Source organism: Hylaeus volcanicus, chromosome 2, assembly GCF_026283585.1.
Source record: "Hylaeus volcanicus isolate JK05 chromosome 2, UHH_iyHylVolc1.0_haploid, whole genome shotgun sequence".
Lineage (NCBI taxonomy): Eukaryota > Metazoa > Arthropoda > Insecta > Hymenoptera > Colletidae > Hylaeus > Hylaeus volcanicus.
In genome coordinates this window covers 27,703,812-27,847,990 of record NC_071977.1, presented here as the reverse complement: position 1 = coordinate 27,847,990, position 144,179 = coordinate 27,703,812, and the positions used below count along the sequence as shown (strand labels likewise).

Below are 144,179 nucleotides of genomic sequence, written 5' to 3'. Positions count from 1 at the left end.
CATCTCGCGGGTCGCCGTTGACGACGAAGAGTCCTTCGTCCTCCGCTTCCTGCTCCGAATCTCGTTTAAACTATTCGATCTGTTTTCATACGTATCCACGTTTCCAGAAGGATTTCTTTACAGTATTCACTCTGGAGTTCTAGCTTTCTGTGTCTATAGATAAAATAATCAGAGCATATTTCGCAGTAATCCTCTATCGTCCTGCGTGACTCTCAAGTTACGCTAACTGCATGCTTCGGATTGACTTGATTCCATTATTTATCCGATTTCCAAGGAAAAATTACACCAATTCATACCGCGGTATCGTTGCTTACGAATGGCTCCACATCGTTTCCTGCAAACCAGATCTTCTGGAAACCTCGACGAATTGAATTTTAGTGCCTCGCTGCAATATCCAGCTCGATAAAATTATAAAGATAAACTGGGAATTGCAACTTCCCCAAGTATTGGTACTTATGCGTACGTTATTAAGCTACTGGATATTATTAAATTATTCCAAGAATATAAATGAAGCTACTTGCACTCGGTGTACTCATAATTTCGCGACGAGAATATTGAATAAATTAAGTGGCGGTCGAAATGGTAATCCGGGGGATGTTACACGGATGCAAGACTAATTATCGCATCGAATACTCGGAACGATCGGTATTATTATGGCTGCTGATTGCTAATTGAGAATGCGCTGGCTCGATCGCTGGTCACTCGACCACCATAATTATCGTCGTAGTTAGAGAAGCGATATAAATTTTTTTATCGCGAGTAATTAGATGCGGAAAGGCATCGGTTCGTATTGGCCTCACCGAGTCAAAACACAGGGAAACGATAAAAATTTTATCGCTCGCTTCGAGGACTACGTAACGACGAAAGTAATTAGACGGGATTGAACGCTCTGTATTTATCCGATCTAAACAGTTATGCCTTCGAAAAGGGCCTTGAATGTTTAACGAGTTCAGCAGGCTCTTTGCTTCGAATTTAGTTCGCTCTGACAACGGAACAAGTCACGAATCATACAGTGACAAATTCAGCCCACCTGGTGATTCGAACGCGTGGTACCAATACTCTGGTAATTCCAACGCATGGCAACAGAGTTTCCTAAGACTCTCGATCTAGAATTTTCGCAGAACTCTGACACTCGAGTCACCGCCCAAGACCTACAGTTCTAGTATTTCCGATTACCCTCAGCATCTTCTGCATGGCTACTTTGTTTCCAAATTGTTCTCACCAGGTACATAATAAATCCTCAATCAAAATAGTTGAACATCTTGATACGGACACTTGAGAATACCTCAGGAAGCATTCCTAGAATAATATCCACTAGGTTCGGGTGTTTAGAAGCTAGAAGGAACAACATATCGTAAGAATAACGAAAGGCGGGATCGAGTGTCGACACCTTCGTTGTCCTTTGATCACCCGCGGTTCTACGAGGTGGAAAGGAAGGTTAGCCAAGAGTGAAACTGGGTAACTAGAACCGCATGAGAGGCCGAGAGATGCGCCAAACGAAAGCAGTTCGGTTCTCGGCCCGATCGAATGCAAACCGAGGTCGTTGCGTAACGACGACACGGTTCGGTGTCTTCCAAACCTGCGGGGCTGTTGAAAATTCCGCGGCCGTCGCTGTTCCCTCTCGTCGTCGTCTCCGGTCACGGGTCATTAAAAATCTCGTTACAAAGTGTACACAGGGAGACTTGCGTGTTAATTATCGCTCAATATCGTCGCGGGATACGTGTTCGGTTATTGCGAGGGACAGCAGAAAGAAAGAAGCGAAGGGCTCGCGAGGAAACTTCATCAGCTGGGGATATTATGTATGCCACGGAAGTCATGCTTGATGAAGTATGGTGATTAAGCGGTGTACAATAACAGATTGGAAGCACGAGGGCGTAACGTAATATATTAAGAAGCCGTTTCTGTTGGTAGCCGCTGGTTCGTCTTAACGTGCGAAGGTACCATCTGTCAGAGAAAAATGTGTCCATCTGCTTCGCGTGAAAGCGATAGGAGCGCGCACCGCGGAGCCGTTTACCAAGAAAATCTGCTCGCCCCACGTGGCCACGCGGGAACGATACCCTGTTATTTCTTCACGGGACGAATTGGACCGTGATTAAGAAAAATGGTCGAGCGAGAGCCGACCGGAGGGGGTTCCCCGTCGGTGTTGCTGGAAGGAAAAGATTCCGCTCTGAAATTACGGATTTTGTGGGACGGAATGGTGAACGTTAATTAGACACGTGAGAAAGGAAACGAGTTGTTTAGGAAAGAAGGATGGATCACGGGCGGATCGCGACAGGCTTAGATAGGAATTTATGGAAGCGTAGATTGGAGAGTGCGGGTGAATTTATTCGTTTTTAAACGATGCTGGAATTCAAATTCTGTCGTGATGGATACTTCTGCTTTCTGAATATCGATCCTCGTTGATTCTTATTAGTAGACTGCGGATGTTTACGCATTTATGGCAAAAGAAAGTGCGAGGAAATGTATGGAAATTTGTAGAAATGCAAAAATATATCAAATATCAATAATTATACCATTTAGAAGATAACAGATACTTTCGTATGATTTTCAATTTATTTTCTGATTCTGTGAATTCGAATAAATATCCGCAGTCTGCTTATTGAATGTCTGCGTATGAATTTGGCTAGAGGGAACTTGATTTAGGATACGTTTTTATATAAATATCTGCAATGTATTAAAAACAATACAAAAATGAATTTTACTGTGTAATATAATCTTTATGTAAAGAAACTAGGTAACCCAGATCTGACCCAGTACAAGCGGTTTCCAAACTCAAATTCCTGTCTCGCAATCACCGTTAAATGTACAGGCAAATTACCATTCCTCGGAAAAATTCCAATTTTTTTCCATAACCACGAGGGCTCCGATAGATCGACACCGACAAAGTGGGTCTTCCCCGGGGAGGGCAAGTCCCTCCGTCTCTCTCTCTCTCCCTCTGGAACAGAAACGATCATATCCTAACGATCCCTCGCATTAAGGGATCGCTCGAATGGCGCGATCGATCGCGCGCGCGTAGTCTTAATGCGATTCCTGGGGGTCTTGATTGCGTAACGATTCCCAGTGCGTAATAACTCCGGCCGCAGGGTAGCGACCGGTTCCCGTTAATTACTCTTTATAATCTCCCTTTCTGTTGTTCGTGCTGGTTATGCGCAGCGGCTCGCCTCCGAGCTGGTGTTCATAGATCTAAACGAGGACTTAGCCAAGGCAGAAGCGGAAGACATCAGCCACGGGGCGGTGTTTCTCGGCAATCCGAAGATCACCGGTACAAAGGGTAATAAATTTCTCCTATTTGCTTTTCACTGTACGATCCACTTTGGTATCGAGCATCGGAAACGTGACTTCGCTTGTTTAATGTTGCTGTATTAGATTATTCCCAAGCCAGAGACGCGACGGTATGCGTGATCACGGTAGGCGACAGGTCGACCAACAGCCAGGACGACGGCGCTCTGCTCGAGCGAAATTTGGACATCCTGAAGGACGTCATACCGAACGTCTGCAAGTACGCGCCCAACAGCGTGCTCCTGATCGTGACGACGCCAGGTATTTCTTGCACTCGACAGCCCGCATTAGTACAGGCGTTCAAGTAACGCCGAGACGTAACCTTTCAGTGGACATACTGTCGTATGCAGCCATGAAGCTCTCAGGTTTCCCGCCGCAGCGCGTGATAGGATTGGGCACATTTTTGGACAGCTGTAGGCTTCAGCACTTCATCGCGCAGAAGCTCGGAATTTCGTCCAGCGCCGTGCAAGCCTCCGTGATCTGCGAAAATGGGCCCACGTCCGGTAACGAGCTTCCAATAATATCTCGTCGCAAACTGAATTCCTTGAATGTCTGTTGAGCCTCGATGTATCGCGCACAGTGCCCATTTGGTCCGCCGTGACGGTGATGGGGATCAAACTTAAAGACATCAACAGGGACATCGGGACGAAATCGGACCCGGAATCTTGGGGAGATCTGCACAGAAAAGTCATCGACTGCGACAGCGATCTTATCGAGAGGAAGGGATACCGCTGCTGGGGCATAGGCATCTGCGCGGCAGAGGTTGTGGACGCGATCGTGCGGAACACGTGTATTTGCATCACTGTGTCGGCTTATCTGAAGGTGACGGCTCGGAACAGTTCGATCTTCATTTAGTATCGCTAATTATTTGACGATTCGCGATACAGAGATAAGGCCTGATATCACGAGTACCCGTGGCTCTCTCGATGCTGAATCTCGTCGACTAATGTTGGCCGAATGATACAGAAATAATGGAGAATTAATAGAGAATCGATAGAGACGTTGATTAGAATATTCTAAGTATTAAAAACTGGGAGCTAAAATATAAATGTTGATCATCTAGAACAATACTTGGAAACACATGTCATCACTGACGAAGTCACATCAGACACAAAGAGACACAATCGCTATATTAACCCATCAACCCACTTTTCATTTTCTTCTCAAGACGGTTTTGGAAAGTATACCCTCGAACGCGCACCCTATTATTAGCACTATGAAATAAGTAGCCGCGACCAGTCCTCAAATATCAAACGGGTTATAGGGAGCCTCATCGCCATGTGCGACGGGAACCGCTTGGAAACCTATAGGGGGAAAAAAACGTCGAATGTCTCGGCGCCTAAGGCAGGGTCTGCTAGCTAGACCTGGCGACCAGTCAGCTATTTAGCGAGTCTAGGACGCAAGGCGCACCTTTTTTCCTTTCTTTTCCTATCTTTCTCCCATCTTCTTATCCTTTACACGCTGTACCACCATCGCCTGTGTCAACTTGTAACTCGAAAGCGGTCGCCTTCCGGACTCATGTTTACTAATAGTTGTTTGTATACTCGCGAGGGAACGCTATGGACCGTCGGACCGTTGTTTTTAAATTGGCACGACCTTTCTGGACAACCCAATACATAAAATCCGCAGTCTAGTCACATCCAATAAGAAAGTTTTAATAATTGATCAAAAATATCAAGCACTTTATTCACAGTACAATTTTGATGTATTAACCCATTTCCTGCTGAATGTTTAATACGCGCTATTTCTCAGTTAATTTGCTCGTACAACAAAAAGATCCGAAAAACTATACAAAATTCAAGGAACATATCCAATGTTGAAATCTCTAGTTAGTCTAATTACCTCGATAATATCAGATATCCTAGTTAAGAATGGGGACAATAAAAGGGAAATGGGTTAACAGCAAAAGAAACAAGAACGCCAGCATTTCTTTTGTACTCGGACGTTGAACGTTTTCCAGGGCTGTCGACACGGTCTGGAGAAGGACGTGTACATGTCCCTGCCCTGCATAGTCGGCAGAAACGGTATACAGTCGTTCCTGCGTCATCCGTACACGCCCGAGGAGCAAGAACTCACGGAGACATCCTGCCGCACGATCTACGAGACCCAGAGGTCTATCGTTAACGCCCTCCAATGACGCGGAATGGCCGCGGAAAACGCGCCGGCCGATTCACGTCGGGCTGTATATTATCGAAGAAATTCGCGATTATAAATGCTACGCTGCGAAACAGCGCGATCTCGATCGTGTTTCATCATGTGAAAGCCGCGGCAGGAAGAAGCACGCCGGGTCGCCGCACGCAAATAAAAGTGACTCGTGGATGATATCGCGAATCGTTTTATGTGCTTGTTTGCATCAGTTAAGGGACTTCACGGAAACCCCTCGTTGGATGGCGTTTCCGTGTCAGAGAGGACGGTCGCTGCTGTGCGGTGGTCAATTTTAACGATCTAGGTGGACAAAAATGCGAAGGGGACGTTTCTGGGAGAGATGAAAATCCGTTTGGAGTTTAAAATGGAGACTAGAGGTCCAAGTCATATATTTCTTGAACAATTTCAGTTCAAAATAATGCGGTGTGAAATAACTGGTATACTCATTTTTTTTTTTTTTTTAATTTTGACTTGGACCACTTTCATAATTATGAGCTTGTTTAACTTCTGGATGTGTTACTGAGGATGTGTTAGAATTCGCGTTTCCAGCGGTTACCTATCGGTTGGTTCAGGACATTTGAACGCGATTAAGAGGCATGCGCGTTTGTTTTACAAATCGATTTCTTTTTGTCGAGCGACCGAACGAATAGGGGAGCGCTATAAATCGCGCGAGCGGGCGCCACTTGGACGATTTCGGCCAATTTGCTGAGATTAATGCAGACCAGCCGTAATTAATTGGCCGATGTACGAAGTGGTTAACCGTCCCGCCGAAGGCGATCCGAATGATGAAACGATTGCTATTATAAACATAAAGAAAGCCAGTTTCGAGGCCGCGACGGTCAACGATACGGCAATTTGTTATTGAAATTTCGCGCCCACCGATACCGCCTTTTCGTCTCTGTCAGCCGCGACATTAATTAAGACGCGTGCCAACGCTTTCAACGCTACTGCCAAAGGTTCTGCTCCCTGCAACCAGCCATCTTCGAGGAGGTCTTATTTTTGCAGTAGATTGCTTCGAATGAGAGCGTATTACTAACGTGTTCATTAATCTCAACTAGCATAGGATAAACGTTCTGCACTGGCCTTCTGCAAACACTTGGAGGTTGTTCCTTGGTAACAGGAGAGACGAACTCCAGTTCTTCATCCTAATCTTGTGCTTTGTAAGAATGCTTCAATATTCAGGTTTTTCTAACCAATGAAACTATAAACAATAACGACATGTTATCTAATAGTACCTAAAGTAGTACAGCTGATTTTACTTCTTGGTATCTTACAATCCCTACATTCTAGACGCTCGTTCGTCTATTATTCATTTGAAAGTAAACAAAAATCATCGCCACTGCGCCAACTAGCGCCAGCTCGTACGTATCGATGCAAATCCAACTGAAATCTACTTCGGTCCTCCTCCCCGTGTTTACAGCCTTACACTCCGCTCCGCAGGAAGCGGTAACGAGTCGAAGACGTCCCGTGTCCGTGTAAGCAGAGGAAGAAATTTATTCAAGCAATGACGAACGAACCCTCGTTTTTGCGGATACACGGGGCAGGAAATAATCGACGGTGATTCATTACGACAATTACGGAGTCAAAATATCATCGAGCGAACGGTGCCGAAACCTCGTCGAAAGAATGCGCGAAAGAGAGAGAGGCAAGTGGCAAGCCGGTACCTGCTGCTTTTAATGGCTCCTCTGCCTCGTCCCTCTTTTTCTCATTCCCGATTCGTATTCGAAACGGCCAGGACCGTAACAGGAGGGTTCCTATGTACGAAGCGCGTTGTCGTCGGGGCGATCCACTCGGCGAATTCTTCGTCGTGCTCGCGACAGGAGCACGACGACGCGTCGGTGATTCATTATCCATGCTAACGAATGTGCGTTACGAGAAAGAATGAAAGAGAAATAGAGAGGGAGGGGGGAGAGTATGAGAGAGAGAGAGATGCAACGAGAAGGGTTTCCTGCGGCTGGAAGCCACACCAATAACGACGGGGAGCATGACAACGTCTTCATCTCCGAGGCACCGGCTTTCGAGGTGAAGCCATTTTTCTGTATTATCTCGATGACGCGTCCCGAGTACATAATTTATACCGCGCCGCGCGATTATGGATCTAATGACATAATTCCGCCCCGTCGGCATTCAGCTCGACATAAAGCGTCGGACGCATTTGACTTTCAAAAACCCACCCGAAATTAAATCGTCTCGCTCGGACGTCCTCCTCGTGTCTCGATATTTCCTTTTCTTTAGAACAATGGAATAGTGTTTACATTCCGAAAGAAAAACATGAGTTGGAAGATCTATAATGTTCCTAGTATAACATTGGTAAAACCGCGACTACTTGTGAACTTATTTCTGAACAACCAAGTACTTCGTACAGTCATTAATAAACGTTAATAAATGTGGAACTGAGAACCTGCAATTTTTAGATTGTAAGAAGCTATCGTCAAGCTTTTGCTTTGAGAAAGGATTAAAGTATTAATTGTAGAGTGCCAAACGCCGATTCAGCGCTTTGGTGACTTCGATGCGTGGTAGCAGCGCTCTGGAGATTTCAACGCATGGTAGCAGCGCTCTGGAAATTTCAATGCGTGCTAGTAGTGCTCTGGAGATTTCAATGCGTGGTAGAAGCGCTCTGGAGATTTCAACGCGTGGTAGAAGCGCTCTGGAGATTTCAATGCATGGTAGCAGCGTTCTGGTGATTTCAATTCGCGCTAGCACCCCAGATGACATCGATCATCCACTTGATCAGTCCATAACTTCTTTCAATTTAGTTTCCCACTATATCTTCGCATGGCAGAGTCTTCGTCCCAGCGACACATAATTTTTCTGTATTATCTCGAAGACGTATCCTAAGCACTAATTTATTTCTTGCTACGCGATTATGGATTTAACGGCATAATTTCGCCGCGTCGACATTCAGCTCGGCATAAAGCATCCCTTCGCATTTGACTTTTAAAACGCATCCGAAATTAAATCGTCACTCGGCTGTCCTCTTCATCTTCTTCCTTTCGTCGGACCTCGGCTTACTGCTTCATTTAACAATTTTTTGTTTGTTCAACGACTTCGGTCACGACATTTAAAGACAAAAATAGGATACGAGTATAAATTCGTTATCATTTGAATCTATGTAATAACCCTGGAGAGTCGAGTTACTAATAAATTTGAACATTCGTTACTTTAATTTTATTCATTCATGAAAGTACAAATGATCGAGAATAGAAACTCAAATAAATTCTAATAGAAATTGGACAAAGGTATCATAAATAAAAACACTTTTTGACCATCGGTCATATGCTGACGTTGTTCTAACTCCAGTATCATAATCTGTTCTCTCCGAACAAATGAAAGCTTGCCGATACGATCCACGAAATCCACGCAAGAAAAGTTTACAATCCGAGAGAAAAATCGAATCTGAGAGCATTCCGAGGGCATCGTTCACCTGTAGGACACCGCGGTAGGTAAGACTAATTGTCAGACTTTTTATTCTGTCTCGACGTAATGCCTGGCCGGTTCGAGGAGCCTCGATCCTTCGCGATGTGCCCGGAGAAAAAGGTACGCGTGCAGGAGTAAAAAAGAGACGGGGCCGAAAGGTGGACAGAGCCGATGGAACAGTCCACGGTGCAATATCCGATGCGTCGAAATCATTTATGCAACAACCGCGACACGGTTGTATCCGAGATCCTAAACCACTCGAACGTCGTCGTAAAGTCGCAGCGGCACGACAGGACGGGTAGGCTCCTGATTGAGTTACGATTTAATTAGTCCGCGCGGCCAATCAGTAATTAAGATATCCGCTAATCAACGCACCCCACCTTCGATCCCTTCTCTCTCCAGCGTGCATTAGCGGACAACTTCTGCCCTCCTTCCGCCGCGATTCCGTCTCGACTCTTCTCTTTTCCTCCGCCAGTTTCCACCTTATCCTTCCTGGTTCTCGTTCCAAAGGCGCACCCGTGAATCAATCGACCGCGATTGGCTGCTCAGTTCGGCAGCCAGGAGGATTCTACGCGCGTGATTAATCCCCCAAAAACAACGACTGGCCCCCGAGGGACCAGCAAAAAGTAGATAGAAGGAAAAATAAGAAGAGGCTCCTCGTTATGCATACTAGGCCCCGACTCGATTCGGTCGGTGCTCACTGCTTCGGGGTTTTGGATGTTTAAAGGACCGATCTTTGGGGACTCTTCGAGGTAACTGGGATTTCTTCGTTTTAAACAAACCAATTTTTGTGGAGGTATCTTAATAGAATTACTGGCATTCTCGTATGAAATTCCTGCATTAAACGCTTTAACCTTGAAATATTAAACTCGAATCCACCTTTTAACCACCATTTAAACAGGGAAGTCATAAAATAATAAATTCCAGATCACTGCTATATTTAAGATGATATAAAATAGCCCCATCCTGAAACAATGACGATCAAATCAAGCAGACCTGCCAGAAGGTAAATTGGTCGGAAGGCTACTTAAATTAATCGCGCAGGAAGTCGTTCGTATATCTTTATCAAGGCCTTTTTTATTAGCCGTCTGCGTAAGTAGTCACGAAGTCGTAGGCTGCATAATCAGCGTCGAAAACCGGCAACAGACAATGAATATTACAACCAATCAGATAGGACGCATCGGAAGAACAGTGGACCGTACAAGTGGTGGGTTAACGATCCGAGATAGCTCCGCTCCGAAATAGATGTCACCTTAAATGAAGTAGGACGCGTCCAAGCAAGCCCCAGGTAGAAATCACGGTGAGATTAATCACCTGTTCGGGTTCTTGCTATAAGTCTCGGTGCACTTGTTGCCTCATTAAATCAAATATATGGTACCGGGTTGCGCAGAACGCGAGTCGTAATTCATAATAACTGCGACCGTTACGTATCGTGCGCGGACCGCGCGACAAATATTTTAACCAGACCTTTAATATCGCCTGTTGTATCTTCGTAAAGAGCGCTCGGACATACGCGTTTACTCGATAGGGGTGCCCTCAATTAGGTTAGTCGAATCCCCCCATCCCATCATCAGCCTAAGCAGACACGTTCTATCAGAGTTCGATGCGCATTTCAAAATTGGTTCTACTCTGAGGAATCAAAACAATTGGACGTTTTTAAAATAAACTCTGGTACGCCTTAAGATGTCTAGAATTGGTACATATATGATGTAAAAAATATAGAAAAGTATCGCAAGAATGACATAATAAGACAAATTACTCTTGAAAACATAGAAGCTTCATAAACTTATATGTATAACACTTCGCGGAAAAAATCTTCATAACCGCGCCATCTTTCGTACGCGGGAGGAACCATTTACTAAAACCGACCTTCAGGAACCGCTTTTCGATCTCGGACCTGTGCTTCGCTCTTTCACCAGCGATGACGCCTACAACTTCATCGAAGAAAGTCGGTCGAGTCGACAAGGAGAAAATAGACAATAATTTTAGAAATTCTAAAATATTTTGAGATACAGTCTATTTATCGTTCTAAATATCCTATAAGATAAAGACGCGAAGGCATTACTCGACTGTATAATAAGAATTCAAAATATTGCCCCTTGCTTGTATCTATTTATCTATGCATAGACACGTATCAATCGTAAGATTTCAGTAAATAGTCCTCAGCAGTTTCTACCCTCTTCAATCTAGCCAGTCGATAGTACAAGCTATCAAATAATAGTCCGGCGGAGGGTTAACGAAGACGAAGTCGGTCATCGACTCTGCGTCCACAACGATAGTTTTATCTGCGCGACGTTACAGCGAGCGCAGTTTTACAAGCGTTGACGCGGCTACGAATTCGGACAGCGGACGCATTCCCCGTCCGCGAGATTAAACGTCGTATCGGCCGAACGCGTGAGATAGCGTTGATTGTAATTAATAGCCGGCCATTGCGTTAGCCCCGCAGCCGGTTAATTGTCGAGGGAAGATTAATGGCGCGAAATCACGCCAATACTGGCCCGATTGTCCGAAAGCGATTCCTGTCTCGATTCGTGCATTCGTGTTTCTTTCGAGCCGGACGACGAAACTCGTTTCTCGTTACACTTGTTCGCACGATAAAACCGAAACGTGCCCGCGCACCGCCGCGCCGAGGGGTGCGGAAAATTATTCCCAACTGGTTCGCGGGGCATAATTTTTAATCCCGGGCCCGGTGCTACTCTATCGCAAATTAATTAAGATTTATTAGAAGCGACCACGTATCGTATCGAATCGTTAAATAGTTCACACCTGCCGTCTCTAATGCGCCGACTGTGACGAATGATCGCGGCGGTTTAACGGTTGAATTTGTTACGAACGATTGTCCTTAATTTTTCGACGATTACGGAATTTTAACTTCCGCCTCGAGAAGGTGGAATAAAGAGAGAGTTTCAGTGCTTCGTTTAGATGGTAAAAATTGCGTACGCCGGTTACTGTTATTTCGCAGATTACCAATCACGCGGTGGCGAGGGTTAATAAAGAGGGATCGCCTCGACCGGCTTCTGCGATTGCATATTTCCCTTGGTATTTAAAAAAGTGCGGTTTAATCGAATTCCTATAGATAGACGTTCCTGGAGGTAATTACATCGCCGATGGTTCAACATATGCTGGGGCGTTTAGGGACCTTCCTTCGGAGAGTCTAATTGTAAGTTTGCGAAAATAACAGAATACAGTCGACAGGTGATCCACTCGAACCCCTGGTCAACCTTGACTAGTCCTCGTCACTTGCGTATAACATTTTACGAGATAATATTTAATTATATATGGAATTTAGAATACTTTTTAAGGGTGTCTCCTACTCTACAACATCAAGCAATAATTTACTTCGTTCATTCTGTCTTCTCCAATATCATTGACAACATCTTTCTCAAACTCTGGACACGTACTAAACAATTCTAATCGAACAATTTAAAAACACTGTTAACACTAAAAGCTTTACGAAAAATGTAAAATAAGAGAACATATTTTGTACCTTCCTTGACACCCAGATAGAAAGACCCTTATAATCGACCCTTCGTTTCTACTCCTCAATTATCACGGTCAATTTTCCCCTAACTCAACGCAGAACAATGTTTACAACCTGCGTGAACGTTGGTGAAATCTGTGTCTCGCAGTCGAAGGTCGACGCAGCGAAAATAATAAGGGTAGGGGTAGTAATTCCGCTCGAATGTAATTTCGCGGTGCAAGAGCGCGTTGTTGCACGGGTCTCGACTGATTTATGGCAGGATCCTGGATTACCGATGAACGATCACCTAGATCCCGCCTTACCGCCGACGGTAAGCGAGAAACACCAAGCGCGAGCATGCCGAGTTGCGCGGGGAATCTCGATGGTCGCGGCTCGGTCGCGTCAGATTCCAGATCGCTCATCGATTATGCCTCGATTTCAGATTTACGACCCAATCGACCAGTCCGTCCCAGAACGCATGGCCACTTATTTATAATCCCCCCCCTTCGACTATTCGTCTCTTCGTCTTTCTCTGGCTAGCTGAGTTACCGGTACGAGACAGAGAATGGAAAATTCTTAGATGAAAAATTACTATTATTCTTGAAAGTTATATAGAGCAATATATTTTCATCAGCGTAGCACAGTAATGTCCATCAGGTTGAGACTCGACAATCTTCTTCTGAGCTCGCTAATACTCTTACTCTTGTAAAACCCACTTTCTTGCGTCGCGATGCAATATTCTTGTCGGTCGTAAAAATTCCAATGCTCAATCTGCGGCTAATTGGATGATCGGTTCGCGCATTATGCGATCGATTAATTTATCATATCGTAATTTGCAAGAAGGGAATACGAATCGATCGCCGGTCGGAGGCCTCCACGTTGCTAATTGGCCGTAAACTCGGCGAGCATAATTATCGGTCCCGCGGATCGCAAAATGTTGCAGTAAAATGTAACGCGTCGTAATTAACCGCGAGCGAAATTGAATGGGGGCGAACTGGTTTTGAGCGAACTTCGGTATCGAATTTTATGCGAGGGAAAATAACGCGCGGACTTCCGTAACGCGAATGTTTACGAGCTATTATAAAGTGCAGCGAGTTAACCGATACGAGGGGGTGCGGTAGGGAGACTTTGAAGAATTTAAACGTCTCAATTCGACTTCGTTACCGCGTCCTCGATGCTGCTCGCACGGGATTGCCCGCGAAGGACACCCGAACCACTTAATGTATCGCCTTTCGGGCGCGAAACGCGAGCGTCCACCCATTGCGACGAATTAAGCGGCTCGCGATCGAGTCAACCATAATTTACAATCACGACGCGAGAAGACGCCGAATTTTCGAACGATGTTGCCTCGATCGGACACGCAGTGGCGCGCCCAATCGGGTGCAACAGATCGATTGCAACCCCCTGGTACAAATATACCATTTTTATTTGATCTTTTGTTATATGCGGGAGTAATACTAAATTCTCGATGAAGGAGACTTTCAAACTAAAAATCTCCATCGCCAGTGCGATTAAATGTTGGCTGTTTAATCGCTGAAAATTTGAGGGGTATCTCAATCCGGATTTAATTAGATTTGCAGCAATAATTACCTGCGAAGTAATAAACACACGATGGCGTATTCGTTTGAATTAATTTTTAGTTGGAGCCCTTTGTTAATTTTCTGGGTGCGCCACTGCTGGGACGCATGAATTACGCGCCAAAGCAGCGGTTAACGAATGCACATGCATTATCCCGATGCAATTACCATATCAAGGTCTCGTCGGTGATCTCTAACACTGTCCTAATTGCTGCGATCGTCAATTTATTAAATTGCTCTATTACGAAATCATCCTCATCGTACTTTCACCGGCGCTCTCTCCTCGAAGGATGTGCTCACCCACTTTGAGCACAACCTGTGGGCGAGTCGAGCGTTGTTCATGGAAATGCAGAACATTGTTCTTTGTGTATTCCTGAAGATAAATATATTTTTGGGTACGGTGCTCTGACGTCTTCTTCTTTTATTATTCGTCTGAAAATGAAACAAATATTTATTTGTTGAATTCTTTTGGTAGAACAAGAAAGCTATATAAATGTTAAAACAAAGAATGCTGACGTGTGACAGAAGTGTCTCTGTTCGAGGTGTCATATGAATGTCTGATCATGTATTGTATGATGGATCGTAGCTTTGCATTATCGATATTTAAAAATTGTAAAACAACACAAAAGATAATTCATCAATATTAATAACTGAAAATCATAATTGCTTTCCTGTGCTTGCAGTGAAGACATAAGAATGCTAAACAAAAGTAACTTTAATTTTAAATTGAAATGCAATTATGTTTAAATTAACGTTAAGTCCAAAAGTCACGAGGAAACAGATTTTGCTACAAGCTTATTTTTAGCCCGAGCGAAGCGCATACGCGATGTTCTCCCGGCAGTCGAAGTGTTAATGTAGGTCAAACAACGTAGTTGGTCGTAAATTTCTCTAATATTATACATCGTCTCGCCATGAAACTGTCAACAAAATTCAAATTAATATAGAATGGGTAAATTTAAACGTGTAAAATGAGTAACGCTGAAACGTGAGGTTGTTGGGTTATGAAATATTAGACTGTGGATAACGTTCGAGAGCAAGGAAAGAGTGTTTGTTAAATTAGTTTAAACTAATTTTATCCATGGAGGAAACCACCACCACGGAAAAGCAGATTTAAAACTTGAAGTAACACCACTTTGATCAGAAATATTCAGTTGTTCGGAACGCCACGAAGAAAGGTTGAAGAACTTATTAATCGATACGAGTATGATTACACCACCAACTGCAAGAATGGCAGCACTATATGTACTGCAAATGACTTTCTGCCACTTCATACTTTAATATTTACAAGAATAACGCAATTTTAAGATAAAAGATTATTTTTCTATCTCGAAACTGATATTAATTGCGGATATAATTTGTTCGTATTGGGAGCATATAAAGAACAGCTAAGAGTAGCAATTTATTTACGTGTGCACATAATATCTACTCGATCTGACCACCTATTAAAACACGTTTTTATTTGTTTTCATGGCTGAAGAGAAATACGATCAACCTTCGCGTGGTCCACGTGTAAGTTATTCTGGTTTCTCTACCTCTTCACTTCTCCACTCCCTTTTCTACTTTTCCTCTTCTTCATTATAAATATATATTTTATTTCTCAAATATGCGACTGCCTCTTAAAAACCAACTGACAAGTCTTCTATTCACGAATTTGGAACTCCTTCTGAAAAACAATGGAAATCTTAATCTTGGAATCTGTATATAGATGAACCAACGATGCATAAAAACATGTCCTATGGCATATAAAAATACACATCTGGAATGACATAAAACCGGTTGGTAATTCACGAATGCAAAACGCGTGCAAAGTTCTTATCCTGAATTTGCTATCATAAAGACCAACAACTTCGAATGTCAGGTGCGAGAGTTATTTTAATGTCATTCTTCTAAAGTGCGAGGCTGCCTTTTTGTTGCGGGCTAATGCTTCTTCCACACCTAGTACTTTAACAATGACAGATAAAGCAGTTGCAGAGGCGAGAAGAAGATATTACGAGGATGTACGTTTACAGAGTCACGTAGGTGAAGAACATCCGCGTGATCGATTCTCGGAAACTTGCCTCTCGTGAGTCGTTTCGTTTTCATCTGGTAACGTCTGTTCAGATTAGATTTGCTCATAGACTTCTTCCAGGAAGTGGTCACGAGTAAGAAACTTTTCGTCAATTGTCACGATTCTCGTCCTTTAAAAATCTTAATACGTTCGTGGACATAACTCGTTATCGAAGCGATGCAAGCCAAGTGCAATGTCTGCTTTTTCGGAGATATGGAATCAGAAGAACATGGGAGCCAAGATTCGTGAGTCTTGATTTTGTTAGAAAAATAAATAGTTCATTTAAATAATTGTAGGAGTAAAGAGAAAAATCAGGAACGGAGATTCGAACCCTCGATCCTCGGATTTACAGTTGACCGCTATACCTACACGACCAATCCCTTGTTGTACTCTTGTTGGATTCCTTTTGGGTATGGGTGGCGCGATACTACGTAATTAAGATAAATGTTAGTTTACGTAAAGGATCTTCCAAAAGTTCGTTCAGGATTCTGTTATTTAATAAAACATAAATGGCACGAAATATACCTGATTTTCATGCAATTCCACGTGAAAGACGATGTAATTTCAGTGTCCACCACGAGTACGCTGACAGGCGTAGTTCATTATTGAAAAACGAAACCCTAAAGCCCTTCTTTGGAAAACCTTTCGTTTCTCAGGAATTTTCACGAGTATTACTGTCTTATTCATCGTGTTAATTAAAATCTCACGTAAACATTTTCGAGTATACCTCTCTGCGTTAATAGAAAAGCAACGAACTGGATGGAACACAGATTGAACGCGATTTAGTGACGCATGACGATAAGATTGCGAACTTCCGCGAATGAATGAATATCGGTGTACTATATTTACTTTATAGAGCCAGCGTACGTAACGGATTATTGATTGCAAATCGTTCGTGCAGAGTCACGTGTGCGCGAGTATCCAGGAGGCACGTACGGTTATATTCAGTACCGCGTTTATACGGTTATGCTAATTCGAGACGTCGGCTCTTGGGCATTGCAATTATACTTGCCATCTTCATACGGGAAGCATTTGCGCGCGTCGTTCGACGACACGGGTGGATATGCGACGCTGTTCGATTTGACTTTTAAGCCTGCGCACAGAAGTGCCGTGCGTATAACGAATCGGTGCTTAATTCCCTTATTAAACCTCTCTTTAATTTTCTCGTCAATTTCGTCGTACGGAACGCTCGACGGACGGTAATGCTAATGATTATAATTATAGAATCCACGATCGCCGAACACCGTTACTCGGCGAGTATCAATTTCATCCACGAGCGTTTACGCGATCCTGACACTAAAATTAAACGCGAATTCGAAGAGTACTGGGAACAGTACCTTTTGAATATTATAATTTCATCATGTACAGGTAAATTGGAAAGCGGGATAAATATAGGCGTGAGTACAGATCGCGGGCTCGATGTTCGTTGGATTTTATGGGAAACAACAATGGAAAAGGAATTAAGAATCTTCTTTGATCTAGAAGTAATTTGAGAATAAGCTTGGTCTGTTTATTTCGTTTTAATTTTTATTTAATTCTATATTCGGTTTGTACTCCATCTGGAAATTACTGGCGTAAGAATTTCTGTTCGATCTGGAAGTTAGTTTTAGAAAAGATAAGTGAAGCAAAAAACAGAAAAAGTTAAGGAAGAATTTTTACTGTACGTATGTCGTCTATTGCTCCTTGAAATAATTGTTTTTTTAGAATGACACACTCTTCTTAAATGCTCTTCTTAAACACAATATACATTCTGTTTTTACGATACAGACAAAGTGTATCTAGAAGTCTTCAAATGGACGGTGCGTTCCATGACATTGAAATATTTGGGACTAAAAAAGATTACCGTTAGGTTCGAGAAAGCGTGAACCTGTAAATTACATGCCGTTGCCTTTCAAACGGAGAACTACATAGATCCTGGCCATGTGTTACGCTACTGAGAAGAAAATGAAAGAAGAGTGAAAACCTAAACACTTTTATTTAAAGCGACAGTTTATCGATCGTCGTGACAGGAAAACTAGTCTTTAACTTTTCTTCGCGCTTTACATAATTTATTATTACGTCGCACTTTGAATAACAAAAACGGTATCTCTTTAAAGTGCATTAACGAAGCTAACAACCCACTCAATTTCACATCAACTCAATTACTCCATTCCAGAAAAACGAATGATAAACGTGCCATCCAAACGAATTGAAGGCCCAAGACAAGGGCCAATTTAGATCTAAACAAGCAGGACGCGAGCAGACCACGAGATGGCCAAACGGCTATGAAACGCGACCTGTCATCGTATCTCACGCTTTTGGCAGCAATTGCGTCAGAGACAATAAATCGTTTGCGTACGACTCGTCTGCATCGAACTCGAGGAACCAACACCGACGTGTCTTTTCTCACGTTTCTCCACTAGGAGCATCCTACACCTATAACTCTATCCAAAGCTAGAGGAGGAAGTTAGAGGGGCTAGAGAAACGGTCAGGTGTGAGAGAAGCGGGCGATCCTGTTAGAAGTGTCGGAAAGGATCGTGACCATGCTCACGTAGAGCTTCACGAAATTACAGAGACGCGGAGTCTAGTTGCGTCATTCCCGGTTGCACAGTCTGCGGTATTATCGAGTAAGACTCAACCTTATGGAATTTCGCGGCAACGTGAGGCAATCTTCTTTTCCTGGTAGCGAGCTGTTGCTCGCGCGAACTGTACGGCTGATAATGCGTCGATTGAGATAGCGACGACTATAGTTACAGATAAAGAACAACTTTACCAGCGCGATAAGTGTTTTTAAAAAAGATGCCATTTTGCGGTATTGTATCGGACAGGTGACGCAAGCAGTTTGGATAGGGAGGAAAGCTTTCGGAAACGAGAATCGCTAAGGTGGAAAGAAGTGGAAAAATTCCCCTCGAGTGGTCTTTCGAGTTGTTCCCGTCACTTCCTGTGTCTTAACTAACGTGGTAGCACGCCAATAATGAATTTCTTGGTGAAAGGTCGATTGTTGGCCGAATTGTCAACTCAGTCCAGGATTTCCACCGAGTTTCTTCGACGAGATAATTATCTGAGGTGAGTACGCGTATCTTACTCTGAAATTGTTAAATAAAAACTCGTTTCGATTGCGATAAGGGGGGATTAAGTTTCCTTGCCCACGCGAAAACATTCTCTCGTTGGATTTTATAAATAATTGTCACGTAAAATTATTGTTCGACTTTTGGATTGTTTAGTCGGTAAATTGAGAAGTCCGCTATCATGCGTCACGTATGTGTGACTCGTCCATTCTTCGCGACAGGCCTACGTTGTTGTGTGTGTGACGATTTGCCTGTGTCATGCTCCACGCGACACTCTACTCCGAATATTTCAATGGCCACGAGATACAGTTTATTTATACGTAGTTAACGGATTTGTTATATAAAATTATTTTTGTGTTAGTAAATGTTCTAGGAACGTTATAGAAATTAAATTAAATAAATTTAATATAAATACTTGGTGGTACATCAAATGACTTGAAAATTTAAATAATGTAAACGTACCTCTGAAAAACATATTTACACTCTACGTCGAAAATTATCCTTGCCAGTCGTAATATTAAAACTCCTGCAAAAGTACTTATTCATTACCAGCTAAAAGATCAGTTTTTTTTTCCCAGATTACAATGGAAATGTTGTTTACTGCGCGACTTTAAATTCATTATTTTACTTGCAATTAACATATGTTCATAAACAAGTGAAATATTCTTTCACAAAAAGAAAATTGCCACAAGATAATACAAAAATAAATACGGAATATAAATACAGTAATTCTGCAAATTTCTTACAAGTGTATCGCTCATTACTCGAGTATTTATAACTAAAGTAGGACCTATTATCCGAACATTACAAAACACGAATAAACTATAAAAATTGATCAGGCCCCACGTGGCCCAAAAATTCTTCACTCGTGCCTTCGATATCTTACTATCTTAAAACACCTAATTTATACTATCTTTTACACGTGATTCGTGACTTCTATCAATGCAAAATGTATTCATTCGTACAAGCACTATTAATTGCCCTTGAAGTGGATCATGGAAAAACAAATAAAAAATAAATACAAATTACAATCGTAAGGTAATCGAATTACTAGATCAAGTGAACGTATGTTCAAGTGAACTTGGGAAGGTTGACCTTGCGAAGGACAACCTTGCTCTTGAAAACGACTCGTACGGATTATTGGATTTTTCTGAAGGCTGTCGACTACAGCATCGGAGAATTGTCACCGAAATCGAAGCGTTTCCATCGGAAGCGTCGCTCCAAATTTAACCACGTAATCTGATCGAAATAAAGTAACCATCGCAACATGCCACCAGTCCCTCGTGATACGTATTTTTAGTCCCCCTTGAACGAAACACATCCTGTAGGCTAACTTTTATTGGGCGACCGGTGGGGATCCAGAAGAAAGTGACGGCGGGATCGATGAACGCTCGCCGACCGTGTACGCGTGCGCAAGCGTCTCGCTTTCGTTTCGAAAAATCTTTTACACATGCACTTTCGTATGTTTCCGCCTCGTTGCGTAGCCGATTCATTTGTATCCATTAACCATTCGCGGTTATGAGAAAAATGTCGCCACGTGACGCAAGAACGGCGTGGAAATTCGTGGGAAAGGCGGCCGCGAATTTAGGTTTATCGCGAAGCACGCCTGCGTTTCCTGTTTCATCATCGCGACCACGGCGAGCCCATGGGAGGTATAAAAAGTGGGGACAAGGTCACCCCTGCAGACAGAAGTCTGTGAGCTGTCAGACCAGTCGGACGTACGAACGTTGTTGCACTCTGAATTGCACTCTGTGCTAATCGTGTGTGTAGTGTTACAGTTTTATTCGGTGAAAAGACACGTTAAAGGGGTTAGGGTAGGTATTTTTACTCGTCGTACTAAGAGTGATTCGAGTGGGGATGGAAATGTGGATTAACCGTAACAAGAGTTAGTTATGGTATATGGGTCAAGTAAAGAGCGACCGTTATGGTGCATTTATGTCGTGGAATGCAGTAAATTCGTCGTTTACTCCCTCCCGTTGTATTTATCAGGGTCAAACGCCATGACGATGGACGCCGCGTAATTGGGGTCGCACGTTTGATCTTGATTGCCTGCACGTCGTTAATGATCGACGATCGTCGAATGATCATCCGTAATTGCGAATGTTAATTGTCGGTGTATCCGTAACCTTTGTCAATATTTCCTCGTACTCGAACTGCATATCTCGAACTGCATTTCCGGAATTTGCTTGGGATGCCGGCTTGCCGGGTGCACGTGCTTCTTGTACAAGTAGTGGCATCTCGTGGGATACGTAGTACATGCGCGTAGTGCGCTTTATCTGCAACCTGCAACTCATTCATGTAGATTGGGAAATTGTAAACAAGACGATAAGACCGTGAAATAGGAAGCCTCTCGTGTTTGCGCGGATGTCGGTAGACAGTAAAAATAACCGTAAAGAAATTATATTCGTGGGTTCTCATCGTTGGATTATTCCATGGAATTGTTGGTATCGTGTTTCTTTATTTTTAAAGCCTTTCTAGATAGAATTGGAGCAGAAAGTTGGACTCTTTTGGGGAGGGGGTGTACTCTCGCGCATGTCTTCGAGTAGGAAAGTGGATGACCTCTATGACCTTTTCGACCTTGAACTACTCCACTGCAGAAAGAATTTGAATATTTGCGAGATCACTCCATTTTCGTCTGATATTGAGTTTATGCATGCTTGTGTTTAACATTGAGGGTGACTTTCGTGACCTTATGACCTTGGAAAAATCTACAACGTCAATGTTCTTAGAATTTGACAAACATCTTACAAAATAATATCTACTTTCAGAGCAATGACTTCGCTAAAAGACAAACTTTTATGCACGGTGGTAGAGCCGATCTCCACCGGCAGAAACAAGGTCTCCATAGTCGGCGTCGGTCAAGTCGGAATGGCTTGCGCCATCAGCATCCTGACAAGCGTAAGAATGATGCAATTACCTACGAACTATAAGAATACTACCTAATGTACTCGTCATCGATACACGAACCTCTTTTGGCCACCTTCTAGAGTACTATTCAACATTTTCAAAATCACTAAAGCAGTGAACTAGTTCTTTTCAAGAGAGAAATATTTGATTTCTGGAATTTTTTAATCGTTTGTAAAATAATGCAGATACGAAGTGGGTTCTTATAATTTGATAACCGTATCGTTAAATGGACGATGTCCTTATAATTTATTAATTTCTAGTATTCTGTTTCTAATTAAAAAAAAAAAGAAACAAAAAAAAAATACTGTCAAGTACCTATAGAGCCCAATAATTCTTCGTCTATCGATGATCGTACACGGAATAGAGCTCGAACCAGTTCATCTTCTTCATAAAATTTCCTGTATCGTTGCAGCACGTTTCCAACGAAGTGGTGCTCGTGGACGTGATGGCTGACAAGCTGAAAGGGGAGATGATGGACCTGCAGCACGGCAGCTCCTTCTTGAAGAACGCAAAAATTAACGCCAGTACGGATTACGCGGCCACGGCTAACTCGAGCCTCTGCATCGTGACGGCTGGTGCTCGTCAAAGAGAAGGAGAGTCGAGGCTGGACCTGGTTCAACGGAATACAGACATCTTCAGAGGCATCATTCCCCAGCTAGTCAAATATAGCCCGAACACGATCCTACTGATCGTGTCCAACCCGGTGGACATCTTGACCTACGTGGCTTGGAAACACTCCGGTCTACCTAAGAACCGCGTTATCGGAAGCGGTACCAATTTGGACTCGGCACGATTCCGATTTCTGTTGTCCCAGAAACTCAACGTCGCGCCCACTTCCTGTCACGGTTGGATTATTGGAGAACACGGCGATACGAGCGGTTCGTTGAAATGTTTTTTTTAACAGAGATTACCCGTAGATGCACAGCTGATTGATAATTCTCTCTTATCGGAGATAACCAGGAAGTTGGGAATCTCGAGATAAAATAATTCTGATTAGTTGGCTGATAGAATGGGTCAGTATCAGATAAGGGTGTCTTGGAAAGAAGTTATTAGATGGCATCCGAATTTGATGTTGTGATTAGACAAATTTAGAAGTAGAGAGTAGTGGATAACTTTAGAAAAAGGATAGGCGGATAGTGTTGACAAAAGAAAATATTTTTACCATTACCTTCAGCGATTTTAAGCCTCCAAAAATCGTTATAAAAATTTAAAAGGGTATCATTTTAAGATCTCGAGGTTTCAGAAACTGCAATTCATAAAAATGTTCCAATTTTCTGCGCTTACGATAAAAGACTCGCGATCGCGTTTCTATTCCTCGATATGCTTCGATGAAGTATTTTTCAACGACACACATTTTCAGTGCCGGTATGGTCGGGAGTGAACGTCGCAGGTGTAAGATTGCGCGATCTGAACGAGCACGTCGGTACCGACAAGGACGAGGAGCAGTGGGGCTGTGTCCACAAGCAGGTGGTCGAAAGCGCCTACGAGGTGATCAAACTGAAAGGCTACACGTCGTGGGCGATCGGTCTGAGCGTATCGCACCTCGCCTCGGCGATATTGCGAAATTCTAATCAAGTTCACGCTGTGTCTACCTTGGTTACCGTAAGTCGATAATCTGTTACCTGTTTTCTTTTCCCTCCGTAATTGTATGCATTGAACATTTGTTTTTTTTTTTAAACATACGTTAGTAAATTTTTACAAGAATATAGCAAGTACCATATGAACTTAATACGCTTACGATGAATTCAAATAATAAACATACGCTGAATGTATGAAAAATGTCTTTCATAAATCGATATGATAACGTTACGATGAACGATTCCTAATTAACGATTGTAATTACTTCGCAGGGTTTCCACGGGATCGAGGAGGATGTGTTCCTATCGCTACCGTGCACTTTGGGCGAAGGAGGTGTAACGTGTATTGTAAAACAGAAGCTAACGGAACAGGAAGTCGCTTGTCTGCAAGAATCGGCTGCAAAGATGTACGAAGTTCAGAAGGACTTGAAGTTTTAGAAGTTTCGTTGGAATTTTGGGTGCCGAAATAATCATTTCGTGACGATAAATTGAATTTCACGCCCGTTTCGTTATTTGATTCTTCTTTATATGCACAAAAAACGGGCATCCTTCGTTACTACTTACTTTTCGTTACTTATTCTTTTTTATACGTATACATATATATGTACATGTCATATTTGAAACGTATTTAAATCGCCAAACGTGTTTCGCGCTCGATTACGCACGATACTTTTGGTGCAGTGTATGTGTGTGTGTTACTACGAAGTATTATCTTGTGTGCGTTGTTGTTAAAGCTTTACATTTGTAAAGATTTGTAATGTTTACCAGTGATTTTACGTGACAGTATTCTAATACGATGAATGTGAACGTTTGTTATTTAAATACGGAATAAGATACTTAACTACTAAATCGACGTACAAAAGACACCAAACACGAGCAATCGTAAGTCAGTCAACGGCAAATACTTCAAGTTATTCTCCTATATTTACATGGTGCTCTGTGTAAAAGTATAATACAAATTTAGCAAATTTTGAATAACGTACCTCATAGTATTAACATTGATTGACTAGGCGTTTTCGTACAATCTTGATACCATGAACCTCGTCTGAACGTTTCCTGTTGATGAACATACGTCCGTTTCTTGTATGTTTATAAGAATATTTTAATAAATTAACGTTATGAGTATTTTAGGTGGTGAATTATTCGCTCCTTTAATTGTTGTGCTGCCAGTGGCGTGAAGAGTAGATACGAAGTAGATTAAGAAGTTAATAATTGTTTAAATTTGCTAGCGAAGGTAGTGATTATTTATTGAGGTAGCTTTTTCAGACAAACAAGAACAGAGATGGAAAATATAAAGAACCTTTCGATAGATAATGTATCGCGTTAATACCTGGCACCCATACTACTACAATTATACACTTCAAAGACTACCAACGTTACGCTCCAAAACACACCAATTAATTTTAGACCGTACTCCTTTTCCAACCCCAAGTATACTAATGTTCTTCCAAGACCTTCTTCCTCCTAAAGAAGTCTCAAAACATAAAGTGACCAAGCATCACTTAACTCACTTGAGTAGCAAGTTACTCAAATAATTTCGATTCATCAATAGCCTGAAATTCAATGATTAATCTTTTCCTAAGAAAGATCCTCCACGGTTTAAACAGTTCAAGTCCTGTAACCATGGATTGTTTAACAATTGGCGAACCGAAGCAATGGCGATTCGCATGAACGGGTTATGATCGCCAGCGCCTTCTTTCCTGTCAACTGTGGATCAATTGCATGCGATGTGACATTTCCCACGGGAACGATCGCGATCCGCAAAATCATCGAGTGACAGGAGCAATGGTTTTACTTTCGCGCATGCTGTCGATCCCCACGTTGCTGAAATGTCTCAGGTATACGGCGAACGTGACATCGAGAAGGAGCTTAAAGTATTCGAGCTACCCTCGACGCGCTCTGCCTCCGACGATTTTATCGGAGATCCTCGGCAGCAAGAAGACGGAGAAATTCGCTTCCGCTGACTTTGGCAAGGACGCCACGGCTGGATCCGATTTACAGAGAGCGGTCAGTTTCGTGTAAGCGATCCACTTTGTGCACTAATGACCACCAGACTTGTCCACCAATCGTTTCGTTTTTTAGCAACGATGAAACATTAGGTTGTCGCATATAAAATGTCCTCTACCAGGATGAAGGCCTTTGTGAGATTGAAAGTAAACTCTAGACCTCGCCGAACGTTTTTATTTCGAGGGAATAACGAAGTCGTCGTGTTCATTGATTCGCTTGTAGTTTGAATTTAATTGTTCGACAGTCATGAACGGCGTCAGTTTAGAATTTTTTCCTCCCTTAAATAGTTTTCCAAAGAATAACACTGTCAAATAAATAAAACCGAAAATCCAAAAATTGTATACAAACTTCAAAGTCTTGTAATTCGAGGCCAAATGTTTCTTGATTCAAGGACGATTATTATAACAAACACGATTACTTCTGATCCAAAGGGCGGACATTTTGTACGTTACAACCGAGTAGCAGAGGAAACGAGATTCAGCGTGTCAGAAAAATCGAATCCTTACGTTTCAGACCGGCATGCTTGAAGGAAGAGTTGCTGTGCAAATTTTCAGAGCCAGTGAGGGACTGCTGTCACAAAGTGACGATCGTAGGTTCCGGTATGGTCGGCGTAGCCTGTGCAAACTCAATTTTATTTCAGGTAACAGTGTAAACCGGTGAAATTATATTACACACTGCTAATTTCTGTAAAACATAGTACCAATTAGGATACTAATAAATAAACGTAATGCAAAATAAAATATCTCGAACTACAATATTTTGACAACTCCCCTGTTTGAGTTTCGAGCTCGAATGAAAGTTCATGCACGTCGCACGTGGAAAGCCAAGCCTGGCAATTATGCGTGCGATACAAATAGCCGCGGAAATATGTTATCAGCTAGACAAAACGTCCACACGCACGGTCTGCATTCGCGAAGACGGAAAACAGTTTGTTTTGCGTGATTTTTCTGTTGCTTGATTCTAGAAAATGTCGGCGCACGTGGCAATGGTGGATGCATTCCCAAAGAAGCTGGAAGGGGAGGGAATGGATTATTGCCACGGGTCAGTGTTCATAGGAAATCCACGTATCGACTTCGACACAGGTGAAATAGAGCTTACTTTAGATATACTAATTCCCAAATCGATTTCCTCGCGATGAATTTTCAATGAATTTTCAAGTCTGTGAGGAGTAAACGAGCTTCACGTATTACAATTTTAGGGGTTGTCCAGACAGTTCGTGCCAATTTTTAAGAAACATGTTTATATATATTTATTGAATTCTATAAGTACCATTTTTATAGGTACCAGACAACCCGATACAACACTGATGTATGGCAAAATAAGACCAAGTATTCTACTAACGATATACTATACTCAACGATTGTTTCAGACTTCTGCATAACGAGCAACTCGAAGGTGATCATCATAGCCGCGGGGGTGCGACAGGTCAAGGGTGAATCGCGTCTGGACCTGGTGCAACGAAACTCGGAGATCCTGAAGACCATAGTACCGACTCTGGTTGGGTACAGTCCGCACGCGGTGTTCTTGGTCGTCAGTAACCCAGGTTGCGTTCCGCGTTTCAAAGACGCGTTTAACGGGAATAGAAAGGATCAATGGACGGAGGAATTGTCGTTCGCGAACAATTCCGTGCCGAGAGTAGAAAAGGGAACTTTTACTTTCAGTTGACATTTTGTCGTGGGTAACTTGGAAAGTGAGCGGATTACCGGTCAGTCGAGTTATCGGAAGTGGTACTCACCTCGATTCGGGGAGGTTTCGTTACCTGATCGCCGATCGTCTAGGAATAGCGCCCAGCTCGGTTCACGGTTACATCGTCGGCGAACATGGGGACAGCCAGGGTGAGTTCGGGATCGTCCATGTTTAAAACGACAATGAGAACTTACGGCGCCGCGATCTGTTTTCTTGCGCGATTTAACGGAGGAGAAAGCCAGCCGTTACGTATCGGGCCTGTGTAAACGTTGAACGTTTCCTAGTTCCACTCTGGTCGGGAGTGAACGTCGCGGGCGTCCAGTTTCGCGATATCCTGCCGAATATCGGGTTGGAAACCGACGAGGAGAGGTGGTACGAGATATCCAAGGAAGTCGTCAGACTGTGAGTCGAGTTTGCTAGTTTTCCTCGTTGCCTTATATGTCGTGAAAATTCCTGCGAGGTTAAAATTTTGTTATTATACAATTAAAAATGTAGTACTTATTTTTGCTACCTCTTTAGAATTTACCGATCCTATTTACACTAATTTTCGCCAAAACCTTGCTTTCAGAATTAATTTATTTATTCCTCGGTAAAAATTATTGTCACCCACGTGTCACCCGCATGGGTGGTGTTACGGTCAACGTGTTAACTATGAGAGTAACTTATTTAGTGTGAAATATTTCATTTTATAATTGAAAGTTTACTTTCGATTCAACGAGTAAGGAACAAAATTCTTTGAAAGAATTTTCCCCGTGTGCTTTCAAAATAATGGACACTCACGCTTCTGGGTTAAACAGTTTTAATTAGTCTGTAGAATCAAGATCGTTTTCTCTCCAACAAGAGGAAGAATAAATTTTCATTTTACAGAGGTCCTACCGTGAGATGTTTGAAAGGTTATTCGAACACAGCAGTCGGTCTTTCGGTCGCGGACATTGTGAGCGCTATACTGAACAACTCGCAAAGGGTTATACCGGTTTCAACCTTGATTCAAGTATGGAACACCAGCACTCTTTTAAGCTTCTGCTCGGCGTATCGTTGTTTGCGGTCGGTCTCAACTGCGCAGGAATTTCGCAACTGGGCAGCTAAATTTTTTTTATTTTTTTATTATTCTGTTCGTCAGGAAAATCCTGCGCAGTGTAAACCTGACCTCTGCGTATTCTCACGCCAGTACAATTTTCATGGTTTGCAAATGAATCCCTCTGAATCTTCAATGCTCGTTATCAGCTACATTTCCTTTGTTACGAGTGATTAAAATTAAACTAAAAACGAACGTTTCGTTCCCAGGGTCACCACGACGTCTGCCACGAGACGTTTTTATCACTGCCCTGTACCATCGGTGAGAACGGTGTCACCAACATCGTGCGAATGCGCATCACCGAATTCGAAAAGAAATTGTTCCAAACATCAGCAAACACCGTGTACAACGTGCAAAAGGACCTTAAAACGTGATCGATCCGCCATTATCTCTTCCAAAAGTGTACCGTTCGTCGTGTTTGTCTTGTAGAAAGTGTTTTTTAAAATATATATATCTTGTCGTACGATGCTTAAACGCGTGTACCAGTCCCTTTAACCAGGCTTTGTCTCTCGTTACGCTTGGCTCGATTGTCCTGACGAAGAAACGTTGCGGCAACTTCCTTGAATTAATGGTTGCGGTCGTTTGGAAGCCAGCCTCGATGCACGAGGTAAACACGTGCGATGACGAAGCCTGGTAGACTCTTTTACTTTTCACTTGTGAATCACTCGGATACTGGGCTTCGACCAGTCGATGACGTCAATGACCCATCTCCGTGATCTTTGAAACAGATGCAGAAGAATCTCCCCGAGATGCCCTACATAAACGTGGAAAGTCGTCCTTGGACTTTCGTGGAAGGAGCGCTTCGGCGAAAAGGAACTCGACGTATATCGTTTGGGTTTCTTTTTTCGATCAATCCACGATATCGAGTTCTCGAAACAGTGTGTCCTGCGGTTTTCTTGCGGAGCTTCCATGCGGAACTTTGGACACTGTTGTTTTCTATGTCGATGAACCCATGTTGGTTGTTGTTGCTTGTGATATAAATGTGTCGTAGGTTTTTACTGAGGTTTACGCCATTTTGGTTGTTTAAAATTTATTAGAAGATCGACTTAAACTTAAGGTTCTTTATATTTATCATTCAAGTAAAGATTTTGGAATATCTGGCCTAACAATAAGATAAACAGAAGTATCTTCAATAGAAACAATTCATTCTTAAGTGAAAATTATAGGTCGGTTGTGTCTAGTGTTCGTGCTCCAAATCTTATATTTATACAAATGCGCCCTCAGGGGCTGTAGCCATGGTTGATTGCTGCAGTACGGGTCTAGCAACCCCGAGGTACCCGAGCTTTAATTCCAACGGACTACCCCCTAATGGATTCCCTTTGAAAAATTTGAGGAGCACCAAAATGGCGGCAGTTTAAGGTCTCCTTCGCGTTCTACCACAAAACGAAAAGAAGAGAAGGGTGAAACTATTTAAAAACAACGCTGCAATATCTCAAAGAGGACCACATGAACCTACAGTATTTGATTAAACGTAATGTAAAAAATATGAAAGTCAAAGATTGTTCCAAACAGCAGTTGAAAGTTTATTTCTAAACATTTCCTACCAAAAGAGAATGGCGATAATATTGCGAACCTAACAAGAGACTCTCTTTCTCGATGCACAATGAAATTAACGCCATAATATCGCAGGTGCGTCAGAAAGTTACGTCGACGGGCGCGTCTTCCCCCTCAGGGTGCGCGCAAAAATGGCGAAAGGTGACCGGTGGATGGTACCAGAAGGTCGCAATTCCGCCGCAGGCTAGGCCGCGGCAAGGTGAGAGAACAGTACAGAAAAAGACCACGAGATGTCGCGTTAAAATCGTCAGGTAAGGCGATATAGCCACGGTGTTACGGCATCCCGACGCCGGCAGTGCCGTAAGAACTCTTCTTCCGAGAAACGACCCTCTGGAGGCGTCTCGATTCTAGGAATAAAAGGCGCCATTGCGAAATCACTGCGTAGCCTCAAGGATTCGGTAGTTATCGAGCAATTGGTGGGTTAACGGCAGAGATTGCTGCACGTAGGACGGCGGAAGGATAATAAAAGAACGATTAACCAGTCGAAGGCGGCGATTTGTAGCCGTAACGAGTACCCGCTCGTGTGGAAATCGTTGTTAGAGGGTTTATATATCGGGGAAGACGCATACGCGACGTCAGAAACGCTCTCCTTTTACTCGGCTCGAAAGCAGATCCCATTTGAAAGGCGAGGCGTGTCATTAATTATCAAAGAATTCGCGGCCCGTTGTCGCGTCGCGCAAATCTCTTCTTCGAATCGATGCGCGCGCGCAGGTTTGGGACTTCGGCAGGTCTCTAGGCCTTTCAATTAACCAGGTGGATAGTTCGCGAAGAATTATGTGTGAATGTAAATAATCGTGCATGCATGAATTCAGAAAATTTTCGTCCGGCAATGAGGTGTTCGCGGAATTGAGTTTGGAAGGGGAGGTTCCAAAATAATTTGGAGGCTTTCGAGGAATATTTGAACATTGGAATTTTAATTAACAGTAAATATTGATTATTATCGGAACAAATTCCATTTATGGAAATATCAAGGCAAACGTTGTTTAAATGTTTGTTCGTATTTCGACTGTGCTGTGCTTCGGTACTCAGCAGTTATCTATATGTATCATTGAATAACAAAACAAAACAAGGGTATGTCACATTGCATGAGACAACATTAATCAAATTTTAGAGTGGATGAAAAACTGGTCAAGAGTATGGCGACGGAATAACATCCGAGAGTATTCAAATCTTCGTGAGTCACATCGGAAATTTAAATATTATAAAAACCGACCATCTGGTAAAAAGTATCACGTATTCAAAGCCAGGTTAAATTCTAAGTGAGACGGTTTCCAATGTTATTCTGTATCTACGCAACTTTTTTACTACGTAGACATAACGTATTCAAGACTTTTCTTTATCATAAATATTGTAAGTCGATAGCGTGTCGCCCACTTTTTCATTTGCTACTGCGTGATTCGTATTCCTTTGGATAAGCACGTTTGCCCTTGCAGTTTCGCGATTTTTCTAAACGCTGTATTTAAATCCAGGGAGAGGGCTCGCTTACCAGAAATCTTCGAATATAATTTCGGTGAAAATATTCGCCACGCTCGATCGGATCGAAGAGGCAACCGAAAAGAAAGGAAACGCGGAGGTATCGCGACTGGTGGCTCTCGGAGGAGCGGGGTTATCGAGCAGGTGAGAACGGCACTGAGGCCCAGGTGGAGGTGGCAGCCGGGCCCCGTTCCCTGTTGGTCCTGTCGTCTGTCAGTGGAGCTCAGTCAGCAGACAGTCGGTCGGTCCGGTCAGCTGGTTCCGTCTATACGGTGTTCGAGAGCTTCCTGATGGTAAGCCGATCGTGATTATCCACCCGATGATATAGGACCTGGTAATCGAGCCTCGATCATCAAGGAGTGGAGACAAATTCAGCGGCCCGCGCGCCGCATGTGCGCGAGTGTGCAGCTTCTCCACCGGAAACACCAACTGCACGGTGCGAGGTAAACCGAACGATAAGAAGAGTCGACGGTAGAAACCGAAAACGAGGAAGAAGAAGATAGAAACGCGCCGTGGAACGACGTTGTACACCTGGTCAGGCAGGAAATGACTATATCGTACGCGAGCGAAGTGCCAAACGGCTCCAGCTTCGGCTGCTTCTGGAGGATCCTGGTCAAGTGAGTACACGATGGTTCGTTTTCAACGTCCACGTTCTCCGGCGTTCCCTGTCCGAGCGGGTTCGCCGATTACCCGTCGGCGACTCTGACAGGTCGGACGTAGGATGGGCGGAATTTAATTGGAATAATGGGCGACGAATAGAAACTCCGTGGGGCGATTTATTCGACTGAACGGGTACAAAGACGGGCCGTTTTTTAGTCAGCGTGGAATAGGGCTCAGATTTTGTAGATCGTGGCGCGCTGGAGTAGTCTGACAGATTGCGCAAACCTGATGGAGATGGGTAGACGATTTGTTCGAGTAACAGCTGACAAATAAAGCTCTGTGCGGTGATTTATTCGACTGAACGGGTATTCACTCTAGCAAGCTGAATAGACTTTATTAAAATGGACAGAATTATACTTGAATAATAAATGATTTGGAGTAACGAATGGTCAATTATTCGGACAAACTTTTATTCGTTTAATGTAAAGTACTTTCGTTTTGTAAGTAATTTTATCTAAACAATAGATCAAAAATAAAGACTCCGAACAGCGATTAATTTGATTGAAATGTTACTGGTGCAAATTTTTATTCGTCGAACTTGGGATATCATTCGAATGGGAGCTGATACCGAGGGAACAAAGGAACAGTACCGAGTTGTTTATCTCCCATTCGTTATTCGACGTTCTTATCTAGATAAGTATTTTGCCCATCCTCGACAGGTTGAACAGATTTATCACACGGCATGGGGCCCTAGCAACAAGTTCAACGGGCGCCGTGTCTTTACCTGTCTTTTATTTATACTCTCGCCTCTGTTTCATTCGCGGGAACACCTCTGCTCGCGCTATCTGCACTTTGTCCCTTTGTCGAGTTGCTCTTTGGCGCGACGTTATCGTCTCGTTGTCACGAACACTGGAAAAACCACGTAAAATGGTTCCTCGCGCGCAGAGGAGATCGAGGAGACTGCATTCTTACTCTTCTCGTGACAGGATTAAACATGATTTTCAGTTATTTCAACAGAGAATCAATTTTCGTTCATTAACTCCATTCTCTAAGAGCTTAATGCTCCAAAATTACCTTAAAATTACAATTCGATTTAAACGTCTGGTATCAAATTTGAAACTTAAGGCATTTAAGGGTTAAAAAGATGTTGACAAAGTCTCGAGAAGCAACCAAAGTGATTCGACTCGAGCACAAACGTCTATCTGCGGTTGATAATTGAGTTACCGCGGTATCACCCGATCTTTCTAATCTTTGCTGACCAAGGCGTGCAGGAAAAAATGGTCCAGCCGCGTACGGGCAGGAAAACCCAAACGTAATCGGTTTTTCTCGGTTTTGGCGCATGCGTTCGCAGAATCCCCGTCCAAGGACTCGCGGCCGGCTCCTCCCCCGATGCAGCCGGTCACTAAATCGAGAACACGGCACATGGAGTCGAAAGTTGAATGTTGCACAACGATCCAATGGTCGCAATATCGCAATATATCTTCGTCTTACATGGCACGCCGACTATGTAAACTGTCTAGAAGGCACGCTCCACTATCTTGGAACGCGCCTCTCGAGCGCACGCGTGTCGAAAGTTCGCCGGGTACAGGACAGCGTGCGATACTTTTCTGACATCCAAATCACGAACAACGGCGCGAATTTTGCAAGTTTACGGTATGGTGGAACGAACCATGAATTCTATCCGAGACCGAAACGTCCAGCCACTCCGTTTATCGCGAGATGAACGCGTATCTAATACAGCGACTAAACTGTCATTTGTGTTCGACAGGGAATCATTTGCCTCCAGCTTCTTTAAATTACTTCCTCTTACGGAATATTTTTACATCGATTCGAGCTTACTTGCCCTACGCGCGTCGAGGCAGAAACTGTCCTGATTCTGTCCCCTCGGAGCGTACGGTTACGTGAATCACAGTACCGGAGCACGTAAAACCCGCTAGCACAGAAATGGTGCTCGGTCAACGCTTGCTTGTACGTTTTAAGGAAATAAGGTCGTCGATACATCGATTTTAGTCGTAACGACGCGGCGCGTTACGTGGAACAACGCCACGGGATTTTCGTTCCAGTTGTCGCTTACGTCGAAACGGCACGATAGTGTTTCAATGCGAGCGAATTATCATCGCGTACGTGTACGACGTGCCGATGTGTTACCGTATAGATACTTTAACTAACCACGGTAATGTTAACTTTGAGTCTTTGAATAATAGCCGCGTGACAGCGCATACGGAGCGCGAGTATTGGCACGGAGCGATTCGGGAAACGAATAGTTGAGAACGTGAGAAATATTGCAAACATTTGATTTTTCCCATCATGTAACTTTCTTTCGCGTTTAAGTATAGGAAAGAGTACATCGATCTATTCAATGACGAAGTAGTAGTAACATTAGACATAAACATTGACACACTTGTGTTGTTTTGCAATGTAAAGACTACTACTAATTTCCTCTTCAATTAATTTTCTTAATTTTTGCATATATTTAGGTTTTCATTTTACTTATATATGTTATACGAAAATGTTTTTTTTTACTCACATTTTTCATTGTTTTTGTTTAATCCTTATTTTTTTATAATATAAAATGAAAACTTTAAATGACATTATTTTATAAAATAACCCAATGGAAGAATGGATTTAAATATAAAATACATTATTATATTCTATAATGAATTATACTGGACACTGCTCGAACTCCATAACAATTTCTTCATCACAAAATCTTCTATTATTCGTTTGATTATTCATTCAAAGTGACGATTAGCAACAACACATATCAATACTTCAGACATGTACCTAACACTATTTTGTTATCGACGACACCGAAGTTTTTCCTCATTCCACCTGAACGTAAAACGATTAAGTTAAATTGTGGTAGCCATCAGACATTTACAATGACATTTCTCAGATCTACTAATCTCGTACTGCGAATCACTCCGTGTCACATGTTCGTCACTGTATTTATTATTTAAACGGTTTACGTTAATTTTCTGTACAAACAGCTTAAACTACGGACAGGAAAAACCGTCAATTTGTCCCAGTGACATCACTGCGCGAATTGTAAACTAAATGTTATACAACAAACGTTCTGCAAATGTTCTGATCCCGAAGACGAGTTTATTCAATAAACGAGTCCGAAGACCGACCGGAAGTTCCAGGAGTGGGACAAAAAACGGCCGCAATCGCTTGATTAAATAGTCGAACGGTATATCGACGCGTCGATACCCGCAAGCGCGCGAAACGCAAATCAGCTCGTTGTTAACAAATAAAAGAAGCCACGGTGCACGAAGCCACGAATGAATAATGTGCGTGCATGTTTCTGCGTTTCCAAGAACGAATCCGCGCGTTTCTCCTGTCGCAACAAGAGCAAACAAGCCCTTTGAATTTCAATCGCGTTTAGAGACTAAGCGGAAATGTTTACGCTTGCGTAAAGGGTAGGCGAAATTTCTCTGGGGAAAAAAAAGCCCAGATTAGTCGCAATTAATAAACGATGGAGTAGCTTTCTTTTTCTGAAATTAATAGATAAATACTGAAAGAGGTGAGTCGGAAATGGTATAGTTTTATTTGAATTCATTGTGCTAAGTTCAGCATCCCCTTGAGCGTAACGATTAAGGGACGATTTCATATTTTCGGATGAGTGCACTAAAAGTGACTGAAACTCAGATTACACGGTCTTCGGAATATGCGCAGTCGGCAATGTACGATGTAATATTCTCCGTAAAATATTAATAATTGCAGGTATTAATAAATGTCATACGAAGCGATGAACGTCAACGCCGCATTCGCGCTAAATCATTTGCTGCGCGACAAAAATAGTTGCCTGACCTTAGCGCGAACCACGCGTAGAAAAAATATTCAATTGGTAATGTTTATAGTATTTCTGTATGGTGTCGAGTTATTTTCATCTTCCTTCAGCTTAAAATACCTCTCTGACAAATTAAGAAATACAAATATTTCGTAACCAAACGTAGTATCGCATGTAGCAAAATATGTGACACACTTGGGAGCCATCATTGCTTCCTTGTTAATATTGTACAAGCCGCTTGTAGTTCTAGAATCTTTTCAACATCTTTTCTCAACGTCTTCATTTTCAATCTCGTTTTGGATTCTTATAAATAACTGTAAGATATAAAAGTAGTTTCGTTATAGTAACGTTTTGTATACGTTCTCCATATCACCATTCGCTAATCTAGTTGACATATAAATATTTCAGGAAGTGCCTACCTTTCTGGTTAGGTTATGCAACCTCCCAACATCTGTGCTCTAGTACTATTCTAAATATCTTAACTTAAAGAAAACACCGAGTACAGTAATTTTTCTAGCTCTCGCAGTCAATTCCCCGACATTCGTTTCCTTTTTCTTCTTTACCTAATTCTTGCGCGCATATTTACCTCGTAATTAAAAAATAAATCGCGAAATTAATTCTACGCTTCTCCGATCACCGATGAATTCCTCGAAGAAAAGGTTAGGGTGTCTTCGGACAAAAATTTTCTCCCAAGAAAAATTATGCGACGCGTCAAATAAAAATTTAGCACGTCAATTAGTATACTTACGAAGACATTTCACGAATTTTTTCGGGTGACATGCTCGAGTAGTAACTCGGCAATAAATTAATAATATTCCGGCCCACCGCGCGACGCGATCGTTCGCGAAAACGCGTAAAACGCGTCTTCGTGGCGTACGATCCGCAACGTCCTTGCTGGTGCTCGTTTATTGACATTTCCACGACCTTTACGAGGCGCGTCGGTGGATCCTCGCCGTTCTCGGTTTCTCTCCGGTCTGCAGGCGCCAGCTCGAAAACGGCCTTAACTGCTTTCACAGTAGATCTCGCTTTCCTATGGTCGTTACGCCGCCGCGTGCTTGCCGTCCTCTACATAGAGACGCCCGACGTCGGGGCTATAAATACCTGGGGAGCATCCAGGAATAGAAAATCTTTCGTGATAGCACGCGACGACGATATCGCCGCAAGTCCACCAGTCGTCTCCGAGAATTACACGCTCGATTCAGGAGAAAAATTGCCGTGCGGTTTGCTGCAATTTGCGAAGGAAGCGGCTGCGTTTAACTCGGCGCATCCTCAGAATGCTCGCGACTGGCTGCAATTCACGAAAGCACCGACGTGCGCGTTCCTTCGAGACTAATAGCTGGAATCGGTTAGAGTTACGAATTCCAAAGCTTCTGATAGTAGTTCATTAAGGACACTCATCGGGTAATGATCGAACCAGAATGCTTCCCGATATTTCAAAGATATTCCACTCACGTGAAACGTCACTCGTGTTTCTTCGTCCAGTATGTAGGTTTTAAGGGTTCGCTTGTTCTTCTTGTGGCACGAATAGAACCTCGATTACTGCATTGCAACTTCTGCAATAATCAAGGTATCCGATCTAATCCAGTACACTGGTCGTGCACGGTCTTCTCCTTCTCTCTTCTTCTTTTTTTAATATCGCCAACACGGTGAAGAAACGCGTTAGATCGATGAACACGTGTAACACGCATATGGAGAGACAAAAAGTAAAAGAGCTGCCTTGAAGTACACGACAGTAGTCGATCTGACTGCTCTCGGCTGCACTCGTTCCGCGAACGTACGCGCGGGCGCGTGATCTATTGCGAAAACGATCTGCTATGTAAATAAGCATGCGACCATGCTCGCCTTCCAGTAACCACGGGTAACAGATTTTCTCGACCCTTCGTGTGTGTCCAATCTGAATGTTTCTCTTCTCGGAATCGTTAATTTCACGTTGAATAATTGCTCCGCATAGTCGATCCTGAGCTCGCAGTGCTTGGCGAACGCTTTCGGTCTTGGTGGTTTCGTAGCAATGCCACCGTTCCGTAATTCGTTTTTCCTCGAACAGACAAGCGAGAAAAATGCCGCATGCCTCTCCCTCGTGGAGTTAACCGCGAAATAATTTTTGGCGGTCACTCAGGCGTCACGGTACCCCTAGAACGGGCGTGAGGCCATCGAATGTACCAGTTACACGGATGGAGGAGGATCTTCCAGTTTGCTCTTGCATCTCGCAGAAGCGTTTCGCTGGTCGCGATGCGGTCGGCATGCGAGACGGTTCTTTTTCTCGTGCACGGCTTCCGGAGCAGTTCATACCAGCTTTCCTATCCGCCTACCGGAGTCGATGCCCAAAGAGGACAGCAAGAACGACGATCTATAAATACCCGAGAGAGTCCAGAACGATCTATAAATACGAACCCACTAGCCAGGAATAGAAAATCCCGGCTGGTTTTACCGATATGGAATTTAATAATAATCGAGCTCGCGGAATGGAACGCTCGACGGATCCGTTACGAGGCTGGTCATTAAGGAGGAGCATCGTCATCTTTCAGGCTAGAGAAACGCTGATATTTGGGATCTTTTTACCGATGATGTCGAGTGATACAAATATTCTATAGGTGCAGTGAAAGTGCATATAAAGAACAATGTTTTTGCCAACTTTCATGAAAGTACAGTAACTTGTAATGTCGTGAGTGTAGAAAGGCCTTGTTCTGATTCGAAAAGTCATCATTGAACGAAACAAGAATTTTTAGGAACTCTGTCGATATAGGAGACATGATTATCACGAGAAAATTGAAAAAATCAATATTTCAAAAAGTTCATCCGAGAACCAAAGAAATCCACCCTTCGACACTCAATTCTCAAATTCCAATAACGTGAGTTACAGAAACGCTGTTATCTTCTACGCAAGTCGACACATCATTGCGAAAATTGACAGAAATGTGGTCCAGCGTACGCACTTTTGAAGCATCCAACAAACAAGTCACATCGAATATTTCGTTTAGTAAAAAAAAAATTCCTATATATGAGTATTTCGCGCAGGCGAAAAAGCGGCGACTTCTGATTAACGATAGGGGTGGCGCGTTCGTGCATAAATCTCGTCCAAGAGGCGCACAGACAGTTATGACTTTACGAGCCGTCTACTCCGGCGCGTTTAGCTACTTACGGACCTAACATCGACGAAACGAGCACCTGTACACGGCCACGTGTAACTGTTGCGCCGATCACGCGCGCTAAATAGTCCCGGCGCGTGAACGGAAGCACCGTGGTAGCGAATCGCACGCGTGAAAGCAAGAACGGTTTCACGGTGCACGGAAGACTGACCAAGATAAAGCATTCGGATGATATTCGACCGGCAGTTTGCGGAAAAGTGAAATCCTCGCGTGCTCGATGATTTCGAATTGCTCGATACCGCGTTCCCTTTTAATACAGGTTTATTAATAATTAAATCAGACCTCGATGTTTCGTAAATCCTTCAAAGCCATTTTCCTCTTTGTAACAGTATATCGGTCGATGTACAGAAAAGAGTTTTTTTAGTAGTTTTTAGATCGACATGGAAAAATATTTTACGCCCCATTGCGACAGTTAAAACAGAGCGCTTGGTCTCGCGATAAACCACGAATGCAGAGAGCTTCTCAGAAGCGATGATTCACATCCGTTAATTAACCGAATCGTGATCCGATATACGTCAAGCGATCTGCGAGTCCTCGCGGGTATTCATCGAACGCCGCACAATCCACGAGGATTTTATTGTTCCTCCATCTCTTAATCGGCGAACATAGATCAGGTAGTCGTCAGCTGATGAAGTTCAAGTGGCCTCTGAACCAGCGACATGTAAACACCATAGAATCAACTTGTCGTTCAAGGCCACTTTCCCCATTGCGAAACATACCAAACACGACTTCTAGTTTTACGCCATGCGAGCTTATTCCTCTAGGCGAGAGAAAACATCGAGTATGTAAGGTAGTGCAATTTATATAGTCACGAGTGGAATTAAGCTGTTCCAGACTGTTGGATCAGCCTCATTGATGAGTCCATTGATAAATTAGGATCTTCATTTCTCGTAAAATAAATTAATTTTAGATTTCTCGAAGGGGATACCATTTATATCTTTAATTAATCTTTCCATTTCTCAGTAGAATTAATTCATGAATTTGTAAAAGATCGAAAAATGCTCGAATAAAAATAAAATTCAGGTAATAGTGTACAAGCAAGTAGAAATTTATCGTGCACAATACGCAACCAACCTTGTATCCGGCAAGGGAACTGAGTTTCTAAGGTAGCGACCAAAACGAATCCCTAAACAAAAAAAAAACACAAAAAAACTAAAAATAATCGTGTCTGCGGAAAATGCGCGAAATGCAGGTGTCGTAAGAGTAAAAGTCAAAAGCAGGAATCGGGTAGGCGAAGGCGGCAACTTTCCTCGATCGGCGACCGTGAGGAGCCAGCGACCGTCGCGGTAACTAGGCCATTGTCTCTCAAATTGTTCGATCAGGAGCGTCTCGCGAGAATGCAAAAAAAAGTCGGGAACGGTTGTCCCAGTGTTCTCAGCCGTCGTCGCGTTGAATCGTCGCTACCCAATCGGTCACGTTCGGGTTCGTGTGTCGCGACCAGTGAACGCGCCTATCGCGGGCTTGTAACGTTGTCCCGGCGTCTTCGTTTATTCTAGAAGCCTGCATGCACGGCTGCACGAACGTAGTTGCATTGGAACCACGCCGAATGACAATGAGCGGCTCGCCGCGCTGCAAACTGCGAGCGTATGACACACATTTCGTTCACCTCTCTTGTCTTCCGCGGACTGCCGCGAGTACTAAGCGCGGTCGCGCGCGCGTTCCGACTCGACGCACGTAAACGCGTCGTACGTTTATGTTCGGGCACCGTCGAGCCGGCCGCGTCGCTGTCGAGTCGCCTAGAAACCTCGGGTGACCCGGTCACCTGTCACATTACGGGCGATCTTTGATCGATCTCGTCAAGAAGTCGTACGTCAGAAGGGTCATTCTCTGTCAAATTATAAGAAATTCTTGGAGTAACAATTTTGACTCGGAATTTGGATATGGCGTAGCTGTCGTGTTGCTCAGGAACCTGAAGCGACCCCACTCGCTTGTCGTTGTGGCAATCTTTTTCTATCGAGGATAGGACATGAAAAGTTATTATGAATTTTTGGAGTAATTATTTGGGTTCGAATTTGGAGATAGCGTAGCTGTCGAGTTGCTCATGTTGCGATAGATTCGGATTCGGGAATCCCCTCTGAAGTTGGTAAATATGATAAATTCTGGATCATTTATAAAATTGCCCGGCGATTTTATATAATCCCCAACTCGTAATGGGGAATGTGATAAAATTGTTAATGCATATGCTGTCTACGCGGAAATGCTGTCCGAGTACTGTCTGACTAGGGCGGAGTAATACTACCGAGGGCGGGAATGTCGATTCTATCAATTAGCTATTAGCCTTCCACGGAACCAAAAATCACCGGATAAATTCTCGAGTTTCATCGATGAAAACATGCCTTAATTGTTTTCACGCGTTATTGTTCGCAGGTGTTTCTTTCTGCACTCTCTAATGAGAATTGTATGTGCCGTACGTGCTTCTGCCCGATACCAGAAGACTTACGTATTAGTTGTGACAATAAAAGAACAATGTAAACTTGTTGTTATGATGTGCTCGGTGCCACTTGCGAGTTCGTTTGAAAAGATCTTCGTGATCATAATTTTGATACACATTGTCAACTGGTTTTGTATTTCGAGATTATTCGAAAAGATACTTGTTAGTTCGAAAACACGTCGAACAAAATATAGTTTTGAATTTATTCTATTTTTTAGAGAACGCAACGCAGTAAATTCTCAATTTAAAAAGATCCTGTTAAAGCTTATTTTAGTGGTTAAATGCGAATATTACGAAAAGAGATAAAAACAAGGAGGTTACGATAGATCCGGCCGATAAGTTTTGTTTTCACGATGTACGCGATGGTATTCGCGAAATCGCGGATCCCGGAGCGGATGCTGGCGGGTTTCAATGCCAAGAAACAGAAAAACCACAGGGGACCCCAGTCACGCTATGCAGGCGGGAATGGCAGCACATTTTAATTAGTAAACGAGCGAAGCCGAATGCCCGTCACACGTCTGGCAGTAAAACGACTATTTCGCCACTGAGTTTCGTCCCTGTGCCGTGTCGTTTAACCCGCGTACGCGTGCTCTTCATCGGCTCGATCAAGGACCAATGGAAACTTTTCGAACAGCGTCTTCGCGGAAGGGAAAACGGGTTCCTCGCTGTTGTAACTCGTCTTCGAGTCGCGTCCGCCCCGAAAACAGTATTTTCTTCCGCCTATTTGGATGCAAATATCATGCCCTGCAGGTTCGCACGATTACTAGGAAGTAAGGATGATTCTAAAAAGAGAATTCGATGTGATTCCACGAAAATCACCTTTAATCTCAGAGCCATAAAACCCCTGTTATTAATTAATACGCTTATTGCTACAATATTGCTGAAGTAGGATTTTTAGCACTCGACATGAAATTCTGTAGAATTCTATGAAATTCTTTTTGAGAAATAATGCTCCTCCTTTTTTTAATAGAAAAATAAATTGTCAACATTTTTAAGCAATTTATAGAGTTCTACGTTTAATGTTCATGCTCGCTGTAGCGTTTTCGATATGCATGAGTATCAGGTGAAACAGACTGATGTGCATTGAAAGAATGAAACGATACAGGTGCAGTCTTACAGAGGCTAAATCTCGCATTGCTAGAGTGGGCGTCACTTTGAAAGTGAATAATTTGATTCTGGACCAATACGTGCCAACTTTCTTTTGTTTACGTTAACCTACAAACGAGAGAGATTCGTTATTAGATTTCTGAACGAGAAGTTGCTCCATAAGAACGTGGTTGGCGACTGGTATTAAATTGGTATTAAAGTGTTCTTATTATACTACAATTATGGAAAGGTGTTCGAGATCTTAATTGCACTTGGAAATATAGCACAACTGGTGTAAATAGCCACGAAGACATGGATGACATTCTACACGCGGCATTTTCAACTACTAAGCGAGTCAACCTTTACATAACAACGCTCCACTGTTACTATTTCTACAAATAATATTTCTACAAATAATTTATCTTTCCCAGTACGAATCATTCCCATTTAAGTTCATCCACAACGAGGCAAACAAAAATCTGATTTTCCACCAGATACAATTTTTAATTGCCCCATAGTAACAAAAAAAAAAACAAACAAATAAACTACCAATCGTGCTTCATAATAGTATACAACGCAACACCTAATGTTTACAAATATTACAAAATTATTCCTCCTTTATACAAATTACGAAACCTCGGATTCGTGTCCAACTCGTAAACATTTAATCGCGCAAAACGATCCGCAGCTACGTTATGTTTGGCATTCGTTTCTGCGATAGACGAGGAGGTGGGCCGAACGCAAATTCCCGTAGAATCGAAACACCTTCGGTGCCAATTTCACGTGCACGGAAGCCGATGGTACCAAGGAAGCGACCGAGAAGTTCGTCAAAGAGAGGACACGACGCGGAGCATCACTCCGTGAAGCGTGACCGGCGTTAGTTATGCAACGTTTTGTGTTGCCTCGTGTCCTTGTTGCCCGCATTGGTATTATCTTGCTCAGAGCGAGGAATCAATTACACTTTGTTGCCTTGATGATGATATCTTGTCGAAAGGTGAAGGAGACCCTTGGCCGAAGCGCGAGCTCGAGGAACGATCAATATGCCGGAGAGGTTTTCGAAAGGAACCGAGCGATTTTCGTTTGATCGACAGATAGGAAACGAGGTCGCAGGAAAAGTATGCCCTCGTAAAGAAAATGAGGCGGTCACCGTTGGCGCTTCGGGCCGGCTAAAACGCTCGCAAAACGGGTCTTGCGAAATAGCTTCGGGCTATGATATAATACGTAACAGTGAATCGTAAATCGCTCGTAGTTACGTGAACCTATTTTTTATTTTTGCCTATACGTCAGTGCCCTCTAAAAAAAAGTGAGTTTTATGGAAGTACGCGGCGACATTTACTTGTTTATTAATCTATTTATCAGCGGAAGAAATCTATGTGCATAAGAATGACATGCTTGAAAGTACTATATGCATTTAATTAAAATGCAGTAGCGCTACGTCGAGAATAAAACTTTCTATAAAAACTATAGGCAACAGTGTTTTGTAAATATTTCTCGCAGGAACTTCCATTTTCAATCTAACTCACACTAGTTTCATAATGAACGTGGCATGCGACCATTGAGCGCTTTGTGCAGAGGGTCACACCTGCCCTCCTCGGGAATGTTAATTCCTAGAAGACTCGTTACTGTGTCTGTTGTCATTGAAGGGCATTGTTCCCCGTGCCTGAGTCGATATTCTACGCACACGAGCCTGGCAGAAAAGTTACTAATAAAACTCGTCTCGTTCGAAGAATCTCCATCGATTTCCTCGCATCGGCGAGCCTCTGCGGAATCAGAAAGTCGAACGTAGCGACGAGTTCGTAAGTCAGGCTATGAATATCGACGAACCAGTCGATCGACCCGGGAATCGACCTTGCGTTCGGCATTTATTCGGCTGTTACGCGGTAAAACAAACAGGAAGATACCTGCGAACGGTGAGACACGAATACAGTGACCGCGAAAATATTTACTCAGGCAAGAGTTTGTCGTAAAGTCACGTGTGTACCTGAGGAAAATATAATTACCTACTTCTCTTTTTTTTTGGTAAATACAGTTCAGGGTCTGAAAATACTCCTTTTAGACGAAAATAAATTTTTACTTGAATCCAAAGAACATTCCTTCTAATGTTACATATGACAATCGACAAATAAAAATTTATTTTTACTGGGAGAAAATCTAAAAGGTAAAACGTGACACACAATCGACTCGAAAAGAGCGAGAGAATTAATTCACTCGGTGTTAGATCGACTGAGAGATGTCAGAATTCTCGAATTATAAATATGTCAAAGACAATTGCTTGACAATCTGATAGTACACTCATGTAAAAATCCAAAACTATCTAAAAATATTCAGCAGATAATTCAATTTTTTCTCTTGATCAGCGTGAAATTTTACGACAAACATTTGGCTGCGCGAACAGCTCTGTTTCTGCCCAGCTAAGCAAATACATCGTTAACGTCCTAATTCCGATCGCGTTCGAGGCTCGACGCTCGTAAATCATCGTGGAATGTTTAGATAAAATTAGCAAGCTCCCAGTGTTAGCGGAATACCGATTCTTCTGGTGAATCGATAACCAGAAATGTGGTGCAAGCGGGATGTTTGGCACGAATCCGGGCTGCCTAAGCTGACACACGCGACAGCCGCGAGTACCTTCCACGCATAATTGACGCACTTCTCGCACCTCGGTTAGAGATACAAGGTTGTTCGTAAATGTGTCACTGTCAATCAAACTCATCGGTATGTATAACGTTTATCTAAACACTAGTCGATATGCTAGGCAGCTTAATTATTTTCATGGTCTGTGGCAGGGAAAGGAACGCGTCGCACCTTGCCAACGAAAACAAGAAAAAAAGAAATCATCGGTGAAACAATATACATGTGTATTCCTGATTCGTCGATAGCCTTGGTAAATGCCGCGAGAAAAATATTCGACATAAAACTCGTAGGTTGTAGATTTGATCCATTCGTGAGGGCTGCGAAGGCGAGAAATATAATAGGAGGTTTTTGGGTTAGTAAAAGTGAATCTAGTATTAAGAATACAAGCTTAAAAATTATATTATACGCACAGTTATAATTACTAAGCAATTTCAAGTATACACAACAACGTACAAGAACGTTTGCTCTATAAAAGCTTAAAATCCACAGGTTTTAATCAACGACTGTTTGCAGATGCTTCACAGATGACAGTGCTCAAAGGGACAAAGTAATATTCAAATGTGCTAGACAATCGTATTCCGAGGAATAGCCTATGGCATACTCGAAGTCCATTATACTCTGCGTTGTTTTTAAATTCTTCGGACTAGCTAATATTGATGTCGCCTGTCCCGACAGACGGACGTCTCTATTAACTCGTTGCGACGGCAACGTAGGAAACGTACGTCTCCCAGACTCTGAGAAACCGTAAGATTATCATAGCTAACGAGGGTATTACAATTAAGTAACACATATTTCGACCTAACCACGGATTCTTCTCGGAAACCGTTGACAGCTGTCAACGACTAATACGATTTCTCAACGTTGATCGTGGAAAAACTCGTCGGTAATCGAAACGTTCGTACGATCTGGTGTTTCCCATGGAATCGTCGGGCCTTGGCCAAGCGTGCGCAATTTTCATCGTTGAATTCGTGATCCTCTTCGTAACGCGATTAATTAATTGCCAACATAACGTTCTACGTGAATCATCCACTGTATTTATGTAAATATCGCACGCATCGCGCTTCCGCGATCGAGGAACGCGTTAGCATTTTGTACGGTGCTAACAGTCTGTTTTTTTAACGATGCAACGGAAATTACGTCGAATCGGTAATTTTTTTTTCCAATTGGAATTCTCTTATCCGCGGCGGCGAGTATCGACGAGGATGATTTCGAGATATCGCGCGTATCGTAGCCACGGAATCGCTTACGCCGCAACTGCGCAACGGGGAAACAATTTGCCAGACTGATCAAACAATATTTTTTTTTTCTTGCCGTGTCTCGTGAAAACAACAGAGACTAATACCATCTGTTTAAAACATAATTGCTGCGTTGCGAGATGAACAAAAAAGAAATAATTCTGGTGTGGGAAAGCTGCATTAAACTATTATAAAAAATTGTCCGTTCTTTTTGTTAGTGTTCGCGTTGAGAACAGGTTTCGAACTAACACAGTCATTCTCGACGACTTTAGCGCTAGTACACCAGAGTTTTTGAAGTTTTCATTTGTTTGCTATAAAATATTTCCATTCATTTCAATTTTTATTCAAAGAGTCCGCTAACTCTGTTCGAGTAGATCTCTAGGTATTCAGAAAATAATTTCTTTCTCGTCAATCTTCAATACCGAAAATTCGAAATTTTTATGACTATACCATAACGAATCATAGAACATACACCGAAAATTTCAAATCGATCGCGAGGCTAGTTTTTCTACAATAAAATCAAGAACATCGAGCAAACCGCTCTGGCGACTTTAATGCGTGGTAATTAATATATAGCACCGAAGCATCGAAATTTCTCGAGCCAGCTGTGTACACGCGCGTCTCAGTTTACGCGTATCAAGAGACACACGGAAAGATTACGCGCGTTATTCTTCGGATGAGAACACGCGAACGATCGACAAACACACGTGCTTTCGCGGTAACTGTATTTCCGCGAGCGTCGATTTAACGTCGAAGCCGAGAAGTCTCGAGGAAAAGAGCAGAGTATAGCCTCGTTTAAAATGCCAGGCTCCACCTACGTTGGAAACTATCGCGGTTTTGCGTCAGTACCTCTCGAACACCTGTTCCGAGTTCGCTTTCGTAACAATGCTTATCGAGATTCGTTCTCGTTACGAACTCGCCTGATCCTCGTGGGCGGATGAGTTCTCTTCCGCTATATTAAAGCGGTAAAGAGCTCGACGTTAGTCATCGAGTTTCCTTTTCACGTTACGATGAAGAAAGACGTGTAGCGGTATAATTCCACAATTTTTGGTTATCTACTTCCAATGCTAAATTTGAGGGAACGGATAAAGCATTTTATATACCTCCTGACAGTATACACAAGTCAAGCTGTATTCATTGTACGTTACTATAAAATAAATTCCTCAACTGTTCTCAACTCAACTGTTCTAAATTTCTCAACTGTTGTGGTTTCAGTCAGTTATACGAGCTCTGAAATTAATCTTTTTCGTTACCTTCAGACTCTAAAATTTGTTGGCCTGTAAATACAACTTAAATAAGTGTAATATAAGAAGAAGAAATTAGTTTATTATTGCTAGGACTCCTTTTCTCACAAATTTTAACTAAACCTCCCGGCGAGCTCAACGTTTAGTTGAACGGAGCAGACTGAACGAATCTTCGAACATAAATCTCATCTCACCGCAACACCCATTTAACTAAGAATTCTATAAATCACGGCATTGATCTTCGATTTCAATGATTCATAAATCACTGGAAACGGCCCGAAGGGAGGCGTTTCTGCGGTTACTCTTGCCGTGGTCTAGACTGTTTATCAAATCGCTACTCATCGAGAGTCCACCGCCCCTCCTCATTGTCTTCGAGCGAGGAATAAATGAAAAAGACAGAGCCAGCAAAGAAGGACGACTCCAGTTATCGCATTCCGCCTCGTGGATCCTTAGATGGGCTCGTCTTAAACATCCCACGAGGCTCGTTTCCTCTTCGGTCTTTTCTTGCGCGAGCAGAAGCCCACGAGCTTCTTGCCAGCGAAGCGTTTATAGAAGCGCCCGAGTACTTTGGTGGATTGGAAAAGAGGAACGGTTTTCAGCGATCGTCTCAGCGGCGCGGACGTTAGTATAATTCAACCGGGGAGCTATCCTTCAACGTCAGGTCCCGGCGACGGGGCAAGGAACTGTCGTAAATACATTTCGATTGGATCCAACTCGACGGGACCTTGACTCGTCGATCGCTTCGCCGCGAAGACGGGAGGAAACGTGTTCTTTGTTCCGCGGATTAACGAAAGAAATAATTATGCAACGCCACGATGACGAATTCTTCCGCGGAATCTGCGCAGATTTCAGCCGGGAGGTCGTCTCGAATGAAATTCAACGAAGTTGAATTCTACGTTGGTATCGTCGTATCGGAAACACCGAGGTAGGATGATCGACGAGGCCAAGTGCCATGTTCTTGTAGCTCAATAATTATTTTGAAAGATTAATGAATTTTCATTGCATCTACGGTTTATTCTGGAGATAATATCCGTAGATATTCGTGGATATGATATTCGTGGAGATAATATTCGTAGATATTTCGAGAGCATGAAGAACGCTTAGACGCGATGACCGTGACCATGGAGCACGCGAGAGGAAACAGATATATCTCGATGATGACTCGACTTATTACGAGTGATGGAACCGATAGGACTAGGTATCGATGATACCTAAGCAATTCGACACCGGAACACTTAACGCTAGGATGGTACTCGACGAGTTCGTCTTCTGGGATGATTCGAAACTTCTGTCGAACTAGAATCATATTTTAATTAGAAGAATTTGTAGTATCTATAGAAAAAGTCTCGATTGTATGAAACAACGGTACTCCTCAGCTTATGATAAATAAAAGTACATGATTTGACTATTGCTTGAAGAACCAACTGAATTTATCATGATTCAATGGAATCATATTTCTGAAAGTAAATTTATTTTACAAGAAGAAGAACATCCTCAGGGTCCCTCTCTTGGCCATTCCATCTCGCATCGCGCGCTTAATAAGATTTTCGAAAGCGTTTTTTCTCGACTGCCTTTCACTCGAGGTGCATTGTTCTTAAATGTCAGCTGCACCGAATTTCTTTGTTCTCGCCTCCTCGAGACCAGTATAGAGGATCGATTATGTCACGCTAAAAATGCGGGAACTTAATAGCGGCGGCGGCTGAATCCAGGAAAGGAATCGAGACTAGTTACCGTCGACCTTTCATTAATAATTCACTGGCGTTCGCTGTTCGGTCGTAAAGCACCGGTAACCGGGAACGAACCGATGGAAGACCAGATCCGAGTCGGTTCAACATCCGTGTCGCGATTGTAATTTCACTTCCGCTTTCGTGGGGCACGGAGTAACCGTCGACTAATAAATCAGCGTGATGTAACGCGTTTAAGAAGCGTCATGCATGCGCCAGGCGGTCGTGGAACGCAAACTCACGGATTAGGTCACGGATTAAACTGAGAGGGAAGATTTAAAGTACACCTTCCCGATTCTGATGTAACTTCGCAGACCTTTATAGCTGCTGAAAATGAAGGATTTTTTTAAAACACGTTTAACATTAAATCTACAAATGTTCATTCGTAATTATCTTTACCGTAATGGGACAATTGGTTAGTCTTAAAGGCACTTTTCTTAATTAAATACAAAAATACTTTACGTAGAATTAAATTGAATGTTGTGTGAAGCAATTGTATATAATTCACATATAAATGTATATAATTTACATGTACATACTATAAAAAATCACATGATAAGAACCAGACATGTCTGTCAATAATATTATCTAAAATTCCAACAAACTAGCCTTATTAGAAACTAAGTCATGCTAGTTGCCATTTCCAAAACACTATCAAGCAAGATAAATCAATCTGTTCCTAGACTGGCACCTGAAAGTTACCTAAAACGTTCAAATGAAGGTGGACCATTTGATGAACATTCCTCGACGGATGAAAGAAGTGGGAATCGAACGAACGAAATAGTACCGCGGCGAAGCGTAACGTTGGTCGTCTGGTCGACAAGAGCGATAAAAGGCCTTGGCGAGCCTTGACCGGTGGACCGTTACTTTACGCCATATAAGTTGGATAAAGCTCCCTGTTTCCCTCTTACCGGGGCAGCTACGTTGCAGCTGTGCTCCCTTTTATTGTCTCAGCTTTCCTCGTAAATCCGACACTGTATAGAGCGAACGCCAGGACAAACCAATATCGCAGTTGTAAAAACGCCTGGAATGGATATATGGTATCCCACTGAAGTTAACGCACCGTGGATACTTTAAGGTGATCGCTATCGGGCGTCACATGTTCGCGACGTGCCGATTCTCGCGAGACAGTGTCGGTTGAAAGTATTCGCGCAGCACTGTTTCTGTGTTAAAAATGCTCGCGACTGGGAAAAATATCGAACTACCTGCTTTAGATATTCTAGCTTATTAGGCAACGAGTATTAGTATCGTAAATAAAGCGATACTAGGGTAGTAACATGAGTCTGGCCAAGTCAACGTGAACAGCTGGGTGTATAGGATTCTTGTTTTTCTTTTTTTTTTTTTTTTTTATTTAATATAATTATTAGGTCCGTTTCATTAATTTCGTTGATCTGTCAATTTTAAAGTGTACGAACTTTAGACGATGTGTAACTAACAATTTAGTCGGTCACTGTAAATTCAGCTTGTGTGCCGTGGATTGAAACGATAAGTACTTACCTCTCGCATTGTGTAATTAAGGCATTAGCGGATCGACGTTGCGAAGTTACTCGCAAAATTGTTCGCAGACACGTTCTTTCCTGGTTGCATTTATACCCGAAGACGATACTTGGTCCGAGGGTAATTATTTCATAACGCATCTACATTTTTAGCTCGCGCTACATACAGTGAGTTCTAAAAGTATTCGTACTCTTACCTGTGCAAGTACATAGGCGAATGACTTATCGTGCACTCAAGATAACGTAATAAATGTAAACACGGAACAGGTATCAATTCTAGACACGCTCGATTCTCGAAATTTTTTAAATACCTCGTTGGCATGGCCGTTGACAGTTTAATGAAAGCATCGCGTTTCACTTTTACTACGGCATTTAAAATTTATAGCTATCGGTGGCGCTGTAATTATTATTTCAAACACAACGCGAGAGAGTCGCGATGAAATAACGCTAGCTTTGGAGATAAATTGAAAAGTTCAGATATGAAATCGGCGCACTGGTTCTACGGTCTACCTTATTTCAATTTTATAAATAAGTATTAATCGAGCGCTTTGTATCTTTCTCGTTATCAACCTGCAAGTTGTATACATTTACAAATAATAACAAGAACACGAGGCCATAAGACTTGTTCCTTAAAGAACTCGAATATAAAACGATATGTACTCAATTTTTATAAAGAAAACAAAAGATACTATTTGTACTCTGTTGATTACTCAAGCATCTCATGTTGTAATCTAGGCAACAAAGAATTTTTTTTCATCATTCAAAGTGACGATGATTTAAACTTCGGACATCAAATTTGTCAAACATTTACCTTACAATCATTTACACTCGCAATGGACGAGGGCCATAAATAGTTTTGGGGTTCACTGTAAGCATAGTTAGTCGTTAATTCGTCGGATTTTAAGCACGTAAATTAACGAAAGTTTATCGTCGGCCTCGCTAAGGCGGGAACTAGGAATAGAGATCGCGATCCAGATCATTTCGCGAAACACTGTCTAGTCTAAGCCTAACGGTGATAAATAATCGACCCCGGCGAAGGTGGAGAGCATTGTTGGCTAGTTAGCGGAGCAACACAACGGTGACTCACGTTTCAACAATATTTAACATTCCGCGGTGATACGAAAGCAGTTATAGCGCAACAGTCACTTCCTACGCGGCCCAGACCGTCTCGAACTGGTATAACGCTGAGCACTCTTGAAAATTACAGTTCGTTTTACAGACAGAAGTTGTCGTCGTTAAATCACGATCCACGAATAATTTTATCTGGGAAAATCTGTATCGCTGCATTCTTATCAAAGGACGTGTACGCGATCAAAATAATTAGTATAGAATTGGAGAAGGTTCTCAAAATATTGCTACGTATTGTTAATTTAAGCAGCTCAATTTAAAACAATTGTAATATTACGAGGTTAAATACATTTTAATTGATTGCATGCTCTCGAAGGATCACAAATTACTCCAGTTCTCATCTCATAAAATAAAAATAAAAAGAATTGCAGTTAAAGTACAGCCAATTCTCAGTTTTCCTTTGAACATTTCAACGTTACGTAAGTTGACGCGTTTCGCACGGGACAGTTTAAACTTCGGCGAAATTATCGCGTTAATCGTAGACGGCGCAGCGGAGCGATTATGGCAGCGATTCGAACGCGTTACGGTCCAATTTTCGCCCCAATCGGCCGTCACCGCAGGGGCAAACGACATCGTATTTATTCGGAGTTACGCTCGCGTCACAGCGTGGCCGATTTCGCGTGGAAACCGCGGAGCGAACCGAGAGAAAGGACTAAAAAGGAAACGCTTCTGTGCCAGGCGAAATTGCCGCTATAGTGGATATTATGTTACAACGATCTTGCATAAATACTTGACATCTGTTCAGTCTCTAGCCATCCAGCTCGCCCATTCACTCCGAGGACGAGGAGCGCGTTCGTCCGCGTATGTCAATAGCTGTTTGCATCTACGTCGATCTTTCGCGTCGACGTCTTCTTCGACTTCGTCTTTGAGAACTTTAAAATCGATGGTATAGTTTTCGAGATATTGAGCTGTTAAGAGTTACGTGGGCCACCCTGTATAAAAATTGTTTGAATCGAAAAAAGGATTACGTCGATATCCACTTCGATGACGAGACTCCCGCGACTCGATGCACAAATTCGCGCGAATCGCAGCTCGATAATGACGTAACGCTCGAAACATTATCGTTAGCGATTAAGTATGCAGCGCCATCGGGTCGTCTGCTTAATTGCGCTCATCCTTGTACATCATTATGTATTACTTCATAAATCAATCGTTCAACCGAAGAATCCTCAGGATTTGCGAACGTCGATTGGAACGAGCGGGAACGATCGACAGGTCAATCGTATGCGAACCATCTTCGAGAACGAAAACGAGTTTTTCTAATTGCACGATGAGTTCACTGTTCACTGTCACCTGTTTTTATAAACCGAATGTTTCCTACCATGAGAGACGATTGGCCATTATTAGAAGCGAAAAGAGTTTACTCGACAGAAATAATTTTGGAGAAGAGGACCGTCGAATAATTCGTGCCATCGTTTATTAAAATTCATGAATGAAAAATGTTCAGCGTAGGATCAAATCAGTCGCTTCCCGACATTCCAAAGACCAGCTCGACGAATCGCGATACGATACACACGCTGAGTCCATCGTTATATTAACATCTCTCCGCCAAATGAATCAATCGTAGGAACGTTTAATGAACATGTTTGCGACGTTCATTCCTCGTTGACAGTGGACGTAAGTGTCCATATATTAATCCCCAAGTATTCCACGTTCCTAGTAAAAATCGTAAATTCAGTTTCGAAGTTTAAAGTACAAGCGTCGACGATCGATCAACGATGCCTCGATCGCATACCAGTCGGATGGCGTGTACATGCCCGAGTCAGTATCGAGCAAAATGTAATCTGATTAATGAGTGACAATTATGATTACCGTGTAATCGAACCTATGTTTGATGATTGTTACTACCAGTTGACAGAGATGGGCAGAATTTCATTCGAATATTTCTTTGTAAACAAGAATTTTGCCTGTGTCTATCGACTAATCACGATTAATGGTTAGCACAGCTATTGAAAGCAAATATACTTGTCAGACGTCAATTACGCGTCACTGATTATTAATTACGAACTGATTACACGTCTATTATAATAGAATCAATAAATTAATAAGGCGACGTTATTAATGACATTTCATATTATTCTTTTTGGAGGGGAGGGAACGAGTATATACGAAATAGCTGAAAGGGCAAGAGTTTATAACTTTCTAACGGAGTATGCGCTCTTCTTTTTATTATCTAATATAATGAATCCATAACTTCTACTAAAATGAACGCAATAAATTTTCTCCGCCAGCATTCGTTGCAGCGATCATCAAACATTTTCCACGCACGGTTGCACACATGCAGGTCTCACGGGCGGAATGGTGCGGGACAATGCTCGCTACCATGACCCGCTGACACACAAATAATGGAATAACTTGATATTCGTGTACTTTCGTAGCTCGCGCGCGCTTTTCCTCGTTTAAAAGCGAAGCTTGCGCGCGGATTGGGCAACGTTCGACGCGCGTTGCGGATCCGTCCAACCGAAAGATTGTTGGGAAACTGAGTCGAAACGCCGACGTTCGATCAACGCACGGACACGTGCTCGCGCGTGTCGGTGTTGTTTATGAAATTTCGAAATGTGTTCGAGGAATGCCGGAATTCGGCGTATTCATGCTCCGAAAGATATCAAATTTACCGCTATACTTTCACTCATTTCTAACGGATTTTTTTTCCTTTATTCCATGGCGTCGTTTATAAACCGATTAATAACGTTCTTTCTAAGAAGGTTTCATCACTGACAGGAACATCTCTTCGAGGAACTCGTTCCCGATGCCCAGAAACGGGTTTCGCGCGCTCTTTTCGATTACCATCGAACACGGTCGATGATTAGGCACTTCGAGAGTATCAAAACTCTGAAACGTGATTTTTCGATCGTCGTGCGTCGACGAGTATTTAGAAAACTGTGATGAAGCACCAGGTTGTTACGCTCTTGTGAATACATTAGGGTAAAGTGCTCTGAATGCCCCGGATATCCGCGCGGTGTTCTCGTAGCTTCTTTCCTCTGTGGAGATTTCAATGCCGCCGAAGTATGTTTCTATGACCTGGCACAGTTTTTAGAGAACAATTTCCGGTATTGTAATCATTTTGTTTACGTTCATCTTTATCATTGTATCGGGTCGAGGATGGAGGAGTTTTAGGGAAAGATTAGTGATTTGACAATAGACATATTTATTGTCGAGTTAGTGTTACAAATATTGATGTTTGTAGACATTTCAGCCCTTGGGCAAACCAATCAATAAAATCGTTCTTCCAAGCTTTCATAAATAAATACAATAAAGGTTAAAAGTATTGATTGAGTGTTTACAAGTGTTAATATTGATCGTTATTGTATAATTGATGAACGTCTGTTCTCGGTAAAATATAGCTCCACATTTCTTCAAATAATACCCCAAGGACATCCACTTAACAGGTCCCTCTCGATTGTTAAACTTTTATTCGCGGCAGATGGAGCATTCGTGGCGTAAAAACTGAATGGTTCTTCGACAAACAGCTGTCGCCGAGGTGTTTACTCGCGCGCATAAGCGTACAATGTAGATACAGCAACGGAACACGTCGGCTTTTCACTTTGGCCTCGTTTGCACTACGCTTCGTCGCGGTGTACCTACAGGATTTGAATTTAAAGTCATTGTCGCCTCGCGATTGGTAACGCCGAAAAACCTTCGGCAACGTCGACCTTCGACGACTTCAACCCGAGTGCCTGGATGTTCTCGATCTATCGACGAAGGTTCCCAGCGTTGAAAAAGCCACAAAGTGGACGAATAGCGATGAGTTTAGAGCCATGCACGCCTGCAATATAATGGAACGCTGGTGGATGGGTTCACGGAGCGTTTCGAAACGAAAATATTGCGAATTCAGTGTACCCCAAGCTCGTAAAATCGATCTAACCCTGACACACATTCGGGGCGAGACTCATCAGATACCGAATACCCCGGTCACTTTTAATCCATAACGTCGTTACGCATTGAAACAGCCTCGAAATGGGTAATCAATGTATTTTTATGATGTCCGAAGGCCTTCTATGCTGTACGATACGAGTTTTAGAAGCACTCGTGGCTAAATGCATCTAAATTCCTCTGAGAAGCTTTCACAATCCATTAACTTCAGAATGTATAATAAGAAATTATTTTTAAAAATATGCCAAGTGCGAGGGTAAATGCAGTTGCTAAACTCCAAATGCAACAAAGTTCCTCGTGAAACTTACGCAAGTCTGCTTTCTTCAAAGAATAAAGTTTCTTCGTGGAATGTTTAGAGAGGATGTTGATCTTGTCTTCGAAGAAGTATTAGTGTCAACGAAGTGAAATTCCTTGCAATTGGAATGAGAAAATCTAAAGGGTTCTTATGTTTCCAGAGACATCGTTAACATATAGGAAGTATCATTGAAAATTCCACCTGTGTGCCACGATTGCAAACGCGAGCAACGAAAATTGAAACGAATAATTTTGATTCGTATCATCGTTATCGTTGGAACACGATCGTTCGACGACGCCTCCACTTTCTGCAATCTAATTTCTAAACGGGCAATGCCGCTGTCGAAAGCGCAGACCGTCTCGCGTTTCATCACGATCGCTGACCACCGAAATGCGAGGCGGTGAATCCGCGAAAGGGAAACCGCTCTTTCGTTACTTTTTTCCCTTCTATTCAAACAAAACACGCTCCACGCGTTCGTTATTCGAAAGAATGGCTAGACAACGTACTTCCTGTAAAAGAATTTTCTAGCGATCAAGCCACAGAGATAAAAATTGGATATTCGTGGAAGTTAATTACTTGGAATAATGCTTATCGAATCCGTCTTGAATAATAAATTTAAATATCTGTTCAGTCGAATGGTTTCTGACTCCCCTACAAAAAACATAGATTGATCGTTACAAGTTTCTGATTAATTAAAGTAAATTCAACGTACTGTTCAGAGCATCGTTCAGACAGAATTTGTTTAAGTACCTGTTCAATCGAAATAATTGTTACTTTTATTCGTCAGCTACTTGTTCAAATAAGATTCTGCTCGTGGCAGCAGCCAATCACGCGATTGCTATTTGAACGCAACGACGATACGAATAATATTTAAATACTAATCACGTTTCTTTGTATTTATCTTTCGCAGATGGCGGGGCTCCGTATACAAGCTAATTTGGCGAGAATTGCTGGCCTACCTGTTCGTCTACTACGTCATCAATCTTACGTACCGATATGCACTCAACGAGCACCAGCGGGTGTGAGTACATGTACACGTTCATTTGAATATCTTTCGAAGTCGAAGTCGAAGACTTAAGAAGGCTGAAGTCTTAAACAACCAGTAATAACGCGTAATAAAAATGTAGGCCATCGCCTTGGAATTGAGATATACAGAGTGTCTCGGGAAATAATTTATAAACATCGACCCATGAATATTTCCCATCGATGCATGAAAATGAAACAAAATAAAAATGGGTTAACCTATTTTTACAGATCAATTTTCTGATAATTTTCTGTCGATTTCCTTTGGTTTCACTGAATGCAATTTTAATTTTGTCTTTTAATAATATATTGTCACAATTTTGGCAACGATTCCTGGGACACCCTATGTCAATAAATGAAAATGCCTTCTTTTACGAATGAATCTCTTATGCAGCTCTTATCTGCCGTTATTAAAGTTTTACACATAGCCTGTACCTAGGTCGCTCGAGAAACTGGGCTACGATTATTTTATAAGTCAATTTAGAAAAATATCCGTCATACTTCCGCCAATATTGTTTCGGCAGTAACAACTTTCTTTTACTGACAAATTATTTTAACTATACGTACCCCGCGATTACTTCACAGTGATTGTACTTGTTCACGTAGATATCAATACTGCCCTTCAAAATTCTTACTATCGTCACTTAAAAAAGACCACTATAGTCCCCAGAATGATTTCATACACCCCAACAAACAATGCGATCACTCGCCAAGAACTTTCAAATGATGGGAAGGAAATAAATTCTCTGCAACTGAATGGAAACAATGTATCGCGCAACTGTTGCTATTTCAATCGATTTTATATCCAGTAGAAAATAAATTCGATGCGTGGGTACCAAGCTGCCATAATCGTGGATTTTATGCCCGTCGATAAACCCACGCGGTATCGACCTTGGTCGGACGACAAAGCCGTAGTCTCCAATGTTCAGATGACGATTACATTTCATCGGTCAACTTCGATACGTGCATGGCGGCCTCGTTTTATTAACATTAATACCGTTGGCTCGCTGTCCCCCGCCCCCCCCCCCCGCGTGGCTGGTTAACTCTTTCATTTTTACGGTCGCAATTTCATTCGTCGTTTCTTCCTCGACATGGGTTTTTTATGGCGCACACATAAACGGAAAATTGGACTTACGACGCGAAACAGCTATTAACGAAAGAAGCATACGTCAATTCGAGTAATTACGGTCGGCGGCGACTATTCATTTTTCGACTGACACCCGCAGAGATTCGTAAGATGGTACTCTCTATTTTCTGGGTTAAAAATAAATTTTTCTTCTCAACCCTTTGGGTTAAAAATAAACTTTTTTTCTTAACACTTTGCGATCCTACGTCGAGCGAGGCTCGGCAAAAATGTAATCAGAAAATTCGGAGAGTAAAGGGTTAGTATCCTTGCTGCTCGAGGCCTTTAAAGTAAAAAATTTAGAAATCGAGCAGGATGGTTGAACATTTTAGAGAATATTGTACATAAATGTACCAATAAACGTACCAAATTACAAAAGATTACATCGAGCACTTTGATTGCAAAAAGAATCGTGCATGTTACCTTCGAACTAGTTAAAAAGAAAAGGATTTCCTTAAGTAAGCAATCTTGTACTTTTTTTGTTAGAAGAAGGAACGATCGGATAGAAATGAAAATCGGTGAACCTGTAGCTCATTCGACATCCTTTCACCGAGTTATTTTTATTTTTTAAAAATCGTCGTTAAACTTTAATATCACTTTTCTCGAAACGGCATATTTAACAGAGGCTGGTTGGTATGCGATCTCCGCGCGTTTTAATCGTGCAATGGCATTCGTCGAAAATATCAGAGGAAAGTATTTTATGGACGTACTTCGGATGAATTGCGCGGGCCTAAATCACGGATATCGTAAATAAAATGGTTCCTCCTCCCGCCGTAAGTTGCGCGAAACGTTACAGCCTGGAACGGACTGCAGACTCGTCCGTGGTCGGCATTAAAAAACGCATAAAAACGTAACCTGTTATTTATACCGAGGTCAAAAAAAAAAAAAAAGAAGTATAAAGAAGCGCGAGCTGAGGTCCATGCATGCAAAGAGGATCTCTCTGGATTCGATTCGCCTGTTCTAAATTTAGAACCGTAGGGCCGGTTCGGGGTTGGCTTAGGGCCCAGCAAGGCCGAACAATGACATGAGAGATCTGCCAAACGGGAACCGATACAAAAGCCTCTTTCGGTCGTATATTTTCGTAATTTTCAGCGATAAACGTCGTTTCTGAAATGGAATTTTTGAAGTTGGAATAACGAAGGTGGCAAAAGTCTTTAGCTAGATAATATTTTCGAGTAACGAATAGAAGGTTCGGATTTTGAATAACAATGAAATAGAAAGAAACTTGAGTAAATTTCGTATGACATCGATTTATAAAATGAAATTTATCCGTCACTGGCGAGTGAAAAATTAGTTGTTAGGTGAAAAGAACCGTGGCCAACCGGCTTGACACCGCTTGTTAATGTTGCTTCGTGTTTGCATAAAAGAAACTTATTATGAACTCCGTGTCACGTATGTCTTCGATTATGACGCTAAAGAGTAAAAAAGAATTATGGAAACTTTGATGGATATACTGAAATACTGCAATTATCGAACACGTTTTCCTCGTTTAGAACTAACTGCCGATCTCCTTTAATAATACTTCGTTACCGTGTAAGTTAGCATTTCATTATTCATAAGATTATTTTCCATCGTTTGACGAGCAGACGTCCTGACACGTACACATTACTTGGCAAGATTCAAGGCTCTCAAAGAAAACTAATTCTACCCTCTAAAACAATGATTTATCAACGTAACCAAGGATATATATTCTTCGCGACATCCATTTAAAAAAAAACCGTCCTTCCTTCATCATTAATATAAAGTTTGGTCAGACTTTTACCTTTCCACTTGACTCTTCAAACTTGAGACCTTTCTTGGAGCCTCCTCAGGCTGATCTTTACCTTTATCTTCGCGATGTTCTCTTCTTGAAGGTTGACAAGCGATATACGTGTTTCAACTTCCTTCTGAACTCTATAGACAAATTAGTATTTCTGATAAAGTTTGCAATGCTTTAAAATGTGAAATCAGAAGATCAATTCTCGTAGTTAAAAATTGACAGTATTACGCATTGGAACAAAACTGGAACTGAAACTAGATTACTGAACGTTTATTCGGCCTTATTATTCTTCCGAACACCGAAATAAAATACTAGAGTTAGAAAGAATTTTCGCCACTCCCTGGGAAACTTAGTGAAAATTCCTATTTGCCAATGATCGCTGTACGACCGGTAGTGGTCTGGTTAGGTGACGGCATCACCTCAACCTTGCTCTACTTGTAGACGATGTAAGAACTCTACCACACGCGATACGCGAGCAACTATACAAATATTTAACTATACATGATTTGTGTAAACGTTCGTTTCGTTCGAACGCCTGTATCGCAACGTTAATTATCCTTCATTTAATTGTTCAGCGAATAGCGGAGATCCACGTGTTCGAAGATAGAGAAAGTGGATGGGAGGAACGCTAATTCATTCGCGTATACGTGAGAACCGAATAAGAATTTTCGATAACTGTTTGTTGCAGAATCTTCGAAAAGATCCGATACTACTTTGGGAACTCCAGTGACTCGATACCGATGTCGTTCGTGCTGGGATTTTACGTGAGCCTGGTCGTGAAGCGATGGTGGGAGCAGTACAAATTATTACCCTGGCCGGACAACTTAGCTCTATTTATCAGCGCCGCGATTCCAGGAAATGTAAGTACGAAATTCTAAATGGTTCCTCGAAATTCTTGCTCGAGCTGCCACACAAAGAGTCCCGTTTACAAGCACGTTTTGTGTCAAGCCGTTTTTGCTCGTCTCAGTTTAGTCAAATAAAACAATTGTTTCACTAAAAATTGTTTCGAACGCGACCCATCCTCGGCATTTTTTAACATTGAAAATGGAATGCATCGTTACCTGACATCTACTCGTTTCCGATTAAATATGAATAAATATTAAAAAGGACATAAAGTTCCTTCGCAGAATGTTGCAACCACATGCGACTCTTTTAAAACGAAGACGAAGTTCCCAGTACTCGAAGTCGCGCGAATCGACGATAAATGCAGCCTTGCTCGAATAGGCAGTCGTGGTCGTCGTTCGTCTCATTACGCTAATGAATTGCCGTGACACGTTTCGGTGTCGTTAACCCAAGTAGGTGCCAGCGCAGAGTCACGCCACGCCCAGGAGCGAAAAAAAAAATGCGTGGAACGATCATCCCATAATTGGCAAGCGAGCTAATCTTCTTGAATCGTCTCATTGCGTCTGGATAACGGACTGTCGGGAGCCACGAAGTCCCTGCGCGACCCTTGGCACGCGATTTAAACCGCTCGCGCACGTGCTCGGCCCGCATCGGTGCACGAGCGAGAAATTGGCGTCCATTATCGTTACTTTCTCTGATCGCGTCGAGCGAACCGATAACGAAAGTTCGCGAGCAAAGTTGCGCGGTTCCTATGAATTAACCGTCTGAAAAATACTTTTTGTGCCGAGTATACTCTCCATGTTATTCCCACTTCGTATCGTCTTCGTTCCTTTTGTGCTCAGAAACGTGAAAAATGGGGTTAGCTACATTCCACGTGGTCCTTTTTAAGTGTGCCACAATTACCAACTAATTAGTTTGACCTTCGAAAAGGTTCTTCGGATTCTTTGCCCGAGGCGACGCCACCGCTATCAGTCTCTTCAGGCATGCGAAGCTTGCGTAAGAATTGGTCTTAAAGATTGCTCTGATTATAGGATTTTGAAACACTCGTGTGTTTTTAATTATAAAATAAATTTCTCCCTTGTTGCATTCGATTAATTACTTTCATGGTGATTAATAAATGGATTTAGAAAATAGATCACACGTCACGTGCTCCCTCGTTAGTGTTATATACTACTCACCTTAGTCTAAATTTATTCGGAACTAACACATAAATCATCGCTCGACAGTAGTTTACAATCATTGATTTAATTCTGATTCCTTCTAAACAAATACTTCTCGGCAGTTTTAAGTAACGTCTAAATATATTCGACATGTCGGCTCTGATGTCTTGTTTGCGAGGTTCTTGCCTCAAAATCTCCTATTTACCTGTCTAATTTACTCTTCTCGTATCTATCCTCGCACATCGATAATGCTCCATTCACCTGGTTCAGTGTTAATTCTTAAGCAACCTCGCACCTCGATGCCAAATTTCAAGCTTCCTTTTCCTGTGTCCGTCTATTATTTAACTCTCTCCCCGTCGAAGTACGATTTTTCTTACACATTGCGACATCTTTCACTTCACTAGAGCACAATGCAATTTTTGCGATTACAGTTTTCTTTGATTTTTGATACGCTGAATAAAGTTGGCAAATGAATCAAAAAAGTAAATATCCGAAATTTCGAATAAATAAAAGAAACCACCATGCACCTGCCAACGAAACGTTCGAAGCAATTACAGTTAAGGATTGAAACCCATCCAATTGTATAATCGCCCTCGTCTTGGAGCATCCCGCAAGAGCTCGTTAAAATGGGAGGAGGATTTTGATCCTTCCCTCGTTAGTAACCGCCACGAGCGTTCGTCGAAATAATTACACGCGCACGCAATTCCGCGTTAACTGTAGCGACGTAACTTGCATTTCGAGGGGCCTGCGATTTTCGCATCGCGCGAGAAAGTTGGGTCGCTGGGCCCGTTCGGATCGCGAACGATCCCCAGACGTCGCCGTCTTCGGCTGCAACGGAATTTCTGCACGCGGCCGGCGAACGAGCAAGGTTCGCGTCCGCGGAACGGGACTGTAGTTTTGTACGTACCGAGAGCCGCCCACGGTCATGTAGTCACGTAACGCAAAGTATCGGATTTGTGAATGAGCAGCGTTCGAGTGGGCAGCGCGAGCTCCTGGCCTGTGCCTTTCATTGAAATCTAATTAGAATTCAGGCCCCGAGGCGAGAAGGATGGCTCGACTCCCGCCATTTCCCTCCCCACCCCTTCAGGAGGATCCTTTTCAAGCTGCCAAGCCGTACATTTTTACACGCGCGGCGATAAGTCGCGATTCCGTGGAAGAAGGGACGCTCGTGTTTTGAACGGACAACGGGACAACCTAACCGTCAGGGAAAAGGGACTCGTACGTTATGGGAACCAACCGGACACGAGGGCTCGGGGCGATTTAAACAATTTCGGTTGGGTAATTGATTACGAATGTAAGCAGCGTGTAGCAATTTATATCGGTGATGTTCGTTCGTTTTAGACTTCGTTGGGGAATATTTTAGTCTACAGTTGAGATTCTGTTAGTTTTGAGTTGTTCTCAAATTTTTGTGAGCATTAGGCAGTGACATATTTATAATAAAACATATTTATAATAAAATAATTGGAAACATCAGACCTATTATTTAATTCAGACAAACTTCTTTAATAGATATAGTGGGTACGAATATGTACGAGATTGACTGTATATTAAATTTAAATTTTGGGCGAGTGGAGAAATTTTGTTAAACATCATTTAAAATTCAATATGTTCGTATGTATTTTCTTGGAACTGTCTGAAGCGAGACTATTTACATCAAGGCATGAGTATAAGCAGTTCTAAGATTGAATACAATAATAAATAACAAAGAGTAGGTCCAATTAATTAGGAATTGCTAATTTATCATTGCATTTTCATGAATATTAATCACCGCCATAATTCCATTGAGGAATGTTAAAATCTTGCTCGATTTGCTGATGCTGATGTTCACAACGCGTAGGTTCGTCCTTCTTTCTCGCTACGATATACGGTTGCACTTTCACTTCGGCATTGTGTCATTGACCACGCAGCTCGGGGATCGTTCTTCGACGAATTCGAAGCTTCTGAATTTAATTCGATCTAGGTGAATCTTCTTTTTTCGAAGGACTGTCTCGTGGCGATGAAGAGCAACGATAGGATTCATTAAGGATTAATCTTTCGATGACTGCCTACGATACAGATCGACGTTAACTTTTGAAACGGATTCAGTTGATTTGGTTGGATGGTTTTGTATGCCGGTGATTGAGACGTTCAACGATGAATTTTTTCGACGGCTCGTTAATTAAGATCGCGGAGAATAAATTTCAAATGTAATTCATTAGGGATTAGAGAAAGTGCAAAAGGAAAAACCAAAGAGGGACCGAGAAGGTAGTGGAAATGAGTTCTGGCGTTGCACCACCTGTAACGAGGGATGGCAAAGTGATCTATACACCACATCATTGCTAAAAGGATATAGTCGCTATTAGAATTCTGGTCGTCGTTAATGTCACCATTAATTCCACTTGAAAAATAGACTATTACATACGGAGCGTCTAGTTGAACATGTTAATGTCGTAATATATTACAACAAGAAGAAACGAGAAAGTAGTGACATATTTTGATTAGGATGGAATTCTGGTTCAATTCCTCGTCGATAACTAGGCCATATCGTTATAATGAAGAGTCCACCACGTGGCCAACAATCTTCTTCGACTTTCCCCTTAACTTCATACATCAAGTTTATACACACACACACACACACACACACACACACACACGAATCCAATAACTAATTTCCTTCGTCCAACACTAGTTACAAATTTAACATCTCCCGTAACCAATTACTTTCAAATTTAAGAATTTCTGATCACGACGTACCCCTCCATTCTCCATAACTCGTCGATTACCGGTACGTTCACCCTACGGTGCCATCGTTCCCATCGCTTTCAATGATATCGCTGCTCGTGCCATGCAACTTTCTTCGTCAGACGACGGCAGATCGTTCGAAATCGGCACGTGGCTCGCGCAACGTTCACCGTCCACGTGTTATTAGCCGGTCGAAAATTTTAGTTTCGACAAACTTTCTTCGTCTGGTTGCATGCATTATATCGAGCTCGGCGAGACGTGCCTCGATCCACAAAATGCTTCATCCGAATACATCGTGGTCTACATACATAACGATTCGCCTTGAACCGATGTTCAATTAGACTACCGATGATCGTCTGCCAGACAGGAAGAACTGTCGCGGTGTACGAAGAAAGTCGCGCGAAGAGGACGCGAAGAGGACGCACGAAAAAGACGATTCGTCGTTCGTCGCGCGGAAAATTTCGATCCAGGAATCGATCGTCCATCGATTTCCGATCGAATTGACATTCCGCGGGACGAACACGATCGTTGACCAGCGGGCGATTACAAAACGGTCGGTCGGTTACAAAATGCGTGCGTCGTTGGCCAGAAACGAAAGGAAAAATAGCCGGCAGGCGCCGCCGCGGATTTTTCTTCGGATTAACACTGGAACGGCACGAAACTGGCGATGATTCGCGACCACGGGCCAAAGGAACGAGGGGAAAGTGTCTACAAGCCAAGTGGAAACGTGTCCGGCATTCGTGCGACCTAGGAAACGAATTTTGAAGCGAGAACGTCTCGACGATACCGATTTTAATTCATCCTGAATTTGTTTGTTTTGCGAGGTAAGTGCATCTAGTTTTGGATGCTAACCCTGATGTACATTCAATTTATTTTGTAAATAATTACTCAATTAGGGGGTTTATTTATCAACAAGCTGATCTTTTTTGAAAGAAGGAAGACTAAGGATCTTTTCTTCCTTCGGATTATAGTATAAGTTTATAATACATCTATTATTATACTATAAGATATATTGTTTTCAATTAATTATACATGGAATATTTATTTTTCTTTGTAAGAGAACGTGATCGCGAGGCCAAAAAAATGTGTAATGTACAAATGAGTCAATTAGTATATATGTACTCACCTTACGAATGTCAAGCTGTATCGAAGGTGCCCACTGACCCTGAGGAGCGTAGACGGAAATTAAGTCAGACAATTGTTCCACCTGCAACGTTAGGTTTCGTAATGATAAGCTGTAACTTTCACGGTTACAAAATCGGGAACGCCTGCTAAATCGTTTTTAAGAAGCTTAAGAGATCACGCGTCTATGAAGGCCAAAAGAAGCCAAAGTTTATGATTTATTCGTGACAAAATGACGTATCATAATTGAATTAAAAGTTAAGAGATTAATTAAACTACGTCCACTGAGAACAAAATTTCCATAATTGTCTTCACGGTCTCCCTAATCGTGTCTCTACGTTAACGCGCGGAAGGACTAATGCCATGGTAAAGTTTTAGCGTAACCAGTATTCTGGTGACGCGATCACCTGTGAATTTTACGTGTCGCCCATAATCGAGTGACATGGGTAGTCAACCTGTTGAGCACGTTCGAGTTTCATGAGGTAAGACTCGTGAAGCGTAATCTTATAATTTAGCGTCTGGAGGCGTTCTAATCTGTGTTTCTAATTCGGCTTTCATTGAGACCGTGAAGAGTTCAATAGCGTTAGAAGCAGCAACTTTTACCAAAGGATTCCAATTAAGACTACGTTACACATTCTTGAGGATGCTTGTTCTTTCTTGAGATGGAACTGTGATACATTGGTATCTTCCAAGCAGACGATGTCAGCTTATGGAGAGTCCTGATTAAAGTTTGGGTATCTCGAAGTCGTAGACTATTGTGACTGCTGAGATACGAGAGTAGATAAGATGGCGTGATAAAACGGAGTATAAAGGCTACAGGTTTCAACGCAGATCTGTTTATGGGACCATTAGTAAGGCCGCCCAGACCATTAATCATTCACCTAAACTTGAGATACTTAGGGGTTGCCCACGTAAAAGAATCGACGGTTAGAAACGTAGAACCAGTGAGCTAGGAATAGATAAAAATCTCTCGGGTATCATAAGCGCAAGTGGATTAATTACTCCCATATTCATGAAACTTAATATTCTCAAAAATGATAACATAGACCTGCTCGCATTGAAAGTACAACATCGATGCATAATTCCTAATAAATTCTTAACTAAACCTTATCGACGCATTCTCCACCTCGATACACGTGAGGCGGATCAGATTTGAATAAGGGTCATTAATATGATTTATAGAATCGCGCGTTAAATTATTATCCTACGACCATTCTCCAATAAACCGTGTCGACAGGCGTGCTCGCTTGCGAGTGCTTATTCTTAATTGTTGCGCGGGTTCCGAGCGAGCCGCGTTCCTAGGATTGTCGGGCACGGTTACCTGAGTTATAATTTTGAAATGTTTTCACATTGCAGGACGAGAGAGGGAGACTGATGAGGAGAAACATCGTGAGGTACGCCGTCCTCGCGTATGTCATTACGCTGCAAAGGATTTCGTTGCGCGTTAAAAGGCGATTTCCGACGCTTCAGCACATCGTAGACGTTGGTCAGTACATTCACTTTATCAAACACATTACTCTCTTGTTCGCTCGTTTCTCCTTTATAATCGTGCAAAAAATACCGCCGGTACCGCACACTCTCGTTTATCATTTTGTTCGAGGTGTTTATGGGAACCGTGCGCGCCACGCGGATACGTCCACACGCTACAAGAAAGTGTAACTGGTTTTTTTTTTTTATTGCGCGTGGACGATCGATATTAAATAGAAAGTATTTTCTATTTCTGCGGAGTATCAAATGTATCTTCTGAATTTAAAGTTATGGAAACAGGATGCAGGTTAAGAAAGATATTGTTCAATTCTGCCGGTGTTTCGAAAATCACTCTGAACTTAAAGTGAAAACTGGTCTGGAAAAATCTTCAATGAAAATATATTGAATATGATGTAATATAAATATTGAATATATAAATTATGGAAGCAACGAAGAACTGCTTGCACCGACTATGTGCAAACTCAAATTTTACAATAAAGGAACGTAGTTTATTTGCGATATTGTATATAATATCGGTGGCTCGAACTGCGGCGTTGCATAACAGCGTTATCAAACGCTATACTATCTCGCTACTTCACTTTCTACGCCGGTGATGAAATTCGTTATTCGTCATTAAATGGTTTGACTATGTTCGCCATTCGCAGCGTGGATTAACGAGCAGATCCAAGCGGGATAAAATTGATCGATGCCGATGAATAGCAGTCTCGAGTTTATCGAGCGTTCACAATAACCTCGTCAGGAGGATCGTTTTAATAGGAAATACGATTTGGAGGCGAGCGTACGATTCTTAATGTTTGCCCGTGCTTTCGTGCCGATTATTGCCACTTCAAGGACGTATAATCAATTAGTACACACGCCAGTTCCTGCACAATTAACCTCCTCGTTTGGCGACAAGGACGATATAGCGACAGATGTACGCGAATTCTTTCCAAATCGAGATGCGAGCGAAAATTTTCGGCGTTCCCCGAGGAATTACAATTGCCTCTTAATAAGCGATTCGTATGAATCCATTGTATGATAAGCAGAGTGTTATTTGCACGACGAAAAACCGTTATTTAATCGACGCTGAGACATATACCGTATGTAACCTTGAAACGCGGTCGTGGAATGAAAAATACTACGTTTTTGGCCGTGAAAACTCGTGAAAAGTAGTTTTCGTTGCGCCCTTATAAGGGTGGTTTAAGGTCACATGGGCTCGAGGTTATATATATTTTTAAATTATCAATTATACCCTGAAAGCCTGATCCTCGTTATCGATGAATCTCGTTCGCTCTAAACAACCAATGCCATACGATTCTCGAACTCTCGTGCATAACCTTCTCAAAATCCTGGTGACCGCACAATCTTTTTATAAATGGCATAATTTACGTCACCTTTGCCCGCATCCATAATTTCCAACAGAACCGAGTCCTTGAAGAGTTCGAGAAACCGCTCGTCGAGACCTTCGCGAACACAATGCAAAGTTCAATCACACTGCAAACACTTCCCATGAGTTTGAGATAACGTCGATGCAATTACGAGATCATCATGATTTTTCAAATCCATTGTCACAGATGTGACGCGAAGGATGAAGAGTATAAAGAAAACATAAAGTATGTGCGAATTAAGTAATCGAAATACGCTAATTGAAAATAATATTGCTTGGTTATTTTTTAAAGATAACATAATATAAGTTTTCTGTATTCTATATTGAAATTGTGATGAAACAATAATTGGTGAAATAATAATTAAAAACAAGTCTTTCTTCCAGAAGAAAGTATTATTGTTGATAATGCGTTTGAAAATACACGTCACTAACGTAACATAACGGTTTTTAAGACAGCTAATTACGAATGTAATAATAAGTTACTCGGTAATTCCATACAGCCAACTTGAAACATCGATGTGTTCAACTCGCATCAGGTTAAAGATTTCCAGGTAGGATTCAATGCGATTCACGAGTGTCCGACCGTAAAAATTTTCACGATCGGTCTTACGGTATCCCTAGCCGAGCGAAAGAAGCCGTTTCCCGGGATGCAAAAGAAAGATACTAATCTCCAGGTTTTTGTCAATCGACGTCGGCGAGGATGCGCCTGTCGACTAGAAATAGCATGCATTTTTCAGTCCCGTGTTCCGCGAATCTTCCATGAACATGAGCTTAAGTTCTATCGGCCCCCTTGGCCGGGAAATAAGTGACGAGCGTCGCGACAAGAAACGATCCTTCCGTGGAATTATCCCCTGGAACACGTGAACACTGTTGGCATCGCGCGTTCGAAACGCGAAAGAAACGCGACCGGCCGCGCCATTGAACGAAAGAAACCCGCGAGGACGATCCAAATCCGTTCCGCAGTCGCTGTGGAAACGAGTCTCCTCTCGTCGATAGAGGCTCGGATCGCCGCGCGAGATCCCATCAATAATTCATGCAACGAGAATGCATTCTTGTATAGAAAAAAAGAAAGGAGAATAAGAGAAGACGGAATTTTCGATGGCGCAGGAAGCTGCTGTTAAATGCGCGACATCGAACGTGTCGGTCGATAACACCCAGACCAAGGATCTTTCAGGAATCGCTTAACTTTCAGAGGCCATCACACTCGTTTCAGCACCCTCAATGATTAGCATTCTTGGTACGAAGGGTGGTAGATTTGCTACTAGGATCTAGTAAAAGAAAATAAGCTTTGAAGGCTACATTTAAATTTCTCTACAGTTTTCAGGAATAGCGATTCAGATTTTAACAAATAGCAACTGTAATTCTGAAACAAATTCGAATCCAGTTGAACGATGACTTAAACTGGCCCTAATTGCACATGTACTATGTCGCATTTAAGTTTCGCCAAAATTCCTTTCGCCGAACACAAATGGTAATCTGTTTATCCTGAACCGAGCCTGTGATGACCCATCGCAGGTTCAGATCGCTTTGTTAGCGATGAACAACGATTTAAGGATTTAGAACGCATCCTATGACAAACATCTTCCACTAGTTTTTATATTTTTTATTGCCATCTTCTTAATATGTAACATGTTAATCCTGTTACGACGTCGTCATGGTTGAATCCTGAGAGACAAATACCGTGTTTTCGACAGCAAAAATCTTCCCTAGGCTGTCTCGGCGTAAACAAAAATTACTTTTACATGTAGACGGAATCTACCAGACTCGTCTGTTTCGCTACTTATGGCTCACGGGGCGGCGTAATCTATGCGTAAAACAGCGAAACGTTATGTGATTCTATTTATAGCGTAAGAAGATGTTTGCCGAAGTATTTCATTCCGAACTCGACTGCGTTCGACTGCAGTCAGTCAGCCCAGCGACGGCAATGAATATTCCACGGGTAGCAGAACGGAAACTGTACACGCGCAAATCTCACAACGCTTAAATTGCAAACGATTCTATTTACGTTGCATCGCAATGTAACCGTTATGGTCGTTGACTTACGCGGAACCTCACGAAAGGCGCGGATGCAAATCGCTGCTGACACGGAATCTTACATCGACCAGGAAAAATTGCTTCCCAAAAATCGCCCACCGACACTAGCAATCTTTCAAACTTTACGGAAAGATACAAATCAAAATATTTGAATCCAAATATTTATCCAAAAGTGGCCGTGTATAATACGTATTTATAATGAAACATAATATTTGCAAACATCGAACCTATTATTTGATTTAGACAAACTTCTTTAATAGATTCTTTAATATTTATGAGACTGACTGTACTACATATCTACGTATTATCATTAATGTAAATTTCTTCGTGCTCATTAACTAAGTCATGACATACGAAGTGTATAACATTTTTACCAAGACACACTTATCTCCCCTACTTAAAATATCCAACCAAGGCATGGATATAATTCTTCCAACAACAACATACCACTTATGAGATCATGACCACACTTTTAAATTTACCGAAGAAAAACGAGCCTCAATTTCCCCTGATAGAAAACTGTTAATCAGACTAAGTATCCTAAGGAGGGCACTACTATAAGGTCCAACCTGTGTACGCTTCGTGCATATGCTAATATACCCAATACATGTATTTCAAGAAAAAACCCTCCTTGTATTTCATAAGAAATAGGGACGAAACATTAAGGATAACGAAGACGTTCAACGACATTCCTCCGCCACGAAATACCGAAACGAATCAACTGGAATCGAGGTAGACCTCTCCGTACGAATAAATAAATTAGCGAGGCGCACCAATTCCGCCAGCGGAGATCTGGAAATTGCGATTCGTCTCGAAGGAATCTCTCTAGCTGGGTCGACAGCGTAAATCGAACGCGAGGCACTCCGCGCCGGCAGGCAATTTTCACGTGCGTCCGGGTAATTTTCAAGGAGCGCAGCCGAGACCGCTTAGAAACGCGGGAGCGCCGGCGCCAGTTCCTCATCCTTTTCCTTTTCCTTCGGTCGCGCGATCCTCGTTTTACTCGGCGTACGGGCCGACCAGACCAGTGCCATGTAGTTTACCATCTATTCCCAGAGCCCAGAAGCGAGCGAACGTTACGATGGGCTTCTTCTGGCTGCTCCTCCTCGTCCCGGGCGTTGTCGTTGATTTTTCGCTCCATCGCGAGCCGATCTCTCCACCTTCCTCCTCGCGTATAGAAATAACCCGCGGTTAATTACAGTCCACGGCGACTACCGATACTGTGCCATTTGATAAGATAATCACCGACTGTCTTTGGCTTCCTCGGCTCTGTTCCGTCGCCGATTTCATCCCGCGTCGCGATCTCTCGTCGTTGCCATTCATTTTCACCGTTACCGTGGCGCCATCGGTTTTCTTCCTCGTCGCGCGCGCCTCCCACAAAAGAGAACGTTCCTCGTCGAACATTCCGCGATTTATCGTGAGCGCGTTATTTGTTCCAGACATTGACTCGCTAAATACACCCGTATTCATACCGATCGCTTAACGGCCTCGCCTTTTCTACGATCGCGCCGCCTTCTGTGCTATGATCGCTGCTTTATCGGAATCGCGACTGCGTAACGCGTAATTATGCGAAATTACGAGCTCCCGATGCGTTGACCGTTCGATCGAGAACTGTTTCTACGATGTTATTGGCCGGAGGAAAATAGATACAGGCTCGTCGGGATGAAATGTCGAATGTAGTCGTCGTGTACGAGATTAGTAGTGGATGTACATTCTATTTGTTTGTAGTGGCAGTTATCCTTAATCTGGGGCTGTTCTTTATTTATTCCTTATACATCCGATGGGGAAATCGAGATTTTAATGAGTTGCGCGATGCACTGATTCTCAGAGAATTTCTGAAATTTTTAATTTATACCTCTATTAGAAATGGAGTATGGACTGTGTCACATTGTGATGAGTTATTCGATATCGATAAGTTAATCGGTTACTATATTTCTTTGACGTTTGATAGAAAGGTGATTCCAAAATATGGCCACGAATGTTATCATAGAAGCTGACGAAATATTATAAAAAATAGTAAGAGAATCTCGTTCGATTCTAGTATACCAAGTATCGAAGAGTTAATACAGTGTACTTGCACTTGGAAGAAAGCATAAACCGCATTAAGTAAAATTGCTACACCGTAGCTATTACACCGTAGCGTGGTCTATGACGGACAGTTTCCAGCTGAACGGTGGCAGCGAACTGTTAGGAAGGAAACGATCCTGCGGCCAGCGAGATCTACATAAAGTAGACGTCTGCTCACCGCGGCCATGCCATGGAACACGAATATAGCCGCGTCGTTAAATATAGCCACACGTAATGGGAGCCATAATCTATCTCTGGCTTGCAGGTGGTAATTGGCTAGACTAGCTGGTATCAGGCACCGCGATAGCCGCGGCTTCGCCTTGCGAGAGTACGGAGTGGAGTAGCGCGAGCCAGCCATCATCATCATTATCCTCAAGATCGCCGTCGTCATCGTCGTCGCCATCCTCATCGGTCACCGCGGCCAGAGCAAGAAACTCGAAAACTCGTTTCCTTTTCTTTCACTGCCATTATACTCCCCGACGCGTGTGTCACTTGAAGCATTTTAATATAGTGACGCTTCCAAGACTTAGTTTTGAGTCTTCTTCGGTATATGCTAGAGGTACCGAAAAGTAATCAAAATTTTATTAACATTTATTCATCAAAGGAATCATTTTATAACATTTTTTGTCAGCGTGAAAGTGGTTGTTAGATTCTCCTTTTTAATTACGGGAATCTGAATAATATGAATAATGCTTGCTTGAATTGGACCTAGAAGGAGGAAAACAGATGGTTTCATTAAAAAGTGATGGGGCTTCTCTAAGAATTATTTTAATATGAACAACTTGCAACTTACAAGCATCTAAAAAATAAAACTGTTCAAAACAATAATTACTGAACCAATTTTTAAGTTCAAAATAAAATAATGCAATAATATTTTATTGCATTTTGCGTGATCCCAACCATATAGAAAGATGAAACCCTGTACAGTCCACCAATTTCACACGACAATCCAATACGAAGCGAAACTGAGATATAGTACATCTCCCGAGGAAGCCTTGAAGGTGCCCATTACTTGAGCCTTCTCCACCCCGAAGAATACTCGAGACCAAGACTCGAAAATGTAATTACACCAAAGTGCTCGAAGCGGCTGAAACATCAGGGGACTTTCATTCCAACGCAAGCACGAATCATCATTTCTCCGATACTTCTTCCTCCGTCCACTGACTGTCCAAGGAACGCGATCCGTCTCTCGTCCGACCGTAATACGCGGACATGGCGCACGAACGCGTTACCTATATTTAGCACGGATTATTGTCCAGACGAGAGTTTCTCCGCCATTATATCGAAGGATCCAGCCTGTTCAACGAGCAAGAAAATAATTACGTCTGGACTCGCTCGTCCTAGAGCAGGCGGGCGATCGATCCGCGCGCGGCCAGATTGCGATCACGGTATTCGAGAGGCGTCGACGCGCGCGGAATATCGACAAGCGCGATGCTGTCGTGAGTCGCAATGAGGTTGCTTCGAGTCTATGAGAATGGGAAAACATTTGTCTAGTCGATTTCGATGAAAGAGACCTATTTTCGCAATATACGACACAACTGTGCCTCGTGCAGTGGTCGAAAATTTAGATTGACCTACAGGGGACGATGAGTGGGATCCAATGAGACGAAAAATTTTAAATTAACTCTTATTTAACATTTTTTGGGCTCTGGGCGAAAGGAAGAGTTTGTCTTACAAGAGAAAAGTTAGTTTAATAAATGCATGTTAATGGTACGGGTGTGAAGGGGCGCCTAAAAAAATTCTTTTAATAAATTTGACCCCCTAAAAAATCCCAGCTCGTACATTTTCCCTCTAAATCTAGGGGCAAAGTCAAGGGTGTCCTGTTACGATTCCATTACACATTCTACAATTTTTGTACGAAACATATCATCTCTGTCTATCGAGTGGCGTCGAGGCTGCGCCAAGATGGGAACGGAAGTCCGGGGAATTGTGAGGCGCGAATTTCCCATTCTCGAGGTAATTTTACTCGTGATTGCGCTGACTGGCAAGTCCTCGCGTCACTCGAGCCAAGAATCCAGGAAACACTGGTGTTTTGAAATTAGCGGAACACACCACCGGTTCTATTTCCTTGACCTTTGCGCGGTACAGTTATAATATACGCGGCGCTCATCTGTCGGTGTTCCTGAAACGATGGAAAATGCGTCTGTCACCGACGTGTTCTTGATCGAGGCCGGCCTTGAGGAAGGTCGCACCTTGCCCGTACGCACTCAAACGAAGGAAATAAGGGAACTGGAGAAACCGTCTTGGTCGTACAGAATACGTACGTCGCGGCCGTTGAACACGCTCGTCGTGTTTTGTCATCTTCGTGTAACATTCCTTTCACTAAACAATCGCGTAATTCTTCGTCGACCAACGTCATTCACTGGTTTAAATCGTACTGGTCGGGCGATAGGCTTGTTTCAGGTATGAAAAGGACATATTTATAACCAGAAATTAATTTATCCAGACAATAAATCTGTGTGTCTATTCTGAACCATAATAAATAACCTCCTGAATCGCTATAAATAACTACAGGTCCCGTATGATCGCAAGTTGTTGACAAATTCATCCAGGTTTGCCCACATAAACCGCATCATCTGCGTTCCTTCCCTATGATTCCTTTGTTATTTACCAGCCGAATAGTGACATGAGTCAGATAGGATTATAATATCGTATGAAAACAACATTTCTTATGCTCAAAAGCGCGTAAATAATTTATTCCAGGTGTTCCCACGTCACAGAGTTTGCCTCATTTCCAAATATAACGCGAGCGTATCGCGTACTTCGCGAATGTTTTGCATCCGAGAAATTGCCGGGTGAAACCATCCGAGAACAACACGTCCAAGGATGTTGCGGGGGGGAGAGTAAAACAGGATACGCGGGAATCGAACGTGGCTCCTTGAAAGCCGCGACTTGAAAACGGTTCCTTATAGGAGACGAGGTTCCTTGAGGGAGACCTCGGCTCGCGACGCTTCGCATAATCGTTGGACGTCGCGATTCCCAGACGCCAAGGTGTTCGTAACGGTCACCGATTTCTTCGGGCCAGAACTTTTGTTCTCGGGCGATAGTGAAATCGTTAACGACGCATGCTATCGCGTCTATCATCGTTACACGTGCCCGTCGAGTCGGGCGTGGACAGAACAGTTTTCACCTGGACGACAGCTCTATTGACACCCAGGGCGCATCCGTGGGCGCGTGTGATCGCCATGATTCAAACCTGCCCCGTCTAATTACGCGGGGATATTTCCTAATCAGAGCGGTTTCACCGGCGCCAGGCGTCTAGGCGACAGCTAGCTTGGCTGCGAGCGCGACGTCGCGCGCCAATAACTCGTGCCGCGATTTCCCGCGTGAATCGTTCCTCGCCAAATCGATCGCTTCTCGCGTTTGACGCGGGCGACTTTTACGAAATTCGTATATGACACGGTCCATGGAATATTAGGAGGGGTTTGAGTCATCGTTTCGCTGGTTGAGAAGTTTTTCGATCCTTTCGGTGACTGAAATGACTTGCACCAGTTTGCAAGAATACTAGCAAGAATACGAGGGAACGTATTCAATGGGTACACGCCGATTTTGATTAAATTTATGTGGGAGGTAATTCTCAAGAAAATATTTGACAAGTTTTTCATTGGCAATCGTCCATATTGAAGGGCTGAAAACAGCTCCCAAAGTGGGGGGGGGTGAAAACCATGCTTTTTTAAATAACTTGAAAACTAGAGGAGCTAGAACAAAAAATTTTCTACCAGTTTTGATGTAATTGCGCACATCCACAGAGTAATCATCGATAGATGGCGACGACAGACCTGATTTTTGAGTGATAATTCGTTTCGAAAACACGGGTTTCTGAGAGTGACTCACATCCTCGCCCAACAAACCAGAATCCTGGTTTAAGGACTCGCGAACTGGTTCTCTCCGAAGGATGCTTTTCAGAGTGGCGAGACGAGCGGGCAAGGATGAGAAGGAGGAGAGACGAGGAACACGGTTGATTTTTTACCTTCGCGACGACCTTGCCAGCCAAGCAAGGATCCTTGCGTTTATTGACCCGGCCAGCGTTCTCCGCTTTGAGCCCGTTGCGCGTACGAGTACTCGTGCCCCTCTCCCCCCCCGAACCCCCGCTCGATTATCTTCGTCTTCAGCTGATGCTCTCGAGAGGTAAACATCCTCCCAGAAACGAGAACGGCCCCTTCTCGTTCGCCGAAGTCGTTTCAGCCGGCGAACTTGGCGATTCTGGTTGCACCTTGTCGCAAGTTTCTACGAGGTTTCCTTTGTACCTGCATAATCGTTTCTGAAAATCAAACTACATCGCATTCATGATTTAGATACCAGCGCTATTATTTCCTACGAGCTTGTTGACCAATTAACTTCTCGCAGTGGAGAGGCTGAGTCAGGTTGGTACCTAGAAAATGGTCAATCAAGCACGGTGGTTAACATCAGTGTACTTATAGGTGTATTACATTATTGTATTTATTCGCTATCACAATTTTGGGACTTCAAACGTGTGGACACCTCGTGTGTCTTAAGTCAACGCAAGGGTCTTTTGTATTCGAAGTGTTTTGCATCTGTGACCTAGAGTATTAGCACTATTGCTCGCAAATTCTCGAGCAATTGACTCGTGATTATCCGTGCTATGACTGTTTGTTTGAAGACAAAAAGTGTAAATTCCCCAAAAATTTCTGATCCCCTCGTGATCTCCTTGCGAACAATAATCCCCTCGAGGCAAAGTACTTTACACTTATTATTTCGCTAGTTCCATTTTTGCCAACGATCTCTCTTCACAAAGATCTTTGAATAATTCGAATTCTGATGATAGAACTCCAAGTTGTCTTCGTTGCATGAATCGTGTCGTTGACATCTTTTACATAAATTGCAATGGTTCGACATGTAGCGACCACATAATGTTCGCAATGCCGACTGACATACCTAAGGTGCAAATGACTCGCGTCAGGGACCGATCCGAGCGCTTATGCGCGTGCTTTCATAATTAACGCCGATTTGGATTCGTTAGCAGACATTAACGACATCGAGTAACTCGTCTTTTGAGATCCGGAATGCGAATGTCGTCGACTCCTTCGCTTGAAGATCTAGATGATCCTTCTTCGTCCCGCGAATCAGATCCACCGCCCTGCGAATCAACGCGAGTCGTAAAACTCTGCGAAAGCGGGTGTAAATTATTTGTATGGTAATACAGACTTTCGATAATTTCGATTCTGGCGGATACGTCCGTCGCGGCGTAATTTTCGTGCGAAAATCGCCAAGTACAGCTCGCGAAAGCGACCGAGTTTCACTCAATAGAAAAGATTATCATATATTTAATTTAATTTAATTTTAATAACAACATCGGGAAGAGTATCCAAAGGAAAGGAATTTTTTGAATAAATGAAAATAAGAAAGTATGAATTAGACAAAAGAAAACAATTGGTATAGAAAGAAAGAAAGTTATGAATTATGTATTGCGAAGATCACAGAGAGTTTAAATGCAAGAAAAGGAGCACGAAAGAAGTCAACGACATTGCAGAAGGTGTTGGCATTCATAGCAATGCGATCCATGCAATTGCATTTACCTCAAATATTTCCTACAACCGAAGAGAACTTTTTTGCCATCGGTAGTCCGAGTCGTGGATCTGCGCTCACGACGACAAACGTCATTTCTGCTTTATCACTCTTATCGATAATTGGAACCAGTTCTCGACAGCTGTATAATTGATCTCGCGAAAGACGCACGTCCGACGACAGTAAAATTCTTATCGAATACAATTTTCTAGCACTTTTATACCAGTATTGGATTTCGATGAAAACAGTGGCATTGCTTCCTCGAAGAAGCAATTAAACTTTAGATTAGAAATGAGCAAAATTTGATCGATAGGTTGTGAACAAAGCCAACGTATGGATACTTATTCGCGATTCTTATTCAATTGTACATTTTAACTTCTGTTTGTTCTAAAATGTTTCATATCGTAAACTCATGGTTCCCTCAATGGGTATAACAATTTTTTGAAAGAAAAGCGAACAGGCAGATGTTTACTTTTTTTCCGTTACTCGACGTTTTCATCCTGATAAGAATATTGCCCATCTCTGCATCGGACACGTTACAACACCGTATTCGCGACTCCAGCGTGAGTCATTCGATGAGTTATCGCTCGTGACTCCCGGTTGCAAATTCTCGAACTCATTGTATTGAAACCATGTGACCGTGCGATCGCATCAAGGACGCGCACGCCGAATAAAGAGTCGATTGCATATCGATTCAATCGGCAGCGCGACGGACTGTTCTCTCGATGGAAAACGCTCGTCTGACGTCTACGGACGATTCAATTTTCTCGAAGAGAATTCGAACAATATCAAACACCGCCATTGATACGACTCTCAAAATTCATAGCAATTTATCTTCCACGCTCTTACAGATCCGTTTATGGTACCAGGTAAGCATTTCACCTCAACTTCAAACTTCCTGAAATAGGCAGAACTCTCAGCCACATAAAAATTTCGATCAAAGAATCCATAATAAACAGTTTCTAATCTGTCAATTGTTTCGTGCAAGCTACGATCTGAATTGCAAATCATAAAATTCCACAGCGAATGGATGAACGCTCATCCGAATAATTGCTCTAGGAAATAAATCGTCGCAGTGAACTTCCATTCGTCATTCGTTAGAATGTCGTCCGTGTCTGTCGAACATAAACAAAGAATCATCGAACCAAGAGTCACGAGAGATGGCCACCGGACGCCACGGATCGAGCGCATACCGGCGAGCCATATTGGTTTCAACGGCAGTTTACGCGCGTTGGTTTTTGCTATTAAGGTCATTACCTGTACCTGCTCGCGCGCGTCTATGGTACAAGAGTAACATGTGTGTCACCATTAATAACTACGCGTCGGCACTTGCGTTTCTTTGACGGCGCAGACTGTTTCTTCGGAGCCTGGCTACTTGTCGGAATGACGCCACGAGTTATTTCGATAACGTGCTCCCGAGGAAGGCGTCTGGTTTTTTCGGCTCGTACTCTAGCTTCGTTACGGATACGTCCGTGCGAACGCGCCCGTTTCTGCTCTAACAATAAAAAGAATCCCCCTTGGGAGAAATTACCGCGTTCCCGTTATCCGATCGGGTACCGATCGATGCTCTCCGCGGTCGTCGTGACTTTTAAGATCGTTTTTTTGCCGCGGTGACCATCGTTACAATGTCCCTGATTAAACTCTGGAACGTTCCTGTTCCATCCATAAAATACAAAATGGCGAAACTTTTTCGATCGCCGTGGTAACGTTGCCAGAAGCGTAGCCATGATTGTAGGAGCACACTTGTTATACAGCCACTTTCATTGTACATGCTAAATTTAATTGTTTAAAGGAAGAAGAAAGTAGTTTTAATTAATTTATGCCCACAAAAAATCCGTTTCATAGAAATCAGCTTCAGTTTTAGCGCGAGCTTTTAAGATCGCGTTCATCCAGGCGTTGAAGTCTCCTATACTAGAGCGTAAAACGTTCTTGCTGCATCCTTAAAATGGCGCAATTCTTCGATGATCGAGATACCGTGACGCGATACTTTTGTTCGCATGATGATATCTGTAAGGACACAGTTGGTCATTTATACAGGTTGTCTCAAAATAATAAATCATAACTTTGGTAGAGTAGTTAGTAAGAAGGAAGTGAAACAGCTTTTACAAGTATACCTCCGAAACCTAATCTTTTCAAAGAATCTTTATTTTTAACAGATGCTTTTACTGCTGATATCTATTATTCATAATATAAGCAAAAGTAATTAGAAAGATAAATCTATTTGTAGAATTACCTATTAATTATTTACACCCCGCAATTTCAAGGCATTGAACACGGTGTGCATATCTAGGCAAGGTTTCTTACGTTACAAAATAAAAGATTGAATCTATTCTAGAAACGATTTATTATCAGACATGTATTCATTAAGACTCTTTCCTTCCTTTTTACGAGTGCTATTAGAAAGTTAAGTTTGTACTCATAATTATACCATGGATTTCTGCTTTGCAAAACACGGTACTGTTCTTATTAATACTTCGGTACGTAATACGCTCGCTGGCAAAGGCATTATTTTGCTGTATTAATAGATTCAGGAAGATATTTTTGTTGAGCCTGCCACGTTACGTGAACGCGTAACAAAACTTTTATCGTTCTTAAATTATTCGGAAGACCTGGTGTCTTACAAAATCGCTCCCAGGGTAACCGAATTTCGCTGCACCGCTCGAAAGATTCTGTAACGTTGGTAATTAAAGGTGCAACGTTATCTCGCTGGTCTGAGAACCTCGACTGAAACTTACGTAATAGACACGTAACGCAAATCGTGAGCGGAAACAGGCAACTTAGCATTCTTCCAACGAATGTTTAGTTTTCTTTCGAAAATCATGTATCTATATTTGACGACGTTATAGCCAGAAGACCATTCCACGCGGTGATACGAAGACGAACATCGACTGACTAATAGCGTATTCTCGGTTGCATTGTCCGCGACGTGTAATGTGCAAGGCTCTCCACGTGTTCCATGTTTACGATCGGGTCACGTGTGCAACCGCAAGCAATTACATAATCATCAACTCGACAACTAATAAACAATCGTCCTTTCTTCCTACAGTCCTAACAGGCGTTTCTCTATATGTTCGACTCGCTAAAATTTATCACCTGCGTGTGCGGTCTCTTGTACGAGTTCTACCAACGTGTGATTCATTATTTTTATGAAATTTCTCGCTCGTTATAACCATGCAATACTAGAATTCATTAGGCAAATTAATTCGACATGTTATTTTGCTAGGTTGAAATATATTAAGAATATTAAGAATTCAGGAAATGGAGTAAATTATTCAACGAGCAAGTATTTCCTATCTTTTCTTCATGGCGAACTGCGATTCTACATGACTGTAATCCTTACTTCCCACTTTATTAAGACTATTTTTACCCTTTGTCATTCCTATAGATGCTCTTAATAAAAGTATACTAACGCCGTCAAGGTAAAAAATGATGTAAAGCTTCTTCGAAATTAAATTCCCTTACCATATGAAAATGAATGAACAAATAGAAGTTTGCATACCTGGTACACTTATCAACCACGTTCAAGACGAATGAAACTTTGTGCTGCCACCGACCAGAACCATTTTTTCCTTCCCAATGGATGTTATCGAGTATTCATGGAAGATGCAATAACGAAGCACGACCGCGAGTATCGTGGGAGAACAGATCGAATACGTTTCGTTCAATGTCTGCATTTACATTCACGTAACGAGCAAATGACTGCGTAGTAGCGGATGCACGCGCGAAAGTCGCTACGAGGTGCTGATCGCCCGATAACGCGGCACGTATGTGTATCTACGTGTTCACCGATTAACGAACCGCGAGCATGAATTTAAGAAAAGAGGACACTCTGACTTATTGCTGTCGCGATAATGATACCGCGCCGCCGGTGCTCCTTTTCAGCAATAATTTGGTAACCGTTGCAGACGGTGAAAGCCCGCGCGAGATTCGTATCGTTCCGACTTCTGGGTCAAAAATTTAATTATGTATAGGAACGAGTAATTCCATGGTTTGGACGTTCACGAATTTTTGGGAAGCTGAATTGGCCTATTCAGCTAATGACCCTAAGTAGGGGTCCCTAAAGTATTAGGCATAAATACTTAGCATAAATAAGCAGTTTAAATATGCTTTAACTTACCATCTCAACTTTGATCTTCCATTCTTGTATCGACTATCTTTATGAATCACGATTTTGAAAATTATATTACTTTTACACTGAGGTGACAAGAAAAAATGACGAACCAACCGTGTCGCTTCTTGCAGGTCTGATGATGGAGTCTGAGAAGAAAATCTTCGAGATGATGAACAAAAAGGCGGCGATGTCCAAGTATTGGATGCCGCTGGTGTGGGCGACGAACATCATCAACAGGGCCAGGAGGGAGTCCCTGATAACCAGCGACCAAGTAGTGCAGACCCTCCTTGTCGAGCTCAGCGACATCCGGAAGAGGCTTGGCGCGCTTATTGGTTACGACACTGTTTGCGTTCCTCTCGTTTACACTCAGGTGAGTAGCCTGATTTCGAGTAAGCCGTGTCAAACGCGCGTTGACGTCTATGCAAGCTGAACTGATTCGTTTAACACTGACGAAAACGTAATCAGAAATGGTTTTATCTAACCATTAATTTTGTCTAAGTGATATTATCTTACAAATAATGGATATAGAGTTAGTGTATTTAATTTAATTTTAACATGGCGTCCAAAGCTACGTATCTCTTTTCTTTCTCCCATATCTCTACGTCGTACATACCTAAACTGTTGCAAATTACCGTATCGAAAAGTTCATAAACGCGTTTAAGCTTCATTCTGTTTACTTCGTCAAGCGTTTCAAGAGTCAATAGACTCGATCAATTAACGACACCACGCAACGTTCTCGTTTTAATTACGCTGTCAAGTCGTTAAGAGGTCGGATAATTGCGGTGTTGTTTACTATCGTCGAGAGACGCCAACTGCTTTAAACGCACGTCTTCATCCCGTGCTAATTCTCGTTACCGTTGCCTCGTCGATTCGATAACAGTCTGCAACATTGTGCAATTCTTTATTCCTTTTGCCATTTATCTCGTAACTCGCAGTTCGCGTGCTTTGTATCCCAATAATTATGATGTCGAATGTTGGTATAGCTAAAGTACTCCAAAGTACGTGCAAGTATTTTAATTTTAGAAGTTAATTTTTCTCAAAATTCGTAACAACATTTGTAATAGTGGTTTATTTAAAAAAGTAACGCGTTCGAGACGTTCAAACATCGCGTTTCTATTTGCTCAGTTGAATCTGTTTCAACCGCAAGAAGTTAACGAGCTTCGAAGTACTTACCGATCGTTAGAAAGTACGTCACCCCGTTGCAACACTGTGCCGCAGATAAAAGGCGCTACGCGTAATTGTGGTGGCTGTTGAGCTCAGAAATCGTCAATTTAATCACGTATCAGACGCTTTGTGCGAGCCAGGATCTTGCCAGCGTGCATTACCCAGTTCGAAGGACTCGATTCATCGCGGCGCAACAGTAAAACGGATCCGTTCTTGGAAAGATGTTTCGTACTCGCAATTAGCCGACACGTATGCATTGTGCAACGCTAATTGCTCATCAGCTAACGTCCCTAATTACCGGGTGCAAACGCTATCATTTTCGCAAAGTTGAACAGCTCGGTGCTTCGTAATCCACGGCGGTGTACGTGTCCGTTGTCGTGGCGGCCTTTGTACGACCTTTCCTTATCGAATCCGTATCCTGGTCTTAATTCGTCGTTAAGAAATTTACGTTACCTCGAAGGCCTCGATTACTATTTCATGCGTTCACCGTGAAAAGCGTTGGTTAAAATACAGCTGGTTCTCGAGAGAGTTTTCTAGGCTTGGTTACGTTTGGGTTAGGTCTGGAATATTTTAGGGATTTTATGAAACTAAGACTGTTCAAAGTATTGGTTTGAAGCATTTTTTATAGAAAATTAATTTGGACCTTCAAAATGGACGAAATGAAACGATTGTAAATTACTGAACATTTATTACCAAAAATGAAAGATCAAATTGCTTAATTTAAGGTAATTAAATATCATTTTCCATACTCCCATGCTATACAGAGACATCTTAACATTTTCACGCCCTTACCCACATATATGGATGTTTAGTTTCGTATATTTATAATTACTGTCAGTAATAAAAAGAACGAAAATTTCCAAGTTCCTAAAAAGGTTAAAGACTCGCCAGTATTTACTGACCGACTCGGACCGTCGAGTGACAAGTCAATCACGGCTGAAATTGCGATTAAACATCGAGAAAACACTCATTCATCGAACAATCGCGTCATCGGTTACGAATGATGATCGTCCGCGAATTCAAAGGCATCGATCGCCTGGAGGTGAGACGATCGAACGGCTTTTTCCTCGGAGGCAAATATCGGGAATCGCATTACCGGTATATTTAGATCGATCGCAGACATCTGGGCGAATCGAGTCGTTAGTCAGCCGCTCATTTTTATTCCCGGTGCTCTTGCTCTGCACATAAATTAAAGCTGTAATAGAAGAATTCCAACGGTGTATCGTATTTCGCATTTGCTTATCGATCGACGCAGAAATGCCTCGAATTCACCTTTCAAAAATGGAACGAATTCTATTCCGAGAGAACACGTTTATTCCACTCTTGAATTCTTTGCGATGCTAGAATGCTGGAATTTTAGTCATTCATTTTTTTATACTCGTTGTAACATTTATTATTAACAGTTCATACGCTAGTGATTTAAAGAAGAGTCCCAATGCTTGTGGTTGAAAATGTTCGCAATTATTCTTGCTCAGACTACAATGAATATTAATTCGAATTCGATATTATATATCTCTACAAAGAGAACGAAGATCATATCAAGAAAGTACGTCAGAAACTCCTAGCCACTTTAATCACCATACATTCACCATTCCAATGGAACTTGCCCTACGTAATTTCCAACCGAGCAACCTATGACTTCATATCGAACAAATTTTTCTGAAGATGGTGGCGTCACCCCTAAAGTGACGAATTCTCGTCTCCAGGCATTTGGCGACGTTTCGCCAAATGGTTTCGTTGAATTACCAAACGAAAGGAGTGAAATTATGTTAATTCCCGATAATTAAGAGAATACGTGGACGGTATTCAAGAGGAGTGACCTAACCGACGTGCAATTATTCACTTCGTCGTGTTTTCGTAATGAAACGTTGCCAGGACGAGTCCCAGCAACGTTCTTTCAGTGTGTAAATCGTAACGCCGAGCATCCCCGGCAAAAAGACAGTGCGAAATTGCAAGGTTACGCGTAAACGGCCGCGGTTATGCGTGCCGTGTAATGATACGTTCACGGAACGTTTCGCCCCGTATGTTTTTCGTGTCCCGCGGTTAATCTTGCATAGCTAGTGCCGCTGCTTAGCGTCGTTTCATAAATTTCGTCAGAGGGGCCGATTCACTTGGGATGCGACAATGCGCTTTAATTACCAGCGCACCCGCCGTGCTGGATTCTCATTGTTCCGTCAGGGACCTTTTACTTTCGTTGCACGAGCACGGAATTGAACTTTTGGTTGAGATTCTTTGAGGAATATTTCGAGCGTTGTAAGAAACAAGCTTGTTTACAAGTTGTCCGTATAAGAGTGAGCATTGGCTTAAAAAACTCACTCTTGAGCAATTCATCGTGTCTCTTTTGATTTCGTTCAACTTTTGGAAATATTGAAGATCAGTGGTGATGAGTTGCTTTTTGGAATTATTGATAATAGCTAGCTTTATGGTAAATTGAGCAAAATCGAATTTTAACTTTTCTCTTTTGACGTTTTAGCTCAGGGTAAAGGCGTTCTTCTACAGGGTGTCCCAGAATTAGTGTAAGAACTTTACTGTACGGAAACTCAATGAATTGCACTAAAACGAATTAAAAAGGTTAGAAACATGGGTCAGTAATTGAAGTAAAAGGAGAATTCCTCAGCTTTTTGCTCTTTATAAGGATTATCTTATTTACGATTATCCTGGGTGCTTAACACTTTGAGCTAGGGCACGCATTGAAATCACGAGAGGGCCGCGTGCATGAATATCACGTTTTATTCGACCAAAACCACCTGCATTACCAGTCCAACATTCAAAGTGTCGAAATTTCAGGTTTTCAGCCCTAAAAATGCTAGCAATACTTTTGCAGAGTTTCGACCAGCGGCAGCACTTCTCCGATAATCGGAGCTCTGATAACCGCTAAAAATCACAGGGTTAATTGCACACGTTCGGACAACTTTCGAATCGTAAATAAAAAAAAAAACGATCCTCGATAGCGCATAAACCTCGAGGGTAATGCACATCGCACGGTCATGGCCAGCGAATGAGTTGACCAGTGGCTTTCTTCGCGCCTCTTCAATGTCGCGAACATAATTTCGCAGCTCGAGGTTCGTGTCGCGAATACCAGCAGGCACGATCGTCGTAGTCGAAAGGTAAACTGATCGATTATTTCTTGCATTACTCGTAATCGGCTTTCGCATAAACTATCGTTTCCTGGTGGCCTTCGACGAGAAAGGCGGTGCTCCTGGCGACCTTGATATTATTTCATACAAACCTGTTCGTTCGCAACACGTACCGTGAAAAAGGGACGAGACTGTTAAAAGGATTCCTACCGAGATACTGACCTCGTTCGAAAATTCACACCCTTCGAGAAGAAAACCAGCTACCTTCATCAAAGTGTTGATCCATGTCTCATTCATTTTCATTCCTTCTACCGCAATTCATTGAGTCTCCCCATAGTAAAGTTCTTATAGAAAAATGCCTTTACCACGACATGAAACGTCGAAAAAGAAAAATCAGAGTTCTATTTTGTTTAATTTATTACAAGGCTAACTATCGTCAAGATACCTTCGAATAGTGATGCGCACGAGACGAGACGAGACGAGACGAGATTTCTACGATCTCGATTTTGATCTCGAAAAATCTCGATATGCTGAATCTCGATATCAATCTCGAAGGTTACAAGTAATCTCGATCTCGAATCACATCTCGAAATCGAGACGAGATCGAGATTTATCTCGTCTCATGTGCATCACTACCTTCGAATCCTTCGATCAGCCCGTTTACTATTTCTCCGTGTTCTATCATTTTATTTCACGCTCATCCTGATCTATACCTCGTCCAGAGCGTGAATCGCGTTAAAGTATAACCCTGAGAAAAGGATGGAGAAAGCAGCATCGAGAAAGAGGTATTTATAGCGATCACCGTTGATGACACTTATGTCACGCGCAGAAAGCATACCTATAACAATCATTCCGAGAAACGAATAAAACGATGCAATCCAAGAATGTCGATACGGTCGTCTATAAACCTCTGTTAGCTAATTCATTCGCTTCCCCCGTTGTGCTTTCCTGGAAGTCGTTTGATCGAAGAACGTGATGGCTGTGCTTGGTTTTTCATCGCGCTTCGTGAAATTAACGATTTATTCGGTTGAGTGTGATTGCGCATTGAATTTTGTCACGGGAAAGTCAACGATCACATTTTTCAGCTGCGATGTATGCGAAGCAGTTTATAAACAAACTCGAATATCGTTTATTTATAATATTGGAATCCTGATGTGTTTTCTATAACTATAACTATAATTTTAAAGTAAACACATGACAAGTGGTGTGTCCGTAGTTATATAAGTGTTCTACATTTACGATCGAGTGATGCTTGTTACATAATAATTTCATTGAATGCAAGGCTTAGGCGTTTATTTGATCCCGTTCCATGTTTATTTGCATAGTTATTACTCCTACTTACGACAAATTTATTTAAAAATTTTACTCTTTTTCAATTCGAAGGCAACATTATTCTGAAGAGAGCTAATAAAAAAGTCTAGCTATCATAATACTTAATGAAAAACGATGAAATTTGAACGAATGTTGGGTTTACTCAGCTCAAGTTTATTTTTATTTACGTTTTCCAGGTAGTCACACTATCGCTGTACGCGTACTTCTTCTCCGCCCTGCTCGGCAGACAATTTATCGAGCGTATCGACAAGGGAAGCGGGAAATACGAGGAACCCGACATGTATTTTCCATTTTTCACGGCCCTGCAGGTGAGGATATTGCACGATTGTGCCACCTCCATCGCATAATATCTAGAGTATCGATCAATCGAATGATCTCGTTTCAGTTTTGTTTCTACGTGGGATGGTTGAAAGTCGCCGAAGTGTTGATCAATCCATTTGGAGAGGACGACGACGACATCGAGTTGAACTGGCTTATAGATCGACACATCAAGGTATACCGACTTTTAATTCATGCACAACACTTTCAACGATATTAACGTCTCTACGATACGATGACAAATTCCTCGATTCTTGGACGTCACCCTATGTCATCGCGCGTGTGACGTCGTTTTCGAAATTAATTTCAAGAATAGCAGAATCAAAACGCTATTTATGACTATTCTGCAACTAACACGCGATTCTTGGATTTCCTTTTCAAAGAATTTCTACCGGTCGAGGCAAATGTTTATTCATTATTCGGTCCTTCGGATTATTAAAATTGTTACTCGTTAAATATGATTGCTGGGATCATTTGCATTTTCTTAATATTAGAGTGCGTTTAACGTACGTTCTTATGGCACGCTTGCGTTGCATCCTTAGCTGTATCGCGCTCTTTGAACTAATGGAGCAATGAAACGCTTCAAATGAATTCCGTTCACTCTCACTTTCCGATTTTTCTCGAGTAGAGAATAACGGCCTTGAGTGCTCCAACGTGTCTAGCCAGGCCACAGAGGAAGTACTCTTTCGAACGCGCAATGGAAATGTTTCTATGCGCGATGAAAAATATATGATTTCATTAGAAAAAAAAAGAAATACTTGGTGTCCTTGGACTCTCCTTGACGACTTTGCGCGTATACGAGCACGACGATTTTTCTGAAAAATGAACGCTTTAAATTTATTCCATAACACTCTTTGACGTATTAATATCTTTTTACTCTTCTGAACCTTTTTCTATCAGTAAACAAAATATTTTATGCAGGCTTCAAATTTTTTGCAACTCTGTAGTAGTAACAGTGAATTTTAATCGACATTTATTGAATCACTTATAGTGAAAAGTTTCATCGCAAACGTTTACCGACGTATTACAAATTACGATTGGGAGCGTCATGTGAAGCACGAGTATAATTTATCATTGCCAACAGGCAGGGTACATGATCGTCGACGAAATGCACGAGGAGCACCCAGAATTGCTGAAAGACCAATACTGGGACGAAGTCGTGCCCAAAGATTTGCCGTACACGGTGGCCAGCGAGCAATATCGACGAGAAGAGCCGAAGGGCTCCGCGGAACACTATAAGGTCAAAGAGAGTGACGCTCTTTATGCAAACGTGATGCTGGGTACGCAGATCCACAACCACGTTCAGCATCGCAAGCCCCACCAGGATGACATGTATGCCGATTACGTAAGTGCTCGTCACGAAACGAACTCGAATCCATCGATATTTCAAACGAACGTGCATTTTGTCCTCAACGATTCGCAATAAACATTCCACGACAAATTGCTCTAACTGTAATATTTGTATAAAGAAATTCTCGTAAGAATACGGCCAGTGTAAGAAGTATTCGTACAGAAATAAGAGGTTAGCATTAAACATAATAAACTTTAATTTACGCAAATTTACTTTAAAAATATGTAGGAACGTTGGTTGATTATTTCTTCCCCAAAAATGTATTAAATATATGAAGTTTTATTTTGAATTGGTTCCTGTACGAATACTTATTACACTGACTGTAGGTAAATGTATCATTAGAAAATAGTAAAATACTATTCGCAGCAAATTGTTGATGCCTATGAAGGAAAATAGGTTCGAATAAATGAGTCACGAGAGCACAATAATATATATATAAAATACCTAAAATCAACTATTTTAGATAGTACTATTTAAAACGCGTCGTTGATTGTTTTTAAGCATGAACATTTTATTATTCATATTCGTATATTATATTATATTCGTATATTTTATAGGAGAGCGTCGATACTCCGTTAGTGGAGCGGAGGAAAAATTGGCTTCAGCGACAGATCACACGAATGGGCTCTGTGCGCAGTTCCTCGACCACGTACAGCAGCGGCGGTGGTTTCTTCTCTCGAAATCGTCACAACAGCGTCTACAGCAGTCCTGAAACCGGGGGATTGCCACAGACGAATAATCCGAATTGGAAAATGTCGCTTTACGACCGACTAGTGGGTCGGAAGAGCATTCGAAGTCAACGAATGGGTCGACAAGGCAAGTATCTCGTGCGAGATCGGTAGATTTGGAGCTGATCGAAAACTACATTTCCAACTACGTTAAAAATTGAGACATGACACTGAAACAACGGGTAAACTCGAGGCAGATTAATCCTTACACACAAAATTGTAACATTACTCACGACTATTTTTTGGCTATTTTTTCTTCTTACTTTCAAATACCATTAGATAAAAGCTACATCTGTACTTATGCATTCTACGATATTTACGTGGATTTATATTATAAAGGGAGTTTTTGGGGAATTATAAAGTACATTGTTTCGTCGTATTTCTCAACTTTTTGTTTTATGGAGTTAATCGATTTGTGCAATGAACGGCTCAATTGTAAATCTTATTTCTTTACGTTGGTTAAAATTTTAACCATTGTTTCTATCGTCGATGCTACATCCTAGTTTCATTTCTTAAAATAAATCTGGAGAAAGTGCGCACTGTGTTCAGAAAAGCGCCTCAGCTCCTCTTGCTTGTCGCGGACAATATTTCTTACTTTAGGATCCAGCAAGCTTTGCACAATAAAGACTAAATAAAGTAAATAGAAAGTATCGACGTATCGTGAAGATTTCGGTTATTGGCGCAAGGATCGAAGAAGGATCACAGTGCGGACGTGTGAAGTCTTAATGGCCAGCCGTATTAACACGCCAGTACACCTTCCGTAATGACGTTAATTTCCAAGCCACTCAAACGATAATGAAGCAATCTTACGTAACGCCTCTCATGGCTCGAGAGTGCCTACCATCTTGCATAAATTAGCGGCGTTAATTAGAAACTTAGATCGAAATACGTTCATTTTTGTTGCGCAGTCAGTCGATCATGAAGCGATCTCTAAAAAAAAAAAGCGATACCATAAAAACGCGTTTACTGAACAACGACAGCGATTCTTTGCTTGCATTTCTCAGCTCGAAGCGATCTTCTCGCATTCCGTCGCGACGCAAGAAAAACTTTCAATGAAAGTCTTGCGAACGTTTCTCGATGCTTTTCCTCTCCTCTATAAGAAGAGGAATTACGCAATCAGCGACCTTGGGCAACCTAACCGATTTCCGCAATCGCGAATCGCAGTTCTCGAAAAAAAAGCATTCCTAAGGCCTTGTGCTTCTTTCTTCGCCCGTTCCTCTTGCCTCACGATAGAAAAAAATCAGCGGCGAGAAAAGTGGCGAGCAATTATCGTCGTCGACGCGTCCACGTTTCATTCGCACTGTCCCGCAGGACGAAACGGTGGAATCGTTTCCTCGTTCCAATCGAAGATCGTTCTCTAGCGGTAAAAATAACGGGCGAAAGAAATTAACCAGGCGATTTTCCTCGTCGCGGAGAATTATTTGATCATCCAACTGGAGTTTCCTCGCGTCTGACACGAAAAGTAGACGGTATTTGAGATTTCTTTCCTACGCAGACAATGCTGTAATAGATCAGGAGAAGATAAATGTCCTAGTCAAACTACCTCATTAACAGGTGAACCATGCATGCAATCCTCTCCATTTAATTTGTCTAATCATCCCATATCTTCATTATCATACTTTCGATAGAACGAGGCTTCCTCCAATGGCTAGCCCATAGTATCTTACTCTTCGTTTAAATCGCTGCATAAAATCCAATGACTAAGAGTCGCTTCTAGAGTGCAGACGGTTAACAGGCTTCAAATACTTCGATGAAAAATCAAATCTTCAATAAAAAATAAACGTCTACGAATAGTCACCCATTAGAAAAAGTATTAATCGTGACGGTCACTAATTTAATTCTTCTACCTTCGCAGGCACGATGACGAAGCCTAACTCGGTGCCCGTCTCCCTGAAGAACAGACCCCGCATACCAACACCGGACGTGACGAAAGAAAGTGGCGACCGTGAGCAGAGATTAGCTCTGTCGGCGACGAATGCTGCGAACATCGGCGCCGGCGTCGTGGGAGTGATACCGGCGAACGGCCATTATCCAACGGACCTGTCGGTGGTGCAGGTGGTGCTGTCGCCTATTCAAGAAGCTGAGGGTACTCCCGTGTCAGGGAAGTCCGGGGCAGCCGCCTTAGCGCAGGCTGTACTCTCCCCGACTCTAACCAGCGCTGGCTTGGTGGCTCCGGTCACCTTGACACCGGTCACGATGAGTCAATTAACGCAATTAGGCTTAGTAACGACGACCTCCGCGTCGATGCTGAAGCCTAACAACCAACCCACCAACATCCAAGCGACTTTAACAGAGGTGAACAGCAGCGAGGAGGAAGGTTCCGGCAGCGGCAGTAGCAGGAGCGGCAGTATCGCTGGACAAGAAGACCGTTCCACGCCATTGATGAGCCCCGACAGGAGCACGCCGTTGATCGGAGAGACGAACAGTCGTTTGGGTAGCAACGGCAGTTCGTCAACCTTCGACAGCTACAACGACCGCTCGCCTATTTTGATGAGCCCAGATAAGTTAGGCTACGTAGTCGCCGCGGTACCGGCTACCAATCAAAATGGCAAAGTTTCGACAGATCCACGAGGCAGGCGATCAGCTTCCTTGCCTGGTCCTCCTCTGCTGCTGCCTAGAGAGGACAGGAGCATGTCTTTGCCTCACTCGCCAGGTCTTCAGCCTAGAGAGACTCGCGCAGCTTCCGTGTCCCATGGCCCCGATCCTCCGACCATCGACAGGCTCCTGGTGCACTGCATGCATGACACGCGCCCCAGGACAAGCAGCATCGACCACGATCTCTGTAGAGCCACTCACCGCACCCAGGACACCTCGAGGAAGATCAGCAGCGTGTCCTGCACCAACGCCTCTCTTGCAGGTGGACTCGGAGCGTCGCCCGCCACGGCGACCACCATCAAACCTGCCAACGGACCTGGAGCAGGCAGTAAAAGGGGAGAGGTGTACGTCTGACCCGAGTCACTGGCGAGTAACGTCGTGGACTATTTTCTATCACGTTCGAGTTATTCGTAACTCGACGACTCGGATTACTTGCCTGACCATTCGACTCCGTCCGTCATCGCGGTGACTTCACGAGGTGACAGCAGAAAGGATAACGTGGGATTTCGATCGTCGATCGATCGTGCACGAGGTTTTCCTCTGCATAATGTCGAGGAAAGCTTCGAGCGATTGTGCTGTGAATACGGCGAGATTTCAATGCGTGGAGACTTCGATGCGTGGAGACTTCAACGAGTGGAGATATCAAAGCGCGAAGATTTCGTTTCGTGGAGACTTCGATGCGTGGAGACATCAAAGCGTGGAGATTTCGCTGCGTGGAGACTTCGACAAAGCAGCACCGGAAGTTCGAAAGAACGAAGTCACCAGGATGAATCGTGTTTGTTAGCGATTCTGTGACTCGATTTTTGTGTGCAATATCAGTGAACGGACGCAGTTTCCAGGTTCCTTCGTTGGAATCTCGAGGCAACACTTCATCGTCGTATGTGCAATAACGCGGTAGCGAGAGGACGCGTCGGTTCAGTAGCGAATTTATGACACTTAGGCTAATGTTCTTTGACTTGGCGTTGTTTGGCGAACTTAATTATTTTTGTGTAAATAGATGATACGCGACTCGTCGATTTCGCAGGTCTTGCGATCCAGTAGACGATCTTCTTACCTGTCCGCGTTAACCATATTTATTCCATACAATACGGAGCATTTCGTTCTCAAACTCCACGAATGACAAACTCCGTCTACATAAAAAAAATAACGAGCGCATGCGTGCACGCGCAACGTTTGTCATATTTGCCATACTTTGAGACACTTCGCGTGAAATTGCGTGTAAGTGGTCTCGAGACGATATTTACGTGCCGAGAATGAAAAGCTAAACAAGCCCAAAAAATTCTTTTCTTCGGTAAATAGCCACACTGTCACCTTTACTCGAACAAAGTCCGGTTAACCAAGTGAACCATTCGGATGAATGATTCTTCCGCATTAAATCCCGCAACTCGTTGAAACAACAGCTCAAGAACTTTTCTACCGACACAATTTTGCTAGACTACGTAATTATAAATAACGAGAAGTGTGTATGGTGAACCGATGTGGAGGGAGCGAATTAACGTACGTGTATGTACATAGTAGGACAATTAAGTTGAGATTGTTTGGTGTCTGAGATTACGAAAATGCTCAATGGCGACGGGCGATTAGCCATTGCGACGAATTTTATTCTTTTCCACGCGAACCGCGGAACGTTTTTTACGTCGCGAATAAATTATTTAGAGAGCTGTTCGCTCCGTCGAGGAACACTTGTTTATTAGTCGAGTGCTGCGTACGACTGTCGACTTCGAACAAATGTGGGAGCATGCGATTTTGTAGATATTTAACTCACAGTATTTGTATATAGATTAAATCTCGGTAATACTACACTCGACCTGAGACTCTGTTTATAACTATATCGGTAAACAATTGTTTCGGTGCACGATTAGCGACAAAAAAATATCATCTCTAAGAATAGTAATACGTTATTCTTATTATCCATAATCTATATTAAAAATAAACGTTATAAAAAGTATCGAAGATTATGATTTCCCCTGCGCGGCGTTCTGAAGTTCTCGAAGGTGATGAAATCGCTAACGACTTATTTCCTTTCTGAATAGCGTTCAATAAATGATGGCTAGGAACAAACCTAACTAACTTTTAATCTGCAGGATTTCGTATTCAACACTTAGGCAGTAACGTCTCGTCAGTGAGGGAATGAATAAATTCATCATTGTACCATGCTTAGGGCATCGATTGGCATTAAGCAGGTAACCACTAATTCTTCACGAGGCACTTGAATCTATGCGACACGAAATCTTATTGAATTTTCAGTTCCACTTGTAATGCGCTTCATTGGCGAAGCGCCCTGCTCCGAAGCGAACTTACCACTTTTCTATTTCACCTTGACTCGTCACTTTCGCTCTGTCAACCAAGCTGGTTTCGTTTTTTCCTTTTGATACACGTGTGACAGTTGACAGGAGAGGCTTAAGTCAATATTACATCTCTATGAGGGGGACAGAAATGAATATTCAAACGAATGTCTTTTAAATAATATGTAAAAACTGTACGAACCGAAGATATATTTATGCAGCTTATGCTCGTTGTTATATTTTTGAATCAGAGGTATCTTAAATCATTTTCGTCAACCGTCCTTCTATACATACCGAATCGATGGATATACCCTTTTAATTTACACTTTTACTTCTCCGTGCTCAAATAATGAAATAAAATAAAATTGAGTTAGGTTTAAGCCATGCAGCAGTTCAACGAGATGCTACTTATCTATCTATAAAATCGATCCACTTAACATTAATATTACCGAGAAGTGGTTTCTCCCCCTTAGTCTCATTATCAGAAACTTAATTTCGTTTGCAGGTAGTCCCCAAGATGAGGCATTTAATCGTGGATCGCGTACAGGGGCAAAAGCCAGTCTTCCTCCAATTCCCCTAAGCGAGCCTAGCGTAGATCGCAGTGGCCTTATATTCGCCACTTCGCAGACCACGCCCAGGTTGTTCGTCTTCGCTAAAGCTATTCGTCGTCGATCTCTCGAATCGCTCCAAGCGAGAAAATAATGTTCAACAAGAAACTGCTGTTCAACGAGCGAGCGTGATGCGCATAGTTTGTCCCCTCGAACAAATAGCTGCCGCTCGTTCGCCGTTATCCACACCAAACTCTCGAATATGTATGAGATGCTAAATATTTATTAGATGCACCCGTTATGGCGACCATCTATCATTCGCCCGGTCGACTCGGATCGTTCGATATCGCGATATCAATTCGAGCAACGAGATCGTTTCGAGTTAATTAATCTATTAGCGACTGGTGCACCGCCTTCGGGTCAGAGGTGACGAAGACCACCCTTGATAGAAGCGTGACCTATGCAGATTGTACTCTGTATATGGGCCCGATGGTATCAGCTAGCGAAAGTGTTGTAATTTGAGGTGTGAGGATAAATGGGACGTTGATTGTTTTACCAAGATGAAATGGTGATGAATTGAGAATAAAGTTAGAATCATCTATTAGCAGGAGTCATTCTATAGTATTTTATATTCTAAAAGAGAAATGGCAAAAAGAAGGCTTTTAAGTTGAATAGCTCACTCTTAGTTTCATAATTAGAGGTCACCCGAAAGGAAGAAAGGCTGATGGTATAGAAGAGTCCTTAGAGACCTATTTTCTATTTTCTACAATTAAATGAAGCGTGGTTTAGCAGCGTTTAACGTTCACTTTTCGAACGTATCAAATTGAATACTCCATCAGTTGTTCTGTTCGCGCTGTATACGATTAAGTTACCGACAGAACTTATGGCTGATCTATCCAAGCAATTTCTTAACTCTCCGTCAAGCAAAGCCTGTTTATCTCCGCCAAATTACTTTCAAAACTCGGAGGATCGGTAGTTCGCGTAGATGATATCTCCGCGGTTCTCGTCGCAGCTCGAGAGTAATAATAAATCATTATGCGTCTCACGGATTATCAGATTGGCCGAAGCCGCTTACGCGATGGGTGGCAGACGGCTCGTTATCAGCGGCAGCATGTGTTTGCACTCAGCTATGACGGGGATCCCTTACTTTTACGGAACCGCCACCCCTTGCTGCTTCACGGCGCTTCCATGTATCCTCCTCTTCTCCATTCTCTCGCGCTTTTGCACCTATGCCATCGATTCACGATCCTCGCTTCTCTACGCAATCTGGCTACCGTGATGGCCAATATGCGAACGTCAGGCCGCGTTTGTTTGATGGGAAACATCCGCGCGGACTTCGCGAGGTGACGTCAAGTACCACACTGAAGCACTACGTCTTTGTGGATATCAAGGTTAAATTAATTTGGGAAATCGTACGAATATTATAATAAGGATCGTTCGAACAATCTTTCGTCGCGAGTAATACCGATTACCGGGGATCACCACGTCGAAGTTGCTCGGAGGGAGATAGAAGGAAATAGAGAAACACAAAGGTCCTGCGATTTCCTAGTCTGACTCTGCCAAGCAATAATTGAAAATTTCCCCTTTTTAAAAGGGACATCTCCAAACATTGAAATTGGATTAATTTGACCTCCTAAACTAATTAATATATATATATTGGAGAAACCGAGATCAATACACGCATCACAGACTCAAAGATGCACCCGATTAAGTTGCATCACACAATCTGTAATTGCTGAGCATTCACGAATCTGATCAGTACCTATGTAAGTGTTGCATCCGACGCTTTAAAGATCTCAATTCAGAGTTTTACATATAAGCAAACTTGCTCTTCTAATGTTGTGGGACTCCGCGTCTGTTTCAGAGGACGGCGAGCACCTGAACTAGTGGCGCCACTGGCATCCCGTTCGATCGAGGCCTTAGGAAGGTGTCTCCTTCGGTTATAGGATAACACGCCACTGGGAATCCGGTTTAGCAGCGTCGTTCGCCACATTCCGCGATATTGTGAACGTTAATGAAGATCGACGGTCCCGATAACGATAACAAGGACGCCGATAATGTCGTCGGGCCGTGGATTCGTTCGATACGCGAACGACAAACGTCGTGAATCCGAGCGAAATGGTTCCACGCCCCTTCGAGACGATCCGGTCGACGTTGTTCCCGTCTTAAGTGGACGTAAACCGTGCCGTAAAAATCTATGCAATAAAGTCTGATTAAAAGCAACGCGAATCGAAGATAACGGAAACAAATTGGGGAGATATAAAAGTACATTTATCGACGAACGTTTCGAGATAAGCGAGGGTTTTATGAAACGCTGCTCGGCGTTCCGCTGGGTGCGTCGTTATCGGATGGAAATGCATTGTAACTTTAGCTACGCGGGAATTTTTAGTTGTTATGAAATCGAGACGAATCTTCGATCTCAGTTTTACTCCTCATCTTTATTTGTACACCTTCTTAAACTTCGTATACGCAAATAAAATTGGTACCACTCAACTCCTCGCAGTCATAGCTTCGAAATAAATAGAACCTTTCGAAGATTATTTAACATTCCAGAAGCTACATCCAAAACAAATACACGAATATATTGCACAGCGCATAGCCTCGATAATCCCGGTATTTTTGATACTTATAAGCCCAAATGCGTCGGTACAAAATTGCAATCGGGGTGTTATCCAACTCGGAAACGGCGGTCTTGGCTTCAGCAGCGTCGTGTCGCCACGTTCCTCGCGCGTGGGTGTGCGATCCCAGCCGTTGGACTCGCGACTTAACAATTTCCAGCGACGAGGTTCGACCTCGAAGAGAGCGAGCCAGCTGCCGCGAGGATTTCACGGATGTCGCGTCCCAGCCGCGAGTGGGTGGAACGTAGAAAGCGGACAAACGCGAGTTTAACCACCCTTGGGACCGTCTCGTAAACGCGGCGAATTTCGCGAAAGACAAAACGACCTGGACAACGATGCTACTTGACGATAAAGATAAAATCGTTGCTTGTAACGGGCGACGTTTACGTACTGTCGGCTAGATCCCGATGACGCTTCATGTGCGCGTGCATTACGCTTCGCATAACTTCATTTGCCGCTCGTGTAAGGCTCCGAAACTGAACGGTGGATAAATTGCAATTTTAGGCTTGGAGCGTGTTAAAAATTTCAATGAATATTTCGAGAATATTATTAGTTTGGTCTTCTTATCGAAATAATTATTTAATTTGATCGGAAATTAAGTAAATTCTCAAAGAGAATTTCCTTCTTCACATCCTAATCTTCCCATTTGTTTATCGAGTTATTATAGGAATCTTTCACTGTTTCTGAGAAACCCAAACGCAAGGATCTATAAACTTGAAGAATTAGTTCATACACTCCGAGATATCGACAGCATATTCTTTCTTTTCGACAATTCTTAGCATTCCTCCCACCGATACGATCAAGCCGCTTAACTACCGATAAGGGCCAGTACATTACCATCGAATTCCGTCTACTATACCTCATACAACGTCTGTCCGGTTGATCGCGTAGCTCGTTCTCCACACAGTCGACCGCCCACAACGTCATTTCCTGATCAGGTGATCCGATCTTCTACCAATTATGCGTGTTCGAAATGTTTTTCAACGTGCCACCCACTCCAGCGTCCGATTGCGATTTCTTTGTCGATCCCGCTACGTTGTTGCGTAGCCACGACGGACACTGCATGCATAGATCGTTGTCCGTTCGGCTCACAATCAGGAAATGTGTACGATCGAAATACACAGCTCCGTGGATCGTTTAAGAGGATGGGCCGCAAAATCAAGGGGTCCATTCCTAGCAGAACGATCCCTCGACCACGATGACGATGGAATCGGCTCATGGCCGGCTTTTTCAGACGTAATGTCAGTGGTTAGAGCCCGGAGTTGCTCTTCTGCGGTCTCGCGGCCGCCTACGGTGGGCGTGGGAATCGTAGAAACTGCGGGCGCGCGCTCCGACGTATTCCACGTTCGATTCCGTTTGACGACGGACGATTCGTCGTGAACCCGATCTAACCGTGATCCAGGGGATGGCGGGTCGATAGCCTGCGGCACGATCGTCGCCCACGTCGCGCCATTCGATCGGTGCTTGCGTTCGCGAGTCCGGTCGTCCGTTTTTCCTCGGAGTGAGCATTTAAGTTGGGGGAGGCGATCCTTTCAGTAATGGTAGGCTGTTTATCCGGAATGCCAGAATAAATGTACTGTTTATAAGGTAAGACGTACTTTTGAGCTCCTTTATCCTCATCTGTAAAAATATAAATTTGCGCAAACATCCTCACTCTAATTGTAAACATTGTACAGTGCTCTTTCTAAAGAGAACAAAAGGTGTCGTGTACGACTATTTTTATATTATAAACAATTTATTAAGAAAGCGTCAAAATTGACCTACAGTCGGTCCCATAAGTATTCGTACCCTCTATGACTATTAAGAAATTTGTCCAATGAATGTTTCTTCGATGAACATAAAAGGTACGAGTGCTTGTGGGACTGTCTGTATGTCCCCACATTCGTTCTTCTCCTGCGCGAACAGTACACACTTCCAAAGATGGTACGGAACTACGCGTAGATAATTAAAAGTATGCAAGCGACACGACGTCTGCGATGCAGAATCTAATGGATCAAATTTAACACAGTTCGGAAAATACTGCTGCACGCTCAATAAGCGCCTAACCTTACGGTACTCGCGGCGTCTCGTTATTGCGCGTGCACGTGAAACTAGAGACGCGTGTACAAACACCGCCAGCCATAAAAGCGTATCTGCGAAATGCAGGAACCGAAGAGAACAGGGATTCTCTTAGGGGTCCGCGTTGATCGTTTCTCATGCTCAACTTCATTTTTCCCGCTTCGTCCACCTATAGTTTAATCCTGGGGATCGGTTGGCCTACGATTGACGCCTACACCGTCCGCACGCGAAACGAGTCGGAGCTTATTCGCAGATCTCGCCTCTGCAACGTTCATCTTCGACGAGATACACGAACGATTCGAATTAACTAGCGCATTCATCGATGATCGATGCCATCGTTCGATCATATGAATTTTTGTTAAATATATGGATCACCGCTGGTTCATATTTCAAACGAATAGCTCATCGTTGGAAACCATTATTGATTTCCATTATTGAAACCATTCTGAATTCACGTGTTCCTCAAACTTACGGCTCTAATTGGTTGCTGAAGTATTCTACTCCCTGCCAAGTAAACTCCTCTTCTTTAAACATTACCATTTGATGTCCTAAACCATTCGCGATACGAGTGACCCTGCGTCCATTACACTCCCATTTTTTAATGTAACCTTTCGTTTCACCAGGAGTAAAAGGTCCAATCGTTCAACGGTTCCATGAATATTTTGTGCCACTTTGGGCGTCGCGAAACCGCTGGAAATCATCGCGCGTCTGGCAGGTGGGCAACCAGGGTAAATTCGTTCCGCAGCCGCGAACAATAAAAGCGTTTGGGCGTTTAACTCGCATTATGCCGGCCCATAAAATATTCGGATGCTCGGACTGAGACGTCTCGTATGCTTCGTCTCTCAGATCCTTCCAACCGAGAGACATATATCTCGACGAAGTCACGAACGCAGTCTTCCAACGAAAGACATTTCGTCGAAAAATTATTGCCGTAATTATGGCCGTAGTGGTATCGCGGGGAGACCGAGCGTTTTGTTCATTTCGCAGCTGAGAATGTTACTTGTCGACTTGTCATTTTATATGCTCGAAATATGTGCGTCAATTTACAGAAAACATCGTCAATATTTCGATTTATTTTGGAATCAGAAAATTTTCAGTGACACTACCGGTCGCAAGTATTTATAAATTAGGGATGAAACTTTGAATTATAGAGCTTCCAGAGATAACTCCAAAGTACTCGTATCATTTCACACGTGGTTCGACGCTGCGTCCTCTAAACTCTGTATTTCTACTTTTCCATGCTGATCCACTTTCGCTATTTCCCGCCCCTTCCCGTGGACGCTTCATCAGCCACCAAAATGGTAAACCTCTATCGCTCAGGAACGCGGAAGAATTGAAGCGATGACCCCAGCCGAGCGAGCCTCCTCGCGGCGCGCGGCGCCTAAAAGCCCTTCGAATAATAACTTTTTGCCAACACGGCCAAAGAAGAATCCCTTACCGCGGTGTATCTGCCGTGCCGCGCGAAGAAGAGAGCACCGCGAAAAGAGAATAACCTTCTGGTAGATATTTGATCTGTTGCTGGCCTCCGTAAATCTTCGCCCGTTCTCAGCGCGGAGCGAGGAAACTGTGCGGGGATGGCAATAAATGGACTGGACGAACGTACCGATCTTTTACAGATGTATACCTACTATACAGCTCGGGAGAGTACCTAGGGCCCTACGTGTCCTGCGTGCGAGGTCGTATAATCGCGCTAGTCGCGACGTGTTTGCTTGATTCACGACACCCCGGAAGCGAAGTGACTGCGATACGAAATGCCATGACACCAGACAGTCGGCATCTCCGTGCCTCTTATAAGACCCCATAAATCACTGACAACAAAGCGACTGTTCGAGCATTATAGGCTCCCCCTCGCCTGGCTCTTCCGCCAGCGTTCCGGAATTGTCCGCCATTTTAACCCTTTGCGCACCGCGTGCCACGTTTCAGTAGCCGCGAGCCCTGAACTCGTGTCTCGCAGATGAAACCTTCTGATTCGTGCCTGGATACCTGAAAGCACGGCATTCAACTGTTTCAGGTAGAATTAAATTCTCTTCAAGATAAAGTTAGAAGCCATATTTTTTAGATAACCTCAGAAGCTATAGCTTGGTTTGATTGTAACTACAGTACGGGTTTAGCGATCCCGAGGTACCCGAGCTATGCCGGGGACGTAAACAATGTACATTGTTTTTTAAAATTCCCTTTATAATATGAATTCAAATAAATATTGTAGAATGCGTAAATACAGACGTAGCTTTCATCGGTATGTAAGATGAATAAAAAAGAATAGTAAAAAAATAATCGTCAGTAATGCTACAATTTTTACGTGACTGGTGGAGTTAATCGATTCGTGCAGTGAACGGCTCATTTATCGTCAACTTTCGACAGATAAGTAACGAAACATCTCGCACAAAAATAAACCAGTACCAATTGAACCAGTACTAAATAACACGGTGCATAATTTACGTGGATATTTTACTCGAACAAAGTCCTGGCCAAACTCTGGCCCTTCTTCGTGCTGGCCTCAGTTGCTACGATATTCTCGCAACGATGAAAGGAAACGGGAAGATTCCCGTGCTTGCGAATTGTACGATTATTGTAGTTCCGTGAATGGTGGCGAAGATAAGGCGCCGTAGTTCGTTGGCGAGATAGCCAGGGGTCGCGGCGATATCGGGTCCGTTGTTCAACGCCGACGAAACGATTTCCGGAGTGCAGTTTGCGGCTCGCAATCGGACAATTCCGTCGATGAGTATCTGGTCCTCGAAGGTAGCCATAAATTGGAACTATTATCTCCGCGGTAATACAGATCGCGCGATTACTGGTGGTGGAAGCGTGTTTTAAATACAGAGTGACGTCGCGCATACGTCATTTCGCTATTGTTCCTGGGAAAAGGCAGTTACCACCGCGAACGTTTACGATCGCATAAGCTTTTGCATAAGAGGAGTAGTATTATACGAGGTGTAGATGCGAGAGGATGATACCGCCCCGTTGGTCGTCGTCGAGTAAGAAGCTGGGAGGCGCGTACGCAAGCGTAAACCGCCGCGAGGTGTAAATGCGCCAATCTTCCCTAGGTTCACCCGTAACAATTTCAAATTATCACATTATACACTTTTCTATCGCGCGAGCGAGAATTGCGTGAAAATTACAGGCTGCGCCGCGGGACCGTCGTTTTTCCGTGGCTGGCCATTTGACACAGTTTGCACGCACGACCCGCCAGCGATCAGAAGCGTGATAATCTGGAAAAGGTTCCCGCGGCAGCCAAATATGGCTGATCGTTCCCGCCGCGGTGCCAAGAATGGCCGAACCGCCGACCGAAAGGTGAACGTTGACGCTCGAGAGACACCGGGGTTAACCCTTTGTGATCGTGTGCCACGCTCGCAAAGTTTCACGAAGGCCGGAGCGCTTTCATACTTTCACATCATCTCGGATACGTCTGTGACGGTACCTTTTTAAGAAACACCTACTTCTGCAATTATGCTTACCCTTTCGTGCCCCTTTTTCTTAAACGAGTCGTATTACAATTTTTCATTTCACATGCCTTTGGATTGCAGCTCCCTATTTTATGTTCATTGACTCCACTTTTTGACAAATTTTTAATTTAAATCTCAAAGCACTTGGTATAAACATTCCATATTTAGAGTAACTTTCCCGAATAATAAAGATTAACACCATTAAACGATCAAATTTTGTTGGCTATTGAATAATAAATAATTTCTTTCAGCGGCCATTTTGATCGCATTTCTCAACTTTTTGTTTCATGGAGTTGCTTCGCATATTTCCTTTTCCTAGGAGAGAACCTTTAGTCCCTCCACTTCTTTATTTCAATAAATATGCGCAGACCATCTCAATCTATTACACTTCTTACATTTGAGAAGAACCTTTTCCCGAGCAATTTGAAAATTTTGTCTAGACCTCTCAAGAAGAGGAGGGGCCTGAAGAACGTACGTCGCGCGTACCATAACCTCCCTGGTCCCCGTGGCAACATCTGTCAACCGTGTGCATATACCCGACAGGCCGATAAACTGGCTGACGGAGCCGCAGACCCGCCTTGCATTATGCAACCGAGGCGCGCCGAGGTTTTCTTTTCAAGGTGTTCAGGTGAGACGGGCAGGAAGGCGAGCATCGAAAGCCGCCAGGGCCAGCCCTTTCGTACCTTCTGCCACCTGCGGCCACGAAAGGGCCAGACCGCGAATATTATTATCCGGGTGCAGCCACCGCGACCGAGGGAGATCGCCGATCTTCGCGTCGTCCTCTCACCTTCTTCCACCGCAGCTGGAATTAATTGTCCTAGCGCGATGCACCGATTAAAGCCCTCCTACATGTTTGAGTGCCGTGCCGCGAGCAAGAAGAGGGCCCTCGACGAGCCTTTGAAGCGGCCCTCACAAGGTTCGCGTTGCGCTTTTGTGCATTCGATTCCGGTAAACTCTTCGCTTCCGAGTCACTCTTTTCATAACCTTTACGTGTGAGATAGGACGTATTATAGGCTATCTTCGATTTAATCTCGGTTATATGTATCTCGGTTTATGTATCTCGTATTCATTGTTTAGTCTTAGCGCTTGGTGACTTGGTTGCATTCCTGCTAAATTTAGCCTTTTACTATTATATTTTTTTTTTTAACTAAAAAGTAACTAGACATTTGGCTTAATTAAATACGCGAATATTAACGCAATGAATCTAATATAACGAGGTTCACGGACTTAAGTGGCGACTCCCGCGAAATAATGCGCGAGGAATGATTGCTATCATCCAAGTTTCATTACTTCGCGAACGTCTAGTATTCCTCCGAGAAGATTACGCCGTTTCGCGACTGGCAGTTGTTACCATGTTTGCAGAATCTGCCTCGACGCTTCCTCGATCTTCGTACTCGAGCTTCTAACTTTTCTCTCAAGTTCATCCCACGGGAACTAATAGGATTAAGATGCCGCGATTGCGGTGCCCATGGTATAGCCCTTAATACGTTCGCTTGTTCTTGGGCGTCTACGTAACCTCTGTGAAATCGCCTACAAATTATACCCTGAAGGGGGATTATGGAAGTATCTTGCTTTGAATCCTTAGAAATTTACGTTGAAATAAAAGTTCGGGTAGTAATTTCAAATTTATGGACCGCGCGCATTCCGCACGGATGGCTTATGGATTTAAGAAAATACACTATTAGCGTCGCTGAAGGGAATTTATTGACGTTGCGCAACGTGGTCCAATTTTTGTTCTGACTCTTTAATATAAGTGTCTAATAGACGTTGTAACTAAATGGTAACGGGATTCAGATCGATTCTGGTAACAAGAAAATGTTGGAGTTTATATCAGATTCGTGTTATAATTGTATGTTAGCTCACTTCATTTTGGAATTCTGACTTGTTGTATTTTTAGGTTGAAATACGTTCCTTGTACCTCTACTGATCTGATGCACGAAGTAATTTCGGTCCATTACCTTCTATTTTAACAACTTGTCGATTCGTTGAAAGTGGAAGCTGGTAAAGAATATTTATTTTCGTTCTAATGCATTTATTCGTGATACTTCTTTCCTATGAAGAGAATCCCCGCCGAGCGTGCCAGTAGCTCGTGTCCTATTTTCACGGCTCTCTTCGTTTCTGTTCTTATCAAGCAGCCTTACGAATTCGCTTTCACAAAACTATACGAGCACGAAGAGCACATAAGCGTTCAGGAATGAGAGGCCTTAAACATGCATAGGGTGTGTTGCCACGAAACTGCTTCTTTTTATGAAAGAATACAATCCTAACCAATTGAAATAAAGTGATTAATAGCCTCGATAACCCTGATCAATAAAATTGACACACAGCTTTTCAAATTGAATACGTACTTTCAAACCAAAGAAGGAAATTCAAGAATTCAATATGAATTTGAAAACATTCCTTTGAACTTGGATTAACCCTCTATAACACAGATTACGTTAAGCTTCCGACAAGACCCTAAAATAGGACCATTGATAAACACTCATATATAAATTCAAAGAAAAATTTCCCTCTATACACGTCCTGGTGTGAGGAGTTGCAAGACAGTTGCAATCAGATTGTTTGTAGACTATTCTATTAAACTACAACCACAATATTGATAATAAAATTAAACCAGGAATCAAAAGTGTACATAGTAGATACGTGACTTTATATAAAGCTAAGGCACTCCAAAAGCTGGGAAAGTACCAAAAAATCATCTTAAACAGTCGAATCCTTCGAACCAGAGTGAAACAGTAGAAATTACTTTAAGAGTCCTCGATGGCCCCAACACGATGAATCAGAAATTGGAGTATGGCGTCGTGCCACGACCTTGAAGCCTTTCGATGAGAACATTCTCGACACACCGTGTATATTTCTCTCCTGCCCTTCCGCCCCCGCCGTTGCAGCTCGGAGCAACGTTGGGGGTGGTTGCATCGGCAACGTTGCACTCTGCTGGCGTCGCATTACGTTTATTAACCTAACCTTACCGACGCGGCACATACACGAACGTCCCGTGCACACGCGAGGGCGAACCTGCATGGAACCTTTTGCGATTACACGTATGTACCTATACCCTGCGTCGTAAACGACAGCTTTTGCGTACGCGGACAAAGCGAAGACCTGTTGCGCCGGGAACCTTCGTTCACCTTTTCAAAGGACTCCATTTTGCCGTCGACGAATCCTGCCAAGAGACTTTTGCAAAATATCGCCACCCTTCTCAAACACACGGTCTTCGATTTAATTTTAAGAACGCAGTCGCTTGATTATTGTTTCAGGCTAAATTTGATGGTTTAGTTTAGATTTGAGTTCAATTGGGCGCCATTTTAGTTAGATTTATCGAGGTTCGTTTCGCGCGGTAAAGCTGCGATCTCTGTGATTAAAATCAAATATTTTTATTGTGAAACGATAATGCTTCGACTGGACGGATCCTGATTCTCTTCGAGCCTGTTTGAAAATATCAAAATATAGTTTGTTTCTTGCAAGCTGAGAGGTTAGCCTATCCAACCATACTGTAAAAGAGAAAAACGCAAAGTACCTGTTTCTACCGTTCCAGAGTACGGGACCCCTTCAAACACGAGGTTCAATCTTCAAGAAATGTTCACCACGAACGTGTTCGGAGCGAGGGCTGCGGCAGTCACACGTCGATCGCTGAAAACATAGATACCCAAAGAAATACCGACCGCGTCTCTTCGATTGGCCGGGTAGTCGAGAGAAAATTATCGCCGCAGCACACGTCCGAGTGTCCCTAACGACACAATATCTCCGTGGTTTGTTACGTGCTCCAATTCGATTCGCGATGATTCACGCCGTCCCGGAGGGAACGATCCGTGACAGCGTCCGTGATTAAATTTGCCCGGGAATAATTTCGAAGCGTACAAACGACTAAACGAGCGTAAAACGGATCACGAATATTATTATCCCGGCGGTGACCAGTGAAGCGAGGACTCGCGAACTGCAGTCGTTGGCAAACTGCATCGGCTATCCGTACGATCGTGTTAAGAAATTATTTACCCCTCCGCCCTCCACCGACATCCTCCTCCTCGTACCCCGTTGTCTCGGTGTTTCACGTTTTCCACGAACCATGGGTTACGATTCCATTTCGACCTCGCTACCGGCGTACGAAACAATTACCTTCGTGTCCCGCGTGGCTCGCTGCTTAGGAGCACGAATAAACGAGGGATTGATTAGACGTTTAATTAGCATAATGTCGGTGGTTGTGCGTGCCATCATATCATCCATCACGTCGCTTGCGAGAGGATCGTGCGCTGTGAAGAAGAAACGACGCGAGTTGAGAGAGCAAGACGAGAGACAAAGTGCATATAACAGTGGTTGCCATACGTTGTCATTATGGGAACCGTGCATCGGTTATCAGAAATCTTTGACAAGTATAGGATCCGCTATATTTATTCGGTCATTTTCTTTGAGCTACTTATGGAAGGTTATGGCTGATAACGGAGAGGGTATATCGAAGTGGAAGACTTGCTTCAAATGTTATACTATTGATGGTTATCCCTAGGCTACTTTCCACGAGGCATTGACATGAGGTACGAAATTCGTCTGATGTTACGGAAACACTAGTGATGTGTGTTGAATTACCCATATTTCGCGTAGTGTGTAAGCTAGAGACCCTTCAGAGTAAGAACTCTGTTACAAGCTAGCAAAGAACCTAACAATTTTCATGGTTTCGAATTGCGAGACATCTACTATGTACACTTTTCAATCGTGTCCAAGACAGTATTTGAAAAAAAGCAATCGCGTAAGTATAGTGCGATATCAGTAAGTGTTCATAAGAGTATCGTGCGAGTCGCGAGCCGCAGTTTGGCCACCATTGGCATACAAATTCCAACAGATAAAGAGGGGAAGAAATATGGTTGGTAAGTACAACCACGGAACTGCCCGAAGACATCGTCCAGCTGCTATTCCGTCAATGACGGGTCTTTGTTAACGTCGCTTTCGAAACGAAGCCCCGTCAAATCTCACTTGCCTGTCATCCTCGAGATCGTGCATCACAGCCAGCCAACCTCGCGAGGACTGGCAGCGAGATCCCCTTCGAACGTAATTATATCATCGGTTCGTAGACGGAAGAGGCTCTTAACTTCTGGCACTGGCTCGATCCACCAATTACGACGGGTTAGATTAATTTAACGGGAACCACTTGCAATTTGTCGCTGTAGGCGTTCGATGCTCCTTGTCTGATCGAGCGATTCCTTTAAATACGCTAGGGTCGACACGAGGAAGCGATCCTCGTTGGTCAATTGATACGAGACAGGTGTAAAATGAACCGAGTGTTAGTTTAAGGGGCTACGTACACCTGAAGAGGTTGAGCTAGGAGCTGGTTTCAGAATTTCTGTATAATTTTATATTTAGGTTTAGGTAATCACATCGAATTTTTGGTTATCATTTGGGTATTCATATTTCCACGCAGTATAATACGGCGAAATAGAGAATAATACAAAATATTCCATCAAAATGAGCAACATCAAATCAAACGAGTAACATCACGAAGTGGAAGAAACATACGAAGGCTGCCATTGAATCCTACCATTAGACACAAACTTCCGAATAATTTTTATACCAATCTAGCAACAGTTTTTAATATAACAGGTTTTCATTTGACTCAAAATTTGGCCTGCAAGAAATATTATTGTATTTAGTCTGGCTCAGCAACGTTTCCACGCTACTGGTATAAACTAAAGGGGAATCCTCCGTTAAATAAATAAATAAACATTATTCGAAGAATGGCGAGGGTCCATTGAGGGAGACGACTTCGTAGACAAGGATCTCTCGAGGACGTCGTGCGGACTGGCCCTTAGTCTCAAGACTTAATGACTGGCTAGGCCCGTAGCTCGTGCTCGCGTGCACGCGGTCTTCCGACACCTCGCCTCGGAAACTGAAACGCTGAAACGGCTGTAATATCTCTTTTACCTCGCTCGACGATCGGTACTTCGTGTTTCGCGTTGGCGCTCTTCGTTTGACGATCCAAAGCTTCTCTTCCTTCGAAATTCACTAGGGCAGGGTTAGACAACCTTCTGGCGTAAGGTCGCATATCACTTTATGGATCCTTCGTAGACAGAATTCATGCGTAATCGTGTATAAATATTACTCCTTTGATTGTTTCATATCTCGGTGACGATACGTCTGAAGAGAACCATATGTAAACAAAATGTCGTGTTAAAAAGCAATTAAATATTGCTTAGGAAGAATCTATAAGAAAGAATCTATACCGATGAAAAATTACTCCAGTTATTTAATTAAGAAAAATGCCTCGTTCGAGTATGCATAATTTACAACCGAACCCACATAACGATCGAAATGTGCGAAAAGTCCGTACAGAATACTTCAAAAGGGCACGATTTCCGCATCCCTGGCCTGGGCGATTCCACGATCCCGAGTGGCATCCACCGCACGTACGGAGACCTCGTTCCTACACGCCAGGTAGATAGAAGCTATTCGAATCGTTCAGTCACGTTTGCTCCGATTCTCAAGATTATTCGGATGCAAGATAAATCACCGACCGACGTCTACCGTAGGAGGAAGTCTCGTGTTTGGACTCCGTCGAGCGGAGGGTCGAAAAGAATTTTACGGTTACCTGACCGTCACGGGTAACTGTAGCACATCAAATTATGTGCTTAGTAATATGACGATGGCTCGGAATGTCTCGATACGACGCTCGGGATCCCGGTTTATCGTGGATGCAATCGATGCGACTCTCGGTGTACGCGAAACGAACTTCGAGAGCGTTATTGGAACGAGATCTCATTCTATAGAGGCGCTGGTCTGCGCTTGGAGGGCACGTATCCCACACCGGGGCACTTTGTAATCTTATATTTCGTAGCATTTTATAAAATTGATACGCGCGAATGGTTCTAAAGATACATTATTGTTACTTAATGGGGACAATTATGCTTGGACTCCGGCTTTTAGCATTTCGGTTTCTCGGAATCGAGAAATGCTACCAAAAGAATACCATTCGTGGCCAATATTCGCGTCAGTTGTTATTTGATCTTTGTAGATGGGGAGAAGCTCGTGTCCGAAGCAGATGTCACGTGCACATTCAGTCCCCTAAGTATTCGTACCTTTTGTGTCTATTGAAGACATCTGTCAAAATTGATTGATAGGTTTCATCGGTTTCCAAATAAATTTTGTATTAGAAATATATGCATGTGTGAAATCCATTTATGTACATATTTATAACGAATTATTTATTTGGAACGGGTACGAATATTTACTAGACTGACTGTAAGTGCATACACGTGCCAAAATATGCATTTATCTGCACAGCAGATGATTCTTGGTAGCAGTGTTGGCTAAATTACATTTGAAACAACAAGGATGAACTAACCAACAAGACCACTAGGTGTCTCGAAACGTTAATTTATACTTTCCTACCGAGATGGGCTTTGGTTAGACGTCGAATCTTTCATTATACGAGCCGTGTCTCTATGAGCTACATATGCAATCATATTTGGCTTGAATGCGACAAGCAAGATATATACTCGTACTCCCGGACAATATACTCCGTTTCGTCAGACGTTTGCGCAAGTGGTCGGTCCTTCGCCGCCGCGCCCCGTGCAATGATCTATCGCCGCACGAAAAAAGAAGCCCCGGGAACATTCTAAAAATACGGGCTAGCCATAATTCAGCCGCGGCGATAAATCTGCCCGGGACGACAGGGAGGAGGAACGAGGGCGGCGCACGTAATTAAAAATAAAGCAGCACGGAGTACATTGAGTCGTCTGCTGTAAGCTGTCTCCTCTCTTTACGAACGACGTCCACGGGGAGAAGAAGCTCGTACGCGGAGGTGGACAACATTCTCGTCCCACGTCCAGCTGGACGGTACATCGCGTGGTCTGCGAAACCGTCCGACGGAAAATCGATCGTCGATCGATCCTCGATAAGGATCCGACGAGGACTCGGATAGGAAACCGGGGGCCGCCCACTTACGTCCGAACGATCCGTACGGTGAAAGTGCCTCGGTGTCCCCGCCGTCATTGCGATGGGAGCTAATTAAGACCTCGTCGTAATGACTTTCACGTTGATTAGTATACGGAGAGACGATTCATCGCCACCGTCGCTGATTATTCTTCCAGACGTCGCTCTTCATTGGACGCGAAGGGATAGTGGATGGAGGAATTAAAAATTCGAGTCCTCGAACGACGATATTGGTATTTAGTGTTCCATTTCCATCTTGGTTTGGTTGCTTCAGTTGCTTTGTCTAAATTGAATTACAGGTTTGATATTCCCAAATAAATATTCATTATAAACACATATACGTGAAAAGTCTGTTCGTGTAAATATTTATCACGAAACATTTATTTCAAAACATCAAATTCAATTTAGACAAATGTCTTTAATAGACATGGAGGGTACGAATACTTACGAGACTGACTGTATAATGCATTCTAATGAATACAATACGTTACATACATTTCGATATATAACTTTAAACAGTGTCAAAATTCATGAGCGTCGTCAAAGTCCATCTTCTTGAAGCAAGACAACACTTTTCCGTCATACCCACCATTTTCTTCGGACATATCATATCTTTACACCATAAGAGGGAAAGCTTTTTAATGAAGCCTGCCCAGTCGCTGCAACGCTTACGAACGACAAAGGATAAGTAAGAACGAACATGGACGCCTCCTGCGGCCCGCGTGCATTTCTGCCGCCATGCTCGGCCGCGTCCCACAGGCCCGCGATTTATGCGAGAAGATAGAGCCCAGTCCTCGAGTCGCGTATCGTCGCAGCGCGAGGATTACTATTAAAATCGCGTGTAATCGTAGCAGTTATAGCGACACGGCGTCCCGCGACGCTTGTAATGTTCGGAAAGCGCTCGTGAAAGCTCCTGAAACCCCGGTCACAATGGGGTACACGGTCTCTATCGTTCCTGATATCAGGTTCCCGGTCGAGTTCTTTCGCGAGCACCGTCGCGGCTCGTGCACGCTGTTCGCCGCGGATGCAAATAGAGTAACTGAACGGGTTTGCAAATATGATCTCGTGGCCTGCAGAGGAGGTTGAGGCCGCTCAGTGTGTCACAGGAGCGCTTAATTCAACGTCACCGGCTCTATTATCGTTAATTTATCGCCGCGCGCGCGTTGGACCGGTACACCGATACGATTTTTTTCCCCGAACGAGACTACAACAGGGCTACAAATTACTGGGATCGTAGAGAATTACGTTACACCCACGTCGCTCGTTTTATTGGATACAAATTGCCCCGTTCGTAGAGTGTCGTCCAGAAGAGACCTCGTAACCCAGATGCGGGCACTTTGCTAGTATCTTAGACGGACGAAACCGGACGTTAAGAAAACTCCACGAGGAAGCTACCGGTCGGTGTGCGTCGAACCGTGGCGTAGACACGGTAGCTCTTTTGGTATCCTACTCCTTCACCTTTCGCGATTCTTCCCCCCTCGCGAACACTTTCGCGTTGTGCTCCCACGAACGCCGATCGGCTCGATGGAAGCCGACTGTTGCGTGGAGAATTAAATAGGGATAGACCCTCGCGCTTTCAATTTACCGTGTTGGATAAACGCACCAGTAATCGACCATGACCCAGTGATCGACGCTTCCCACACTTTCGGTTGAGTGTCGAGATCGCAGGATGTTTTGAAGACTGGTCGTTGGCGAGCATGTTCGAAGCATGATCGCTTAAAAAGATCGCTTAGTAGATTGCCAGATTCGATATTCAACCGAGCTAACGATACCGCTTGTGCGGTCGATCGAATCTCCTACTTCTCCGGACGGTAATGCAGAAAAGAGAACCAACCTGTACTTTTACAAGGAAACATACGACGTTAATATCGTCAACGATACTTTTGACACCTGTTACCTCTCTCCTAGCATTTCTTACAGGTGAATCGTGCCCGAACGGACGCCTCGACCAGTGAACACAGCGTACAAATCTCTGGCAATTATTCCCCAGCGAGGACGTGCCGCGGTCGCCCTCAGGCTTCATTTGTACAACATTTTTCACGCGTCTGGTATCACAAGCGTAAAACCAACAACAGCCAGATAATGGGTCTTTGTTAATGGAACGCGAGTGCCTCTGGCAAGAAGCGCGCGCGCCTCTCGATGACGATTGCTCTCTCGTCCATCCCGACGGATACGTGGACAGCGTCCATTCTATTTTAATCGAACGGTTAACGAACCGCCGGCCGGGTCCATTGTCAGCGATGCCTCTCGAATAGGATCGATCCTCGCTCCCCTCGACTCCGTATAATTACACCCTGGGATTCAATGGAGCCACGGCTAGAACTCGGAGCCTCCTCGCTTCTACACGCACGGCTGGACGATTCACTCCGCGCGGACAAAAGAGTCGTTCGACCCTTTTTAACCCGCGCGTTCCTGAGAAAGCGGCCTCCGCCGGCGCACTTGTCGTCCGCTGCCAACGAAAGTAAAGAAAATAGAGGCTGCCACGGGTATTGTAGGCCCGGACGGACGTCGACAGCGAATCACGCGGTAATTATGATCTTCGCTTGCGTGGACTTGCGGAGTAAATTCGCGTCTTGGTCGCGTCACGATGCCTTTGATCGCCCCGGGGATCGCGCGCTAATGTCGTCGAGGGTTCGCGCCGCGCTATTAACCCCTGCTCGTGCAGAGGCGGTGTACTTTTCGCGAACAGATGTCAGCCGGCTCTCTATTGTGATATAGCTGCTGCGGTTAGGTAGCGAGATCGGTGGATACGCGTGCGTTGTTAGTTAGGGACGTGGGCATCCTTCGAGTCCATCCACAAAAACTTTTTCAAGTTCCGACGATCGCGTACCTAGCAGCGACTGTGGGAAATTCTTTTACGACTAGGACGAAATAACCAGCCAAGGAGACACGATGTGCGAAAGATCATAGAAACCTGGAACTATGAATCTGTGTCGTAAAGATTATTGTCTGTAATTATTTTAAGTTTTGTCAATTAAAAAAAGTTGAAATTGTCTCTAAAAATTGTGGTAAAATCATCCTTAATCGAGTGTCTTTAGACTTAAGTTTGAAGTACACACATGACTGAAAGTGAGCAGTTTGGTAGTTCCAGTGTTAACTATAATTTAATCCGTCGCTTTTGTAAGAAGATTGCAGAGAATTCTTTGATACGGAAACCATTCGCATGCTGATGAGGAACTGCCTGACGAAGACAGTGAACAAAAAAGAAATTGAACAACATATGTCCCGCGCGGCTGCTACGTAAATTCCAACGCAAAGGGTTAACCATGCGCGAGACGACATTGTCATGAAGGACGCTTTGACATGGAATTTCATGGTGCGAATCACCTGGGACTTCTTCATCACATTGTACCTAGATGCTCGCGCCGTTCCGCCATTCTCGACAAAATCTCAAGTTCGCTTCGAGTTCGAAGCGCGAAGCAATCAAAGGTTGATAACCTTCTATTATTTTCCTTCCTTTCTATTCACTTGTTTAACCCCTTGCGTTCCGCGCCATCGCGTTGCGAAATGTGCGGACAGGAATCGCATGACATTAAATAGTCTAACTTTGGAAACGTGTCTTTTTTTGATATTATTAGACTTGATTACACATTCTTACAGCTTTCTTGAAGCGTTGACGCCCCTGCCAACATAAAGGATCTTCTAAACAACGCTTCAGAATTTTCTATTTTACTATATTCAATATATCCTAGAATATATTATGGTTTGCTTTCTCGTGCAATTTCATAGTGCTTTCTAGCATAAATTTGTTCTATATAACCACTGACAAAATTTGCTATACTTACGATGTCCCTTCACAGGGGACATCTGAGTGCAAAGGCTTAAACTGAAATATAAAAATGGAATGTTAATACAAAAAATATTAATATTCTGTCTTCATTTAACGAATGCAATCAACGGCCTTGCAGACATATCGAACATCAACGCTTCCCATCCTCAGAAACAATTTTCGATTCCCCTCTCCCCCTTTTTAACTGTTATCAATGTTTAATCGAAGGTATATAATTGAGAAAATATAATGCAAGCCTGCGCGCAACGAGCTCTTGGATCGGCCACGGAATGGCCCGGCATCACTGAAATAATGCTAGGAGTCAAGAGCAAAGAGTATCGGGATTATTTCAATAACGATTCCCTCATCATCGATGCCTTCGGCAGCCCCTGCACGCTTGCAGAAGAGAATGGGTATTTTTTCCCGCGCGGTACCCAGCGCCGTCCAACGGGGAGGCTGAAAATAACGCCGGATAACGATGTTTTCTTTCAATTTATCCGCGTCGATAGGCACGAGCTCGCAAGGCGCACCGTAATTGCCAGGCCTGTTCGATGCACGCCGCGGCCGCATAGCGAAATTCGTGGGCCCATTATCCTCTTTCACGGGCGCTATGCATTAAGCACCGCACGCCGGGCACAATCGCGGCTGCGACCTTGCTCGTGACCGTGACCCTCTCCTCGTACGAGAGAACCATCCGCGCGCACCGTGGTTCGCCACACTCGACGGCCATGAGATCGACTTCCAACGTGCTCGCGGTCTCGGGGGCTGTCGGCCGTTATTCACCTGTTTTCACCGTCGAACGCCTGCGCCTGCTTTGCCCTCGGTTGCTTCTTGCTCCTCGCTTTTCCCGCGCCGCTAAGCTATTGAACAGAGAGCGGGCGCGCGGGATCCGCGGAACGCTCGTAACGTCCCCGCGTTGAAAAAATACCCGCATCCGCTTTCGAAAGCGAGCCCCGCTCTACAATTACCGCGATGTTGATGTATTTGCCTTGCATCAATAACGCGGCGCTGGGCCCTTGTGATAATCTCGACGAATTTATTTTATTTCGAAGCGACGAACACGCTGCTCCTTTTTTAGAATTTTTTTAGGGTTTCAGCATTTTAATTCGTCGCGTTTTAATCGTAGAACATTTTCTTTCTGCAGCCATTTTTATAATTTCGTAACTTATACGGTCGTGCATGTGATAATATGTTGAAATGACAGTTGTTCGAGTTGCTTAATTTTGCCTTAAAGAAATAGGAATTTTAATCTGAATCGTTGAAAAGTTGGCCATCTTTGAGAGTTTTTATAGATTGGGTTTTTTTTTGTAGTTGATACAAAATAACAGGTCTTCGAGAATGTCCGTATTTCGTGCATGAAATGGATATGTGCCCCTTACAAGTTTTCAACATTCCTTCCAATCGACAAACAAATTCGCGAGGGATGTATCGTTATGCATTCCTGAATGCCCAATATATACCGACTTCCCATAAGACTAGATTCCCAGGTTACAATGTAAAAATTTGATTGCACCCTGCTCGAAAGCGTATAATTTGTTACCGACCCGACTTTCGGTTCTGCATAAACGCTATTTCACGAACATTTGGATTTCACAGACGCCTCCTCCCCTCAAAGAGTCTGTTAAATCGATGTTTCGCTGCGCTTATTGTTAGGTCCGCGAGCGGCTGCACCCCGCCTTTGCATCGCGCTCGCTGCGTTTATCCTTTACTCTGTTTGCTTGGTTTATCTTTGCGCCGTCGTATACTTTCTTCGAAGCAATAAAGACGTGTTATTATTATTGTTGTTGCGCGGGGCAGGCTAGCAGACACCGGGCATTTTAATGCCAGCCGTTGGGTCGACGTTGCAAAGAATACGTACTTGCGAAGGGGCGAGTATACTTTTCGTAGAAATTGTCGAAGTCGGCGATAATTTCTCAAATGAAATTAACGCAAATGGAAGGAGCGTAACGAGACAGCCTCAGCCGGATCGTTCGTCGCGTGATTTTATTGGAAAACTTGCGGATGAAACATGTCCCGCGCAGGTGGACTCTAAAAGCAAGAACTGATCGTAGATTAACGAAGAACGTTTCCTATAACACGAATTACGGTCTGAAATGCAGCGATGCAAGTGGAATTTACAGTTGCAGATGCGTTGATTTTGCTAATCACTCCGCTATGAAAAGTAGAGTGCACGAAAAGATTAATCGTGTTGCATTTTATACGTTAACTTGAATAGAAGTAATGATATCTTTATGGACAATTATGTTGACGTTTAGAAACTAGTATTTCGTAGAGAGGCTTTTTTGTAGGTGATTTGAACGTGATTTGAACGTTTAATGCTGAATAATTTAAGGCTCTTCATATATGAATTTTACGACCCTACTCTTAATTATAAACGATCTAGAACATAGCAGAATATTATGCTAAAAAAGAAGGTTATTAATCTTTTCCAACTCGTGCCACAGTTCAGAAAAAATGAACCTGCTACAGTTCGCACTCGTGCATAATTCACAGCATGGACTATAAAACCTATATAAAATAAGAACTCATTACTCCTTATGTAAGAAACATTAGTCTACATTTTAGTTAAATCATGGAGTTAATTATACATGCGAGTCGTAAGCTACATTATTCTTTCATCAAATAAAACAATCCAGCTCTGTCAGTTTCGCACCTGACTATGCAACATCGAAATCATCGCAATCTTATTCGCAATTACGTCCCCATCCATTCCGCAGGTGCATCGTCTGATGATCACAACGGAGAAAAAAACGCACGCGAGAGAGCTCGCGCGGGAGTGGAATGAACCGTAGCAGCTTATCCGCCCCGACGAATTATTGTTTCCGCTTTCTCGGTTGATATTATCGTGACGCAACTCGGTTATAATGCAGCCGTGCCTCCTCCGTTTCTTCGTTCCTTAACCGTAGTATCAAGTAATGTCTGCTTATAGCGGCGGCATAATAATGGCACGTTGCTTCCACGTTGCTACACTAGCCGCCACCAGTTACTCATAAATTCACGTGGCCGCGCCAAAAATGCCACCGACCGTTTACCAACCGTTCTCACGATAAATCTTGTCGCTCGGGGACTGTTCCGTCGCCATGGCGTCTCAATTTTCCGATGGATAAACGGGGAACGGTGTGAAAAAAATTTTTATTCGTTGGTAGAATGAGATTAAGAAGTTGTACGAGTTTTAATGACGTTACCAGTGGTCGGAGAGAGGACACCGGTTTCATTCATCACAGCTAAAAAATATATTGTATATAAACCCACGAAGACATACAGAATGTCCCACAATTAGTCTAAGAACCGGAAATGGGGGGAAGCTGAGACGATTTTGAACCACAATTTCCTTTGCAAAAATGTCGGATGGTTCTTCGTTTTTAAATTATTAACGAAAAACCACCGATCAATCACAGTTACACACAATAATTGAAAAACGAAGCACCATCCGTCATTTTTGCAAAGGAAATTGTGCTTCGGAATCGTCTCAGCTACCCCCGATTTTCGGTTCTTACGCTAATTCCGAGACACCCTGTACACCGTTCAGAGTCTAACCCAAAATTGCGAGAACGTTAGCGAGTCTCGAGAAAACTCGCAAGCCGACCGGATAGCAATTAAGTTGGAGGCTCATTGGCGAGCATCGCCGGCGATCCTAGCTCGTTATCGTCGTTCCTGTTGTGTCGGAGCCACACTGTGTACACGTACACAACCTCGAGCGGGTGCCCCGCGAGCCGAACGACGGGTGCAGGGATCGAGCGCAAGAAAGCCAACGCGAAGGAACTCGAACTCGAACTCGAACTCAGCGTTAGGAGAAAAAAGGGGATACTGGACAGTCGCGGTGTGGTTTTATTGCTAGAATGTTGCTCGATCGGCCCGATTGACGCGTGTAGTTTTATTCCCCGCAATAATCGTTAAGATCCTCTCGGGTCTAATGGAGACGAAACGGTTCGAAAACGGAATTTCTTGCGACGTTAATTGACCAGTGGTTCGAAAAACTGCAAAATGAGTTCATCGAGAAATCGAATGGGTGTACGAGGAGGGGATATGACTCTCGATCGATAAACTTTATTACTCCTGCGGCGGGCTATCGTGATAAGTGGCTCTGTAATGACAAAGGCTGTTACTCTGCTTCATTTGCATCTCGCTGATCGTGTAATACCGACAGGAAGGGGTGCAGATTCTAATGACGTAACGTTCTAATTTTAGTTTCCTCGGCGCTTAGAACGTCGGTCTCAGGAAGTGGCAAAACGGAGTTCTCTGTTATTAGAAGTTCCATAGCATGTTCCAGGAACTAGGCTTGTACGGGCGTTTATCGAATGTCATTACTCCGGTATTTTTCTGGTATGGGAAGTTGCTCTGCCGCGAAAAAGACTGCTTTAAGCTACTTTGTTTCTGGGTTTCTACTCGAGGATAATCGAGCAGGAGGCGTGGAACCTAACAACCTTGTGTTTTATTTATTGTGAGACTCAGTAAACTGAGTTACTCTGTTACCAAAAATTCGCATTTCATGTTAAAGAGTTTATCTAGATAATTTTGTATGTCGTTACTGTTTTAACGCTTCATAAGGAATAAGGAAATGAATACGTGAGAATAAGAAATGAGAGAAACTGTTACTCTACTTCATTTGTATGCTTTCAGTCGTATTCAGCTGAGCAGAAGGTGCTGACCATAGTAACGCAACATTCTAATTCTCGTTTCCCTTGCGGAATTCATCTTTTTTAGTCGGTGTATATATGGAAAAAACTGCAAGACTGTGTAGAGTAGTTTATACAGTCGATATTTCTTCTTCTGCGTGTGCATAATTATATTCAAAAAGGGGTTTAAGCTCAGATACGAAAGTATAACGGATAGTGATTTATAAATAGATGCTTGAAGGAAGGAATATATGTTTTAAATGTACCGAATTTTGAAGAGGCTAAAAAAAACTAAGAAGGAAGTATTACACATATGATGTGTCTCTTTTTATGTAGCAAGAAACAATAAGGCTATCTGTATTTATAATTACTTGCAATGAATAACTACGTTACTTTCAGTTAGACCCAAGATTTGTATTAAACAAGAATCGTCTTCATTTGTAGATACAGAGTGAAAACATCATTCAAATTGCCGCTATTTTGCTATTCTCCAATTCTAAAAATAAAATCCCATATCAAGTCGAATAAAATATATTAAAAACTAATTAAAACTCCCTATAAATTTTAAATTCAGATCATTATTGGTCTCAAACCAGCACTAACATCTACAAATCACCATTCCGAATAAAGCCGACATGTTGACCAAAATTCGCTCTCACAAAAAAAAAAAAAAAAATTAAAACCATCCTCAAATTCTACTAACAGACCCCTTCCATAGACCACAAATCCAAGCTTTTGCGACCCTCAGTTCCACCGCAATTAATTCCCAAAGACTAGCTACTATTCAAGCACTGGCGGTGTAAACCCTTAACGATCTAGGGAGCAGAGCGGCAAGGGTGTTCACGGTCCCGTCGTTATCGAGATAAACAAGAAGGAGGGAGAAAGGGAGACGGTAGGCCAACGGCGTGGAAGAGGGCCCCCAAGAAGAAGAGGAAGAGGGTAGCGTCTACTCACAGGTGTCGCTTCAGAGCGCTACCACTCGGGGCCACATTTGCTGCTGGTACCGTGAACGCGAACGGTGAACCGATCCACCGACGGTATTCCGCTTCGGTCGTGCGTTCAGCGTTGCTCCTGAGGACCCCTTCAGTGCGGTAACGGACAATCGAACGGTCGCCACGCGGGCGCTCGCCTTGGGCAACAGGACTCCTCGCCTCGAGACGTCGCGGTTCACCTGGTTTAACCGCGTAAACTGGCAAGTTCGGTGAAGTGCGCGCGTTCCACGGCGTCCGAAACGAACGTTGGTATCGCGGAATCAACGCGTCCTGCGACCGCCGGCTACGAAAATCGGCCCCGTTTGCCGGGCATCGCGATGGCGTCCGTTCGTGACTGTCCGCGCGAGATCTTCCGGGTCGACCTACGAAATACGAGATCGCGAGTTACCGTGGGCTACGAGCTTGGATATCTCGCTGGATCGTGTTTCCCCGCGTATTCGCGAAGCTTGCAGTAACAGTTCCGACAGGCTCGCCGCAGCAGTTTCGTATCGAAAACTGCACGGACGCGGAGTCGATTAAAGTGCGTTGCTCGAGGAGGAACGTGTTTGGGAAGAGGAGTATCGAGACCGTTACTCCGAGTGGAAGCTGAACGCTTTAACGAGTTCGCTTTGGCTGCAATCCGTTTCCTGAGTGTAACAGCCTCGAGGAGAAGACCCAGTGTCGTCGGTAATCCGTGGAAATCGTGTTGGAGACCGAGAATGCGTTGATTTTCGAGGAGAGCATCCACCTGAACCTGATCAGCGAGGAAGCACGGTTGGAGGTAAGGTGCAGGGTGGCATCGAGCGATCGTTTGGACAAACGACAAAGTCGACCGGTAGGACGAGAAGACCGGTCGCGCGGGCACATCGTCACGCTCGTGCGTGCACGCTCGCGCGAGTGCGTGCGTACGGGGACGGCCGTTATGTAATCCTGGTTCGGCCTACGCCACGCGCATAAATAATCTGAAAATCGCGGGCAGTTTAATGGGTACTTTGAGAATTTTTCCTCGCGACGCGTGATTTCGTTGCGATGACACCGGAAGCGTCTGGGACTGCTCGCCTAAGTGGAACGACGCTGGAATATTTTCGTTAACGAGGGGAGTCGAGGTAAACGTAACGATCATCGACGCGATTCATGACGATATTCAACAGAGATAATTGATAAATATATATTTCAATTCAGAAGGTGAATAGTACGACTAGAAAAATAACTGTCTACTCAGCATTCATCTAAAAAATTGAAACGAAATTAGTTTAGACTTTTGAGGAGTGTTGCAGTTGAAGCAATATTGACGTTCTCTAACGCCAACACGATTCCAAGATTTGTATCGCAGACGTCGAGTCGCATCAGTGTCTCGGATTGGATGACCTACCAATTTTTTCTCGTTCACACGCCTCGCTGAAGAAGCTTCCGAGATCTTCATTTTTTTCATCAATCGAAGCAACTGGGTTTCCGATATAAAATTTCAGCTACACAATTTCCTAGAAATAGAAGCTTTCGCCAAATAATTTCCAAACAAACGGGAGACGTCGATGTCTGGGCTGCCGTCAAAATTAGGCGCGCTTAACTTAATTCCTGGAAGAGAACGGTACCGGGGACCTGTTCCGATCTCTCTCGCTCCTTCGCGACCGCGATCGCACGCAGAAACGTCGCTGCGAAGAGAATACTATCGATCAGCGACGATCGGAGTATTACTTTTCTCAGTTCGATGCTCGCTTAATCAAGAGAGGAGATCAGCGCCGTCGAGAGAAGCTTGACCGATCCGTTAGAGGTTAAAGGCTGCTACACACTGCCATGTGACCGTGAACGTCGTCGGTTTACCTTCTCGTGTGCCCGATGATCGCACGAGGCGAGGGTGCGGTGAAGTGACTCCGTAAGAACGTGAGACCCGATAGGACAATCTCGCCCGGCGATTTCCAGGGTGAGACGACAGACATGGACGAGAACGTGCAGAACGGGCTGCAGCACGAGCAGTGGATCCCAGTGTTCGAGAAAGGGGAAAAGAGAGCGAATTCCCTGGGCAGCGGAGCGTTGAGGTTCATCCGCACGCGCAGCAGTATCCGGCAGGAACTCAAGAGGCAGTGCAACAGGTAAGGAAGTGAATCGTTTTCCCAGTAGAATGTAGACCAACGTGTACGTTGCTCCTCAAATTAAAGCCACATCTGGCTTTGTTAGCTGGTTAGATTGCTTTGGAATTAGGTTGCATTTAGGGAAGTGGTTATAGAAGGAGTACCTCTCAAAAATGCAGTTCAATGATTCATGGATTGCGTTATAATAATATATTACTATAATAGTATATATTAAATATCTGTTACTCTTGAAGATGATTTTAATGTAGCCATGATATTTATAACGCAATTTTAAGCCTTTATAATACGAGTATAGATAAAGATAAAATTCTCTTGAAAACCATTTCTTTCAATGTTACATTACAAAGATTGTCGAATATAATTGTACAAAAACTAATTATTCAATTTACTTTCTATTACTTTGAATAATTAGGTTTCGTGCGATTTGAATACAGAAAAGTTACGGAAAACAAAAGACAGCTGTACATGTTGAATCGAGTGACCTCGTCCTTTTCGTGATTGAATCTTTGCTACCTACAAATTTGATAAAACCCTGCTACGATTCATTACAATTTCCCCTAATTAATACAAATCGCGAATGAAATAAGTTTAAGAAGGATCGAGATGGTTGATTAAACGAAGCTATATCTCAATCCACAAATTGAAACGCCAAAGCAGCTGATTCGTTCGTGGCGAACGAAAGGCTCGAAAGCAACGGTCCCGGGTCACCGTCGAAGGATCGCGATCGATCGCGCCTGGCGAACCGTTTCGCCATTCCCGGTTGTAAATCAGCGAACGTCGTCGATCGGGATGTCCTTTGTCGTCGCTGGGAATATCCTGGAGTGGCCATTAGCCGGCGTCGTCGCCTAATCTGTTAGCCGCGTGTCCAGCGGGTCAAGGGATTCTTCGGATTATAGCAACGGGATACCGGTTGATCGGTAGCCAGGGAATGAGCGGCGACGAACCAGGAAGCAGAAACAATCTGCAGAATTCGCGGTCCTTGCGGTGCGTGAGAAGGTCCGGGATTACTAATAGTCGACCGTGGAATCCGAGTTGTCTTTACGTACGAGCCAGCCTTCGCGGTGCCGAGCGTCGCGGCGGAAAAGTAATTATCATTTGTAATTCGAGAAAACGGTTGCGCGATATTAGCAGCAACGACTGCGCCGTGGCTTCTTCGCTCGACTGAAAGTGCGTAGGCGGCGTACGAATGCGAAAACATTGCCACTTAACCCTTTCTTGGTCTCGGGAGTTTTTATTAATCTATTGTTTACCTACTGGGCACGCGTTTGATAAGGTAATGTCGTTGCTTTGAGCTTCATCGGCGAGGAACCCCGAGAGAAGACATTCTTTATAGTCGCACGAAGCTTTGACAATGTTCTTGCAACATTGGATCTCCTGGCTTTGTTTTCTATAGAATGTGAGCGATTTGTTACGTGTTTTGTTCAAAAGTGAATCCTTACAAATTAATTTTCGTTTCGAAAACCCAGGTATTTCGTGAGAAAATTTAGGTCGGTGTTTATTCCAGTAGCCTCTCCGAATTTATTAGTTGAACCCATGTGTAATGGTTATCCTGCAGATCCTGCTGTACGCGTGACGCCATTACTCATTTATGACGTAGCCCCATAGTGCATTTATAATGTACTGTATAATGTACTCATTACAAAACAGACACTTCGTTACCACACAATTAGTTTCACTAGACTCTTCAGACCACTAACAGGACCACGTCCAAGGGTGCATCTACGCCATAGCTATTAGCAAATTTCTTAACTACCTCCTCTACATAAATCAAGTCGAGTCCCTTGTAAATAATCTAACAATCTTTCCCTGCGACGAAACCTCGTAGTTGATTTCTCACTGTAGATCGTTAAAATTCAAAACCTGAAAACGTAATTTTTGACTTGACCAATAAAATGGCCGTATAGCACCCACATGATCTCCCTTTAACGTATTTCGACGATTCCCCTCGGATCGTTGCCCACACATTATCGCACAGACTGCGTAGTACAAGGCCTCAAAATGATTTAGAGCGGACACTTTTTATTCGAGCCGGTCGAATTAAATAGTCCGCGCGTGTAGGCTCGTGATTTACCACGACACGAACTATTCCACCAACTAGGGACACCGAACGTACGATCCTTCGCGGCGAACAGGGACAAGTGGACACACCGTGGATCCGTACAACGCGCTAACAAGCTGGATCGAAGAACAACGGACGTTTCTTCTGCGGAACGCTGGGAATTAATAACAGCCGTGTACGGAATAAATTCGACCCGCGATGTGGACGGGGATTCTCTAATGTTCTTATTAATCTCGGTCACCGATCCAGCCGGTGCGCAGTCGCGAGGTTGCCGTTGAACGAAATTCTGGGTCGTAATAAAACGCGCCTCCGTAAATTATAGACGGCATAAATTCTATCGTTGGCTGCGGGGGGCAACCAGGCCGTCCCAGTATTAACCAGCGATTCGAGAGCCCTCGCGCTAGAGAACTCGCATTCGTCTCACCTGCAAAGGACATCGCGCGTCGTCCCCCCTGTGCAGGGCCCCTCGGAGATCGAGAGAGGCCCGGGTCAATTACCTCTCAGAGGCCCCCACGTCCGTTTAGAGGCCCCCGGTGTGCTCGAAGAATACTCTTTTTCCATGCAACGTGTGGTAGTATGTAGTACAAAGAGCAATATTATTGCGTTCCGCTCCTAATCTGCTGGTTCAACTCGACGTTGGATAGGTTGAAGGATTAGGTAGGTTAGACAGCGGGCGCTGGATAGGTTCTAGTTACGAGATTACGAATATATTGTTTATGGCTTCATCCATCACTGTTTGTTCTGATTCTGTGAAAGGAGATAAGGGAGGCGATTTTATTGGATTGCTTGTAATTGGAATAGTTTTATTTGGAAGCTGAGTAATAGGGAATTATCAAGGATTGTCATTCTATAGGACATTCTAAGAAGACCTTGATGAGGACGCTCATTTTCTCATATTTCATTTTTGGCAAGCTACTGTAGGAAGCAACGTAGAGAAAGCTGAAGTTGAAACCAAGGGAAACTATTTAATTAGCCGAAGTTGAAACCTATTTACATTTTTGAGAAACAGTTTCATACTGTGTTAAAGAATTAAATATTTAGAGTCCTTTTAGACTTTTTCCTTGTTTAAGGAATACCCTAAAAAATGTATTCGAAAAAGATAGATCTTGATACACTTTGAAATTTTCATTTACTATACCGAGGGCCGGAAAATAATGCCTTTTCTGCGAATGATAATATGTACTTGTTTATCATTTACCAGCTCGTTGTGTACCAATTGATTTTTATCGATCCAGCATTCAAAATTTGCACGCTAGATAGCAAGAGATCATTGGTAACGAGAACGATTACATAATTGATTAAAAATAAATACTTGTTATAAATTTCTTCGTTTGAATTTAACGTAACAAAAACAATCCTTTTACTGGAAACTTGAGGCCCGGGCCCGATGGGTCCGCAGGCCCACCCTGCGATAGGGCCCTGCCCCTGTGCGTACACGCTCCTCTTAAGGAAAGAGGAAGAACGCGTTCGCGTGGAGGGGGAGGCCCCCGGTCGCGGAGATCGAACAGAAAGAATTACCGCAATATATTCCGCGTTTTAATGTTGAGCCTGGATCGACCGAAACGTCGAGTTCGCTCGTTCTGGGGGCCCCCGCCGCGCATAATAAGGCCCTCGTGGAGGGCCAGGAACCGCCGACTTTGGCCCTGCAGGGCCTGCACCTTCTCCACGCACACGGACACGCGGTGGAACACGACGCACAGGACCGCCGCGCACACAATTGCACACGAGCCTCGACACACGTCGAGAAACCGTGCGGTTCGAACACTTCCGTGTTGTACGACTAATGAATCGCCTTCTCTCTCGAAGCCCTTCCACCCTCCTCGCGGCCTCTTTTCTCCTCTGCACGGTCGTCTGGCCCATCGCGTCGGCCGATCGCCGCGGTTCTCCAATCAAGCTCATACGCGCATATTTATTCCCCGTATCGATGCGCGCGATAAAGTCTGACCTTATCTACATCCTCTCAGCGGTTTTCGACAGTGTTCGCTTCGAATAAGACCGGGACTCGAACGAGAACGTATTTATTCCACTTCACCCTCCGTCGAGAAGGATTTGTTGATCCGCTGGGGCAGAATTTAAATCGATTTGGATCGGAGGGGAACGAAACCTGGTTATTCTTCTAGCATGGTCCAACTTCTTCGTTCGTATTTCTTCTACCAGATGTAGATTTTCGGTTTGATAGCTACTTTTGTTCTGAAATCTTCATGCTTCATTGACTTTACGAATAAACACGGGCAGAAAAGAGGATGTTTAAAAATTATTCATTTTGGGATAGTCTACTTCGTACACGTTAAAAATCTGTTACAAACGATCGCCAATAAATTACTACCACTCGTGTTATAAATCGCATTGTGGAGTTCATTTAACGGTTAGTTAGCTCTCCGAGCCTGGCGCCACTTAAGCGACCCGCTCCGTAACGGTGGGTTTCAGCGGATTAAGAATAGAATTTTCCTCTCCAATGCAGGAAATGTAAATTATTGAAGTACACGCCTAGATTATACGTAGTTCAGCAAAAAGCTCGCATCGATAATTGCATCTAGAAGTTGACCGATAAACTCGAGAACATAGTAATTGCGCTGCCGCTCTGGTGACTTCGATGCCTGGTAAAGACAGCATCGCCGGCCAGTATTAAGTCCCACTTAATCCAGTCGTTGCGTTGGGTGGAACAAGGTCCCCTGAAACAGATTGCTTAAAAATAATCGCGTTAAATTGCTCCCGGAGATTCTTCCCAAGACTTGGTGGATCTAAACTGCGAGACTTAAGTCACGTTAGACGTTTATGAGCGTTTCAGGTTGGCCGCGCGCGTACTCGAACGCGATAAACACGTTTTTATGCACGTCAGTCCTTCCATTTACCAACATCGATAAATGTCTCCCCCCATCCCTTTCTTCCGCGCAGCTTCTCACGCACCGAGGGGATTTTATTTATTGGACGCGGGGTCACGCGAAACCACCGAACCAGCGAATACACTTGTTCCGAGAGCGAACCACTCGGCGCGCATATCTTATCGCGGCTTTATCGCTTAAAACGTGAGAAGTCGGACACGCAGGTGAGGCCGCCTTCGAGATCTCTTCGACTCCGATGTCCCGCGATTAGGGAAAAGTAAGACGGATCGGCCGACCGTTAGATTCGGTTAATGGAGCTTCCGTTTATGTGGATCACGAAGCCCGGAATTGGCGAACGTGGAACGAGCGGTCGGGTCATTTTCCACGTTCGACCGATGCTGGGTAAAAAATGTAATTGAAACGATCGTGGTTAGGCCATACAATTTCCGTATCGGTAAGTGAGAATAACGATCGATTCGGTTCTTCGAAGATACGTGTTTATGGACACTGCATAGTAGGTAATCAAGTTTCACACGCTGATTTGGAATTATCCATTTATTTCTGTTATTTATAAACAGATCATAAACCGGATACGTTACAATTGATTTATACGAGTATAGTTAAATTCGTGTTCTGTTAACGCGGTGGTTAACTTAGAAACCTTCGAGAACCATTCGATTATTGGTGGAAATCTTCTTTTCATTTAAACGTCTGAAACGTTAATTATCAATGATTATAACGAACTTTCTCGACGTCAAGAGCTCATAATGTCAAGATCTATTTGCAACAAACTAGCATCTCCTCGAGAACCCGTTATGTTAAATATTTGCATACCGTGGGTAATACCTAATCATTAATTCAATAAGGAAGAATAGACAATGTATATCTCCTCGTCACATTACATTTATCTATATAGAATGTCATCTCATGCTCTCGACACCAAAAGCTTCAAGTGCCAAGCTTTACTTCCAACGCCACTCGAACTCTTTCAGAGTGCACTATGTTGGATATTTACATACTCGAGAATAATACCTTATCATTAATTCATTGAGGATTTGTAGCGTGATGTATTCCTCCTCTCGCAACTCGTCACATTACATTTATCTATATTGAATGTAATTTGCATTCTCGATAGCAGGACGTGTCAAGAGCTTGAACCGTCGAGATCTCTTGCAACATCTGTGTCCCTTTCAGAGCTCACTTTGTTGAATATGTATAGGGCAATTTATAGGAGATCGTGGTTCAGTGGTAGTTATTATACATAAATCTGGTAAATTAATTTATGTAAATACGTTTAGCACGGTTCTCAGTGCACGTACCATAAAGCTAGCAGATATGAAAATGGTATGGAGCTAATTATACGAGACTATAAACGTAATAGTCGCGGTGCTGACCGCTTTATCGAAGCAATTGCGCGTCAATAAACAGATTGGAATAACCCATCGGTCGAAAGATCGTCGAAGTGTCCCGGATCGAACCTGTATCGCCAGCCAAGTGATCTAGCGATCCAGTGATCCTTACGTAACCGGTGACCAGTCACTCGCGAGCCATTGTTCCGCGATTTCGCGTTTCGCCCCGGAACGAATTCGAAAGGAGCGCTCGCCGGTGTCACGTTCGGGACACAATAGACAAATCGGTGGCAGCGATACCGAGCTGGATCGGTATAATGCGTAACGGGTCGCTGGCAAGTTCGGTACCTGTGTATCTGAATCTCGTATTCCGCGTACGGTTCAGCGGCGCCGACCCCGCCGCCACGATCTCCGGCTATTACTCATAACCATTACGTTCAGGTTCAGGCACCGATATTATCCGATGAAGCGTGATAAGCCGTTTAGACGGTTTCCAGCGTGCCGTTCCGCGGTTCATTGTGTGCGGACCAGTCGTACCACGGACGCACGAGCGGTTACAGGCCGATACGGATAAGCGATAAGCAAGGACGTGCTTATGAAACTTGGCACCTCGCTATCCCGCTCGCGGATCTTCCGTCGGTCCGAGCTCGAAATAATCCATAAATGTTACTGGCGCTGTCTATCATTAGTTTCCGCAATCGAGTTACAGATCTCCGCGAATCCGACGCCGACGTTGATCGAGCGCGCGCCATTCGACCGGAAGTGTCGCGCGGACGTCTGTTGTTCGCGCACAGGTCGCAGGGACGCACCCTGTGCTCGATGATTGAGGTATCTATTACCTAATACTAATACTCTATTTAGAGTATTTAGAGTAATTCAGGCATCGAAAGCTAGAAACTGGGTAGATGTAGCTTTCTCTGAATTCAAAAATCTCGTAACGCCATCAACCTTTATATCAGTCTTCATATCAGCCTTTATCAAAATCGCTGAACTGTGAGCAACGAGAATTTATGACAAGTTGACGTGGTTCAATGGCTACCTGAATTCTCGAGTCTAGGGCCCACGTTTCGCATACAATCCAAACATATGAAGACCACTATGGCTCCCACCTAAGTCGTTTACTCTACACTCTATTTATTAACGATATCTCAAGCCTGCCACCGGGCAGCATAGTCCTATTATTTGGCCACGATTCGAGGATATTCAACAGAGTGACCTCTAGGTCCTGACGCTTTAAGCTCTTGACATTTCAAGCTCTCGGTGTCGAGAAAACGAGTTTCCATTCACGGTAGATAAATGTAGTGTGATGAGGTGCAAAAGGAGGAACGCGTTACACAATCTTCCTTAGAGAATTAACGATAAGATATTATCCACAGTATGTTCATGTTCAACATGGCGAACACTGGATGGAACGCAACAATGTTGCGAGTAAATCTTGACACTTGGAGCTCTCGGGGCTGCAAAAACGAGTTTGCATTCACTGTAGATTTAGATAAATGCGGTGTAATGAGACGAGTGAGGGGGAGTACATCACGCACCCTCCCTATAGACTTAACGGCGATGAGGTATTATTCACGGAACGTGCAGATCGAGAGCTGCGAGATACTTTCGTTTCGTGGCTCAATTTCAAAGGGCAAACGTATTTAAAAAATTCTTTTGTTATTTAAATAGGCGGTGGCAATTCTTTAGTATACGTTGTATACGTTTAGTATACGTGGTATGAAATGCGACGCAAGGGTTGTCACGTCGAAAACGCAACAAGACTTCTGATTGGTTACATCTGTCGTGGTAATACTCACACTGCGATCTACCTAATAAATATACGTTATTATTTATTAAAATTATTTGCATATGTAGGCACATATCATTGGGAGTGTTGAGAGGGTTGAAAGTTTACACGATTATTTAAAAAAATGTTACACTGCATCATTCTACACTTTGTTCGTCTCCAGAAAAATACCAACTACCCCACATAATAATTCGCGCATTTTCTGTTTGTCATTCCTGGAGAAGGGCGAATGATAAGTTTGTATCGTCAGCATTGGCGATAGCGTATTTTTGCAGAAATCTGGCTGGTATCTGCGACGGAATATTCGAGCAATGTTCTCCACTTAAGAATAACAGTGACAAATGGCACGCAATCCTCGGGTTTCTGCCCTTGACACGACTCTATCGTTGTCTCGCGAGCGAACGTTCCACGACCGATGTCATTGCGAGCCTCGAGGGAGGCATGCGCGGCATCACGCTCTTCCTACCCTGAGTAAATGATGCATAACGTTCATCGACTATTTTCACCGTTGAATGGGTGCTTTAACAGCAATCACTTCCGTGGTGACCGCGAGAGTCATTGAGAATCATGGTTTGATCACGATGATATCTCAGAAATCATATTGGCGATGGCGACAGATTGGAGGAAATATTTACGAATTATTTTATAACGACACCACAAGGTAAATCGAAATGAATTTTTTTCTGTGAATCGAAGTAGAATAAGCTTTGAAATTTTGTATGTGTACATTAGATGCAAGGAAAGAAAACGGCAGCGGACACGAATCTGAGCAAAAATTTAAATTTAATTTAAAACTTTATGTATTCATATTTTCACGATGCAACAGTCATTATATCAGAAAATTGCTGTGCTGGCATTTACTCAACACAACGAATAACTGGAACAAGTTTATTTACTTTATGGATCACCGCCACTCTCCGCCGGTAGACTTTATTCCTCGATCGATGCAGATCGAGCAGCGAAGCCTCCAATTTTATAGTCGTTTCATGACGAAAGATCCTGTCGCAATGTTTGCCACGCGAGAGCCTTAAAGGGTCTCATTCTTCTGATATCGCGTCACGAAACAACACAGGAACGAATTCAAACTATCCTTGACATTTCGCTGAAACATTACGCTATCGTTGCAGCAATTTTCCGTCATTACTTGCGCTGTGCAACATTCGTTCGAGAACTACATACAAGTAAGGTTAGAGCGCCGATAGTGGACACCTTTAAGAATTTTTTCTCCCCGAAGGATTACTGTATTCCACTAAAACTACTATCGTTGCACAAATTATTGACGACTCGAGAAAGATAGGCTTTTGTTCCGGCTAACTGATGAACAATAGGAATTTTCAGATATATCAAAGAAGAATATTTAAATACTATTACATAAATATTCAACACATGCTATGCATCCCTACCTATAATTCGATTTAACGCTAAAATTTTTATTCGTTCGCTAGAAAATATTTTCCATTTCATAAATTCTAATTAATGAAAAAGTGAAATGTGGATCTTTTATACTAGGTTTGATATTTTTGTTTGGACACGAATATCGTCCGTTTTTGTGGACCGCTGGTGCTGTTAACTTATGCCTGCATTCAAGGAACTGCCCCCTCGTTCGTTACGAAGAAACTAAACCAGTGATACGCGACGAACAACGTGCGTGTGTACTTGTACCTACACGGGGCTACGGGGATGTACCGTTATCAGCTGCGATCCGATCGCGAGAAACGTCGGGGAAGAGCGGGCCTTGATAAATAACATCGGGAAGCGTCCCCTTCTCCCTCCACGCGGCGTCGTTTCGGTGGTCTTCAAAGGAAAGTGATGAGTCGAGATAACGGACAAACTGGCTCGGAACCACCGGAGCCCCGATTAAAGGCGCAAACTCAACGAACCGGGAGCATGCCCACTACGCGCAGGCGAATTTTCGCAAAATCGTCGATTAAATATTGGCAATAGCACTAAACTTCTATTAGGTATAATTTGTTCGTGAGTGGTCTGTCCATAGTTTCTCGATAGTTTAAATATTTATTGTAGGTTGCAACTCTTTGAAATTGAATTTTTCGATTAAATTTAAATGATAGCTATGCTTTGAATTTAAAGTAACTGAGTGAATTGTTCTTGGATTTTTGTGTTTGTGTTGTGATAGTATCTAGTACTTGTAAATGTTGCGGTGAAATGGTTTTATTAGTTTAGGGAGAGCTTAAAGGATGTTGTACGTAGGAACACAATTTATATTTGTATTTGTTTCCATAAATGAGTTGAAGCGGATTTAATTTTGTTATACTAAAGTTTAATGTGTACTGAATAAGATTCCGTTGCAATTACCTGCGATAATCAGCGATCTTGCTAGTAATCATTTCTTTGCACATGTACCTGTGTATAACTATCGATCAGCTTATTGTCGGTGTACCGAAGCCGAACAAATTCGTTAATAGCAGCTCTGAATTAGTTGAAAAACTTTATAATATAATTCTACCGAAGGATCCCATACTTATCTCGCTGAAATCACGATATTCGTTTTCGTTTGGTAAAGAGTAGAAAATGAAGAATAGACGTTTCTTCGTCGTTGGGTATTTTCAATACCTGTTCAGAATTCTCGACAAAAAAATTTAATTAAATTTGCTTCTACGGATTCTGAGAAAGAGGAAACCACTAATTTCAGATCAAATCTGTGGAACACATTCTTTGGAAGTTATACTTTCTGAGAAACAACGTAGACTAATTCGTTTCTCCAACAAGAAAATTTTATTTTATAGTCGCTCTATATTCACTGTTTTACAGTCGTTACTTCGGTAGTTACGTTCAAATATTTGTTTTCACAGGTTCAATCTGAGATTACCTGGAATAACTATCCGCACGGGAATATCGATATCTTTGTTTTTAAAGCTATAGGCAGCTTTACAAAAACGTCCCTTCTATAAATTCCGTTTATGCCATATCTTTAACCATTTCTACTCCTATGTCGAGCGTGACTCGACATTCTTCATGCCCAAATAAATAGGGAAGAAAATACAACCGAAACGAAAATAAAACGATTACTTAAGTGAATAACAAAACTAACAAAAGCTCCGGAAGATCCTTAAAAGCTACAAAAGTCCATGGCTCTTATTAGAACGGATGTCGTCCATATAAATAAAAATAATTTGCACAAAACGTATCCTCCAATGCTCGAGTAAAACCTCCCCCTCCTCCTCTCTCGTTTCTTTCCTATTACGGCACACTTACCGGGCAAGGAGAGGCACAATTTCGCAGGCAATTCAGCCGGGGCGGCGGGTATCTCGGGTACCGATAATAGCTCTCGAGGAGGTTTCAGGTTCACTGGAGTACTCACTCCTGACGGGGAGGATCGGATAAAGATCTAAATGCCTGCATAGCCGTACGTACGGCACGCCAAGGAAGATCCTTAAATACTAGCAAGGTAACGAAGGTAAAGGTTTCTCGTGACGTCCGCTTTGGCTGGAGCCGTCAGGGGTCAGTGAGCGCTCCGGTCGGCAAACCCGGCTCTGAATTCTCGATCGTTTGCCTCTTCCTCCCTTTTCCTTCCTTTTTCGTCCTTTTTCTCTCTTTTCCCGCTGGTGAACGCGCGCGCGCGCGCGCTCGCTCGCGAGCACACGCTCCCCTCTTCCCTTTGCCAACGGGGGACTCGCCACTCCGAACGAATATTCCACTCTGATAAGTCCCGCGATACGATTTATTGCCTAGCCTCGGGTCAAAGGCTCCCTCGAAGTGGAAACTATTAAGCGCGGGGTCCAGCATGGCGCCACGGTCCGCGGAGGTTCATCGAGGAACGGTCGGGGCCCCGATTCGTCTTGATCTCCCGCTCTCGGAAAAGCTAAGTGGACGTTATAAATCCCGGCACGACCGAGCTCTCGATCGCCTCGATGCAACGCCAATTTCAAAAGGGACTGGCTACGAAGCGCATCCAGCTTGTTTAACGTTCTATTAATTTCCCAACTGGTGCGCAACGCCGACTTACCTTCGGTTTCACGATCGTTGGGACTCTTCGTCTCGTTTCACGGGATAATTGCGGGACGAACTGTTTATACGTCTGTCCTGCCTGGTCGGAGACGGGATTTAAGTTTAGTTACTCCTTTTTAGTTACTCCTTGGTACAGGATTTTTCAAAAGAAGCTGTAGAATTTTTAACGTTTACGCGTGGAAGATGAAACGCGTCGAGATAAAAGATACCGATTTCCTAGGAACTGCTAGATTGGAAAACGGAAAACGGTGATAGGTTAATAACTACAAAAAAAACATGCACTTGTGAAAGTGAAAAATGAAATATTCTTAACCAGAATATAAACGAATCTCTTTATCTAAAAATCCCTATACCTCTACGTTACATAAATGATCTTGATCTTGATAGGAAAATCTTTCAATTTTTTATTCATACCCCCAGACATTGGGGGTTTCATACAACCTACTGATTTAAACAAATATTCATTAGACACATACCGATATACACAAGAAATGGAACGTGCAGTCGAAAGAATTCCGTCGTTCAATTAAAAGAAAACTCCTGTTCTTTCCCAGGAACACTTGCAATTCTAATTGTGATGTAGGTGGCAACACCGGTGCGAGAAGTGAACGGTAAGGTGGGAAGACTTATTAATTCTCGTGGCAGACGTTGCCGGGTCACTTACGTAAAAGGCAATCGGCGAATTGTCGAACGCGGATAAGTCTGGACGCGCTCGCGCAGGTTATTACGCGAGGAACAAATTGCGGACACGTTCGCAAACTTTCTAACGCCCGCCTACGTAAACACCATATTTAAGCTGTCGTCCATACGCTTTGCGCGCATGGGATGATTCGCGGTAGCCGCCATACGCGATCCCTTTGGCGCTACTTCGGAATTCGCGGAATAAATTACGTATTCACCGAAGGAATCAATGTCGATGAAACTGGATTTTACCGAAGGACGATTTCAACGCAAAACACGAACCTTCGCAGGGTAAAATCAATCTCCGAGAGAAAATATTCCAAGATTCAACGTTTTAAGCCTATATGATGAGGAGAATTTTAGTATATATAGATACAGTCAAGTATTCGTACCTTCTATGTAAAATTGAAGACTTTACTATAAACATATACATACAAAGTTTATTCGTGTAAATATTCATAATGAAAAATTGATTTGGAATCGTCGATTCTATCATTTAATTTAGTCAAATTTCTTCTATAAACATAGAGGATACGAATACTTATAAAAGTTTACTCGAATAAGACTGATCGTGAGTAGCCATTTTTTATATATATTTTGAACCAGCCATCCTTATGTTATTTAGCATTGGCTTTACAAAACCAAACAAATTTTCTTCCCTCCCAGTGCTCCTAATAATTTGACAATCCCGAGGAACCTGTACCTACGATCACCAGCGTATTCCACAGGTGACATAACCGCTAACGTGACATCGCAACTGTCACATAATACGTCCCGCATTAAGTCGTTTTTATGGACGAAACCGTATCCAGAATCGACTAACGAAGAACTCGAGTATCGCGATTCGAGATACGTCACTTTACACCAGTCCTAATTACTTCAGCATGTCATTTTACACCAGCGTCTAATCAGCGCTTCAATCGGCTTAACGGGAACCCCATTACAATGGTTAATAGGATTTTTCTTGCGTTACTGCTTTGACAGACGAGTCCCGAAGCTTTTGTGCGTTCCCTGTGAGTGTGCGTTGGTGCGTGTGCTATATGATTACGATCATTTTCATTGTGAATGTTCGACAAAGGCTTCCATGTAACCTGGGAGGAGTGAATGCGAGGCCGAGAGGATTGCGCGCGAGTACGTGCAATTAGAATCTAAGGAGATTCGTTCGAATGCTATCTGCTTACGATACGAGCAGAGAATGAGATAAGCTCCTTTCCAAAACGAGGCGGTGCGAAAGGTGTCGCGACTTTTCGAAAGATAAACGAAGCTCCCAGCGATAAGTCGCTGGCCTCTCGGGAAACTAACCTCCGAGGCTGTGTACAGTACGTGTACTTTAACATTCTTTTTTTTGGTTAAACTTTACTTCGGGGCACTAAAACTTATTGACTCGTTTTTGTACCATTTCATGCTTTTTGTCACTAAGACTAATATTCGAGGAGATTAATAATACCGAAGCTAGATTTGATTGATGCATGCTGACAAGTAGGCGACATTGTCCTCGCGAGCGTGAGATTCGGAGAAAGTAGGTGCATTTTCACAACAAGAAGGTACAGCGACCAGTGGTACCCGTATCAGTGTTGCTCGTATCTGATTGCTGTGTACATTCCTTGCTTGACTGACTGTGTATTCTGCTGAGTGTCTTGCTGTGTTCACTCGATAACATTCGAATTTTTTGACTGGTGATCTTTACATTGTGCTGGTACACATACTCGCGCATGATTGGTATGTTTGTGTTCCTGGGCGTGACATGCTTATGAGCGCACCGAAGAAGAGAGAGGTCCTTTCTAACAAAGGGAGATTACGATCGAGACGAGAGCTTTTTGGATGGAAGTAGGTGTTAAACCTATTAAAATAATTTATTTGAAAACATAAAGTCTATCGTTTAATTCAGCAAACTACTCCAATAGAAGGAAAGGTTGTGGAACAAAATAGTACCTGTGTAATTCAATAAAAATAACATGTAATAATTTCATATCACCAAGGAAGGCTCACAAATACCATCATAAATAACGACCAAAAATGTTTGATTTTTCTTTAAACATTCCTTTCTTAGTCCTGACCCGCCTCTCGAGCTTTTTACCCCACTGTGGCCCCTTTTCAGAGCTAGGCGCTGCATTAGAGTCGCTGTTTGACCCGGTCTCGTGAACCTCGCTCCACCCATGGCTACGACTCGTGTACAAGGATCCCTCCTCCTCCGTGGCAGCCCGTTCGCCACCTCCTTCCAACCTTCTTCGGGTCCCGCACCGGTCCCATCGGCGCGATCTCGCGGGAAATGGAGCACGCCGCTCGATTATATTCCAGCGAGGTCGACGCCGGGGTCTGAACTTAAGCAACGCGATGCGGCTTGCATCACGGAACGCCTTTTGTGGCACTGTTATCCAACGGGAAGCGCCGGTTAACGTCCGTGTAATTCAATTAAAAATAACCGCGCGCAATTATTCGACGAACGGGCCACGGCGAACGTGATACACCGTCGTTTTACCGCCGTTACAGCAATTTACGAGGGATTACGGAGAAATCGACGGTATAACCGCGTGTACCCGGCGTTTCTTGTCGTAATTAAGCGATTCGACGAGTTCTACGAGCTCGTTCGGCGCCGATTATCGATCGAACGGCCGAGCTCAGCCGATGGGGAGTACCTTAGGAGAGTCTCGCTCGCTAATAAATCGCTTTTAGTCGGCCGATCGCGGCTGTTTTAGCATGCACGCCACGCAACGATGCGTTTCGACGACCGATAGCACAGCTGGAGTCTTCCTCGCGAGGGAGGATTCGAAATTCCCCGAGCTTGACGTATACCATATTACTATGTATACCTGGGAGGAAGTAATAGAACCTGGAATTAAGTTTTTGTGGGGTCAGGTGAACTCTGGCTTCAGTCGCCGTAGAGTCGATAGTATTTCAAGTAACGATCTTTCTGGAATTTTGTTGAGTACTGCTTCGGGAATGAAGGTGACTGCACAAAAAGGCATGTCGATGTAAATTCAGAAATGGGAAAAATTTGACAATGAGTAACGTGATGTGGGCGGACACTCCGAGGATACGTTGTTTTTCGTGGAGAGCGAAAAGTAAGCAGCTAAAGTGGAATATGGAAGGGAGAACATTGAGGATGACCCTCGCAGTGGAAGACCTGCAACTGCTACCACTGGAGAAATCATTGATTTCATACGGTCATGACATGTTGGCGAATCAAGGTTGGAGAAGTGCCGCTGTAGGCATTTTACGTGATCATTGTTTCTTGTAATGATTCATTATTGCGATTTAAAAAAATAATGAATCGCTTGTATTAGAATCGTTTGAAAAGATAAAGAATGAACAAGATAACGGCCTTCGTGAAAAGGAAGTCCGAATTTATTAATCAAAACTGTCGAGTAATTTTCTTAAAAATTCTAAAAATTGAACGAGAACGTCACCATAATTCTTAATCTTTTCATTGTATTTTTATCTCTCGTTCGACTGAGATATTCATCGTACAGTTTCAACTTCTCAATACACTTCCCGTGCGTTAAGCCGCGAAGTTTTCATTCCACCCACGTATTCCAGGCAAATGGTACGTTGTGGGAGCCGTTCATATAGTTATTCGCTGGGCTTGGCACGAAGAAGCGTTATTAGTCTTCACCGCGGCGTGCAATGGCGTCGAGGGCGAGCACGGAAAACTATACCATCGCGTTTCCGGTTCGACCTCGAGCCCGAGGTCGCCACGTAATTCTACCTAAACAAATCGCTGCCCCTCGATCGAGGATCGCCCTCGCCCCATCCTTTCTCGTTCGTCCATTTTTTCATTTGCCAAAGACGATATGTATCGTCTTCGCGAACGAGCGTTCGCCGGGAATTCTTCATCGTTCGCGTGCTGTTTACGCGTCGAACGATCATCCAGTGTTCGATCGACTCTACTTCCCCGTTTTAGCTACGCGCTGAAGCCGTGATTCGTTATGGCGTTTTCGCATGCGAGCGCGTTTTCCCCCCCGACGGTTCAGGGAATTTATTCCGCGAGCGTTTATCGCAATTAGCGTGTTACGAGCGCTGGTAAAGTGTGTCGAAGTATCGAAGATGCGGGGTATTGGCGTCGTGGGCAACCGAGGTTTACGGTACTCCGGGGCCTAAGGCCATCTGTAATGGGATAACTTCATTTCCCTGAAACTCTTTTTGATACGCCATCGGCGGAGGACGACCTGTGACCCGCGGAGGAAATGGTAACCCAGGGTGGCGTCGCAACAAATCACACGTGACTGTTTATCGATGAAGGGGTGGCGGATTGATTAATTATTCCTGTTTAGAATATTTACGAAAAATTGTTGCGGTGCTATTTATATCGGGATGCTTATTAAAAATATCTCTTATTTCTTCCAAGAAAAAAAAAATTCTGAAAATTACCGAGTCTATCACATATCGAAATCAAGATCCAGTAAATCCTTCTCAGACTAGGTGCTTATCGACTCGATCAAAACGACTTATTCAAATAGAATTTCTCTTTTCCTGGTTTTCACATTCCCGCAGTGTCTCGGACCGCTAGCATCCGCCGATTTTGTCCCATCCATATTTACATGTCCAGGGAAGCTTCACTTTCACGCTCGTGTCACATCCTCGAGATTTTTTCCTAACGCCGCGTCGCTTCCCGAGGTCACGTTTATTCCAATCGTGCAGGATCACGAGCTCAGGATCGAAGTTATTCCAGGAGCACGTCGCGATCACTTGTCATCCGCTTAATCAACATAGCGCCAGATCGAATTCCGTGAGAGTGCCGACGAGAAGTCGCGTTTCTATCCGCGGCACCGATGACCTGAAAGTACGAGAGAGTAATGAATATTTTATAAGGATGGAGCGAGCCAATGGGCGCTCGCGGACCGTACCAGAACTTGGATTTTCTGCTTCGGATAGGCTATCTGTTCCACAAGGTGTGGCGAGGCGGACAGGACTGACGGAATGGGGTTGATTCTGTGGCGTGAAAATTAAATAAAAGTTTAAAGTGAAATGTGCTAGTAGGGTGCTTATTTTTCTAGATTATTGGATTCGTCAACTTTGGGTTCGTACCGATGGAAAGTCTCAGACAAGTATGAACTGTAATACTTTTGCGATAAATATTTTACATACTGTAATTAATTTATGGGGGACACAGTTGAAGAAATACACGTTACTTAATTCTTTGAAATTAGGTGGGTTAAAAACTATCCCACCTTTTGCTCAGCTTTAGGCCGATCGCACATCGGCGTAACTGATCAGTTTCAAATCACTGAAACTAGTTGCATGCGACCGTGGATCTAGGTAAAACAAAGATAGTGGAGTAGGTAAAACAAAGAGCGCAAACGATTTGCGACACTAATTTCAAATCTTTTGCGCTCGTGTGCGTTGGGCCTTACTATTTTATTTAAAGGTTTTCATTAATGTGACAATACTATGAACTAACAGAAGATTCATTGAAAAATTTCTCCTCCTCGCATAAGAATCCTTGATGATCCCGGACCTTCTCTATCATACTCAGGGGATGGTCCTGCGCTCTCAAAAATCCATGAGTGTCTTTAAAGACTTCCTCCATGAATATCACGCCACCGAGTTATCACGAAGAGTATACCCAACCGCGTAAGCGTCACAGGGGCCGATAAACCCTCGTTAATCGTCACGGCGAGCGGTCGCTGGCACAGCCGCGAAATAGAAGCGTAATCGTGGAACAATATGCACGGTTCCGCGCATAATACCCCCGGGTGCTCGGGATGGGAGCCAAGCGGTCGGTTGCAACGACACCCTATGTAACTACGAACACGTAGCCGGCGTGCATACATTTTCGTGCGCGTTGCATGCGCCATGGGTGCGCACCGCGTGTGCAACGTAACGCGGTGCAACACCGCACGGTATAAACATACGTGTCTTATGGTACCGCGGTTCACCGGCGGTGCATGACGCGTACACCTTGGCCAGATACACGTGTTAGGGTACTCAGCACACGCGTACCACGCTCGTTCCTGGCGATCGCTGACCGGGTCGCCCCGGGGCAACCGTAACCAACTCTACGTGGGCTCGTTATGGTTTCTCCGGCTCGATAATGCTCGATTGAAATGATCCCGCCGTGAAATACGTACCAATCATACTTCCACGGTACACACGATGGTATGCATGCGAGGCGAGGGAGTCGCCTGGCGTGTGCACGATCCCGTCGACGAAATCCCCAGGCGGAGTCTGGGAATTGAGACCTTAGGATGTTTCAGAGAGCTGGATGTCTTTCGCAAACTTTTCGAGCTTCTTATGCGATTCTTGCTTCGAAATGGGATAACAACGACAGTAGGGATAATAATCAGCGTCGATTCGAACCTTCGCAGGAATAAGTGCCCCGTTCACGGCAAATGACTTGCCAATATTTATAAATTGAGAAAGTAATCGATACATTGCCTCCATATTCACGGATAAGAATGCCATACAAATTTCCCCTATGAATACATCGGCATTGTACTTAAAATATTCTATGCACTTTTAACACTCATGCACTTTTAACATTCATGCCCTCCACGCATTTGCATAATTACACCTACCGCGAACGCATAAACATTCCCAGGCCCATCTATCACTATGACAGTTTTAATTACGGGGAAGATAAAATCAATCAGAATCCGTGCAGAAGTATAAAATAAATTACTTATCGAGTGTCTCCCAACGCGTACTCCTCGCCAGCATCAGTCACTCATTTTGTCACGCAACGAACGCGTTCCCGTCCCCCTTTGCGCGCGAGTCGTTCGAAAATAAATAACACGTTGCGCGCGAAGAGATCAGAAGCGTTAAGCTGGCGGTTTATATGAGCGTGACCCGGGCCGTGTAATTATAGGACGAGCCGCAATAAAAGAGCTCTTGGATTCATAGTTTGACAGCAAATATATGCACGCCCACCGTTACTCCATCTTGCGCTCCTCCCTCCGCGCGCGCGTAACATGAAAACGCGTATATACCCGCGGAGAAAGGTCGCGCGCGAGGACTCGTTAAGGAAAAAGGAGGAGAAAGGTGCCTCTAAGGCTCGCACATCCGCTGCCACCCCCCTTTCTGAATCGCAATCTTCTTATTTACATTCGCGCTAATTGCACGTTGAGCCGTACTGGAAGCGGTCCGCTCGCGATTTCGTCTCCCGCGGTGCACCGTGCTATTATAAATCGGAAACGCTCATCCCAACGCGAGCACCGCGACTACGCGACTGGCCCAGGTGTCGTAAAATTAAAGATCAACCGTTTTTCCATTCGATCGTAGCTCCACGCTCGGAGGAACACGGGAAATCCCCGATCCGATTACTTGTAGTTAGGTTACATCAAATCGCGATTAAATTAAATCGGTTGTTTCTATTTTTTCTTTCGCGATATCCGCGGCATTTAACGTAATTACCCGTCCCGATGAGAAACCCGGCTCGTAAACGAGGCATTTCTCCTCGTCCAATAACGGGCATGCCGTTTCACGTTCCAAATACGGTCCTCCCGGGTCGGAAAGCGTTCGTTTCTTCGGGGAACGTCCGGGGTTCTTCTCTCGGCGCTTGTTTTCGAGAAACTCCGCACCGTCCATAGATCATGGATACCGATCTCTCGTTCGAGTGACGAATACTATCGCGATGGGGACATTCCTACCATACGGTCCTCCTCGACAACCGAACGGAAGGGCCACCGAAATTCCTCGGCATCTCTAGATGCGTTCTCTTCGATCGAAGCTATACGCTCGCAATTTAGCCGGAGACACGTGGTCCGTCGGACGTTCCGCGTCCATACATATGCACGTGTTACGCGGGAAACTCGTATAATGAGTTAAGAGAAAGGAGATCGAGGGGCGGCGGGGAGCCAGGGGGCTGGCAAAAGAACCGAAGGAAACGGAGCCAGAAGGAGAAGAAGAAGGAAGGCAGACAATACTTGCCAAGGACAGGCGGTATTCAAATGCGTTCGTCGTTGCTGCCGCTGCTTTTGCTGCTGGCGCTGCTAGGCTGCACGGCGAAACATTTTTGCAGACTACCATGGCTGCAGGACAACCGTAATTTTTTCCCGCCGTCGTAGGCGCGCGCGTCTTCTTCCCTTTTCCTTCCCTTCGGCGCGCTCCCCGAGATCCTCCACGGCGTTTCTTCCATTGGTTTCGCCTACCGCGAAAACGATCCGCGTTCCCGTGCAAAAAGGTGCCTCCCCGCGCTCCCTTTTCGCGTATATCACCGAGCTTTACTACTCATTGTCACCGGGGGTGGGGTGGGATAGGGGGGGGACGGTGACGCGACGTGAATTCCAAAGTGCGGCGGTACGATTCAGAAACGGTTGGAAACGGTCGAAGAGGGCCTCGGAGCGGGCAAGAACACCGCGTCGTTAGCGGAACATAATTTCCGTTCTCGCGATTATCGAGAAATACTTGGCACGCGACCGGGGACC

At 43.4% G+C, this 144,179-nt stretch overlaps 4 protein-coding genes across 5 annotated transcripts in view; all 4 read left to right on the top strand.

Moving 5' to 3' along the window:
- LOC128872387 (L-lactate dehydrogenase A-like 6A) overlaps nucleotides 1–5,416 on the top strand; it is a 9,366-nt gene extending 3,950 nt beyond the window's left edge. Inside the window, exons 2-6 of the mRNA XM_054115023.1 lie at nucleotides 3,154–3,271; nucleotides 3,367–3,540; nucleotides 3,609–3,782; nucleotides 3,860–4,101; nucleotides 5,240–5,416. Coding sequence (XP_053970998.1) covers nucleotides 3,154–3,271; nucleotides 3,367–3,540; nucleotides 3,609–3,782; nucleotides 3,860–4,101; nucleotides 5,240–5,416 — 885 coding nt within the window. The remainder of the gene's footprint in view (nucleotides 1–3,153; nucleotides 3,272–3,366; nucleotides 3,541–3,608; nucleotides 3,783–3,859; nucleotides 4,102–5,239) is intronic.
- Nucleotides 5,417–18,515: 13,099 nt separating this feature from the next.
- Nucleotides 18,516–24,581, top strand: LOC128872047 (L-lactate dehydrogenase-like). Of its 2 annotated transcripts, none has more exons than XM_054114340.1 (5): nucleotides 18,516–18,970; nucleotides 21,741–21,870; nucleotides 22,292–22,757; nucleotides 23,240–23,481; nucleotides 23,730–24,581. In XM_054114340.1, exons 1-5 carry the CDS (start codon nucleotides 18,879–18,881, stop codon nucleotides 23,892–23,894), a joined length of 1,095 nt encoding a protein of 364 aa, XP_053970315.1. In that variant the 5' UTR covers nucleotides 18,516–18,878; the 3' UTR covers nucleotides 23,895–24,581. The 2 variants fall into 2 exon arrangements, with proteins under 2 accessions (XP_053970315.1, XP_053970316.1); XM_054114341.1 differs by lacking the exon at nucleotides 18,516–18,970 and adding an exon at nucleotides 20,647–20,786.
- Nucleotides 24,582–25,241: 660 nt separating this feature from the next.
- LOC128885030 (L-lactate dehydrogenase-like) lies at nucleotides 25,242–28,615 on the top strand. The gene is made up of 8 exons (XM_054138770.1): nucleotides 25,242–25,474; nucleotides 25,977–26,103; nucleotides 26,428–26,545; nucleotides 26,833–27,006; nucleotides 27,125–27,298; nucleotides 27,434–27,551; nucleotides 28,017–28,140; nucleotides 28,434–28,615. The coding sequence occupies exons 1-8, from the start codon at nucleotides 25,242–25,244 to the stop codon at nucleotides 28,596–28,598; spliced, it is 1,233 nt and encodes a 410-aa protein (XP_053994745.1). The 3' UTR covers nucleotides 28,599–28,615.
- Nucleotides 28,616–31,437: 2,822 nt separating this feature from the next.
- Nucleotides 31,438–94,786, top strand: LOC128885184 (uncharacterized). Its single transcript, XM_054139067.1, has 10 exons — nucleotides 31,438–31,868; nucleotides 56,844–56,954; nucleotides 60,527–60,698; nucleotides 67,041–67,170; nucleotides 82,405–82,643; nucleotides 88,023–88,154; nucleotides 88,232–88,339; nucleotides 89,249–89,509; nucleotides 90,073–90,331; nucleotides 92,099–94,786. The coding sequence occupies exons 1-10, from the start codon at nucleotides 31,798–31,800 to the stop codon at nucleotides 93,190–93,192; spliced, it is 2,577 nt and encodes an 858-aa protein (XP_053995042.1). The 5' UTR covers nucleotides 31,438–31,797; the 3' UTR covers nucleotides 93,193–94,786.
- Nucleotides 94,787–144,179: the final 49,393 nt, after the last annotated feature.

Bases quoted from the DNA above. Each gene is read 5' to 3' on its own strand.
- LOC128872047 (XM_054114340.1), top strand. From the start codon at position 18,879: ATGAATTTCTTGGTGAAAGGTCGATTGTTGGCCGAATTGTCAACTCAG. The intron at 18,971-21,740 runs GTGAGTACGCGT...ATCTACTTTCAG, and splicing joins CGACGAGATAATTATCTGAG to AGCAATGACTTCGCTAAAAG. The intron at 21,871-22,291 runs GTAAGAATGATG...GTATCGTTGCAG, and splicing joins CCATCAGCATCCTGACAAGC to CACGTTTCCAACGAAGTGGT.
- LOC128885030 (XM_054138770.1), top strand. From the start codon at position 25,242: ATGGTTTTACTTTCGCGCATGCTGTCGATCCCCACGTTGCTGAAATGT. The intron at 27,299-27,433 runs GTGAGTTCGGGA...AACGTTTCCTAG, and splicing joins CGAACATGGGGACAGCCAGG to TTCCACTCTGGTCGGGAGTG. The intron at 27,552-28,016 runs GTGAGTCGAGTT...TTCATTTTACAG, and splicing joins TCCAAGGAAGTCGTCAGACT to AGGTCCTACCGTGAGATGTT.
- LOC128885184 (XM_054139067.1), top strand. From the start codon at position 31,798: ATGACTATATCGTACGCGAGCGAAGTGCCAAACGGCTCCAGCTTCGGC. The intron at 60,699-67,040 runs GTAAGTACGAAA...TTCACATTGCAG, and splicing joins GCGCCGCGATTCCAGGAAAT to GACGAGAGAGGGAGACTGAT. The intron at 88,340-89,248 runs GTATACCGACTT...CATTGCCAACAG, and splicing joins TTATAGATCGACACATCAAG to GCAGGGTACATGATCGTCGA.